The following is a 121,095-nucleotide window of genomic DNA, read 5'->3' as shown; positions in this document are numbered from 1 at the left end:
CCGTGTTCATGCCCCAGTAGAGTATAGGCAGATCAAAGAATTAGCTGAGGCAGTACGTGCATATGGAATTGGGGCTAATTTTACTATATCCCAAGTGGAGAGATTAAGTACAGCTGCTATGATGCCAGGAGACTGGCAGGACACAGTGAAGGCGGTACTTAACAATATGGGCCAATACCTAGAGTGGAAGGCATTGTGGCACGAGGCACTACAAGCACAAGCCAGGATTAATGCAAACACTGAGGGACAACAATTATGGACTTTTGACATGCTGGCGGGAGTTGGCGTACACGCAAACGACCAGACCACTCATTCCGGGCAGGTCTACGCACAAATAGCATCAGCTGCAATAAAGGCATGGAAGTCTCTCCCTAGGAAGGAAGGCAGTAACCTTTATTTGTCCAAGATAATTCAGACATCTAATGAGTCTTTTTCTGACTTTGTGGCCCTCCTGACTGAGGCAGCTGGCAGAATCTTTGGGGAACCAGAGCAGGCAATGCCATTGATAGAACAGATGATCTTTGAAAATGCCACAGCTGAATGCTGTCCAGCCATTGCTCCTCGGAGAGCCAAGGGGCTACAAGATTGGTTAAGAGTCTGTCGTGGCTTGGGAGGTCCCCTTACTAATGCCGGACTCGCAGCGGCTAACTTAGAAATGGCTGCAGTCCTCCTTAAGGGTCAGAATTGTGGAAAATTCCCTTCAAAACATATGGCCCGATGCTTTGCCTGTGGGAAGGCGGGACATATGAAGAAAGAGTGCCCAAATAATCATATACCATCAAAGCTGTGCACTAGGTGTGGAAAGGGCTATCATCTGGCTCAGGATTGCCGCTCTGTTAGAGATATAAGAGGTCAGATCCTCCCTCCAAATCCCTTAGCCATTAAGGAAGAAAATTTTTCAAAAAATGGATATACGGGCCCAAGATCCCAGGGCCCCAAAAGATATGGGACACTGCTGAAAACTCAGGGGACCCTTTTTGCTGCAGAGCCACAAGGGATTCCGCAGGAGTGGACCTCCGCTCCACCTCCTGGGTCCTACTAATGCCACACATGGGGGTGCAGCCGATCCCAGTTGATTATAGAGGCCCCCTGCCAGAGGGAAGTGTCAGCCTTATTTTAGGCCGCTCCTCTCTTACCTTAAAAGGACTTGTGGTACACCCCGGTGTAATAGATCAGAATTATACCGGAGAACTTCAAGTTCTCTGTTCTAGCCCACAAGGTGTATTCTCCATCTCCTCTGGGGACAGGATTGCTCAATTGGTTGTCCTTCCAAGCTTACATGATTGTTTTCCATCCACCAAGAAGCTTAGAGGTTCTCAAGGGCTTGGTTCCTCAGGAACTGACTTCACTCATCTGGTGGTTGACCTTAAAACTAGACCCACCTTACAGTTAGCAATAGAGGGGAAGAACTTTACTGGAATTCTGGACTCAGGAGCGGATAAAAGTATTATTTCTTCTAATTGGTGGCCTAAGGCATGGCCTGTAAAACGATCGTCCCACTCCCTACAAGGATTGGGATACGAGGCCAGTCCTGCAGTCAGTTCTCGATCGCTGACTTGGCAGGCACCAGAGGGTCAAACAGGAAGTTTTATACCTTATGTGCTTCCTCTCCCTGTCAATCTCTGGGGAAGGGACATCTTACAAATCCTAGGGCTAGTTCTGACTAGTGAATACTCCCCACAAGCTATAAACATTATAAAGAGAATGGGATTTGAAGGGAAAGGTCTTGGCAGGAACGAACAAGGAAGGTTAGATCCTGTCTCACAAGAATCAAACAGAGGAAGAAAAGGCCTGGGTTTTCCCTAGTTGCCATTGAAGGTTCTATGCCCATACCCTGGCTCACAGAGGAGGCCGTGTGGGTTCCTCAGTGGTCCCTATCCTCTGAAAAATTGGAAGCTGCTACAAAACTAATTAAAGAACAAGTGCAGCTCGGTCATCTAGAACCTTCTACCTCTCCCTGGAATACACCCATATTTGTCATTAAAAAGAAATCCGGAAAGTGGAGGCTTTTACATGATTTAAGAGCTGTCAATGCACAAATGCGACTATTTGGCTCTGTGCAACGAGGCTTGCCTTTACTCTCTGCCTCGCCTAAGCAGTGGAAAATCATAATTATAGATATTAAAGATTGTTTTTTCTCTATTCCTTTGTGTCCACAAGATAGACCAAGATTTGCATTTACACTACCTACTATTAATCATTTTGAACCTGATAAAAGATATCAGTGGAAAGTTCTGCCTCGGGGCATGGCCAACAGCCCCACTATACGTCAGCTGTATGTACAAATGGCCCTTGAGCCAATTAAGAAACAATTTCCCTCTCTGCTGCTGGCCCATTACACAGATGACATTATTATGTGTCATAAGGATTTAATTACTTTACAGACCTCATACCCCTTATTATTAAACACCTTGGAACAGTGGGGTCTACATGTTGCTACTAAGATAGTTCAATTTTCAGAAACTGGCTCCTTTTTAGGGACAGTTATCTATCCAGAAAAGATAATTCCTCAGAAATTGGAGATTCGTAGAGACCATTTACATACTTTGAATGATTTTCAGAAATTATTAGGTGATATAAATGGTTAAGACCATTTTTAAAAATTCCCTCGGCCGAGCTGAAACCTTTATTTGATATTTTAGAAGGGGATGCTCATATTTCCTCACCGAGGGCCTTAACACCGGCTGCGAGCCGTGCTCTGCAAGTAGTAGAAAATGCTTTACAAGATGCCCAGTGGAAACGCATAGATGAAACCAAAACCTTTGACCTATGTGTTTTTAAAACTAGACACTTACCAACTGCTGTGTTATGGCAGGAGGGGCCCTTGTTATGGGTTCATCCCGATGCTTCTCCCGCAAAGATTATTGAAAGGTATCCAGATGCAGTTGCTCAACTTGCCCTTCATGGACTAAAAGCAGCCATTACTCATTTTGGAAGGGAGCTTAAGGTTTTGATAGTGCCTTATACTGCCCATCAAGTCCAAATATTAACGGCGACCTCTGATGTTTGGGCAGTGCTGGTTACTTCCTTCAATGGTCAAATAGATAATCATTATCCTAAGCATCCCATCTTACAATTTGCCTTAACTCAAGCTATCATATTTCCACATATTGTATCTCAGGAGCCACTCCCAGATGAAATGGTAGTTTATACGGATGGGTCAAAAATAGGAGTGGGTGCCTATGTGGTTAATGATAAGGTTACATCCAAACAATACCATGAAACCTCATCTCAAATTGTGGAATGCTTAGTGGTGTCAGAGGTTCTGGAAATCTTTCCAGGCCCCTTAAATATTGTTTCAGATTCCTTCTATGTGGTTAATGCAGTAAAAGCATTAGAAGTTGCTGGGTTAATTAAGACATCTAGCAGACTTGTAGAAGTTTTTCAAAAGATTCAGCTTACCCTGGCTAAGCGAAGATTCCCTGTCTTTATAACTCATATTAGGGCTCACTCAGGCTTACCAGGACCTATGTCCCGTGGAAATGACCTGGCAGATCGAGCCACAAAGTTGATTGCAATTGCCCTTTCGCCAAAATTGGATTTGGCTAAAGCCTTTCACAAAAGGTTTCATGTGACAGCTGAGACACTACGATGTCGATTTAACATCTCTAGAAGGGAGGCCAGAGATATTGTGACTCAATGCCAAAACTGCTGTCAATTCCTACCTGTTCCTCATACCAGAATTAACCCTCAGGGAATTAGGCCATTACAGATCTGGCAAATGGATGTTACTCACATCCCATCCTTTGGCAAATTACAATATTTGCATGTCTCCATTGATACCTGTTCTGGAGTTATGTTTGCCTCTCCATTGACCGGAGAAAAGGCGGCCCATGTTATTCAACATTGCCTCGAGGCTTGGAGTGCCTGGGGAAAGCCTAAAATCCTTAAAACTGACAATGGACCAGCCTACACTTCTCAAAAATTTCAACAATTTTGTTGCCATATGGAGGTGACACACCTGACAGGTCTTCCTTACAACCCTCAGGGACAGGGCATCATTGAGCGTGCTCATCGTACCCTTAAAACTTATTTGATAAAACAAAAAGGAGAAGTTGAGGAAGCTCTGCCCATGGTGCCACAGGTTACTGTTTCTCTGGCACTTTTTACTCTCAACTTTTTGAATTTGGACAGTCAGGGCAATACAGCGGCTGATCGCCATTGCCTGGAACCAACTAGGCCAAAAGAAATGATAAAATGGAAAGATGTTTTGACTGGTCAATGGAAAGGCCCGGATCCTATTTTAATAAGATCCAGGGGAGCGGTTTGTGTTTTTCCACAGGAAGAAGACAACCCATTTTGGCTGCCAGAACGACTGACACGGCGACTCACGGTTCCTGAAAATGACCCCCCCCCCCCCCCGAAGGATTCATCTGCAGACACTCTCAGTTCTCATTTGGACTCTCCTAAATTGGGTTCCTAGGAAGTGGACTAAAGAGCTGGACCAGATGCAGCAGCAATTGCAGATCCGGATTTCGGGCCTTGATGGAACACAAGTGGACCCTGTTACCCCTGGCAATTTTACTTCTTGGCCTACCTCTGCTTTTTCCTTCTTTCTTTCTTTCTTAAAGGGTGGGGATAGGCCTGTTTGGTGCAGCCCTATGTTGTGGATTAGTGTTCATGATGGTTGGTCTGTAAGCTCAGAGCCCAACAAAAACGTGACAAGGTTGCTATCGCCCAAGCACTCGTAGCCTTGGAGCAAGCATCTCCCCCTGAAATTTGGCTATCTAGGCCAAGAAAGTAGCTGATGACTGAGACCCTCAGTCGATGCACCCCAAGGGTTCAGCCTATTGCACTGGGTCGATGAGAGGTCTAAGTCCAGCCAGCCCTTGCCTGAATAACTGTGGTACCTGAATATTTAGAGGTGTTTGTGAGGGACAGGGACTCGACAGGGAATGTTCCACAAGTGTGGATAGATTTCCCGAAAGTATGCCTGATTGCACAAAGGTTTGATGCCAAGAAACCTCCCCTGGTGGCGCCCCAGGGTGGAGGCTCCCTTTCCCCGTCAAAAGGCATCGAGATGGGTATGGGAAGTAAATCCATTACAATATCTCATTTTGCACAGGGGATCAGGCCTCTGCTTTCCCTCACTGAGTTGGTGCCGCGCTTGATAGGCAATAGGCTGTTCCATCTTAAATATATAGATGGGGGAGATGTTGGGAGCCGCAGTGAGCATGTCAGCATTCGCCATTACAGATGGCACGGGCATCCTGTGCTCCCACTAATAAACAACTAACTGTGCAGGTGCAAAAGGCAAAAGCTCGCCAAAGTCACTGCCCATCCCGGAGCGTATTATGGGTAATGAGTGAACAGCCAATCAGAAGTGAATACGCCACTCTAGGGTGTATTTAAGCAGAGCCTCTTCCTGTCTTTCCGCCTTTCCGCTTCTGCTGTTACAAGTAAAGCCTCGTCTGTGGTAACCACCCGAATACTGCCTCACGTGTCTCTCTTCCACGGGCGAAAGAGGACACGGGAGGCGCGCGGAACAAGAATGACTTACCTTGGTTTAGCCAAGTCATTTGACTCAGGGCATCCAGTTTAGTCCACTGCATTTGTTAGTGACTGTATCATCACATACAATCCAGGCAGTATCTTCTAGGTGTGTGCACATCTTTTGAAACCATCTTGGGTCAACTGTTAGAGGCATAAACTTAAATATATTACTAGCAGACTTCTGACAAGATTGAGAGCCATAAGGATTGGTTGTAACTGAATAAAATTTAATAGCAGTAGTAAACTCTATTAAGTCTCAGAGAGGGCCTCTGGCAGGGTGCAAAGAATAGACCCAGAGCAGAGCTAAGGAACATAGAGGTGAAGGGAGCAAGCAGGGTCTGGCCCTCCTGCTTCAGGCAGACAGGCTGAACTAAGTGGCTGCAGCCTGCCACAAATGAGGAAGGGGAGAAGCCTACACTAGCAGGCTGACCCCTGGGGGAGACATGCTGGGGACTATAGCTTGGAGCCGGTGCTCCTGAAAGATAAAGAACAGTCTATCCAGGCCCGGCCTGGGGTACTCAGCTGCAAGAAAGAAACTGTCTCAAAAGGAGAGGGGAATGTCTCACCCAAGCAGAGGAGTCCTAGAATGAGGGCCAGAGAAGCACAGGGTTAGCTCTCAGCTCAAGAAATCTTCCCTGGGACATCTGGACTGTTACTCTGGCCAGTGGGGCGTGGGGGCTTACCAGTTCTAGGCTAGGCTAACAAGCGTGTAAGAACAGACACAGAAGAAAACACAGAGCACACTTAGTGGTACCAGGGACAAAGCCACACCTTCTTTGCTATTTGTCCTCCTTCTGTGCTTCCTGTCCATTTCAGCATGAGAATACAAGACAGCTGCCTGTCAATCAAGAGGAGGTCCCTCCATGGACACCAGGTCTGCTGGAGCCTTCATCCTGAGGCTCTCCTCCCAAACTGGGGGGAAATGAGTGTTTGTCACCTAGCAGGGTCTCCTAGCAGGGGGTAACTTGCTATGGAAGACCAGACGAATGAAGGCCTTGTAGACCCTGATCACACATGATTTGCACGCACTAGTGCCTCTCGTAGAAACTGGTTAAGTCTTGTTTCCCAGATTTCAGGTCTTTGCTCAGTGATAGCCACTTTGAGATGCCTTCCCTGGCCTTCCATCCTCCTCCGGCCTGGACCCTCTTCCTCTGTATTGTGTCTTCAGACTTCCACCAGCCTATGCAGACACAGTCACTAGTTCAGTTGATTGTTATCTGAGGCTCTGCACTAGATTAGAAGGTAATAGAAACGCTGGGGTTTGTTCATTGCTGTAGCCCCCACACTTGGAGCAGTGCAGGGACATGTTGCATGTGTAGGGACCAGGCTAACTCCCAAAGTTTCTCCCAATTCTTTAACCATAAGATTAAAGTAACATTTTAATTTTTTGAAATATTACCCTTCCCCAACTTCTCCAGACCTATTTCCCCTCTCTTTCTCTCTCTCCCTCTCTGTCTCCACACATCAAGTCCAATTTGTGCTGTTTATACATTTTTGGATATGCGGCCTTCCTCAGAGCGTGGTCAACTTCATAAGTACTACATTCCTGAAAAAAACCAACCCCCTCTCATCCAGCACTTATCAATGACCAACAGCTCCTTACAGAGGACAGGATCAGTTCCCAACAATGACATGGCAGCTGACAACCACATGAAACTCTAGTTCCAGGGGATCTGATGCACACTCCTGAACTCCTTGAGTACCAGGCATGCATATGGTACACATACATTCGGGCAGGCAAACGTTCATATGAATAGAATAAACAAATAAAATCTGAAAAGAAAAAGAATTTTAAAAATTATGTCAAAAAATGGTCAACAGGAATTTTCATCACTCTTACTTGAAACCAAAAGGGAGGGGACTGGAGAGAGGGCTCAGCTGTTAAGAACACTGGCTGCTATTGCAGAGGACCTGGATTCAGTTCCTGGCACCCACATGTCAGCTCACAATCGTCTGTAACTCTAGTTCCAGGGAATTCTGACACTGTCTTCTGCCTTTTGCAGATATTCTGCGTGCATGTGCTGTACAGGCTTAGATACAGACGAAACACCGTGCACATAAAAAAGAAAAGAAAGGAAAGAAACCAACCTTGAGAATGTTCGGGTCTGCTTAAAAGACATTGTTTTGAGGAACTGTTAAGGTGGCCACTAGGGGGAGCTCCTGCTCTTGTTTTAACAACAAACCAACCCAACCCAACCCAACCCAACCCAACCAAACCACAGGCTTGACAAAATGACCACCAGCAGATGAAAATCAGCACTAAGACACTTCAGTCTTTTCTAAAGCTGACCTTAGAATCCAGCTCCAGCTGCCCAGCTTGTCAGCATCTCACTGGCCCATAGCTTTGTTAGTTCCCTTCTCCACTACTTTGTATATTTATTATGAGTTTTGGTCGCAAGCCCATCTATTTCTTTCTTCCCTGGGAAAAGAGAACTATTTAGGGTTGTTGGTGAGCACACCTATAATCCTAGTCTTAGCTCAAACCCATCTGGGCATCATCTTTTGATTTATTTTTCTTAAAATGTACTGCCAGGTCCTTTAAAAATAAAATATTTCTCAAAAGATCCACTAAATAGGTTTTTCCCCCTGTTTTTATACTTGGGAGCTCGAAGAATAAAAACATATTGCGATTTCTTTCTGCACTTATTAATTTCTGTGCCTGGGGATATGGTTGTCTTTAACTGGTTTGCCTTGTGAGCCTGGGAACTGAGTTCTGTCCCTAGAACACACATTACAAAAGAAAAAAAGGAAGCTGCCATTATGGTCCATACAGTGGCCTGGTGGGAGTGCCATGAGGTACAGGGCAGGGAATAGATAGAGCTTTGGTGCTTACTGGTCAGGTAGCCTGGCCTGCCTGACAAGGTCCACAGTCTGTCTCATAAACAAGATGAACTGTACCTAACAAACTTCTCCTGAGGCTGTGGTCAGGCCTCCACTTGTATTCACACACACAGAAACACACACACGTGAACATGTACATGTATGTACAAATACATGCACACGTATCACACACACACACACACACACACACACACAGCTGGGCTAAGGATATAGCTCAGTTACTGGAGGGCTTCCATGTGGTACATCTGCCATCCTCAGGAGTTTGAGGTTAGTCTGGGCTAGAAGAGACCCTGTCCTAAACAAACAGACAAGCAAACCAAACAAATAAAACTTTATTGATGTGTGAGGGATGTGTGTAAATCTATACATATTTAATGGGTACAAATTGCAGAGTTTGAACATATTCGTAGGCCTGTAGATCCATCCTCACAGTTAACATGACACACAATATCAAATTTTCCTTTAGACTTTTGTATTGTGTAGTTTGTGTGTGTTTAAAAATAATTATCCTATCTGTCTTTTACACAAACTTTAAATTACATGTATAGATAGTATTATGGAAGGCATGTGTATGCCATCTTTAGGGTGGTGACATTTTAGTTGACTTTGAAAGATTTAATGATTGTGAGAGTCAGGAGGGAGTCACTAGCTCCTTAATGGACAGCCTATGTTTAACATCAGGCCAATGTTTAACCTCAGAGGACAACAGGAACAAAGGCTGGCCCTTATCTGCCAATTATCTTGAGGAAACCAGATGAACTGGACACTCTTCACTGCCTTGTTCTGCTGTTACTCCTACATCAAGTTCAGCCATGGGAAATGTAGCCATTGTTTCGGCTACATTTGGTTGCTACTAATTTTTGTCATAATAGGAAATAAGTAGGGAAACTCCCCCAAAGGACCCAAGGTTGCGATACACTGTATAATTTTTCATCCCCTGTGAAATGCAGTCTGTGACTAGTATATTTTTTTGAACCAAGGTCTATAAGGCTTTATACATCTCTTTACGGAGGGACAGGTCACAATAAGAAACAATGCTCACTTTGTCCACCTCTGTCTTTGTTATGAATCATATGTAACTGTTTGTTGGCCTTCGTTTGTTGGCTTTTGTTTTGCTGATGCTGGTTTTCCTTTTTTTCCCCTCTTTAGTGGAGACAGGTATGAAACCCAGGGCATCAGGCAGGCTAGACAAGTGCTCTGCTACTGAGCTACACCCCCAGCACAATATAAATATATCTGAAGGTACATTGCAAGGAATCTGTAAAAAACAGCCAAGCATCAACATGACCATCTATCCATGGCGTGGAAACCCTGGTGTGCTGAGAATGCTGAAACTGAAGAACATTCTGGAAGAAACCTTAGAGCAGTAGTTCTCAACCTATGAGTCTCAACCCTTTAGGGGTCAAATGACCCTTTCACAGGGTCACCTAAGACCATTGGAAATATCAATTTTTTTACATTTTTACAATTTGTAACAATAACAAAATTACGGTTATGAAATAGCAGTAAAAATAATTTTATGGCTGGGGTCACCATAATACGAGGAACTGTATAAAAGGCCACATTAGGAAGTGTGGGAACCCCTGCCTTAGAGAAACCCTGGTGGTAATAATATCCCATCATTTACTTTGCAAAAGAAGTCATTGCTCTGCTGAGAGCCAAGGTACTTGTCAGACAGGATGAGGCAAGACCCAGGCTGCCATCTGTTGTAGTGAATATTAATTGGAGGTTTGGACTCCACCTTAGATCATTTGTTCCCAAATAAAAGACACAAAACCTTTATATTTATAATAAACCTTAACAGCACTACAGCTGGGCAGATATCAACCCTCTGTGCTGTTTTGTCGATTTCACTGTCAATAGCCACAAGATATAACTTGCCATGCTCTGCCTGGCTCTTACTCCACCTGGATGACCCTCATGGCCATGCTTTCATGACCCACCTACCCCAGGGCATCTTCTTCCTTCTTCTCCTACCCTCCTTGAGAGATCTCTCTCCTCAGACCCCAAGCCAGGCAACCGAAGCCCTGCCTACCTCTCTTCTGCCCATCTACAGGCTGGAGGATCTTTATTCAATAAACAGTTTTAAATTAAGGAGGAAGGTTACATAGCATCACTTGCATCACCTGGATAAAAAGAGAATCTCCTCGTTGTGGGGCAACCAGATCTTAGGGGCTGGTATTAACATTACAGTACGCAGTAACAAACCAAATCTCAACAGCCATCTTACTGTTAACATCAGGTTCTTTCTTAGACTTCCATTTCTAACTTTCCTTCTAGTGTGCAAAGTGTAAACTAGGAACTAAAGGACATAATGAAGACAACAATTAAGACTTGTAGAAAGCTTAATAATAATCATAATAATAATTGTTAGTTGTTAGAAGTCCAACCGCAGTTCAGAACAGACCACTCCAGACCACACAATTCCAAGGGGGAGGAGGTTTATTCAGGGGATAAGGCAAAGGTGGGGAGAGGGAGGTGGAAGGACAAGAGAGAAGAGAAGTAGAGGCTGGCCATGACCACATGGAGAGAGAGAAAGAGGGGGGCAATAATAATGTCTTAATTAGGGTTTTACTGCTGTGAACAGACACCATGCTAAGGCAACTCTTAAACGAATAACATTTAATTGTGGCTGGCTTACAGGTTCAGAGGTTCAGTCCATTATCATCAAGGCAAAAGCATGGCAGCATCCAGGCAGGCATGGTGCAGGAGGAGCTGAGAGTTCTATATCTTCATCTAAAGGCTGCTAGGAGAAGACTGGTTTTCAGGAAGCTAGGATGAGGGTCTTAAAGACCCCACACCCACAGTGACACACCTACTCCAACAAGGCCACATCCTGAGCTGAGCATACACAAACCATCACAGATAATAATAATAATAATAATAATAATAATAATAATAAGAAGAAGAAGAAGAAGAAGAAGAAGAAGAAGAAGAAGAAGTAATAACACGTGTCGTTTAGATCCTCTGAGAAACAAGCTCTGAGACAGAATCAATTGATTTAATTTGGAGCGATTCCTATGAAAATGAAAATGGGGAGAGCAGATTGGCAGAGAAGCTTCAGGCATAAGTCTTTAAAAAAAAAAAAAAAGATTTGTTTTATGTGTATGATTACACTGTTGCTATCTTCAGACACACCAGAAGAAGGCATCAGATTTCATTACAGATGGTTGTGAGTCACCATGTGGTTGCTGAGACTTGAACTCAGGACCTCTGGAAGAGGTCTTAACCTCTGAGTCATCTAAGTCTTAACAGAATTATACCGGTAAGTCTTAGTCCATGGACTGGCTACTGTATTGTATAATCCCAGCACTGGACAAAGACAGGAGAATCAGGAAGATTCCTGGGGTCCCTGATGAGGCCATCGAGGTTCAAGTTCCATGAGAGACCTTGCCTAAACAAATACTAAGGAACTGGGTGTGGCAGTGCACATCTTCAATCATAGCAACCAGGAGGCTAACACAGGGGGGGTCTCTGTGAGTTCAAAGTCAGCCTTGTCTACATAGTGAGCTCCAGAAGCAATCGAGAAAACATCTAACATTGATCTCTGACCTCTACACAAGTACACATCACCCCCGCCTGGCCCACAAACACACACACATGCTAACTTACTCATACACATACACACAAAGTCTCAGTGAACCTGACGTGAGGCCCTTGATTAAAGTCTCTATCAGAGGAGCCTGTTCTTGCTCTTTGACACCCTTCCTAACTCCTAGAGACACTCTGATTAGTCCAGTTTTAACTGCCATGATATATAAAAATGTCCACACCAGCATACCCCCTCCCACCAAAGGCCACAGACAAAGAAATGTCTACTCTGAGATGAAGCCATCCTACTTTCAATCTTGTACAAGTGGTTGCTGCATTTAAAAACAACTAAACACACACACACACACACACACACACACACACACATTCACCCCAAATACAGAGCTTCATTCCATTCTGGTATACAGGTTATTAGGGCAAGTCTCCTTTCACTTTATAGATTTTGAGTTTTAAATTTCAGGAAGTTCAGGTTGTCTGGTTGAAAACTTAAAGGCAGCCAAGAGTGAAATGTTGTCTCTTCTTGGTCCCAGTCTGTCACAGAAGACCAAGGCTAAGCCTAGTGACCCTGGAGATGATGACACCAGCATTATTTTTCTATTTTGAAAAATCAAAATAAATTATTTACTAAAATAGCCTTGAAACATTATAGTACATTCAAGCGATAAGATTTCACTATTTCTGTGGTACACTTTTAATTTTTTCCTGAGATGGGTTCTGGTTATGTATCCCAGACTAACTTTAAATTCATAAACTTTCTAACTCTTCTCACCTGCCTGGCTTATGGAAGACTTTTAAGGAAAGCAAAGACTTATGTATAAGTTAGCACCTTTCCCTTTAATTCTCTCTTTCTTTTTTCTTCTTTCTTTCTTTCTTTCTTTCTTCCTTCCTTCCTTCCTTCCTTCCTTCCTTCCTTCCTCCCTCCCTTCCTTTCTCCCCCTCACCCCCATGGTGGTTTAAATAAGAATGGCTCCCCTGTAGGTTCACATATTTGAATGTTAGTCACCAGGGAGTGGATTACTTGAGAAGGATTGGGAGGTGTGGTCTTGGTGGAGGAAGTGTGTCCTATGGGTGGGATAACTCCAGCACTCAGGAGGCAGTAGCAGATATATCTTTGTGACTTCAAGGCCAGACTGGTCTATAGAGTAAGTTTCAAGGAAAGCCAGGGCTACGCAAACCCTACCCACTCCCCCACAGCCCCCCCCCAAAAAAGTTCAAGCAAAGCCGGGTGCCCCTCTTTCTCTTTCTGCCGCCTGCCAATCCAGATGTAAAACTCTCCAGCACCATGTCTGCCTGTTTGCCACCGTGATCCCCTCCATGATGACAATGGTCTAATCTTCTGAAAGTGTAAGCCAGCCCCAATTAAATGCTTTTCTTTGTAAGAGTGGCCATGTCATGCTGCCTCTTCAGATGGATAGAACACTAAGACACCTCTGTCTGATTTTTTCCTTCTCCCTCTAATCTTTTATCAGATTATTACAGATCCTAATCGTATTCACAGATGAAGACTAGACTGTTCAATTGCCAACGGCCCTGTTGCTGGACTTGACATGTAGTTTAATGGAAAAGCACCAGGCTGTCATGCCCAAGGCCTGGGTTCTTTCGTCAGCAGTGGTGGAAAACAACTTTCCATTTTCTCACACAAACATCTCTCCCAATTACTTAACTGAGAGCATGCCAGTTTAAATAATAATAAAAGAATCATATAGCTAAGTCTTTTTAATTAATTGTTTAGTAATACAATGATTCTTTTTTTTTAAGATTTATTTTATGTATATGAGTACACTGTAGCTGTCTTCAGACACACCAGAAGAGGGCATCGGACCCCATTACTGATGGTTGTGAGCCACCATGTGGTTGCTGGGAATTGAACTCAGGACCTCTGGAAGAGCAGTCAGTGCTCTTAACCACTGAGCCATCTCTCCAACAGTGATTTTGATATAGAAAAACAATTTAAAATATTAACAAGAGAATAGTTCTTCCTACGTGAAGATACTTGTCAGTCGGAGATTTCAGTGTGATCAGGGGCATCCCAGGGTGCAGTTTTGAAAAGTGGGACTGGGATCTCATAAAGGCAGAGAGGTCAGGAGAGGGGGTGGGAAGGGGTGAAGCAGGGCAGGTGTATGCAGTATGGGCCAGGCTGAAGGTAGAAATGAGGGCTCAGATAAGTGAGCATGACCAGAGCAGCTGAAATGGATTTGGAAAAAGGCCTTTGAGAAAACCTAGGGTGAAACATATGCCAATGAACAAAAAACTCTTGTTGAGGAATTTAGAAATACCAGGGCCTGCTCTATACACTAGGCATGCAGTGGTGAAGGAGACAGGAGTTCTGAAGCCAAGCAATATAAACTTGTGCACGTGGGTGGAGAACAAGAAATAATCACACAACATTTTGTTAGAGATTTTTCTTTTCATGCACGTTAGGTGTCTGTGTATGAATGAGGATGTGTGTTCTTGAGAGCAGGTGCCTTCAGAGGCAAGAAGAGGGTGTGCATCTGAGCGATAAAATTAGAACACACATACAACATATGCATATCTTAGCTTCTGCTAGCTTAGGGTTGCTTTATTACTGTCGCCTCACTATGAGCTTCTTTTCTTTTTTATAATTTCCTTATTTTTTTTATTTTAAGATATAATTACATTATTTACTATGGTTTTCTTAGTGGGAGTTTGCTAAAGCTACGTTCCAGTTTTGTGAAGGAAACGATAACACTATCTTACATAATGCATACCTTAGTCACCATCAGTGAGATCCAGCTTCTAAGCGACTGACACAAAGACAGTGCAGAGCCCAGTGAGAGTGTGTGTCAGTCACTCCTAGTTAGACTATAGAGTCTCACTTTTCCTGCAAACCATCAGCATGCGACATAGAACCACTTGGCACACGGGTAATCAAGGTTGATAGTGTCGACCGTGGGTTAATTTATAATCCATGTTTATAACAGTATAAATGTGCGTGTGTGTGAAGCATTTGACCCAGTTGGTTTCTGTTTTGTTTGAGACAGGGTTTCTCTGTATCCCTCTGGCTATGCTGGAAATTACTCTGAGGACTAGGCACAAAGATCTGCCTAGTTCTGCCTTCCAAGTCCTGGAATTAAAGGCATGTGCCATCACACCCAGCCAGTTCTTATTTTTTTAAAATAATAACGTACAATCTGAGTGTTCTCATTTTATTCACTACTTTTATACACATGCTCCATGTTCAAAACCAGTGAAATAGTAGAGACGAGAGCAGGGTGAAAATGAGGAGACTTTGAAGTTACACTCGGCTACAGTAGTTTGAATGAGAACGTTCTGGATGTTTGAAATTTGTCTCCCAGCTGGTGGTACTGTTTGGATGCTGGAATAAGTATGACGTGGGGGGTGGGGTGCGGTGGGGGTGGGGTGAAGGTGGGGCAGGACTGGAGGTGGGGTGGGGTGGAGCTTTGAGGTTTCAAAGCCACAGACCATTCTGAGTTCTCTCTTAGCTTCCTGTTTTCGGTTCAAAATGGGAGCTTCAGCAGTTTCTGCCATCCTGTCTGCTGCTTGCTACTGTGGTGGACTATCATCCCTCAGAAACCATAACCCCAAATAAACCCTTCCTTCTATACGTTGACTCTATCACAGCTCTAGAAAAGTCGCTAACAGATAAACTGAAACCGAATTTATGTAAAGAATTATTTATTTATTTTACTCAATTGTATCAACTAGGGAACAGAGTCTCTATTAGACATCGTGGGAACAAAGGGTTCGCTACGGGGACGAAGGGAGGATGCTGGGAAATGAACGTCCCAGTGGGAAAATCAGGGGATTGGAGGAAGAATTATTGACTAGTTTAGCAGATGCTAGGCCAGCTGGACAACTCAGCTTGCACAAAAACTCAAGAGGATGAGCCCGGGTTGCCAAATAAGGGTTGTGAAAGTTTACCGGAAGCTGCTACTTCTGTATCTGTATAGTCTCTGGGGATCCACTGCTTCTCTTGGGGGACCTGGGAGCACCAGTGATCTCAGGTCAGCAATGGGGAAGACGAGCCAGCTGTGCAGGAAGAGACCAAGACAAGCTGAGAGCCTCAGCGGTCCGGTTTGCCTAGTAGTCCCTCTTTTGCTTTTCCAAATCTCACCCATTCCTTGTAAGCTAACTCTGAGAATCAGACTGTGAAAGAGACTCCAGGAAATGCAGAGCCCAGTCCCACCAAGTTGATGGCACAGTCCAGCCCAGCATGGAGCAGAATCTACCCAAGACCTTAGAAAGCAAATTAACTCAACGTGCCCAGGAGACAGAAAACTGAGGCTCATACACAAAGAAACAGTGATCAGAAAGGCAGGCAGAGCCCATCAGATAGGATGTGGCCATCTTTGACCCACCTATAAATCCCAAGACTTTAGGCAAGGTATTGATTTTGAATTATTTAAAAGAATCTACCTGCTGTGGGTAGTAGAGAAGCAAGAGAAACTTTAGCATATAGGAGACTTCTGGGATACCCCAGAAAGAGGTCAGATAGTCTGGGTTCATACTATGAAAATGTCCCTAGAGGATCTCACTTCTCCAACATAATCTTTCATCTATGCACACCTCTCTGCCCATGAGACTTGGGGTTGTCTCTGATGGAAGCCGGGATGGCCATGATAAGTGGGCGAGGAGGGCCTAGAACTTTCTATGCTCCAAGGTCTATATGCATTTTGTCTCTCACAATGATCCTGGATAAAGAAATGAATGCAGAAAGATTCCATGCTTGAACCAAGGCCATACAGCTCAGCAGTGTGCTCAGTTGTTCCTGAGATATGTCTAAAAAATCTTAGCTCTTTGCACAGCACCTGGCTGCCTCATAGGTAAAAGCCCTTGGGGGAAAATTCATGTATACCGCTAGTGGCTGATACCTGCCCAAATACCACACCTGTCTGGCTTCTCAAGAATACCTTAATTGTATGTGCTGATGTTTTCGGTCTACTTTCCCACACGATCCAATTAGATAACAGTGAAATGTTTACTCATGAAATGCTGAGCAACAAGCAAAACAGATGTAAGAGAATCTGAGTAGCCAGAAACCATTCTTTAAACTGGTTAAGTTTCCCCACTGTTAGCGATCGACTCCAGGGCCTTGTTCTGAGCACTAAGTGCTCTGCCACTAAGGTACACCCACAGCCTTCTAGGACAGTTTCATTTAAGAGGCAAACTTGGAATAAGCCTTGAAGATGGGATCAAGTTAATAGTGAAATCCCATGTTCTCAAAAGCTACACAGAAGGCTCTGAAAGCCAACGCCGGTGGTCTCCACGGTAGAACCCCAAAACCATTAGCACCGATCTCTGAGACACACTTTGTGTGGGGCTCCAGGCTGACAAAAACCATTAGCACCGATCTCTGAGACACTCTGTGTGGGGCTCCAGGCTGACTCAAATGCAGCTGCTGACAGCCTCGCCAGCTTGGTGAGGTCTAGCTCACCAGCAAACAGACTTGGTGACGTGAGCCTCAGAGGACTCCAGAGGCTGCGAAATGTGTGGCTCTGGAAGCCAGACAGCTGTTGTGCATGGAATAACTATGTGTGGACACTTGCCCAGGTTTGATATTATCGTGACTGTGCTCGAGGGCTCGATGAAATGTTGTTGGCTGTGTAAAACAATGACTGGTTTTGCCTCTAGCAATTCTTATTATTTGAGTTTTACAATTAACTTCCTAGCTTTAGTTATAATTTCAAATTCACGCTTTATGTCTTGTATTAGATTAACAATGTATTAAAAGCTTATGTATTAAAGGCTGCTCGGCCAGGAAAGGCTTTTCAGTACAATCTAAAAACCATTAAGACGCAGAGTGCTTGTTGGTAAAGTGGTAGGTCTCTTATGTATTCTTCTTTGAACGAGGGCTTTGGGGTGTTTTAGGCTTTCTGTTTTTCTTGTTCTTTTGATGGTTTTTCCCCCTCTTCTGCTTTTTCTTTTGGCTGATCTGCAAGAAATGAGAAAAAGGCAATGCTTTTCAGTGTTGTAATCGCTCCCCCTTGGGATGGTCCAACTCCTCCTGAGTGTGATCATTCCTCATTCTCAGGGCTAGCTAAAGTCTGCTCTCTCAAAGGCACTGGCCTCATTATCTGCTTCCCCTACCTTAAAGAAACCACAGCTCTCTCTTGTTTGTTTTTCTGGCATCTTGCTGTCTTCCATCCTCTTCCTTTATTACCTACCTGGGCCAAACACAGCCCTTTGGGGCTGGCTGGTACTGTTATCATCCACTTTGCATATAAGCCAGTGGTTCTCAACTTGTGTGTCGGAACCCACTTGAGATACACATCAGATATCCTTTTCATCGGTTATTTACATTATGATTCATAACAGCGGCAAAAGTTACAGTTATGAAGTAGCAACGAGGTAATTTTATGGATGGGGGTCACCTCAACATGAGAGACTGTATTAAAGGGTCTCAGCACTAGGAAGGTTGAGTACCACTAAGAGCAGACAAGGCTGAGTAAGCATGTAGCCTGAAGCCTAGCAGCTCGAATCTGGGGCAGCCCCAGGAGTCAGGCGTGGGGACCCAAGCTCCCCATCACATACCCCATGGCTCTTCTCAAACCTAGCTCCTTAGCCCTCACACAGTTCTTCCCACTTTGTCCTTGGCTTCTTTCTCATTTCAATCCTTTTGTTCTCCATACTTAAATTCCAGCTCCATTATTTCAGGCTCACTGAACACAACTCACCCTCTTGAAACCACTAACGCCCACACTGTACTTAATTAACTGCCTGGTAAATATCTTATCCTCAAAGATCCAGATCAATGGTCACTTGATAAAAGAAGTCTACCTTTAATACTTTCCGTATCACCTCTTGGCCAAGTCAATTGCCCTTTCCTTCATAATTCTCAAGGTTCTTGTGTGTACACTATTCTCAATGTCTCCCACCAAGTCTGATGATTTTTAAACATTCTTAATGATGATCTGCTATATGAAGAAGGAGTGATAGCTTATTATTTTTGAATCCTTAGTGTCTTACTAGTTGATACTATTCAAAGGAATGGAAAATGGGTCCTTAATGGGCATGTCCAGGATCTGTTGAGTTTCTGAGTTGATTCTAAAAGAAAGCAATCTGTGTTCCTCCCCTCACAAACCTTTTTCTCCCATTCTTTCATCAGCTTCTTCACCTTTGCTGAATCTGGGTCGAGGCAGGCTTGGTCTCCGTTCTTCAGTGTAGCACTGTGCCAAAGAAATGCCAGTGAGCCTTCTCCCCTGGTAACAATCTAATAATTCTTAGTAGAAACAGTGAAACAAGCATGGGTTTTACCAGTTTTCCAGCAAAACCACTTAAAATGTAGCAAAATGTTTTCCTAAGAGTAACAGGTAGATTTTAAAAAATTGTAGCAGATGTTTCAGGAGAAGCCTCAATTTCTAAAAATTAATTTCTTTATATATCTCAAGACTAAGAATAGCTATTCTATATAGAATCCTTTGATTTAGGTGTCAAAGGTCATGTATATGACATATATATGTGTATATATGTGTGTGTATTTATATCCTTTATATATATACACATATGGATACATATTATGAATATGTACATATACATGTATATATATATATGTGTGTGTGTGTGTGTGTGTGTGTGTGTGTGTGTAAAATTTAACTTCCAATCTAATTTCTAAGAGGTTTGGAATGGTGGCTTATACCTAGAGTCCCAGCATTCACATGGACAAAGAAGACCATGAGATTGAGGACAGCCTTGGCTACCCAGCAAGACTCTGTCTCAAAACAAAAACAAGAAAATATAAGCTCTAGAAGAGAATTACTAGAAAGAATTAGAGACAATACTACAATACTGATAGTTTGACAATAGTGAAATTTTTTTGTATAACCTTTGTTTCTAGCAATGGGCATGGGCTATACAAATTATGAACTATCGATATGTTGTAAAACAGCTTAGCCATTAAAAGTCATTGTTAGGGCCAGTGAGTTGGTGCAGCTGGTAAGCATGCTTGCCTCATAAGCCTGGAGAGCTGAGTTCAACCCCAAATAAGGACAGAGGAGAAAACCGATTCCATCAAGTTGTCCTGATTGCTATATACACAGAGAATATGGATTAGAACTTATTTTATTTTTAACTTCTGTGTGTCTCTTGCTGTATATGTACTAGTATACACTAGTAAAATGTCTTCAGCTGTGTTCTCCTGCTTGTGCTTATAAATATCCAGGATTTTCTTGCAAGGGGGGTGAATGGGAGACAGTAAATGAGACTTGACCATACACTCTGGTTTGTCTCTATTCTTCACGTCTCTTCCCCTTCTTCCCCCCACTCTCTCTCTTGCTAGACCCTGACCCGCAGACCGGAGCAGCAGAGCAGTCTGGGACATTTTGGCCCCAAGTGTGGGGCAGCTCAGGCCGGGACATTAGGACAATAGAATTATGATTATTTTTTTCTTTTCATCAACTTGCCTAAACATTTAAACATTTAGGAGCTCTTTTTTTTAAACCCCAATTATATTTTCTTTTATTTTTTTAAAGATTTATTTATTTATTTTATGTATTAGAGTACACCATTGCTCTCTTCAGACACACCAGAAGAGGGCATCTGATCCCATTACAGATGGTTGTGAGTTACCATGTGGTTGCTGGGAATTAAACTCAGGACCTCAGGAAGAGCAGTTGGTGCTTTTAACCAACCACTGAGCCATCTCTCCAGCCCTTCTTTTATTTTTTTTAAAAATGTTTTTATTAATTTGTTGAAAATTCAATTCATATATTTTGATTATATTAATATGAATATATTTAATATGAATATAATTAATAATTAACAGGGATATATCAATTACATTTAATTAATTTTGATATTCAAATATATGGGTTTGGAATTAGAACCCTAAATAGCCTTAAAAAGGTAATTTGGTCTCGGAAACAGTTCATTCCTTAAATGATATGTCACCTTTTTTTCATTTTCAGTTTCCAGCAGAAATTTCGTATTTTGAGGAAGAAGAAAGAAAAGGAGCAGACAGATTTATAGAGGAGCTTGCCTGCCCACATGTGCAAGTAAGTACACTGAGAGTGAGACTCCCACTAAGCCCAGTGTGGGATGTGTGTGTTGGAAGCTTTTACTTACATGATTTCAGTTTTGTTGCAATTAGGGCTTGGGGCAAACTGTTTGAGGTCTTTGAGGAATTTGTAGTGGATCGTGCCTTGGCTGGTGCTGATGCAGGAACATCGTTGATTTCTTATGACTAGAGTTCCTAGAGAAAAGATAATACACATTATTAGGGTCCATTAGAATGATGGGTTTGTCTCAGTCACTATTGCTGTGACTGAGTGTGTGTCTGTGTGAGTGTGTGCATGTGTGTGTGTAAATCATCACTACTGCTTTTCAAGGTAGGTGTTATTTTCATTCTGTATACAAGGAAGCCAAGGTTAAGGACAAAGTCATTTAGCAAAAGGGAGCAGGGGAAGAATTTCACTTTAGGTCACTCAGAGTTCTTAACTATGTTACTTCACAACCTTGGAAGAAGAGAAAACCTCCACCATATTTAAATCCCTACTAAGGTTAGGCATGCATATGCAACCCATCAGTACTATGGGGACCAGTTTCTTAAGCAGTTTCTCAATCTCCTTCTTGCTACTGGGGGGTATGGAGTTGGATGTAGGTGTGGACAGATAGCTTGTCTTACAGTAATTAATTACCATTTCAATCTTATTCCCTCTCATCCCCTGCTCTGAAAAGTTTCTTTAAAAATCTGTCTCCATCCCTTGCTGCTTACCTAGAGTCAGCATCTATTTGCATAGGTTTTTGCCATCATACAATAACTACAACACTTCTACTTTACACATGTGAAAAATGCACTCTACGAAGGTTCTTTGCCGGAGGTAAGCAAAGTCACAAATAAGAAGGCCAGAGACAATCTCTCTGACTTCTGAATTCTCAGTTGGTTAACCACAGACATTCTTATCAGTACACAGCATCAGGTAAGGAAAGTGATGCAGGAGACAACTTAGAAAAGGATCTTTTATCTCACTCCCTGTTATCAGGACTTCGGATTTCATATCTTGCAGGATAAATGACAGACTCAATGCAAAATAAAGCACCCAGAGTCTCCTTTACATCTGAGAAATGGTTTCTCATTATTAAAATATTCAAATATGCTTTGAACCCTCATTGGGAACTCATGATATCTACACCAAGAAGGCATATCTGACTTGGCAGGTAGAGATTGTGACCTTTGGATAATTGCTCACAGCATCCAACTGCTTTGATGACTGAGTAATATAACTTTTTACTGCATGCAAGACATGCAGCTTTATCTGCTGGCATGAGAAGGCCTTTACAGTTATGCATTCCTCAGAACTTACTTAATACAGTGTAAAACTCACCTCGAACGCCATACTGATCTAGGAAGATGACACCCAAGAGGAAAAGAACAGCGAACTTCATGGCAGAGTTGAGTTCTATTGAGTCACCGTGCTGAAGTGAAGTCCAAGAACGTCTTTAGAGAACATGTTCTTGTGGAATCATATTTATTTAGGAAATCCCTTTTCCTTCCTGTCTCTGATTGGCTGGTCTCCTCAGCTGACCTAGAAGAACTAAATTAACCACAAACTTGATTGTCCTGGGGAAAACCCTACTCTCGGATCCCAGGGAATTTCTGCATGTTCTACTTCCATTTCACATAAACGGGTAGTTTATAGTAAGGGACGAGAAACCACCAGTATCCTCTTTTAGCCCAGGCCAAGTTGCTACCTGGATGCAGAATAGATTATACAATGAATATAGTAATGCCATGCAATGAAGGTTGGAGATGTGCTTCCCACATGGGGCATGATCCTCTCTACACTGTAGAAAGACGTTAATATTTCCTCATACGGTCTTTCCCGACAAGTCAAAGCTTCTTAATTTGTTGAGGGTAAATCCATTTTGTTTCACTGCTGCTGTGATTTCCTATCACTGTAATTGTTAGATTAGTTGTGTAATCCACAGCTGTTCTGTTCCTGGCTACCTTTTCCAGATGTTTCACAAGATATTTGTGGCACTCATGGTATGACAGTGAAGTGAGAAAGCACACGTTCATGAGCATTTTCTAAGGAGTTTAAAGAAGCACAGATAGTAAATAGCATTCAACAGCAAAGAATTTCAAAATAGAGTAGCTGTTAAAAATGCTCGGGTTGTTCAAAATTCTTGTAGCCGTTGAAGCTAGAACAAGAGTTAGTATGACAACAAGAGAAATAATATCAAGCTTCCTCAGAGAATATTGCTTTCTGGGACAGGATGCAAGCTGGAAGAAAGAAACACAGACATAAAAAACAGGACAAAGAAACAAAACCAACAATTAGCCTTTCAAAACAGGATCTGAGAAAAAGGAACAAATAAAAACAAAAGTACATATATGTGTTGGTGCCATATATAGTCTTTTGATATTGTCACAAACAATAGTGCCTTAGGACAAAATGAAAGTTTTGCAATGGGGCTGACCAATGCTGGATGAGACTGGCAAAAAGTATTAAATAAAACAAAGTATTAATTTTTTTTTGCTCTACTTCACACGATCATTAATTAAGGTAGGACTGGAAAAAACTGTTAGAATTCTTTGGCTTTGTTTCACAAAATCATTGAGTGCACTCATTAGTAGAAGGGAAAGTTAATAGCCAAGAGATTCTATTGTTCTGTAATTGACTACACTTGTCTAGACTTTGACGGTCTCCACAAAGATTTTCTACTCTTCACCTCCTCTAGAGATGGCTGGACCAGAGTTTCAGCAAAACAGCTCATATATCTCCCTTTTAAATGTATCTGGACAAAATGAACAACTATTATGTAAAGCACTTTTTCTCTTCTTCCTGTTCTGGCAGTAACTTTCTTCCTCTTCATCCCGCCTCTCCCCAGAACAGCTGGTTTGACTGAATTGTAGACTGAAATTGACTGAATTGAATCAGTCAGTTGAATTGACTGAATTTTGAGAGTCTTCAGGTAGCAGGCAATGCAACAACCCAAGGTGTACCTTACTCTTGGTAAAAGAAAAACTAAAAATATTTCCCAAATCAAAGTAAAAGACATCTAAACAATCTTTACCAACTTTTTCCATTATGTACTTTCCCTATGGAAAATCATATGGAACCTAACTAAAGTTTAAAATAAATAAACCAAAATCAAAAGTATATTTCTTTCTAAAGAGAGAAATGGATATATATACATATACATATATATATATATATATATATATATATATATATATATATATATAATGTTGTTGTAGTGGATATAATATATACTATATATTATTGTAATATATGCTAAGAAATAGACTTTATAATGTGAGGTTGAATCTTAATTGGGCATTAATCATTGTAATACAGATTTTTTTTAAGATAAGGTCAAGGTCTCACTTTGTATAGCAGGCCGACTTTGAACAAGCCGTTCTCCTGCCTCAGCCTTGTGAGTATTGGGGTTGTAGATCTGCATCCAGGGCCCCACTAATGTCTAAGAGGTTGTTGTTGTTTAGCTTTCCCAGACTGATATCTGTCCTTTGAGCAATAATCTTCCCCTATCCCTAAGGAATACATGCTTTAGAATAAGGGGATACCTTATATTCATTTTTAATGTTACATAATACATGTTTTTAATAGTTTCTATATAGATTAATAACATATAAGTAAAATATTACAAAAATCATTTTGAAAAACAAGACTTAGGTGACTTTTGATAAGCTTATTCATTAGTTTAGTCCTGGTGATGACTGTGACCAAGCCTAGGCTGGACCTCGGTTAGGTACCAGTTCTGCCAGCCTTGGATCTCTCAGTCAAGATAATAATGCCCAGTTTCACAAGTGGCTGTTGAAGATTAATAGCAAGAATATACTGCCAGTGGGTAGCGGTCAGACAGAGACTTGTAACTAGCCAAAGGGTGGAGAATTACCGACTGCAGAGTGCTCTGATCCTCGACAGTACACTAACTTATGTCACCTCTGCCCCCACGGTTCAGGGAATATCCTAGAGGAGGCATTAGAAGGAGCCAGAACTTGGGGAAGAGTACTGACAGAGTTTTCTGGACTGGAGGGCCCATTGCAGTGCAACTGTTTACCTGCTCAGGATGCGCAGAGCATCGGTCATCGTTTCATCATACCTAGGAGAGGGGCTCGTGAAGCCCCACCCTTAATTAATGTTTATGAGTCAAAAAAGAAAGCAAGAGTTCAGAGTAGGAGGGGGATTTCTGGGGAGAAGAAAGGTTCCAGCAGGAGTGAGGGATGAGAGACGGTAATGGATAGTGGAACTTGCCTAAAATTCAGTATGTGCATGTATAAAATTGTCGAAGTGTACCTAAAAAGAGCATACACCCAGAAGCAAGTAACACCGAGCCAGTCAGTGACTCTTCTGTCCTACAGAGCTGATGGAGACTTCTTAGAAGGCTCAGCATGGGCTGACAGATTTACTTTCTCAGCCTCTTGCATCATTCTTTCTTCTCATTTTCTGATTCACTGCTCGTGTCTCTTTCGTGTCTGTAGTGTGACCACTCTGCATGCTTATGCTGCATAATTTTACCCTATTCAGCATTCCGCTTTAGGAAAGCCTTTCCTTAGCTCCGAAAGCAGTTGGTCCTCTCTGCTGCATGTATGTGTTCACGACACCTCAAGGCACATCCTCATAGATCGGATACAGTAAACAATGTTAGCTTGTCTGGGACACTCTATTCTCTCCTTCTATTAGAGAAGGCTTTGTAAAGACCCACATTTGAACACGTTGATAACCCAGCACCGACCCTGGAAGAATGTTCTTGAAGCCTGGTGCAGTAAATACTCAGTATAAATGTTCGCAAGTGACCAACAGGGACCAGATCCCAGCTGGACAGATATGGCATCAGCCAAGGATTGAAATCTTGAGCCATTGATTCTGTGACCTCTTCTAGTTGGGCTATGAATAGTGCGCATGCCCAGCCAGTTTACTTCCAGAACTTTCCTCCACCCGAAGCTCAACGCTCGCTCTACGTGTGTAGCTGTTGGGGCTGCCTGCACTGATCTGCTGAAGAAAAGGAGCACTTTATGGAGGAAAGGTAATATGTGCCCTGGGGCTCTCCTTTCGTCTCCACTGTTCCTCTGCCTCCTGGCCTGAGGCAGCCATTTCCCCTAGGAAGTAGCGTGGAGACTCAGTGACCCTGGGATCCCGGGAACCCCGTGTGCAGCTTCCATGGGAAGTTTGGTGAGGGTGGGAGGCAGCAATGCCTCCAGAAGCCTAGCTCATGGTATGGAGGCCATAGGGCTCAGGAATATCCCTTGAGGGCGGCTGAGATGACCCAGAGGAAGGTCCGTTGGGTAGGAGCTGGTGTTGAGGTTGGTCAGACACTCCAGGTGCTGAGCCCCTTAACCAGAATGTCCTGAGCCCTTGAACCCCAGAGCCCTGGAGACCCTGAACCCCTGAACCCTGGAGCTTAGGCTCCCTACCACCTGCAAGGGCTCCTTCTTATTCAACAGTGGAAATATCTTTTCAGGGTAAAAGGCTTCTCAGATCAACCGGGGTCCTTAGGCAAGATGGCTAGAGACAGACCATTTGGGTTCAGGCACTGTAAGGCATTTGCTTTCCAGACTCCTTGGCAAGTTTCAGGCTAGCTTGCAGAGGAACTGCGGTATAGACTGGAGAAAAAGAAAAGAGAAAAATCCCACAGAGACCACATTTATGGATAGAAAGCGTTTTAGGAGAAATCGAAACTTGCCAAGTAAGACAGGATGTTGCTGGAGTTTCTCACAGGCCTGGGAAGAAAGCCAAGGATTATCACGACTGTTGAAATCAACAGAGAATTTTTAATTCCTCCTTGGACAACATCAACCAAAAACAAACAAACAAACAAACAAAAACAACAACAACAAAAAAACCCTCTTTTTTTTTTTTCTTGAAAAAATTCCATGTCAAGTGTCCCTGAAGAACTCAGGAACTCAGTGGTAATGCAATCCCCTAGAGGCAGGCAGAGCAGGCTTGTTGTCCCTCACATGTGGTCTCTGGCCTCTTTCCAACTGTTTTATTATGGAATTGTGTAGATCTGTTTAAATAGGTTAACAGCCACTGTGTAGTAAATGAGGCTTCCTTTTACTTTTCAGAGGGGAAGTTTCTCTCAAATTGAAACTCTTGTGCTCGGTTCAATTTCTCAATGTCTGGGCTCCCCTCTTTCCACCAGTCTCTCCTAATGGTAAAGGATCCCGACTGAAAAAACAATGCTTTTCTTGAAAGTCCCATGCTGTCAGTTAGCATTCTGAACTTTGTGTTTCCTTGGTCAGTAAGTTATTCCTTCCTTTAAGAAAAAAAATTAAAAAAAAAAAAAAAAAAAAAAAACAAAAAAAAATTTTTTTCCGCTAACCAATCACATTTTTGTTTATCTCAGGCCACCAAGAAAAAGGAAAAAATTTTTCCTCCATTAATCTTATTATCTTGGCTTCTTGGTTTGTGTCTAATATAAGCCGCAGGGCTGGTTAGATTAGTAAATAGATAGATCTGAGAGAAAACATCTGGTCTTTTCAAGGACAGACGTAATCCAGTGTTGGCAACAACACTATTGTTTGGTCCTGTGACTTTTGGTGAGCCAGTCTGCAGTCTGATGGCATGCAATAATAATAATTGGTCAAAAGCTGCTTCCAAGACAGAAGAAAGTTATCCCAGAAGGGGAGAAATATTTTTCTGTTTTAAATATTCATATTTGTTTTAAACAATTCACTTAGAAATGACTGCAAAAAATAACTCTACACAGGGCTGGGCTCAGAAGTTTTAGAAGCACTTGTTGCCAATGTAGGTTCAGTTCCCGCACCCATGTGGCAGTTAACAGTTGGCTGCAACACCATTTCCAGAGGCTTTGTCACCCTCTTTTGGCTTCCTCAGCTCTGCATGTGTGTGGTGCACAGACATACCTGTACACAGAACACTCATACACATAAAACTACATAGGTCCAAAAACTATAACCAAAAAAAACAAAACAAAACAAACAAATAAAACTAAAAAACAAAAACAAAAACAAAAAAAAAACCTCTAGGGAGAAAAAGAATTTACCTTTTTCTTTCTATCCCCTTCAGCTCCTTCAGTCTTTAACTCTTCCATTGGGGTCCTTGGGCTCAGTCCAATGGTTGGCTGTGAGGATCTGCATCTGTATTTGTCAAGTGCTGGCAGAGCCTCTCCGAGGACAGCCATACCAGGCTCCTGTCTGCAAGCACATCTTGGCATCAGCAACAATGTCAAAGGGGTTGGGGGGCGGGGGGTTGGCATCTGCAGATGGGATGGATCCCAAGGTGGAGTGGTCTCTGGATGGCCTTTCCTTCAGTCTTTGCTCCATTTTTATCCCTATATTTCCTGTTGTCCTGGCTGCAGAAGATCTCTTATTTGAGTTTTTTAAAGACAGGCTTTCTTTGTGTAGCCCTAGCTGTCCTAGAACTCTGTGTAGACCAGGCTGGCCTCAAACTCTCCCTACCTGATTTGCCTGCCTCTGCCTCCTGAGCGCTGGGATTAGAGGCATGTGCTACCACACCCAGCCCTAGATGATCTGTTTTTAAACACTTCTTTATATGTCTATTCTGCTCGTTCTCAGTACTAGGGATTTGGGTTGTCTCTAATATTTCAGAAATACAATAATGTTCTGGCTCCGGGTGGGGTAGGGCACACCTGTCCTCGACTATTGCAGTTGGCGAAAAAAGGACGGTTGCTTGAAGCTCAGCATGGACGACACAGTGAAGCCTGCCTCATAACATAAAATGTTTTTAATTTTTTATCTTCTGTGGCATTATAAAGACAAATGATAAAAAATACTCAATATTTTCTGTAACATTTTGATTGCTTGCCAGAAAGAGAAGGTTAATTTTGCAGTGGCCCTGATAGGTATGTATGTCTCTGTTTCTCAGTCTTCTATTTATTGGTATTTGCTATGCCAAAAATTGGCACGTGAGATTATTTCCAGTTGTGTATGTGTAAATGTGCATTTGTGTACAGGTGTGTACAGGTGTGTACATACATGTAGAAGCCTGAGGTCAACCTTGAATGGCATTCCTCAGGTACTGTCCAGCTTGGCTTTAAAAAAAAAAAAAAAAAAAACACAAAGTCTCTTACTGCCTTGGAACCTGTCAGTAGGCTAAGCTGGCTGAGATGTGTCTGTTCCTACCTTACCAACCTGAGGATTAAAAGCACAAACTACCATGGGCTTTTTTTTCATGGATTCTGGGGAATTGAACTCAGATCCTCATGCTTAAGTGGCAAGTACTTTACTGATGGTTGTTGTTCCAGTCTTCCATTTTATATTCACATTTTAGCTTGTCTTGTTTAATACTCACATAATCTACCTTTTAAAGTTGTCAAATGGGCTCAGAGTAGCAGCCCTTTTCTTATCTATGGTGGATATATTTCAAAACCTCCCATGGATGACTGAAACCACAGATGATACCAAGCCCTGGATATGTCTGTGCTATTTATATATATATATATATATATATATATATATATATATATATATGCATACCTATGACAAAGTTTAATTTATAAACTAGGCATGACAAAAAGGTTATAGTTATATAACAACATACTCTAATGAGAGGTGAAGAATATACTCTATGTGAAGATGGTGTCTCATTCTCTTTCTCAAAATACCTTTGCTGTGCCAGAAAACATTCAGGAACCCCAAAAAGGCCACCAAGGAGCCGAGTCTGATCCAATTGCATAAGAGTGTTTTTATTCAAACTCAAGCTTGGGCCCCACCACCGTCTCTCATACAGGAGAACAGAAGGCCTTAAACTTAGTTTCAAGCAAGCACTTATAGAGACAAGAAGGGGGTATCTAACCTGGCACACATCTGATTGGGGGCCATGATGGCCTTTAACATAGTTGGCTGGTGCTGGGAGCCAAACCATAAACTTCTGGGTTTTTGGTTTTTTTTTATTTGTTTATTTGGTTTTTGCTTTCTGGTTTTTTTTTTTTTTTTTTTTTTTTACTTATTGGTGGTTGTTAGGAAGTAAAGTGTCAGGGGTAACCGTGGGTTGCAGATTTGTTGGGGAATAACCTGGAAACAAGTGCTAGGCACCTGCCTGTTAGTTAACTTGAGTTCAACCTTAGGTCAGATTCTCTAAGATGAAGTCTGAACTCAAAAGATCTGGTCTATCACCTTATCACCACCCTTGTAGTCCCTGGGTGTTTGAACCTGTGGAAAGTGACATTGAGAATAAGAGGGTACCACAGAATTGACATTGTAAATGTATGCCAATCATTTTACATACATACATACATGCATACATACATACATACATACATGTATGTATGTTAAGGCATCTGTTCTTTATTTTGTTGCTTTCCTTTCATGATTATTTTCTTGAATACAATTCACATTTTGAGCTGAATGAATTACACCACCCCCTCCCCCAATCCTTTCATTGAAGATGTATCAGCTGGTGTTCTCAGAACGTGACTGTATATAGAGACAGGGTTTTTGAAGACCCTGTGTGTCATCTGAAGACACTGTGTGACATCTAAAGATACTAATTAAGTTCATTTGAGGTCCCAAAGGTCTCCCTGGAAGCTAGACAAGAGATTTATTAGCTAGAAATGTTGTCTTGTTTTGTTTTGGTTTTTGATTTTGTTTTTCGAGGCAGGGTTTCTCTGTGTATTCCTGGCTGCCCTGGAACTTGCTCTTTGGACCAGACTAGCCTCAAACTCTGAGATCCAAACTCCTCTGCCTCCTGAGTGCTGGGCTTAAAGGTATGTGCCACTACTCGGCAGCTAGAAATGTCAACTCGCTTGTCTTAAACCTGCTTATAGAGCCAAGGAAGCCAGGGCAAAGAATAACAATTGGCAAAAACAAAGAATATCAACAAAGAGGTGGAAATAATTATAAAATAGGAACTAAAAAGTTGAGGATATGAAGAATTAAAAACTTAAGAAGCTGACAGTTCACAATGGTAGGAAACATGCCTAGTGTCTGCATGGGTGGGGCCCCTGGGTCAGACACCAATACCACACGAAAAACCAAAACTAAAAATCCCCCAGAGACCTTCAACAGGAGTTTTGAGTAATCAGAAGAAAAAAAGTCAGCATATTGAAGATAAGATCATAGAAATGATTATTCTGAGAACAGAAAGAATATAATGAGGAAAGAGAAGAAAGAGCCTAAAGACACTGTGACACCTAAAGACATTATCTGACACCTAAAGATACTATGTAACATCTAAAGACACTGTGTGACACCTAAAGACACCATCTGACAACTAAATACTACGAACATCTAAAGACACTGTGTGACACCCAAAGACACATCTGACACCTAAAGACACCATCCAACACCTAAAGACACTACATGACATAACGACACTGTGTGACAACGGAAGACATTGTATGACATTTAAAGACACTGTATGACACCTGAAGACATGGTGACATCTAAAGACATTGTGTGACACCTAAAGATACTATGTGATACCCAAAGACACTGCATCCATAATGTGAACTCAGAAAATGGAACCAGGCAGAGAGAATACTCGTGGGAGTAAGACCTTCAGATTCCTAAACAGGAAAACTCACTGTGTTGTGTGATGGCTGTTTTAGTAGTCATTTGATCACACCTGGAATAAACTAAAACCCAAAAGGCTAAGGAACTTTTGCTTTATTGAATCATTTGAAGCTGGAATGTCCACTTCTAATCCAGCTATTTGAGGAGTGCAGACACACCTTTAAACTAGACCTTGTGAGGTAGGAAGACTCACCTCTACTCTGGGCCACACCTTCTGCTGTCAGCCTGTATAGAGAATATGGGAGAAGGAAGCTCACTCTGCCTCTTGATCTTGCCCTTGCTAGCAAGTCTATTCCTTCACTGCCATTAGATCCTACTTTGGGATTCCAGCATGTACTGAAGACTAGCTGATGTTGCTGCCAGCAGCAACAGTGCTGAACTGGGTTCACCTGTAAGAGAGGCTGAGGATAGGGAAACGGGCATGAAGAGATGAAGCCAAGACAAAGTTCTCTGATCAAGGCTCGAAGTTTAATAATTTGCTTTCACATATAAAGGGGAAGCCCCACCCCCCAGAGTCTCTTCTCGGTTCAGCCCAGGGGCCAGGCAAGGAGATAGCAGTCCGGAAGGTGTCAAGGCTAGCTCAGCAGGCAGTCCATTCTTCTTAGCTCAGGTAGCAGGCCCCAAGGTGCCAAGGTTGGTAATGCAATGCATCTCCTAGGTCCTACTGTTGTTTGGTCTATTGTGGTAAATGACTTTGCAGGCCTGCTCAGGCCTGGGGAAGGTGACAATTCCCCCCTTAATTTTTTAAGATGGCAGTGTCAATATCTGGACGGGGCACAATTTCATCCCGTCTAGGGTCTCGAGTGGCCGGGCGACCGTGCCTGGCTTAGGTTGGCATTTATATTACTCCTATATTACCCGTCATTGAGGAAATCATACATAGCATATTGATGTATGCCTCTGCCTTAGGTTTATAGGAGCTCAAAACACTCTTACCCGCCATTGACTAACCAGCCATCATTGGCACACTCTTTAGACCAAGACCACATTCAGATCAAAGGACCTGTGGACATGCACTAGATGCAGTTCTTCACAGCGATGTGTAACTGCCATGATGAATAGCTGAGCTTGTTGAGAGCAATCCTGTGTGAGGGCAACCAATCTGCTTAAAATATAAGGTTCAAAGGTTAAAAGCAACATGATTATTCAAGCAATGTAGAAAATAAGGTTGGAAGTGGAAGTGTTTCAGTGTCTAATCCAACTGCTAATTAGCAGGGATCAGACACAAGTCTAGCCACCAGGTGGGTAGCTTAGTAAAAATTACTTACTCTCCAGTAAGAGTGGAGACTATATACCAAGTTAACTAAGCTGGTTGATAAAGATTTTGAGCCATCTTCATCATTGGAATCATAATTATTAAGCTCAAGATCTGTGTCTATTTGATGACCAGTCTTTTAGGCAGCCATCAGGCTCCATTCTCTTTTTCTGAAAAATGTAGACTGACCCACCATCCCAAATTAGAGCAGGATCGGGACCATACCAAGTATTGTTAAGGGGTCTCTCCACAAGACCCTGGCAAATGAGCTAGAAGTAACTGGATGCCAGTAGCAATCCACTGCAGACTGACCTTTAGCATCAGTTTGCAGAAATTTTAAAACAAGACAAAAGCAAAGTGTGTTTTTGGTCACCTTGGGGTATAATTCCCCCTTTCTAGTTTAGAAAAGCCTTTTTTTTTTTTAGAATTACCTGTAAAGTCAGGGAAGAAGCACCATTAGCTGCTTTTTCCACACTCAGAGAGTTATAAAGATATTATTTTAAAGTTTCATAATCTCTCTTTGACAGTTTCTTGTCCTTGAGGATAATAAGGAAGTATCAGTAATATTAAATTGTCAACAAAACATCTCAAATGTTTGACTGTAGCCAAATAACTATAATAGCCAGTTCCATTATCTATCTTAGTCTGATATGGAACACCAAGCACAGGAAAATAATATAGGCAACAACTAATTATATTTTTAGTTGCTTCTCTTGTTAAAGTAGTTGCAACTAAAAGGTCTAAAAGGTGTCAAGTCACATGTATATATTTTAATTTTTTAATCAAAAATGAGTAACATCTATTTGCCAAAATTGATTATATATAAGTCTTTAAGGCTTAACACCATTATGAAAAAATTGAAGATATTGAGAACAAGTTTTTGCAATTTAACTTGTAGACTTTCTAGAAATGACAAATTATTATCTTAAGCTATTATTATTTTGATGTTGTAAAGAATAAGACTGTATGGCCAATTATTTTTGAAAGGCCTAGAATATGTCTAGTATATAAATCTTACTAAGGTAAGAGGGCTTCTCCAGCTGGATTGAAAGGTGACCTCTGTGAAGGTTTGGCTTTTGTTGAGGGCTTTGTGCCGGCTAGGTAGCTGTAAAGAGTTTGGCACTCTCTTGTCAGTCTGCTGTTTATTGTGATATATTAGGGTTCTATGGTGAAGGGCATAAGCCATTCTTTTATTATATACAAGAATGTGGTAATTCTCCTGTTCTCCTAGTTTGCTATATAAAGTTGTTTGATGTTCATGGAGGCGTCTCAAAATTGGCAGTATTCCAGAGTTTATTTGTTTTGCTTTTTAACTTTAAAAATATGTTTTTACTTTTTATGTGTGTGCCTTAACTTGCTTGTATATCTATGTACCACTATGTGCAGTATCTGAGGAGGTCAGAAGAGGGCACTGGATCCCTGAGAACTGGAGTTAATGATGCTTGTTAGGTGCCCTGTAGGTGGTGGGAACCAAACCTGTCATCTGGAAGAGCAGCCAGCCCTTAGCCATCTCTCTAGACCCTGTTTTGCTTTTTTATTATAAAAATATGCCTTCAAAATGAGAGAGAGAGAGAGAGAGAGAGAGAGAGAGAGAGAGAGAGAGAGAGAGAGAGAGAGAATATGAGAATGAGAACAGGAGATTGGAGGTGCAGATTAGAGCACAAACTGTTAATGTCCATACCACATGGCTGTCCAGAGGCCCTGGGCATGTCCCCAGCACCTCACATTCTCTTCTCTCTTCAGAATTATGTATTTTAAGTAAGTCATACCTTTTAAAAAATGTCTTTTGTTATCCAAATAAAATGTTGCATTTGCTTTGTTTAAGACTTTCTAAGAATCTGAATATGCATAAAATCTCTAAGCCACTTGAAAGGCTGAGGCAGGAGGATTGACAAGTTTAGGACTTCTTGAGCTACATGGTGAATTTGAGGTCAGCCTAAGCAGTTCCAACATAAAATACAAAGGGCCAAGAATGTAGCTTAGTGGGAGAGTGCTTACTTGGAAGACACAAGGCTCAGTGTTTGATCCCCAGTGTAACCACAACAGCAGCACAGAAACTTCAGGAAATGGAGCCACCTGCATGTGCTCTTCTGTGGTGTGTTTTTCTATGTCTCTGCTGGTGCTGAAGGCAGAACAGAGCATCATAAATGTCTGGCTAATGTCCTGTCAGTGAGTGATACTCTCACTATCTATCTATCTATCTATCTATCCATCCATCCATCCATCCATCCATCCATGTATATCTGGATATAGCATCTCACTAAGTTGGTCAGGCTGGTCTCGAACTCTCAGTCCTCTCACCCCAGCCTTCTAAATAGCTGTGATCACAGGTGTGTGCAGCCATCATGCCTACCAAGATTTGCACAGGACTGTCCCTGAGATTCCCTCAATGGGCTTTATTTTCACTGATATATTTCACCGAGTAAACATACCTCAGCTGTCTCTCCTCATGGACTCTGGACTATTTTCAAGTTACTGCTGGTTTTAATAGTCTTTTAAAACTCTTCATTAGTACATGTTAATTATGTATGGATCTCATTGCCACGTTCTCATATATTACATAATGTGCTTTGATCATATTCATAGTCACCACTACCTTTTCTTACTCCTCCTATTCTTTAACATTCAAATTAAAATGTCTTTTATTGACGGATCTTACTTTTTAAAAAGGTTTATTTACTTTATGTATATGAGTACACTGTAACTGTCTTCAGACATTCCAAAAGAGGGCATATGGATCCCATTACAGATGATTGTAAGCCACCATGTGGTTGCTGGGAATTGAACTCAGGACCTCTGGAAGAGCAGCCAGTGCTCTTAACCACTGAGCCATCTCTTCAACCCCCACTACTTCTATTCTTACCATTTTTCTTCCCAACTAGTGCCTCTGTGTGTGTGTGTGTGTGTGTGTGTGTGTGTCTGTGTGTCTGTGTGTCTGTGTATCTCTGTGTGTGTATGTCTGTGTTTTAATGACCCAGTGTGTTGCATTAGAGTTGTTTAGAGAACCTAGGCACCTGACCAGTGACTGTACCACTATGTCTTGCATGGCTTGGTTCTGGAAACCTGACTAGAGTGATAAGGAAATGACGACATGACAGACACATATACAGCAAATCTGAGATCAGGTGGACTGTGGGCTCTCTTACTGTGCAACCCAGAAACTCAGCATATGTTATTATGTATGTAGGGGGCCAGTCTCAGATCATCCAGGAGCAGGAAGCTGAGCTTTCTAGTTCTTGCACACACTGGTCAATCAGCTATAAACACTTGAACTAGACCACAGGAAGGCTTTGCAAGTGCCCACGGGTTTGAGGCATGGCTGTGCCTGTGTTCACGATACACATAGACTCAAGACTCCATCCACTCCACACACTATTCCACTGAAGAAAATCCCCCTCACCAAGAACGATATAAATCCCCCAGGTGGGGAGTGCAGTCTCTGAGCTCTTATGCAGGTTTCGTTCAGGTTGTCGTAGCTGCTATGCATTTAAGAGTGCAATGGAGCTGTCCCTCTCAGAAGTCAGTGTTCCACATCAATCCTTCCTGCTCTCACACTTCCAGCCCTTTTGTTTTGTTTTGTTTTGTTTTGTTTTGTTTTGTTTTGTTTTGTTTTGTTTTGTTTTTCAAGACAGGGTATCTCTGTGTAGCCCTGGCTGTCTTGGAACTCACTCTGTAGACCAGGCTAGCCTAGAACTCAGAAATCCACCTGCCTCTGCCTCCCAAGTGCTGGGATTAAAGGCGTGCGCCACCACTGCCTGGCCAGCACTTCTACGGTGTTTCCTGAGCATGTGTGTACATGTGTGATCTCCTGCCATCTCCACTCTGGCTGAGTACTTGACTATCACTCATCTGATCAGAGATGAGTCTTTGTAGTTTCTGCTTCTGACTGCAGAGGGCAGATTTTCTCACTGAACCTGACAGCAGCAGCAATCCACAGGTATAAACAGAGTTACCAAGAGGCAATCTGATGGACATATCATGTCCACTTAGCAAAAATGGACATAGATAGGCCCACTAGGAGTTCCAGTATCCTCAGCCATGGGCTTCCAACTGGGTTCCCAGTAGCAGACTATGATTTACTCCTGCACAGTGAGCCTCAGATCCCACCAGAGAGCTTCTGGTTATTTCCAAGTAGCCCTGCAGCTATTGCAGGAACGGACACACCTTGCCTGTTCTTGGTAGTGTTGCACGCGTGGCCTAAAACTAGGTAGGACTATTGCCGACAGTTCTTTCCCAGAAGCCTCAGCATGTGTCACTTGCTGTGAGGACCAGTGCAGGAGGAAGCCTCCAGCCCAATTCCAGTGTCTGGTGTCTTCAGTTGTACACTCTTCCCACTGGCTCTGACGATCAGCCAGTGCTGTTGTAATATCCCTGTATGGGTCCTATGCCAGAGATGAATTACTCTATGGCAACAAAATCACTAGAACATGAGCAGGTATTCAGCTTCGTAAGTTAGTATCAGATGGTTTGCTACACAAGTTGTGACTACCCGTTTTCACTGTCTGTGGTGGGACTTTCCTCACAGCTCTATTTTCTTGCTGCCGGGGTTATCAACTTAACAAAATGAAGTCTTTAGGGATCTGAATGCACATTTCCTTCATTAGAAAGAGATCGAGCATCTTCTCCCATCAGGGGCTTGTGCTTTTTTTCTTCTGTGAAATTCTTACTATTTTTCAACTGTTGGTCTGAATATATATATACATATATATGTATGTATGTGTGTATGTATGTATGTATGTGTGTGTGTGTATGAGTGTGTGTGTGTGTACCGTGAGAATTCCTTAAACGTTTTTACTGTGTGTGTGGTGAGTAGAGGTAGGGAGTGTGGGCACATCATCTGGGACGGTGTGTAAGTCTGAGGACAGTTTTCAGGTATGGGGACATTTCTGTCCTCAGAGGTCCTGGGGACTGAACTCAGGGTTAGGGTCTTCAGGCTTTGTGTCAGGTGCCTGCACCTGCTGAGCCATCTTGCAGACCCCCATTAGAACTCTTCATGCATTCCAGAAGCTAAAAATTTATACAACTAACTGTGTTGCAGGCATATCATTGTTCACTCATTGGACAGAGGAGGTGAGGAAGTGGTAATGGGGGTTTCTTGTTTGGGGAACTGGGTGGATGATGGTACAGTCAAGTCTATAAAACAGAGGCGAAGACACAGGGCTAGGAGGAAAATGAATTGATTGCCTCATGTGCAATCTTCTGTGCAGCATCATGGCAGATGTCTTAGAGAAACTTGGATCTGGGAGTCTGTTCTGGTTTCCTTTCTGTTGCTGTGACCAATGTTCTAACCTGAAGGGCTTATTTAAGCTCATGTCTCCAGTTTACAGTCTATCACCAAGGACAGGAAGCTGGGGCAGGAGGCTGGAGCAGAAACCATGGAGGAAGGCTGCTTACTGGCTTGCACTCTGATTTGCTTCCCCTGGCTCATGCTCAGCTAGTTTTCTTATGTAACCCAGTACCACCTGCTCAGGGTGGCACTGCCCTGAGTGGACTGAGCATGAGACAAGATGATCATGACCACACATGGCCACAGGCTAGTCTGGTCTGCCCACCTACACCACTTTTCTTCCCAGGGACTCTCAGTTATGTGGAGTTGACAGTGAAAACTAACCAGAGCAGGGTCCACTGAGACTCAGGCCTTTCCCTTTCTGCATCCCCAAAGGCAGGAAGCCTACATGATGGGCCTTGATGGAGGCCAAGCCCAGAAGCAGTGTGGTAATTCTCCTGACTTGCTTGTCTCCTACCCATCCCAACTTCTTGTCCAAGCCATTGAGTCTCTAAACCTCTGAAATAATTCTCAGTCACATGACCCTCATGGCATTTCATGTCAGTTATTATTACTTTATTATCTTTTTAGTCTCTTACTACTTTCAATACAGTACATTTTTATTTTGAAAACCATCCAATACCTTTTATGTGACATTCAAAACATTTGTCTATGTAAACTTGAACTACTCATTGATATGTACTTAATGACACACGTTCTTCCATATACAATGAAAAGCATACAAAAAAATACATCTAGGAATTCTGCTTTGTACAGTCGTTCGTTAAATAATATTTACATATACATTTCCAGGTTCCTGTAAGTATTCTGAGTTATGAAATCCCCATGGGAAGATGGTGGTACGTCTGCTCTTACAAACTTACTTTGTAATCTTACTTGGACTACATTTGAAATAAAAGAGCTCAGGTAAACTCAGAGCTGGCAATCCTAAAGCTAGGGAAGATGAGGAGGGCATGGGAGCAGGCTGGGGCGTGTCACATGATGAAGAGCGTAGTACCTCCAGATAGCTTACAGTACGGAGCTAGGAGAGCCATCCCAGCTGCTTGAGCGAGGACTCTGACCAGCTCTTAAAGAATTCTTGTTTCTGGAGTTACTTTGTCTCAGGACCCCATGACTTGCCCATCATCCTGCAGGAGGGGTAGCAGCTGATGTGACCACAGTTGGTCACCTTTCAGGAGAAACAAGGACCGTTAGGACTAGCCATACACTGGGTAGAGGGAAGTGATGGAGAGACAGGCTCTCTGCTATCCGTAGATCACAGCATTGTGGTGAGTGGCTTCTCTCCAGTTACTGCGCTCTTTTAGACCTGTAGGAAGAGGAAACTGTATTGAGTGGAATAGACTCACTTTAAGTTTGGGAACCCAAAGACCCTGGGGCAAAAGGCCTGGTGCTACACAATCTCCATGGGGGCTGTTTGTTTGTTTGTTTATGTTTTTTAAGTGAGGAAATGGGGAACATTTAATTTGGCAGCTTTACCCGGACAGTTATAACTGTTCCACTTCTAGACACTAGGAATGTATGACCTAAAATGGTACCTCAGTGTCTGTGTGAATGGAGGGAGGAAGGCACATGCTGGTGACATGAGTTTAAGGCAAACACACCACAGCAAAGCCCAGGGCAGATGTTACTTCCCAGACTGCAGTTTCTTGAAAAAGCAACAGCAAACCGACCTTTTTTGGCTAACTGCTTTCAATAAACTCTTGATTGCCTCAGATTCTGGATTCAGACATCTCTTCTCACCATTCTTTTTCATCGTGGCACTATAGAGATAAGAGTGTGATACTCAGGTTAACAACAGGCCAGCAGAGCTGATGGCCCTGCAGGTCCGTGTCAGAATTCAGGCACCGTTCCCCATCTTTCCTGATCCCCCCTCACTTATTTACTGTGTGGTTACATAAGGGACATTATCGGCAGGTGGGATTGTACTCACATGATCTCAACCTGTGGGCAGGACAGACTTGGAGGAATAATTTCAAGCTTTCCTAAGGCCCTCGGTTTCACTGGCCGTTCATCGATACTGATGCAGGTACAGCGGACCGTTCTTGAGAGAGGGATCCCTGCAGGAAGAGAGCAGTAGAGCCGGAAAGGTCAGCACACTGTTTCATTTTAGGCACTTACAACAGATGAGGTAGTGATTAGCAGAACCTGTCTCATTGTCATGTAATCTGTGGAGAGATGCATCACATTGTATCATAGGCTGAGCGGTTGAATGTCTGATTATGGTAAAGAGAGATCTGCGATTTGTCAATTATGAAATCCCGCCCTCGTGTACTGCTCATAGTATTGGGTTAGGCTCAGGTAAGGAGACATCTATGCCCTACCCTGTCTCTCTCTCTTTCCCCTTTTCTCCTGACTCTCTCCTGCCTCCTCCTCCCTCCTCCCTTCCCCTTTCCTCTCTTTCTATCCTTCTTTGTTCCTTTTCTCTCATTCTATTTTTCTCTGACTTCAACCAGCACATGATAAAGTCTGCAAGCTGAAGGGGTTTCTTTCAGCTTCCCTCTTCATAGGTACACATTGACCCTTAAATACAGACTGTCTAGAGCTGAGCTCAATCATCTGACTTTGTTGATTAAATAGCCTTGATATCCCTTACCTTGAGTCCCACTCAGACTCAGCAGAATGAGGCAGAAAATGACAGCAGCACTTGGGTTCATGGTGCTGAAAGGGAAGGCTTCTGGAAGGATGGCTCCGGATGGCTCTCAGCAGGGATGAAGCACTTCACTAAGTGCCTGCTGCTGTGGTGTATTTATCTGCAAAGAGTTTCCCTCCCTGAGTCTTGATTGGCTAACTTGGAGATGACTCAGCAGGACTCCACAAACCTTCGAGGGAAGTCCCCGGTTGTTAAACCGAGGATGTTGCTTGTGTTTATTGTGACCCGTGAGCTTGGAATTTCCCTCTTTCCTCCTGCGATCCTTTTGATTTTTTAATGAGCGAGTTAGGTTTCACTTTCCAAAGTGTGAGCTGTTTGAGAAAACAGATGCAGTGCCGTGTGGAACACATCTGAAAATGGCTTTAATTCTCATCTTCCTTCTCTCATAAATAAAACACAAAGCTGATCCGAAGTCAGGTCCTAAACATGGTTTTTACATTTGTTGCATTTTCATTATTTATTTTTTCTTTATATCTTTGCAAAATTTGTTTATTTACTTTACACATTTTATTATAAAATACTTGGAATAAATTTTTTAAAAAATTACACACCAAATTTAGCCAGATCCAAAGTCTATACAACTTAATGAACTTGTATATAGTTAGAGTAGGCATTCATAACAGAAGCTGTGAAGTGTCACATTAATGTTTACACCGAGTGCAGGGAATAGTCATGAGTTACAAGAGGGATTGCAAAGTTAATCATTACTCCAGTTCTGATTCTGTCATGGATGCTTTGATTGTTTTCTTTGTGAGTGTATGATAACCAGGTCAAGGATGAAAGTGAATGTGGGTGTCACTCTGCAGGGCAACCAAGCCTGGAACCTATACCTGGAACCTATAGAGGTTACAGTGATGTAGGGGATGGAGGTGATTTGTCCTGGGATGGGGATAGGAGCCCGGAGTGTACTGGTTAAAAATTTGGCATCAGAGGCCAAGAGTGAAACCTGTACCCACAAACTGGAACTTTGAAACAGAAACTCTGCCACTAGAGCAGGGAGGGAGTTGCTGCTTGGGAAAGGTGGAAATTTCTAGAGATCTAAATCCTACGTTGATGTAGTCCAAGGAGTAGAGCAGAGCTAAGCTTTCAAGGGAGCAAATCACAGCTGTGGAATCTAGAAGGACAGATGGAAGGGAATGGGGCAGAGACAGAAGCCAAGAGACTTTTGTGACTTCCTGCTGAGGGAAGGCACTGTGAGAGGCTGCCATGAGCAGGCTCTCTGACCCTGCGAACCTGCATCTGCAGAATAGACTCTGTGCTGTAGGACCCTCAGAATTTTAGAGTGGGAAGAGATGCTGAGCAGATTTACATTAAACAATATAGAAAGATACATGGTGACAGTTTTATTTTGTTATTGTATAAGTTCTCAGTCAAGATGTGAAGGAAAAGCAGATTTGAGGTAGGTAGTTAGCAAATGGACAAATAGTCCCTTACTAAGGAGAAAATAGTTTAGTAAATATTACATAGTGTTAAGCGTCTGCTAATCACGAGATTTTTTTTTTTCATTCAACACCTTTAAGAATCCAGAATCTCCATCTCTGTAGCCCATGCTCTCAAATACTTGGTTATGCAGTCTCTCCGGAGAGCAAATCTTGGTGGTTCAGGCTCCTGACTTCCCTCTGTCTGTCCACTTGGCCAAAGTCATCTTTGAGGTTTCTTTGATGTTTCTGGAACTAAACACCTAGGAGAGGTTTAAATTGGACTTCTTTTACACAGAATTTCATGCTAAAATGAGTTACTGTAGTATACATACATTGCACATATGTGTTGCCCAGTAAACAGTCACTTGTACTTGAAGGCAGGCCTATTGACTAGAACAGACCATTTTGCATTAAATTCTGACACAGATTATAGCAAGTATGGCATACATATCATGGAATTTTTGTGGCTAGGAGAAAAATGTACATTTCTTCCTACATAGTCAAATCTATATAAAACAACAACAACAACAAAACCCAACCAACTATAAGGTTAATGTCAAATGACTGAAATAAAAGTATCTACTATGGAACTTCCTAAGAGTCAGCTCCCTAAGGTCAGAAGTGCTTTGAAGACACTTGAAGAAAAGTCAACCTTAAGTGTACCTTAAGAGTGGTGTACACCTTTAATCCCAGCACTTGGGAGACAGAGGCAGGCAGATCTCTGAGTTCCAGGCCAGCTAGGGCCACATAGAGAAGCTATGTCTCAAACACACACACACACACACACACACACACACACACACACACACACTCAAGAGTAAAGTGTACCTATAGGTTGCACATGGTAGCGCACACCTTTGATCCTAGCACTTGGAAGGTGGAGACAGGCAGATCTCTGAGTTTAAGGCTGGACTGGTCTACATAGTGGGTTCTAGGGCAACCAAGACTATGTAGGGAGCCCATCTCAAAGAAACAAAACACAAGAGTGAGGTGTGCTTAAACAAATGACCATGAAGGAAGGCATATGCAAGTACAGAACACACACACACACACACACACACACACACACACACACACACACACACACAGAGGAAACCAACCAGCCAGTCCAGAAGCTTGGAAGAGTGGCATGGGGTTTTTACCCCTGGGTAGGACCTGGAGTTGAGTTTTGCAGGTTCAGAACACCCATTGTCCCCTCAGTAGGCATGATTTTGCAGAGCTGATTATGCTAAGCAAATCTGTTAAAGACTAAGACAAATTATTTTCATTATGTTGTTATTAATATTATTACTCTTACTATTTTGGTTTTTTGAGACAAGGTCTTCCTGTGTAGCCCTGGCTGACCCGGAACTCACTATGTAGATCAGGCTAGCTTTGAACTCAAAGATATCCATCCACCTGCCTCTGCCTCCCAATGCTTACGACTAAAGTCCTGTGCCACCATGCCCACTCTAAGGTGTGAACTAAAAAGTCTGTTCCTTGCTGGTGTGGCTTTCTCCACAACCGGGATGACTGGCTGAGGTGGCTACCCAGGCCACTCGTGTCCCACTGCCTGGGAATGTCAAGTAGCAATCTATGTGCTGCCCTGTGAGAACAGAAACAAGACAAAGATTCCTACTCTTGTTTTGCATGGGAGCCTGCCCAGGACATTCCACAACCAGGATGACTGGCTGAGGTGGCTATTCAGGACACTCATGTCCCAGTGCCTGGGAATGTCAAGGAGCAGTCTGTGTGCTGCCCTGTGAGAACAGAAACAAGACGAAGATTCCTACTCTTGTTTTGCATGGGAGCCTGTGTAGGACATCGACCTTACAGATGTAACCAATGTGGGAAACCATTCCAGAACAGGGGTGATTTGTACATCAGTAGCAAACCTGCTGTTAGTGTTCCAGTTGTTGCTAACCTGCATGGGGTAGTTGAATGGAAAAGAAAAAAAAAAGTGATCACTCTTAAAATATATTTTTTCTTTCAGCAGTTCTCAAGGCTGTTGACACATTTACTTCACTAGTTTTTATTCACTGTTCTGGGCTCACTTTGAAAGAGAGAGTTAAAGAACTTTGTTTCAGTTTCCATTTCATAGATTTGGCCTGTGATTATGGCACCAAACCAGAGAAATAAAACTCAATAAAAACAACCTGTGCTTAAATGCTTGTGAGCACAGACCCCAGAAAAAAAAAAAAAAAAAAAAAAGGCTTTCTGAGAAATGAGAACACTTAGAAGAAGCTCAGAACCAGAGGCTTCAGAAGCTTGCAGACGGGATTCCCCTCCTTGCTGCAGGGCACCACTGCATCCAATGTCCAATGTCAGCAGCTTCCCCTTCGCAGCTCTGACTTGGCACTGGCTGAGTGGACTGCTTCAATGCTTCCCGATGACACACACATCTCTCTATTCACTGGCAGTCTGAGCCCAGGGCAAAGGAGGTGCTGACAGAGTCACATATGGGAGGGCTGAGAATGGTGCGGGGGTGGGGTGGGTAGCTCATTCCAGTGGTTCTCAACCTGTGGTTTGCAACCCCCACATCAGATAGTTACATTAAAATGGATAACAACAGCAAAATTACAGTGATGAAGTAACAATGAAAATGACTTAATGGTTGGTGGCCAACATAATACAAAGAACTGTATTAGAGAGTCATAGCATTAGGAAAGTTGAGAACTTGTTTTTCTGTCAGACAGGGTTTCTCTGTGTAGCCCTGGCTGTCCTGGACCTCACTCTGTAGACCAGGCTGGCCTTGAACTCACAGAGAGCCACTGTTTTAGATCATACAGCAATTAGTTGTTATTTTGGTGCTGGGGATCTGAACCACAACCTTAGCTACGCTTGGCAGATGCTCTACTACTGAGCTGTGCTGTGGCCCCAGCTTTGGTTTTTTGTTTGTTTGTTTGTTTGTTTGTTTGGGGTTTTTTGTTTGTTTGTTTTTGGGGGGGTTTTTTTTGTTTTTTTTGTTTTTGTTTTTGTTTTAGTGGGGGATTCTTTGGATGATACAGTCACCATGATTGATATCTGTTTGCTTTTCTACAGAGTTCACAGGCTGTAGATAAGTCAGCACTAGAACTGAAGACCTCTAGGAAAGGGCTTTTAATGGTAAGTCAGTTTACCTAAAGGATAAATGATAGCACAAAGTGGATTTACAAGCAGGGATACCCCTTTCAGGGCATTGCAGGTCCCGAGGTTAAAGCAAAGGGGGACACGAAGACAAATTCTTAGAGTTGATAAAATTGCAAAGAAAACTCTAAAGTAGTACATTTAAAACCGGTCAAGTCAGATATTATTAGCAGCTAGTGTCCTGGGGAGGGGGACCATCTACATGAGAGGAAAATAATTTTAAGATGCTATATAAAAAAATTATAGTAGTATGATGCTTAAAGTCAACAAGCAGCAAGCAAAACTGGTCTTCACCAAGTGCTGATGAATCTAAGATTCGATCAAGACCAAATAAATGATACCGTGTTGACTAGCTCATGCTTGCCCCTGTGAGGAAGTTCAGCAAGCTAAAGCCAGATAATAGAAAGCAAAATACTGCTAGGCATATAGTCCCCCACCCCAACAGCATTGGAGCCACTTTTGGGGGTCTTCTAAGATTGGAGTCTACTGGGGGGAGGAGGGGAGCTGTCAGCTGAAGTTGGAGTCTCCTGTCTACTGTGCTGTTCGGATCAGCCAGATGTCATACATCTCCCAGGAGAAACTTTCTTTTTGGTATTTACACAACACTGAAGTTGAAAATCACATCATGACTTCAGACTTGCCCAGCCCAGTTACTGCTGTCTTGAAAGTGTAAGGCCCCCATGAAGGGAGGACCTCACCTAAGCCTCAGGAATTCGCAGCCACCCGTTAACTCATAAGACACTGAACTTGATGTAATCAGCAAGAGGTATATTTTGATCAACATGTTGAGATCAAGACCCATGACCCACGCAGGGGCAGTGGGGTCTGACCCCTGGGCTTTGGAGACAGAGAGAATTTAAAGCCAAAAATCATAACTCGGGGGAAACCACAACCCAGGGGAGAGTAAGAAGGGTCATTGGAGAACACCTGTGAAAAGTCCCAGCCCATATTCAGTTTGTGACAGGGTCCAAGGAACAGTCATGGAGAACATTTTGTATAGGCTATTCTCTAAGAGCCTATTTGTAACCAACCATCTATCTTGTGGTCAGCCAAGTTCCTGAAACACAGAGCTCACGACCAAGCTGACCTGCACTCTTGGTTCTGCTCTGCCTGTTAGGAGTTTTTGAAAATTTTTAACCCTTTCTGTTGCAACCGGCTCAGCTCTACCTGGCTTGAGACAAAAGACTTAACAAGCCTGAATAGTTACTATGTTGCAGCCTGCTCTGCTCTGCCTGGCTTCAAACTGCCACTCCGGTCTTCGGGTCAGGGTCTAGAGAGAGAGAGAGTGAGGATAAGGAGAAGAGACATAAGGAATGGAGACAAGACAGAGGTTCTGATCAAGTCTCTTTTATTGAAGGGAAATCTAGGGTATTTATACACTTTTGCCACGCCCCTTGTAGGCACGTGGATATGACATAAGCCTTGAAGCGTAGCTAGCATGTGGATAGCTGCTTTCTAGCCTCTTTCTGCTAAAGGTCGGCTCCCAACACCTTTCAAAAGTAGAACTGGTAACTAAGACAAGAAGAACCACCTACTGTCCGCCTTCCAAAAAGACACCAGTTTTGTGAATGGGTATTATTTAGACACCAGTTTTGTGAATGGGTATTATTTAGACACCAGTTTTGTGAATGGGTATTATTTAGACACCAGTTTTGTGAATGGGTATTACTTAGAATTCAAAGGGTATTATTTAGGCTGACCACATCCTAAATATTTAAGTTTATTAGCTATATTCTCAGTCCTTTAAGAGCAGTTTAAAAAAAGAATCAAAGATCCTAATACAATTCAACCCAAAGATGCACTAATTTGTTACTTTGACATCCTGAGAGCTGACAGTAGAAGATATGAAAAGGCTTTTTGTTCCTAATTAAACAATTATATTTCTGTAAAAGCAAGTACCCTTGTATACCCAGTAAAAAACCACTTCAGTTTGTTGAGTAGGTAGTGGTCTCCAATGTGAGTGCTTCAGACAGGGCTCGGTTACTGCATTTTGTTCATTGCATTTCGTGTGTCATGGCATGCACAGTACAGTGTACATGTTACGTGCTCAGAACCAACGTTGTCGTGACAACCTGTAATGAAGCATGGGCAAGCACAGCTACAAACACTTTGGCCTCATGCTAAATTTTGAATTGAGTTTTGGTTGTTGTGGATGTAGAGGTTCTGTATTGTTGCCAGGTTGTTTGTTTGTTTGTTTGTTTGTTTTGGTTACTCCACATTTGGATGTGTCGTGTTTATGCAGCTATGGACCGACAGTCATGATTGGAAAATGTTCACATACATAAGGGAGCTGGGTAGAAGGGACCTGACAAAGTCAAGCCTCGTGTCAGGGAGCCACTGGCAAGAGTGTCAGTGTTGCTATTTCAGGTTTCCCCCAACAGTGTCTGTGTGTCACTGAGGTTCAAAGTCTTTGCTGTGCGTGGCAGAAAATCTCCTTTCAGGTCTCCTTTTTGGCTCAGCTCAAAAAGTCACAATAAGAGAGATTTAACAAAGGTGCAAGGGGTGGAGTGAGGCAACTAGGAAGAATCCCCTTCAGCCCTAAATGGAATAGATTCTTTTATGACTACTATAGAAGTACATGTCTTTTTCTTTTTGTTTTTTTACATTTGGGCATTTCTTTTTATTTTAAGATAGGGTTTCTCTGTGTAGCTCTGACTGTAACTCCATCTGTAGACCAGGCTGGCCTTGAGCTCAAGAGATCCTCCTGCCTCTGCCTTTCAAGTGCTGAAACTACAGGTGTGTGCCACCACACCTAGGTAATCTTTTTTTATTTATTGAAGTTTTTAACAGTACCATTTTAATCATATTTTTCTCATCCCCAATTCCTCCTCACCAAAGTATACTTTTTTCTTTTTTCTTTTTTTTTTTTTTTTTTACATTTTTCTAGACAGGGTTTCTCTGTGTAGCCCTGGCTGCTCTGAAAGACCAGTCTGGCCTGGATCTCCCAGAGATCCTATCCACCTTCTTCTGCCTCCCAATTTCTGGGATTAAAGGCATGAAATATATTTCTAAAGAATTCTACGTGATGGCAAGTACCTGTGTACCTCTAAAAACAAAAACAAAAACAAAAACAGAACAACAACTCTAAAGGCATCTCACTGTCCAGAAAGCATGTAGTTGTTGGTGATTTAATAAGAGTTATAGTGGCTTACTAGAGAAGCACAACTCTTATTCCTTTCAAGGAGAGACAGCGCCAGCCATCTCTACCATTCACAGTATGACGAAGGAAAGGAACAAAGCACATGTTTGATATTTTTCTCAAAGGCAGACTCACAGGAAACCGACTGGGAGAGGTGCACAGATTTTTTTTTTCAACATTTTTCTTTGGTGAGCAAAACCAATTTTTTTAAAAATCTATCCAGGTTATTGTCACTGATAAAACAGATAAAACCAGATGTACAGGAAATACACAGCTTAACCCCTTTAGAACACCTCAGTGGGAAGCCAGCGTGACTAACTCAGGAAACAGTAGTATCCCTAATAGTTTCTACAACGCAGAAATGTTTTCAGGGCACCTCATGAATGATAGTCTTTTTAAATGAACAAACCAAATGATATGTGGAAATGTCTTCCTAGATGTTCATGCACCTCATGCTATTTCGGGAAAGGAATGTTTATTTGCGTGAATAATTCTTTGAGGACTGTTTTACTACACACATAAATACTTTTGAATCCAGCATTGGGCAGGACTTCAGTAACAATGCGTCCATTGTAACCACAGAAGGTAACGCGGAGTGTACACACATACAGACACGTGATTCTTAGAGATAAATATTTTCATAGCCAAGCAGAACAGTTTAGACGTATCAGACCTCCTAGAAAGTTCTGCAACTTTTATGGATGCATATTCTAAGACAGGGGAGGGTCGCGTTCCTGGCGCAGAGTTCATATTAGAGGGTTCACAGTCAGACGCTCCCAGGATGCTCGTCCCTTCCTCCTCTCCCCCCCCCCCCAGATGTCACATGTTCTGGCGCTTGAAAATATTCTTTTTTTCTATGGTCTGTAATGAGAAAATGAAGAGTTTTACTTACTGGGTTGTTTCATTTCCTCAGTGATTAAGAGGTAAACTGTAAAAACAGTGGCGGGGAAAGGATGTTGCCAGGTTTAACCCAGGACCCCTTAACTGGGTGCTTCATGCGAGTTCTGTTAGGATGGAAACGGGGCCCTCCCGCAGTCGCCTGTTCTCTCTCTTCCAGCGCTCTCGTGGGTAAAGCACATCCGACCTGGCAGTCTTGCATATGTACCTGCATTATGAGGCGAGCTTGCTTGGATCTGGGGTCCAGGCACTTTTGTCCTTTATGAGCCTTCAGGGTAACACTGGAAAGGGAGACACAAAATAGTCTTAAACTTTGGCGGGAAAATATCAATAAAACAAAAGCACCCACACCATTGTCACCTCCAGCACATACATCACTTCAACTTTGTCACAGCCGTTACTCGGGTAAATGACGGAAGCTTTCTCAATCGCTGCCAATTTGACTGCTTTCACTCCGGGGCCGATGCAAAGACAGCGCCCCCCTTTGAACATAACGAAGCCTGGAACAGACCCCAGCGTTGGTTAGTCAGGGCTGCGGAGTGGATGGCAGACACATTTCTGTTAATCTCATCTGTGCAGCTTGAAATGAAGTTTTTGAATCTCCCTATCTTATTTCTCTCCGCATTAGGCTAATTTGCTGTATCCTTGATTACTTCATCCCTTAATTTTTGTTAATTATTTAATGTAGGTTGCAGACAGGACTCACTTGCTATTTGGACCAGGTTTGCCTCCAGCTCGCCACAAAGCCCAGGATGACCTTGAACTTGAAGCACTCACTACCTAGCAGGCCCCATATCTTGGCATTATCCTACCTCATCTCAGCCTCCCAAGTGCTGAAATTATATTACGGTATGGGTCTGCCACTAGCCCAGCACTTGATTACTTTATATAACACTACACAGTATACAGCAACCCAGAGAACAAAGTGACTATTTTCTTCTGTATTTATTTTGAATTATTTTATGACTTATGACTGATTGAATGGGTATACAAATATAGTTCACAGTCGCTGGTGATCTGTTCTTTACTAAATGAGCAAATAGTTAATAATTCTTTTGATCTTTGTCTTTCCAGGTTCAAATTCTAGATTAAGACCAAGTATCCTAAACCATAGTTGAAACTGTCTTCCACAGTTGAAATTGTCTTTGAGAGCTTCCAGATGCTCCCAGATTTGTTCTTTCATAAGAGCAGCAAGAGTTCTAAAAATGGCTTGGTGTATCACATTAACTTCATATGTTAATTAGTCCAGGTCTGCTGTGATACGTGCATAAGAACCATCAGGCCACAGGAGACACAGTGCCAGGTTCAGTCATGGGAAATGTTAATACTGCTTCTACTTAGAAACAATTTTCTTTGGGGAAGACTTACGGAGAGTTGTCAGTGTCCACACTACCTTTAAATCATTCTTGCCCTCAAGTGACATATTGATCAAACACATATGACATTTTTATGACCATTGCCCCAGAGAAAAATTTCCTTTTCTCTATTCTGAGAGTATTGGTCATAATAAATTCGCAGTCTCATGGTTAAAACATTAATTTTTCCAGGATACCAACATACTCCCACATAAGATTCTCCGAACAGCCTTTGAGGGCCAAAGGCTCTTGCTAGATAATTGTCAGAAAATTAAGAAATCCATAAAATAATGCTTTTCTTGAAAGATTTCCAACATTTGCTGCCATTACTAGAACTTCTAATATGTGAAGTTAAGTAAATTTAGAACACTGTATATTTTAGAGAAAAGACGTTCGAAAAATGACATAAGGAGCAGAGACTCAGAAGCAAAAGATACCATATACCTTGAGTGGTTGTGGCCCAGATGATCACAGCCAGGGCTATGGCTATGCCTTTCCTGTTCATCTCGGCAGCTGCAGGCTCTCCACCTTAGCTTTGATGATCTTTCTTTGCAGAGAGCAGTGGGAAGGCTGAACCTGAGGAGTCTCAGGAGCATTTATAGACCAGCAATCCTCATGCAGAATCAGGAATTTCCCTTCTTGACTCATGCAGCTTTCTAGCCTCCTGGAGTTTCTGTTTTGTCCTTAAGTCAGTGCTTGTATGTGTCCCTGTCTGCTGGAGTTAAGAAGCCACTGGAAGGTGAAAGTACTCAAGAGCTATAGTACTTTGTACACAGTAGCTTACCACAGGGGAAGCTGCTCCTGCAGGTGACTTTTCCTAGAAATGCCTTTGGTTGTGTAGTGATTCTGGGCAGTGAGTCCCACAGACTCAGGAAGACCTTCCCGGTTCCAGGCAGCTCATCCTGCCTCCCTCACATAACCACACAGAAGGACATTTGGATAAGGCATATATTATACATACCAGGTGACTTTCAGCTATATTTACTTTTTTTTTTTTTTGCTTCCAATTTCATGTCTGAAATACTCTGCCCATACCTGTGCATTGCATCTATTTTATTTTTAATTTTAATGCTTTTTCTTTCTTTCTTTCTTTTTTTTTTTTTTTTAAAAAAAGGCATCTCTTATTTGCACTAAGTTGTATGCCTGTATACATTCTATTAAGGACTGTAAAAACAAAATCACTGGCATTCCAGCCTTGAGTGCTCACTCGTGTTCCTAGCCTTTGGGTGGCTGACCCAGCACGAGTTGTCATTATCGACAGCTCAGAAGCCACTGCATCTCTTGGCTTGTGGAGATGTTGAAGGAAAGTTTGATGTTTTATTGAATAGAGTTCAGACAATTGAGAAGAAAAGTGGGAATTTTGACCTACTGTTGTGTGCAGGATTTATTTATTTATTTATTTATTTTTGTCTCTACCCAGAGATGCCGAATAGAAGTTTAAGATTGGCAACAAGCTCCTATGCAGACATACATGCTTGGTGTCAATAACCAGGAAACAATAAATTATTTCCAAGGTATTGATGGGTGTGAATTATACTGAAAACATCACTTCAAAAAGGTGCCATCTTTGCTGGAAGCTCAGGGCTGCAGATTGTATACCCCGGTAGGACAGGGCCCTTAGCTGAACCAGCCCTAGGGTACACTTTTAGTCCCAAGGATGTACCTTCCCTGAGAACAAGGCTGTGTTCCGCATCCCAGTTTAAAGATGTTGATATCTTGCCCATGTCCCCATGACCCGAGTATGTGGAGTCCTCTGGAATTCCTCTGGACAAGTAGATACCAAAAATTGAGTCTCTGCTTTAGTGTCTGGCCTTGCCTCAACCTTGACACCAAAGTATCATTTTGCTGCTTTGGAAAATTCGTATGAGAGATTTCCATACCTGAAAACATGTTGCTCTACGAGAAGGTGTGGAGCACGCCGCTTGCTCCATAGCGCTGGTCAATGTTGGAAATCCAGAAAAGAAAAAGGTTCTTTATGCATTCGGTACTGGTCCCAAGAAGCCGACGGCTGTAGCAGAGCTGGTGAGGCAGCCTCTAGATGCCCCTGAGAACCTTTACAGCGGATCTGGGAAGCAAGCAGCTGTAGGAGAACAAATCTCTGCCCTGAGGAAGAACCAGCCTGTCAGTTTGTTCGATTTGAATGAAAAGCAGGTAAGGAAATGTCATCCACAGGAAGGGATAACAAGCCTCCTCCAGGACGTCGTTGGCTTTGCTGTGCCAGCTGTGAGGTGGAAAGTATTTGGTGGTCATCATTGGCACACATTGCTACCTCACCCTGGCCAAAGGAGGCTTCTTTGATGACCATGCACCCATCCTGCCCACTGGACACTACCAGTCAGTTTCAGAGCTTTTGGCAGAGGTAGCTGAAGATGTGGAGAAGTATAAGGTTACTCTGAAATGCTTCTTTAAGAGTCAAGAAATTATAGTAACCACCACCTCCAGCTTCTGGTCATTCTTGTGCCCCTCAGCTGCTGTGTGACAGATGACATTAAAAACACCTTGATCTCACCCAGACACAGGAGCAACAGATCGAGCTGCTGGAATTGCAGAGTCCTCAGACACCAAACAAGATTGCCCAGATGGGAGCAGAGTAGTTTTATGTTGAACTTGACATAGTAGAAAAACTTTTCCACAGAATTAAAATTGCAAATTGGAAGGGAGGTCCTGGCAAGTGAAGGTTTTCTCAACATTCCTGACGAGGCTGACGGGAGGCAGTGTCAAACCAGTAGGACAAGGAGGAGGCCACAGCTTGCCACTTCCAGGAAGACTTAGACCTTTGACTTCACTCTGGACGACTAGTCAAAGGTAAGGGCACACCACAATCACACTGATGGCACAGGAGATTGTTCCAGTGTGTTCTTAAAGTGAAATCACCATGTCCGGTGGGGGCTGCCTCCCTGCCTCTTTTCAGTGTTTCCCATGGACCCGCAGGCAGCAGGAGGCTTAGGAAGGAGCATTTTATAAGAAGTCCTTCTGAGATGCAATGATGTGTTAATGATGTGTATTTCTGTCTTTCTACATCCTCATGAACTTTTAAACCCTTTCAATTGGGTGTGATAGCTAATGCCCATAATCTCAGAAACTGGGGAGTTACGGCAGGAGGATTGCTGTGAGTTCCAGAACAGTGTGGGCTATGGTGTGAGACCCCTCTTACCTTTCCACCATCACCCTCCCACAAATGTAAAAATAATGTTCCCCAAATCTTGTAAATAATAAAAAAGGGAACACTGAACACTTTTCTGAGATTATATATATATAATCATATATATAGTTGTCTCTTGTTCCTCTTAAGTTTTCTGAATCTGTTTTAAGTGTGTCACTTATACAAAAACTAGCGAGTTCAAATCTAGGGCATTTAAAGAAAAAACTTAAGGCTGCTGCTGGTGGTTGTGGTGATGGCGCACACCTTTAATGCCAACACTCAGGAGGTAGAGAGAGGCAGGCACTCCCTAGAAGTGAAAGGGCTGTGCCCACCATATACATATGGCCGTGTCTGCTTTCCCTTAGAGCACAGTGTAAATGCCAAGGAAGGTTTCTCTCAGCTTTCATTTCAGGTCCTCAGACAACAGATGTGAAAGCAGGGTGAGCCGAGGCAGGAGCTGTTAACTTTCTTACCCATTTCCAGCAGCTAAGGAAAAGCCCAGCCTAAGGGTGGGTAGGTGTTCTCTCCCCAGCTTCCTATCAGTAATCCAGTTTCCTGGAAAGCGCCACCCTTTTCCCTCGGTTAAACAAATGTTCATTAATGTTCAAATGTATTTGTCGGCCCTGGCATTCTTATAGTCACCAGATTCCTTCTCATGCCCTTCCTAACCTAGACTTCCTAACCTTTGGCCTTGCGCTTAGGATTTCTGTTTGCTCTGCAGACTCGTGGAGGAGGAGGGTTTGGTAGGAGAGTCTTTAGGATTGGTTAGGACTTGCTCCCAGCCTGGCAGTCTGTGGTGTCACAGGAAAAGGGACTTCTTTCAGAATATCCCTCACCCACAGAGCCCCTGATCTGTGTAAATTTTGGTGAGTCTGACCAGGAGTGCCCCATTCATCTCCCGTTTTGAGCCCTTTAAATCACCATATCTTATCTTCATGATTTTTTTTTTTAATGTGCTCTCTTGCTATGGAGCTCAGGTTGGTCTAACTTGTGGCCTTCCTCCCGCCTCATCCTTTCAAATGCTCAGAATATAGGCATGTGCCAGCATGCCTGGGCTTTTACTTATTTTTAAAAAGATAACATCTTTTCATATTATATAATGATTATTTCTTCTAATTTTATAGAACTGACTATCCTCGCCTAGCTTATCCAGGAATAATGTAAATTGCATCTGTGGTTTTAAGTCTCTAGTAGCCACATTTAAAAAGTAAAAATGACTGAAAATAATTTAAGCAATATATTTCATCTAACTCAAAACATAAAAATTATTGCCTAATGAGCATCAAATGAGATTTTATTTATTTTTTTATTAAGTGTTCAGATTGAACCATCACATGTCAAATACTCAGTGGTCATATGCGCTTAGTAACTGCCGTACTGGACGGGAGGACCTAGTGAGTGAGTGCGTGCATTGCATGTTTCCTATGCCCTGGCTGCCAAGATGCTCACTCTAAAATGGATCAGGATGAAGGACAACAGCAGGAGCCATGATTTTGCTTCACAAAACATCTGTCTCCCTGACAGTTTCCTGCTCACTGTGAGTTGATTCTCGATACTCTTATCTTTGAGTGAAGCGGAAAAAAAGCTCAAACCATCGTTTTGCTTTTTTAAAAAAAATTTATTATTTTTAATCACATATTTGCATGTGTGTCTGTCTGGAGCATGTCCAAGTGACTGCAAACGCTGTCAGAGGCCGGTGGTGTCCGGGTACCAGGACCTGGAGCTACAGGTGGTCCTGAGCCTCCGTGTGAGTGCTGAGAACTGAACTCCGGTCCTCTGGAAGAGCAGTTTGTTCTCTTAACCACTGAGCCATCCCTCCAGCCTCCTAAACTTCACATTCCATCCTTCCAGAGCTATTGGCTTCCTTAGTTGTAATTGCTCAAGTTGGATTATTTCCTGTTTTATATTCCAGGTCCACCTACTCAAAGTTTCCCATTGAAATGAAAGGAATATCCCAGGAAATGAGTCTAATTTCCACCTTTAAAAAAAAAATAGTATTATCTGTGTGGTCTGCTGAGCTTTCTGTTCCTGTAATAAAACACTATGACTGGAAGCAACCTGGAGAAAAAGAACTTATTTCCGCTCACAGGTCACAATCTGTCACTCAGGGAAGCCAGGGCAGGAACACAAGCAGGACCTGAAGCAGAGACCGTGGAAGGATGCTGCTTCTCCTCTCCACTGGCTTGCTTCTATATCCTACGACTACCTGCCTGAGGAATAGTTCTGCCCACAGTGGGCTGAGCCCTCCTCACAGGAGTCAGACAGGACCACAAGCCAGTTCTTCAATTGAGGTTCCCTCTTACCAAGTCACTCTAGGTGGTGACAAGTTGACAATAAAAACCGAACCACGAAGTGGGATCTGTTTGAACCTTTAGTAATGCTTCCAAATGGTTGTTGACTTTAAAATGCTGGGGCTGAGGGTGTAGCTCAGGGGTAGCGCGCTTGCCTAGTGTATCCATAGGCTCTATGATTGAGTCCTAGAATTCCCAGCATAGTTTTCAAATCTACAGAGATTAATGCAAGTCATCTAAGTATAATGTTAACTCTTTGTTCGATGCATTTCAGAAATGTACAATCGCTCCCCCACTGAATGTTAATGCCAAGGTCTTTTCCTCAGGTCAGTTGCAAGGGGTGGACTAGAAATGGAAACTCTAACCTTTCCTTTTATTAGAAATCACTGTGATGTAACAGGATCCTGTTTGAGGTTTACAGACGACAGATGACTCACTCCTATGGGAAAGATTGCCAGAAGTCCAAAATAACATGCCCGGGCTGAAGACAGCAAGCAAACCCAGAGCCTTTAACCTATGGTAGTACAGCACCTGCTGTTCTTTTATATAACAATACAGTTGTTTTAGAGAGCTGTTAGTGAATTTTTTTGTTGTTAACAAATTAATACTGTGATTTCTTTACATTAAAATACTGACCCAGCAGTCAGGGAAAAAAAAACCCTATACACTGTGTTCAATGTGTCCTTCAGACCCTGGGTAAAACCACAATGAAGGAAACAAATAGAAACTAGAAATAAATCGTATAAATACAAAAGTCCACTAAAACACAAAGAAAATTATGCATTTTCTTGTTGTCAAAAAGAGCCCCAGCGTGAGGGTGATTTTTGAAAACAGGTATTTCTGAACTTAAGCTTAATCTTCTGGTAATTTGACATAAGAAAATGTTTTTCAAAAACTGCATTCTGCTTATGCTGTGTGGTATCTGAAATAGATCTGTCAGGGGTCACATTTTATAAGCACCACTTTGTGTTTGATATCTGCTGCTCCAGACATAACAGCATGGGGCATGCACACAGAAATGAGGGACAGTTTCAGCTGTCCCCACTGTCTGACTGGCCTGCCCATGCTTGAGAGAGCCGTTATGAGTCACGGTTCCCTGCCTTGCCAGCATCCCAGAAGTGATGGAGTCATAGCTGCAGCTCAGCCCACATGCACAGTGCCAGAGTCTGTGCCGAACTCCTCATGCTAAAGGGAGGGCAAACACTTTAGTGTCTGAATGGGAGAGAGAGAGAGAGAGAGAGAGAGAGAGAGAGAGAGAGAGAGAGAGAGAGAGAGAGAGAGTGAGTCACTGGGTGCATATATGCATGCATCTGGAGGATGTCCAGTGTTTCCTGGGTCACTCCATTTTATTGGTTGAGGCAGGTTCTCTTGCTGAACCCACAGCTTGCCAATTCCAGCTACTTTAGTTACCCAGCTTGGCCTAGGGAGGCCCTGAGGGTGCGGCAGCAGTGGAACTATGGAGCTCTGTCATGGCCGCCTGGCTTTTATGTGGGTTCTGGGATGTGGGGTCCAATCCTCATCCTTACCAGGCAAATGTTTGATGCATTGAGCCATGACTTCAGCTCCTGATAAACATTATTGAGAGTTGGGTCTACTGTACCAGTTCATGCTGGCCTGGTGTCAGCTATCTCCAGCTTGTTCTTGCCCTTAGTAGACTCTGGGTTAAACCTACTGTTTATTTTGCTCTGTTAAGCTGTGGGGTTTTTTTTTTAACTTTATGTTTAAAAAAATTTTTTTTAAAGAATTATTTATTTTATGTATATGAGTACACTGTAGCTGTCATTAGACACACCAAAAGAGGGCATCGGATCCCATTACAGATGGTTGTGAGCCACCATGTGGTTGCTGGGAATTGAACTCAGGACCTCTGGAAGAGCAGTCAATGCTCTTAACTGCTGAGCCATCTCTCCAGCCCAAATTTGATGTTTTCATTGCTTTTTGGAAATTGATTGAGTTTGAGCTACAAAAACTTTGTTTGAGCTGAATATTTCTTTACCTTTTTAGAAGAAAAAAATTATCAGATATAATCGTAATCATTTTTTTTTTTTTTTGCTTTTTTTAAAACCCAGAAAAGCACAGTACATCAACATTATTTTAGGTATGACCAGACTCATTTGTCTTGGAATGTTGCTTTTTATGAAATCCACTGCCAGGCTAATCATATTAGTACATAATTAACCCATGCCAAAGCTGTTCACTTATTTTATTTTGAAAATGTATTTTTAAGTAATTGTGAAAGAAAGAAAAGGACATGAGTTTAAAGACTAATTAATTTGGAATTTTAGGTAAGTTCAAAAGACTATATGCCAAAACTCAGAATACAGGGCTGGAGTCATGGAGCCGGGTTAAGAGCACTGGCTTTTCTTGCTGAGCCAAGGACTCGGGTTCAATTCCCAGCACCTCCATGATGACTCAACCATCTCTGACTCCAGTTCCATACCCTCTTCTGGCCTCTGAGGGCACCAGGCACATATGTGGTACACAGACATACATGTAGGCAAAACACCCATACACATGAAACAAAATGGAAAAACAATTCCCAACACAAGGCACATTTGCATTCTGTAACCTTCCTACCTAGGCTGCCCCTCTTTTCTGTGTCCTCTGCGCTCCTCCAGGAGTTTGCTGTCCCTTGCATGTATCTGAGCCAGGAACAGTATGTAGTACAAAACAACTTCAGTGTTGCCATAAGCTTCAGAGAGAGCATTCTCCTCCCAACAAAGGCGGCTCTATGCACGGCCTTCTGTTGGCCACCCAGAACAGAACATGACTGCTAGGGCGATGTAGATGTTCATGTTAATTTTCCAAGCTGGGAAACAGCATGGCTATTGTTAGGGACTAGAAGCACTTGAGAGAGTAGCAGTGAGCGGCGTTACAAACAACTCGTGGGTTCAGGAACAGGGCAGCCTTGGACAGGGGAGAGGGTCGGGGAAGCAGATGTGGGTGATACCACTCCTGGTCTAGCTGGAGGGTCTTGCTTCAAGGGACGAGTTCTGCATGGGAACATGAGAAGAGCCATGTGTGCAAGGTATGATGCTGCATTGGACTTCCGGGTACTTTACTAGGCTCTGACTCAGTTATAGGGAACAGTCTGCTACATGCAGTTTGCCAGTTTGAACTACAGGTTAACTAGACCTCTTTGACCTAAGAGATCTACTCTGAAATGTATCAAAGGAGTTTGGAAGGACATTGTTATGATTGTGGTATTCTGTTATATTCAACTTAACTGACTTCTGCATTCAAGACAAGAATAACTTTTTAAATACTTAGAGAAACTATGAGTTTAGTGTTTTTTTTAAATTGAGTATATTTCTTTTAAAATAAATTAAATAAAAAAGTCCTGTCATTCCCCTGCTTCCTATTCTGCCTGAGACCCACGCTTTGTTTTCTTCCTGTGGTCCCAGCTTCCTAGCACTTGGTTTTAATGCCTAGAGAAGTGAGTAATACAGGCGTGGCCAGAGAACGCTCTCCCTCCAGGTGTGCTGCCCATCTCTGACCTTGCATCTGTACCTGTTGGTGGCTCGGTAGCAAGGCAGATGGATGGGGACCCAGATTATGGCGTTGCTTGTTACTGTCTGCAGTGTGCCCTAGAGTGAACACCGTGTCTCCAGTTCCACAGTATTTCAGTAAGAAAAACCACATCTTCTTTTTAAAGAAGAAAACAAGGATCTAAATGTGTGTAATGCTGTCTTAGCCACTTAAAACTACTTATAAGAAGCAGGGTCAGTAGCAGAGGTGAACAGCACAGGAGAATTCCTTCCTTCTCTGTTACAAAAGGAAGGAAGGGAGACCTCAAAGGCCTGGCCATAACTCAAATACCAAGGCCTGACAAAGGAAGGTTAGAGCAGGAGGCTGAGTGTGGTCTCTGTTGGCTACGTGTTTACCTTCTGTGTCTCCATCTTGACTAGCAGTAGCAACTCTCAGAACAGCCAGTACCCAGCCCACAGACTCGGGAAAAGGTGACAGAGCTGGTGTTGGGCATTTGGCTGAGATGGACAGAAGCTGATGTTTAATGCAGCAGGAATCTGTACCAGATGGAGGCCAAGCAAACTTCCATAGCCAGTGGGGGAGAAGCAAACAAGGGGACAAAGAAGCCACTTTCCCCTCAGCCCACTGTGTTTCCCCATTGGCCACTTTCATTTCAAGTCCTTTCTTAGAGCCCCGGCCACCCTAGGTATTACCTCTCCCTTCATCCCAGTCCCCCTTATCTCTAGAACCTTTAGAGTTTATACTAAAAATATAAATTATAAAATGGAAGGATCCCCAGGATCAACCCAGGTCGCACACCAAGTCCCGTAAGGGCCGTCCTGGTAGGGATAGATCTTCACTTGTTGTGGGGTTTCCCCATATCTAAATAATGTGCAGGGTTCCTAAGTGAAGTCTGGAAAGCCATGAGGCCTATAAACCTGTCCTAAAATCTGGGGCTCCGAAATAGTTCTCAAGATAGGAATTGGGGACAAGAGGAAGAGAAAGGAGTAGCAGGCTTTATGCGCAGGACATTTCCAGACCGGGAGGTTGCTAATGTTACTGTTTAATAGAAGCAGAAAATCATGAGTAGAGAGACCAGGGAAGAGACAAAGGTGTTCTTGCTCATCAAACTGAGCGGAGGGTGAGTAAGTGCAGTTTTCACATCTCAGGTTGAGACCTAGAGGATTTTCTCCCCCAGAAAAATAGATCAGCTTTCTAGGCTAGCCGGCTAGAATAGTTACCTCGCAGCGGTGTTTCCCATTTATCAGTGGCACCTAATTCAAGTTTCATTTGAAAACTCAGTCTTTTCTACTCACTTTTCTCATCATCACTGGAATGTTTACTTCAAAGTCACCGTGAGTTACATAAATCAGGCAGCCTGGCATATCCAGCCCCAGTGCTGGAGCAGTAGAGACGAGTAGATTCCTGAGCTAACTGACTGGCCAGTCCAGGTAAATCGATGAGCTGCAGACCAGGATCAGTGGGAGCTCTTGTCTCAGAAAGCAAGATGGGAGTGAGTGAAGACACCAGACATCACGCATGTGCCCAGACATCCACACGTGAATGCATCCACCACAGAAACACCTACACAAAAGATCATTTGTACATAATTTAAAATAGTTATGTGCCCAGATGGCACAGTTTTAGAATCATGAGACTCTTGAAAAGTAGAAGGAAGGGAGGGAGGGAAGGAGGGAGGGAGGGAGGGAGGGAGGGAGGGAGGATGGAAGGGAAGGAGGAAAGACAGACAGGGCCATAGAGATGGCTCAGGAGGTAAAGCAGCTGGCCTAAGTACCTGAGTAATGTTCCTTTGTAACCTGAGTGCTCCCGTGTTGACATTAGAGGCAGAGGCAGGAGAATCCCCTGACTCTCACAAGCCTGCTAGCCTGGACTACACACTGAACAGCAAGACGTCCTGTCTCAAACACAGTGGAGAGCAAGGAGGTGCACTAGGGACTGTCCTCCATGTGTGCTCTGGTGTGTGTGTGCCTACACTCACATGAGTGTGCATGCCTGTGCACGCGTTCATTATCATGTACACGACACATGCACACAGATCAAAATGTAGAGGTGAAGCTTCCAAAGTGTATCAAACAGTGTTTTATAGAGCATCCCGTGATCGCTCTCTGACATCCTCCCAGAAGACGTTTGTTTGGTTTTGGCAAGAGAATTATGGAACGATGTTTTCTTCTAAGTGTTATATCGAGCGTTGTGATTTTGAGTGACTTACTGATAATACTTACTAGTCATCTTACTAAGTTCATATCTGTCAGGAAGGATTGTTACACATAGGAGTAGACTGAGGAACTACTAAATCGGATGTGAGTCCTGGATCAGAGCCTAGAAAAGAACATTAGTGGCAAATTTGGTCCGAAGCTTATTTAGTGATGTGGTACCATTGTTCATTCCCTGCTTTGGGGAATTGAATCATGGTTATAAAGGATATTAAAGGGGAGGAAGTGAGGTGACAGGGACCTTCTTTGCACCTTTTTTTTTTTTTTTTACAATTTTCTTTTGTCTAAAATTAATAAATAAAAAGTTTCAAAAATGTCATACATGATTGCATAGTGCTTGTGATGATCATCAGCTCAAACTCAGAAACCTTAGAACTTTATGTGGCTCTGACGATTGAAATCTGTGGAAATAGGATCAGACAGCTCCAAAAGGGTGGTCCAAAGTCATTCACAGTGTGCATGACTTTAGAGGGAAGGAGATGCCAAGGTCAAAGGAAATTCTAGAAGATACCTGAAATAAAGGTGATTAGTGCAGAACTGCTCTCCTAACTCGATGCTGTGCACCACCAAACCACATGTGACTGGTTACTAGAACAGTCTCCAGGTCCTGCTTAGCCATGAGCTCTGTGAAGACGTTTGTGACTGGACATGCCTTGGTACCCAGGTCTAAACTCAAAATCTCTGTGTCATCTTCTTTTCGAGGTTTTTGCTAACTATTTTTTATGTGTATGAGTATTTTGTCTGCATATATGACTGTGTACCAAGTCCACATCTAGTGCCTATAGAGTCCAGAAGAGAGCATAGAGACAGTTGTGAGCTGCCACATTGGCGCTGGGAGTCAAAGCAAGATGTTCTGCAAGAACAGCAGTGTTTTCAACAGCTGAGCCATCTCTCTAACCACCACCACCCCCCGTGTCATTTTCTTATGCCCAGTTTAAGAGATCACTTTCCCAGGCAGCTGCCTGATGAGCACAGAACCCCCCGCCCCCATCGTCCTAGTCCTCTGATGCCCTTGCCTGCATTTCAGTTTGCAATGTTCCCAACCACTTGCATTGTCCCCATTTGATGTATGTGGGTACAGGAGAAAGACGAGTGTGCAAGGCCACATGGTGACTGAGTGGTCACATGACCACACAGCTGGGCTGGGATCTGTGTTTGGCCAGTTTGTTGTTATTTCAGGTTAGTGCCCCAGCTGCATAGTTTGAAAGAACACAGGACACGCAAGGACATAGTAGTAAGGTGGTATACTCTAAAGCAATGTGAAAACCCAGTAAAATCAACATTTACTGTCACTTTTGAGAGCGCTTTGATGTCCATGCATGCCTTTTTATCACCTATATATGTGTGTGTGTGTGTGTGTGGTGTGTGTGTGTGTGTGTGTATGTATGTATGTATGTATGTATACACACTCGTATATAAAACAAAACAAAACCTAACCAGGGCTGAAGGTACCAACCCCTGGGAGGTAGAGGCAGGGGAATCTCTATGAGTTAAAGGCCAGCCAGGTGGTATACACAGTGAGGCCCTATATCAAACAAACAAACCAGTGAACAAACAAAAGCAAAACCCCAAAGCTTGTCCAGCCCTGGAACACTGGCCCTGTAAAATGTCTAAAATTGAAGGAAAAAAAAGACACTTTGTGAATCGGGGTACAATGTCCCTTTGGGAGTCTGAGACACCCACAGAGCCGGTCTAGCTGGTGTGTGACGTGGGGTGCAGTACTCCAAGAATGAGTTTGACGGAAAGCTGCTAAGATGCATATATTAGCACTCGGAGACTTGATAACCGTTACCCTTTTAGGGATCAGTCACTGCCGATTGATTCACAGGTTCAGATTTATTCATCTTGATCTTTCCGTTTTCTTGCAGCAAAAATACCCTAATTATTTAAGAGGTGTAAAAGTAGAAGGGATTTCCTATCTATTTATACACAGAGCACGGGATGGTCTAGTCCGCTGCAGAAGCAGCTTACCGTTACGTTCCTGTAGTTAAGGGCCTTTTCTCCCTGTGTCTTGAGTTAAATTTTTTAAACCAAAGGAACTCAAGGTTTGGCTTGGCTTTTTGTTGTTTTGTGTGGTTTTAATTGGGGGGGGGGGGGGGCACACACTCGCTTAAGACCTTCTGAAGGTCCTGCCTCTTCTACTTTGACCTTCCCTTCCTCCCTCCTCCCTTTTAAAAACTCATAGTCCAGACTGTGCCTCAAACTCATAATCCTCCTGCTTCAGCTTTCATGGCTGACTTATGTTGTTTGTTTCATTTGGTTTGTTTTGCTTTTGAGACAGGGCCTCGCTGTGTAGCCCTGGCAGTCCTAGAATTCACTATGTAGAGCAGGCTGGCCTTGAACTCACAGAGACTTGCGGAATGTTGAGATTAACATGCAACCCCTCTCCTGGCCTGAGGTTTTGTTTGTCTTTTAATACCTATAATTTCTTTTAAGATCCTTTCTTGGCCTTAACGTTAGGAGTATCAGCTGAACCGTTCCTGGTTTTCTAAGTACAAACCTGTAAGTGGCCTTTTGCCTATCTGTTCTCAGTTCATTTTCCCACATGTAGATATCTGAAAAGACAAAGATGTGCAGTCCCTTGTCTGTCACTGAGCTGTCTAACTGTATGTTCAGGCTGCTCCAGATTGTATGGGCAGCTAAGTCACAGAACTAAGTGACTTGAACAATCTAGAAAAGGAAATAGCAGCGTTGAGTAGCGTTAAGGGTGAAAGTTTAATTTAGAGAAAACACAGGCAAACTGAGTAAGACTCAGCTCTCAGGCTTGCATGTGCTTGACAAAGAAATGAGGTCCACAGAGTAAGTTATCGACGATGGGATGAACACTAGCACAGAATGGGGGTGGGGGTGAGTGCAGTGAGGTGCAAGAAGTCTGTGAGTCCTTCAGGAATCAAGAGTTCGTTTTCCTGTAGATGCTAAAATGGTGACAGTCCACTTTGTGGAGTCCTTTAAATCAGGAACCTTGTCTGTTAAGTCATACTTCCCCCTCATTTGCCCTATGTGGAAAAGGGAGGGAAGGGAGGGAGAGAGCAAGCAAGCGTGCAAGCCGTTATTGGTCCTAAGCCAATAGGATGCTTCCAGACCCAGGCCGGTCACCATCTGCTACCCTCACACAGGGATTGTCCCTGCCTGCTTGATTTGCTTCCTCTCTTGTAAAAGTTAAGGTTTCCTGTTTCAGAAGGGAACACATTTACAGTTCTAAAAAAGTAGTTAGTTATCTTTAGTTTTCTTTTAAGTCTGGCCGATGTTCCCACAGCAGTTACTTCATGGGGGTTTCCAGTGTTTAGAACAGAGGCAGTAATTTCACATTGATTGATTACAACATCCATCTTGCCGCATGGAAGAGCCCTAGCCTTCCCTCCGGGCTGGGCGATGCTTCACTTATCTAATAGTACATTAAAGAAGACAATGTGATGGCTGAAAGCGAAAGCACCTTTCTTTGCTTGGTCAGCTCTCTTATCTAGGAGGGAGGGCACCAAGGATAAATTAGGTCCTGTCTCCCCTAGGTTTTGTCCTCGGTCCCTGTTGGTTTGTTTTGGGGGGCTGTGTTCATCTTACAGCTGAAAACAAATTGCCATCACTTGTTTTCCATCTCATTTTGTATTCTATGGAGAAAGAAACATTTTTGAGGTAAAAGTGGTTAAAGTGGAGTCAGGTATGGTGGTTCACACCTTTAATCCTAACACTTTCTGAATTCGAGGCTAGCCTGGTCTACAGAGCAGGTTCCAGGACAGCCAGGGCTATACAGAGAAACGATGTGTTGAAAACAAACAAACAACAGCAACAAAAAGGTTGAATTGAAGAAAACAACAGAAGAGACCGTGTGGAGCGGAACAGGCCTGCTGCAGTCTGTGGGCGTGGTTGCACAGGCATGTGGGGAACCCGCCCCCACATTCTTCCAGTTCTTCCTTCCTTAAGGCTCGCCTGGTTGTAACTGTCACCTCTTCCCACGAGATATGGAAGCTTCCATGTGCACAGTGAACCCAGGTGTACATCCATCCTGGAAGAGCGGTTGGACAAAGTGGGGGGGGGGGGGGGCTGGGGGTTCTGATTTAGTTAGGAAGTCAAGATCCACAACTCCAAGTAAGGGTGTGAAAGGGCCGAATTCTGTTTCAGAAACTAGAAACTGGACTTAAAATTTATGCCACATGCATTCTGTTGAATGGGGATTTCTCGCTGGGGATTTTGGTTACATGCTTCTTTGTCAGCAACTGTTTAACAAGAGACATTTAGAGAAGGAATAGAAAAGCCATGTACTATAGACCTAGCACGTAAGTGTTTGAAATGAGACATTAAGAGAGAAAATAAGTTCCCAAAGTAAGGTTGACCCAAATTTTGTAGTATTGATGTATTATACAAATTTTTTGCTGGGCCTGGTGCATATACTTTTGATCTCAACACTTAGAAGGCAGAGGCAGACAAATCTCTGAGTTTGAGGCCAGCCTGGTCTACAAAATGAGAGGATCTTTGAGTTCAGGGCCAGCATGATCTACAGAGTGGGTTCCCGGACAACCAAGGCTACACAGAGAAACCCTATCTTGAAAAGCACTAAAAAAAAAAAAAATTATTGAAGGAAAATTATCTTGAAACTAGACTTATACAGAAAGCTTTTAAAATTAGTGTGTGTGTGTGTGTGTGTGTGTGTGCGCGCACGAGCGCTCGCTCTCTCTCTCTCTCTCTCTCTCTCTCTCTCTCTCTCTCTCTCAAATTAAGCACCATGGCTCTCTGTGGAGGTCAGAGGACACCCTGCAGGAATTGCCTCCCTCGAGTGGATCCTGGAAATTTAACTCCAGTTATCGGCTTAGCAGCAAGCACTTTAACTACTCAGTCATTTTGCCAGTTCACATTGTATATAAAATTTTAACCATATTTGCATTTCAGCACATTAATGCAGCTCCCATATCTTAGATATAATAAATAGTATACTTATGGTATACACTGCATGGCATAGGGGTGGTAGCCTGCATTATTTTGTAAACTCTAAATAGATACTTTTTCTCTACCTATGTGAAAGTCAGTTCCTTTTGTAACTCCAGCTACATTTAGGATTTAAGATTAAATTGCTAGTGGTTTAGACAAGAGGGGAAAGGTAGAAAATATCAGAACAAGGAGGTGCTACCGAGAATAAGACTCTACAAGAGAGAGGCTGGGACTCCAGAGAAGCTGTGATAAGCCTCCAGGATTCCTTCAGCACCTGGCAGTTTCTGTGTTAATTTTCTTTTTTTTTTTTTTTTTTTTGCCTGTTTTTTGAGAAAGCTAAACAATCCTCAAGGTCTCTTATGAAAAATAAATAAATAAAACGCTACATCTAACATGGGGAATCAGCAGAAGCCGAGGGAGGACAAAGGTTCTGGCCAGCTTTTTTCCTTTTATTGAAAATGGATTTTTAAAACACAACATACTCTGATTACGGTTTCCCTTCGAGAACCTCCCAGTTCCCCCCCCCACCTCCCCTCCCATCCGGATCCACACCTTAGAAAAACAGGCATCTAAGGAATAATAATAAAATAAGAGAAATCAAAACCAAACAAATCAGAATGTGACAAAACTACAAGGGCCAAAGGTGCAAGAAGTGCACAGGCGCAGAGACGCACATGCCTGCGCGCTTGGGAATCCCAAACCAGAAGCCTTTACTCTGTACCTAACCTCTGTGGTTAAGTAGCTTGCTTGTCAGTGACTTAACAGCTAACGTCCACATCTAAGTGAATATGTGCGGCAGCTGTCTTTCTGGGTCTGAGTTACCTCACTCACAATTTTTTTCTAGTTCCCCTCATTTACCTGATAATTTCATCTTTTAGTGGCTGAGTAATACTGTATTGTATAAATGTACCATGTTTTCTTTATCCATTTATCCACTAGTAGACATCAATGTATCTGTTTTCGTGCCAGTAAGATAAAAGTAAATTTTAAAACATGTTGCTTTTATGACCATGGCTCTGTAGCACAGTTTAAGACGGTGGGTGGTGATATGTCTTTTATCATTCAGGATTGTTTAGCTCTTCTGGTTTTATTTAGTGTGTGTGTGTGTGTGTGTGTGTGTGTGTGTGTGTGTGTGTATGCACTCGTTCGCTTTCATATGAAGCTGAAAATTGTCCTTCTAGTGTAAGAACTGTGTTAGAATTTTGACAGATATTGCATTTAGTCAGTAGATTGCTTTTTGGAAGGATGGCCATTTTCACTGATAATCCTACCAATTCCTTAACGTGGAAGATCTTTCCATCTTCAGAGATCTTCTTTTCTCTCTTCAGCATCTTGAGAATTTTTATCATAAACATCTTTCACTTGCTTGGTTAGAGTTACCACAAGATATATTTTTTGAGGCCATTGTGAAGATGATGCCTCACTGAGTTTTTTCTCGGTCCCTTTGTCACTTGTATATAGGAAGGCTGCTAAGTTTTGTGAGTTAATTTTGTATCTAGCTACTTTAGTAAAAGTGTCTATCAACAGTAGGAGTTTCCTGGTAGAATTTGTAGGGTCATTTATGTATACTATCATACCATCTGCAAGTAAAGATACTTGGAGATTAGAGGCTCCATCAAGAAGTTAGATGTTCTTCTAATAGGCTTGCTGTATATGCTGCTTGGTGTTTTTCCCTTGCAGCTTTGAATATTCTTTCTGTGTTCTGTAAGTTCAGTGTTTGATTGTTATGTGCTGAGGGGACTTTCTCTTCTGGCCCAGTCTGTTTGGTGTTCTGTAAGCTTCTTGTACCTTGATAGGCCTCTCCTTCTTTAGGTTGGGGAACTTTTCGTCTATGATTTTGTTGAAGATATATTCTTACGACTCTAACCTGGGTTTCTTCTCATTCCTCTATTTCTACTATCTTTAGATTTGATATCTTCCTACTTTCCCAGATTTCCTAGCTGTTTCATTCCAGGAGTTTTTAAATTTTAAATTGTCTTTGGCTGAAGTATCCATTTCTTCCATCTTGTCTTCAATGCCTGAGATTCTCTTTTTCATCTCTTGCCTCTGAGCTTTCTGTTTGAGTTCCTACATTTTTCTTTTCCAGTTTCTCTCAGTTTGGGTTTTCTTTATTGATTCTATTTCCACTTGCAGGTCTTGAACTGTTTTCTTCATTTTGCGACATTGTATTTTCATAGGTTTCTTTAAGGGATTTATTATTTTCTTGTCAAAGACCTCTAACATATTCATGAAAGTTATTTTGAAGTCTTTGTCTGGTGCTTCAACTCTATAACATTTCTCAGGACCTACTGTTGAAGGGTTGCTGGGCTTTAGTGGAGACATGCTGTGTTTTTGTGTTTTTACCTGAGGTTTGGGATGGTTGTAATTCTAGGTGCTGATATTTGGTCTTGTCTTTGTGGAGTGGTTGCTCTGTTCCTTGGTTTCAGTTGTCCTCTCTGGGTCATAGGAGAGTGTGGTGGCTGTGTGCTGTCTGGGAGGGAGTGTTTCTGAGTCCCTGCAAGTGTGGTCACTGGGGGCTCTGGTTAGCATATGTTTCTTGGTACTGGGAGTCAACACTTGTTCCCTCTTAACCTTATCATCAGGTGGCTGGTTGTCCTGCAATCTCTACTCAAGTTCCCTTCTCTTGCTGGCTGTCTTCTCATAGAAGATGGGAAGCTGGCTCTGCCTCGGTCACTTTTCCTAGGTTTACTCAAACAGAGATTCCCTGAGAACCCACCAACTACGCTGGCCAGGGAAGCAGGCTGGCAGTCTTCCCTCTCCCTCCAATCTGCCAATCTTATGCCCAGCTCTGTAACAGATTATCTGTTATAGCCTCTCTGAGTTAAGACTTAAATTCAAAGTTTGTTTCGGCCTATGAAATGGAGAGATCATGTTCTTTTGCTGCCCTCTGGTGGCCACTGGCATATGTACATGCCCATGCATGTGCTCGCACACACTAATAGGAAATAAATGAAATAAACAACAAACAAAAAAGCCCTTTTAGAGATAGTATTCATATACCATAACATTTACCTAATTGAAATGTCTAGTTCTTAGATGGGAGTAATGACACATGCCTGTAAACCCAACACTCAGGGGATGGAGGCAGGAGGCTTGTGAATTTGAGGCCTGCTTGAGCTACCCACTCAAGCTACACTTGAGATCATTTTTAGAGCTTCTGACACACGGCATGCATGCTATTTCAAAGCATCAGGGATGCCAGAAAGTCAGTCGCCGAAGACCTCACATTGATTCCATGATAATATTTAAGCAACACAGAGAAAGGCAAAGCTGTGATAATGGATATGTGAATTCGTGGCAGGACCTTTGGCAGAGGGAGGAGGTGGGTGCAGAATTCATAGGGAAACGCCCTTGCTGCCGCTTCCACAACCCTGGGGAAAAATCATACTTATCAGCTGGCTTTGTGGTTCCCTCTCACACCTTTGGAGACACTGTCCTTCCGTCTCTATGCTCCATGCTCTGTTACTGTAGCTATGTCATGTGGTGTAAATAGATCATTACTTCTTACTTTTTAACAGTTGAATAATACTCCGTTTTTTGTTCATTTATTAGAGCATGGGCACTGGAACTGAAATATAGAATTACAGATATTATTATAAATAGTATTGCTATTATAAGAGGGGGGAATGAGGTGAGTATGGACAAAGTACACTACACTTGTGGAAGTGTCACAATGAAGCCAGTTGTTTCATTTAATTCATAAAGCTATTGAAATATTCTGAACTTTAAAAAAAAAAGCCTATGTAATTTTTATCATCCCCATGCCCCAAGATTTAGAAAAGCCCACCAAGAAAAGCTTGGCTGGTTTTGTGTGTGTGTGTGAAAGAGAGGCGGTGGGGGGGGGGACTTTTTATAGAGCCTCAGCAACTGTCTTTTGAAAAGCCTGCCTTCCCTCCTGAGTGTATACCTTAGGACACATCTGGGCAGGCGACCCACTGTGTCTGTACAGATGTTTCTTTAGCATCATTCTTTTCACGGCATGCCTCATTTGGGATCTGGCAGCTTATTGTGATATTCTTAGCATTTGCAAACTGGGGTGAGCCCTTTGGTTTCTGGACAAGGTCTGAAGCTACACCAAGCGGTGAAAGCCCTGAGCAGTGATGGATAAGAGTCTGTCCGTGCTTCTTAACAACACACCAGCTATGATCATTTCCCTAAGGACTGATACAGAGACATTAATCAGTTAAGCCAGACATAAATGTTACCATATGAAATAAAGTGTACAGTATATAACTGGGCACCACAGACACTCATCTGCCGGCAACAATTTGCTTTTAAAATATTTGAAGCCGAGGAGATGACCCAGTGGATTAACTACTTGCTGTATGAGGTTCCACCTTTGGAAGCACAGTGGCTTGTACCTGTAACCCTAGCCATGGGAAGGAAGTCCCCTCGGGACATGCCGGCCAGCAAACTGAGTCAGCCATTTCCATTTCCAGGGTTAGTGAGAGATCCTTTCACAAACGAAAAGGTAGAGACAGCAATTGAGGAAAATACTCTACCTCAGCCTCTGGTCTATACACACACACACACAGAGAGAGAGAGAGAGAGAGAGAGAGAGAGAGGCAGAGACAGAGACAGACAGGCAGACAGACAGACAGACAGACAGACACAGAGAAATACATAGAGATTTTTCTTTTGAGTCTTCCTTTCCTGAAGTCAGATACCAATTCTTCAAATAAAAAAAAATTAAATGAATGTTATGGTTTATATAAATACTTTATTTGTACATTCTGGGAAGGTTTTATCTTAGACATTGAATACAAAGTGTATTGCTTATTACAGCTAGGTTAAATAAACATGAAGTCACAACTAGTGGCCTTCTGCTGAAGCTACCCTGCTGATCTCCTCTGACAGTGACTCCAACTCTGTATCACAAAAGTACATTGTCGGTTCTTCTCTTGAAATTAATACCTTGGTCTGCATAGAATAGTACAGTATGAATCGTTCCATTTTAATAACAGCAAAAGCTATCTTAACACTAAACTTACAGACCACATAGAAAACAAATATGAAGGCATGGGTTTGGCTAAAGAGTTGGCTCACAAGGTCTCCCTGAGAGTCACAACAGAAAGCAGGCAAAGGCTTGAGAATGCTCCTCCTCAGGACCACAGCCAGCGGCTGCCCAGCTGTGGAATCTGGGCCCCTTTGCTCTCTGCTCTTGTTGCCTCTGCTGAGTCTGCTCCTTGGGGCTCCCCTCCTCAGTCTCTGAAAGCACATGCATGTTAGAATATCAACCACACCAACAGACAAAAGAGCCACAGACATCACAATGAGGCCACAGATGAGAATGACAGTTTGTATGTGGTCACAGGTGACAAATCAGGTATAAGAAATTAAGGTGGCAGGCATACAACCTCTGAATCAATGCACGCAGGGGAAAACGCAGATAAATGAATCGTGAGGTGCAAACTCAGCACCGTTATATACTCTGTAGTTTTCCCTTACTTAGGACAGAATTAAGTGGAATACCTATGACAATGCTGATAAATAATTTAAAAACTAGTTTCTGTTTTTTTGGGGTTTTTTTTTGTTTTTTTTTTTTGTTTTTTTTTTGTTTGTTTTTTTGTTTTTTTATTTTATGTGTATGGATGTTTTGCCTGCGTGTATTATGTCTGTGCGCCATATGCATGCAGTGCCCTCGGTGGCCAGAAGAGGGTTAGAGCCCATGGTAGGGATCATGGCAGCAGGCAGCCAGTCATGGTGCTGGAGCAGTAGCTCGGAGGTTACATCTGACCCATAAGCATGAAGCAGACAGAGAGAATGGGCCTGGTGTGTGGGCTTTTGAAATCTAAAAGCAAGCCCATCCCTGGTGACACAGCCCCTCCAGTAAGGCTTTCCCAAACAGTTCCACCAACTTGGAATTAAGGATTCAGATGAGCCTATTGGGGCCATTCTCATTCAAACAACCAACAACCGCCATGTGGGTTCTGATATTCAAACTCATATCCTCTGGAAGACCAGCCAATATTCATAATTGTTGAGCCATATCTCAAGCCCCAAAGACGAATTTCTTGTTAAAAAAAAAAAAAAAGAAAGAAAGAAAGAAAGGGTAGGAGACAAAAAGTGCTTGCTGTGTGAGTGTGAAGTTCTGAGTTCAGATCGTTGGTCCACATAGAAATCAGGAGTGGTGGTGTGCACCTGTAAATCCCAGCACGAGGGGGGAGGAGGCAGAGGCAAGGGGGTCCCTGGAGCTCACATGCCGCCCAGCCTAGAAAAATCATTTTTAGGTTCAGTGAGGAACCCTGTCTCAGAAAGTAAAATAAAAAAAAAAAAAAAAAAAAAAAAAAAACCATGACCAGAAGCAACCTGGGGAGGAAGAAATTTATTTCATCTTGTCCATCACTAAGGGAGGTTAGAGCGAGAAATCAGGCAGGGCAGGAACCTAGAGGCAGGAACTGATGCAGAGGCCGTGAAGAAGAGATGTTTATCAGTTTGCTCTTCGTGGCTTGCTCAGTCTGCATTCTTATAGCACCCAGGACCACTACCATACCCAGAGTGAGCCGGATCTTCCCCAACCAATGAACGAAATGTACTAGGCTAATGGGGGGAGGGGGGAATCCCCCCCCATCTAGATTTATTTATTTTATGTATATGAGTACACTTTAGCAGTCTTCAGACACACTAGAAGAGGGCATCAGATACCATTATAGATGGTTGTGAGCCACCATGTGGTTGCTGGGAATTGAATTCAGGACCTTTGGAAGAACAGTCAGTGCTCTTAACTGCTGAGCCATCTCTCCAGCCCTGGGCGGGGCTGGGGGTGGGGAGGAATTTTCTCAATTGAGGTTTCCTCTTGCCATATGACTCTATCTGGCGTCAAGGTGACAGAAAACTAGACAGCATCTGTGCCTTGTTCAAAAGTGTTCTAGATGCTGGCAATGCCAGTCCCTTCCTACCAGCATTCCCATTTATTTAATGGCCTCCATTTATTGTGAGCAGTTGTTACCTGATTGTGTTTGGGTACATACACATAGTGGTTAATTAGACTGCGAACCCTCTTCAGTACTTTGCTCTGCTTGTTTGTGTATCTCAGCACCTGCACAATGCCTGAAATGCAGTCAGCCGGTTGAGTGGTGATAGCCATCACTGTTGACAGTGTTTAGCAATGGCCTCCCTTGCTGTGGGTATCACCTAATAGAGAACAGTCCAGCCTTCCCTCTGGTATGTGAGTGTCAAAGGCTCACTTGTTGGGAACTCACACACACACACACACACACACCGAGGGAGTCCAGGGCTGGGTTCAGATCTGAGCCTGTGCTCTGTGGCAGGGGCATTGCTGTGGATTCACAGACCTCTTGGAGATTTAAAGCGTTAACAGCAGTGGTTCCCGGGCAGTGCGGGGACCGGATATAAATAGCTGGGCACAAGTGGGGTGAGGAGCCACCGCCAAGCTCCCACTAGGGGTGTTATAAAAAGAAAAGCATCCCCTGCGGCAGCTCACTGTCAACAACATCCTATCCTGGAGGGACGCTCTCCATAGCTAAGGGTGGGAATCCGTGTGAAATCGCATCATTAAAACTTCCTGCAAAGGCACAAACCCCAGGTAAACATTTTGATTTATTTGCACCCAGACTACAGAAAGGAAAGACACCAGAGGCCAACAACCTGTGTCACTCAGTTGAGCTGGTTAATGGCTCTGGACAGCTTCAGCCAGTGAGGATCCTTGCCCTCTTGTCTGTCCCTTACGCTGCCACAAATACCGGAATGGGTATTGGGCTCCCAGCCAGGAGAATGATAGAATCTTGTTAGAATCACTACGTTCGAAGTGCTCCAGAGGTTGTTCCTAATGTCAGGACATTCCACACTGGCTTAACCTCTGGCTTGTGTTGACTGTGAGCGTTGGAGGAGGGAGGTCACCTCAGGTGATCAGCTTTGTATGGCTGCTGACTCAAGTGGACATGCTCTACCTTGCAAAGCAAAAGGAAGAACGGAAGCTTCGCATGGGAAAATTTCTAGACAGTTCTTAGAAACTGGGAGTCAGTGTAAGAGCATGGTGGCTTTAGTGCATGTTGTTTCTGTATGTGCTCAGGGGACATTTAGAGACAGAAAACAAAATCGTCTGGTGGGAGAGGTATGTCTAGAGTTATGTGGAGGTGGACAGTTCAGATCTTGGAAACATTAAAGTTCTCTGCAATTTGACATCGTCGTCATCTCTAGAACAATCTGTTAGACATCCGGATAAAATCTAATGCCTCTTATACTCATAGGAATGTATTTGATAATCACTTGAACTGTCACAATATCTATCCAGAATGAAAAATATATATGGCATCATGTTATTGTGCTGTTTCCCTAAACCCTCTTTGTTAAGTCTACTGACTTAAAGTTTTTCATTCTAATCTAGAAGGGGAAAATGAAGATGGGACATTTTGAAATGGTCACCACGCTGCTGGCAGCCACGGTTCTAATGGACATCTTCCAGGTAATGTAGGGAATGGGAAGCATGCGCTCACTGGGATGGGGGCCTCGTAACACTGCCTGAGGCATCTCTGTGCACTCAGAGGAGCCAGGGAGGCAAATTAACTGTTGTAAGTTACTTTTCCTTCATTTTGCAGGTTCACATGTGGTAAGTGTAGAAAGTTTGAAAATTAAAAAAGTGAAGTAGACAGAAACATTCAACCACAAACTTCCTCGTTCAGAGGGACAGTGTAGACAGCCTACGTGGCTTCTCTCTCTTTGTGTATAATTTAATTAAAAATGTATCCATACTGCATATGGTACTTTTGACCTTACCTAAAGCTAATACTGCACAGCACTTCCATGGCAATAAATATTCTGGACGACACATCATGTGTTCTCCAGATAATGCCACAGCGTTTGAGTCCATGTTTGTTAGTAAATTAAGTCACAGCTATTCACTTGTTATCTTTTTACTGGCAGAAATTTTGTCATGTTCTTTGCAGTTCAATATTTAAAAGCTGTGCCAGGCAGTGGTGGCGCACGCCTTTAATCCCAGCACTTGGGAGGCAGAGGCAGGCAGATTTCTGAGTTTGAGGCCGGCCTGGTCTACAGAGTGAGTTCCAGGACAGCCAGAGATACACAGAGAAACCCTGTATCAAAAAAAAAAAAAAAAAAAAAAAAAAAAAAAAAAACTGTGTGTGTGTGTGTGTGTGTGTGTGTGTGTGTGTGCTGTAACACACTTTATGTGTGGTATGAAGCAGGTATCTCACTTGCCTTCTTTAAGCTGCCTTAAATTGAAAACATTGTATCCAGTTTTAGACTTTTGATCCGCCGTCTAGACTCTAGAAATCTAGACCGTCATCACCGGATACTCTGTTGACTGCACATTGTCTTATTTGCTTCATTTACTTAAGATGTGTAGTTAAGATACCCTTAAAACATTTCAAAGCACACACCTGATTTGGTTTATAGCATCCTTCCGATGTCTCGAAGTAACTGTGTCGAAAAGCCATTCCACTGTGCTCTGAAGAGGCGCTTTGCACACTGGAGGTCAGTCCCAGGCCCCTCTTTCTCCATTTTCTGATAACCAGAGAGGTGTGTGGACATTTCAGCAGAGCGAACTCCTGCTGCACATGGTCTGTTGTGTTCGGTGTCTTTGGCTTAGCATACTGTTTTCAAAGCCCATCCAGGTTGTGGCACGTGTTAGGATTTCATTCTTTTCATTAATGAACACCAGCACCATCACAGGGCTGGGCCACATCTTGTTTATCAGTCAGGCATCTGGGTTGTTCCAGTTTATGGCAACTATAAATAGTGCTGCCATGAACATCTGTGTATGGGTTTCTGTGTGAATGTTTTCCACTCTCTCGTATATTTATTGCTCTCTAGGGATGCATAGAAGCACTCTTGCTAGCCTTATGCAGGACTTCCTTGTATATCTAGCACTTATATGTACTGACAATTTTGGAATTTTGGTTTCTTTAAAAACCACAGAACTACTCTAAGGGCATGTTTTCATTTTAATTCCAGGTGTGGGGTTATGGGGCTGCTTCAGACTGTCCACAACCGCTGATCATGATTTACCTCTTGCTCTAGCAGGGGCATGATTTTGCCAGCAGCAGATAGTTTCTGTGATTGTGTGATGTTGGGAATTCTGGGGATTTTCTGAGAGTCTATTAAATGTTAGGTCCCCGAGAGGCAGGGGTAAGTTGTTGGTTGGTTGCTATTGGCCATGTTAAGTAGTCATGAGCAAAGCAGAAACAAGGAGAAGAAGAAATTAGATATCCTGACCTCAAAGATCAAACTTACCTCAAGGAACTCAATGCCCTAATCACAAGGAAGTAGTCTAATGATGATGTTGCCTTCTTTCCCCTCTATCCTTTTCTCTTTCCTTTTGAGTGTTAGGGAGTTGAAAGAGTGGAAGAAAGAAGAACCCACAGACTAGCCAGTGATCAGCTACACTTCCATATGTACTTGTGCACCCGGTACTACCTACATAAGTGAACAAGAATTAGCCAGGACTGTGCTACTCCGCATGACAGGACTGCACATTATTGTGAACACATGTTTCTAGAGTCGCGCTGGGACATATGGTAACTTCGAGTTGAGCCCCTTGATGTACTGCTAAAGTGCCTTTCATATTGGCGACCCTCCATCCAGCATGAATCAGGGCTCCAGTTCTGCTGCCTCCTGTTTGCTTGTGGTTTTCCCGCTTTGCCCTTGGTTTTTGTTCTGGTCATTATTTTCATCCCAGTGGGTATGAAGTGGCGCCTTGTGTGGTTTTAATTTACCTTTTAAGTATTGGTTTGCAACACATCATTTTATCATACTTCTTTTTATTAATGTTTTTTCCATTACTTGGTTTCTCTTCTGAAACACCAAGATCATCTCCACGTATTTGAAATGAATTTTTGGTAGCTGAATTTCATCGCTATGAGCTTTTGCTTAGGTGAATATGTCAGAGGAAGTCATTGTCAGCTCATTCACCCAATCTTCATACCTGCTCCTCCCTGTTCACTCATTTGTCCTTAACAGTGACGGTCCTAGGAGCTGTGCCACTACAAGGCACGCACTGTACAGAACACACAATCAGCTATGGTGTCTGGCCAGAAAGGCTTGCTGTCTAAAATTAGACATGTAAAAACTGCTTTGTGAGACATGGGGAAAAGACAGGAACATGTTGGCTCGATTCTGATCCGGCGGGAGGAATGTGGGAGGTGGCTTCAGGTCTGATGTCTTATGTTTCTGTCTTCAAGATAAATCAAGCTTTGGCACTCAGGCTGAACTCTGGTACATTATGTGCTAGAGAGCAGAGTGCATTCTGTAACTTTGAGATTGCAGTGACTTGATCTCCGAAGCTCAAATGCCCATGTCAGGAAACTGACCTACAAACCCGGAAGTGCAGGGGGTCACAATGAGTCCAAGCTGAAGCCCCCATGGTCAGTCATCCGTTTCTGGCACTGGCCCACTTAGTTATCTCATGGGTAAAATGTTTCCTTTTGTTTAGCAAAATTAGACTCTTTGAAAAGTACCACATAAATGTCAGTGGGTTCCATCAGAAGAACATTCTAATTTTTTTTTTTTTTAGAAGCAACAGAACATTTTGGTGAAGAAGACAAAGCTCTGGAACCAGAGTGTCTGGGGTCAAATACGAATACTGCCTTGGTATCTTTAAAGAAAAAGGTGGAAGAGAGGTCTGGGTATCTTAGTTTCCTTATCTTTAAAGAAAAAGGGCTGTGTCCAGGGAAGGTGACATTTTATCATGATATATTTTCTACCACATGCAGTATTTTATACATGGTACTTTGCATCATACAAAAATGGTCTTAAGAGTTGGAGGAAATGTACCTAAGGACACTGTTCCAGCCTGGGCTAGACTGGCTTCAGTCTCTTCCCCTCCACTGAGCTCGGGTGAGTGAATTACATGGAGAATTGCTACCCACACCTCTCCACCGACATGTACTCTTTCCACTATCCACACAATGGGATGTAATTCATAATTATAAGGACATGGGAGAGTGGGCACTCTGCTATAAGAGAAATTTATATCAAATAAATGTGTGATTTCAAGAGCGGTCCTTTCCTTTTTGCTCTGAAGGTGAAGGCAGAAGTGTTAGACATGGCAGAGAATGCGTTCGATGACGAATACCTGAAGTGCTACAATAGAATGGAAATAAAGTATATCCCACAGATGCACAGGGAGGAGTGGGCCAACGATGCGCTCCTGCGGACTGTGTGGGACAATGCAGGGATCCAGTGGGAAGCACGGAAGGCTAAGATCTCCCTCCCCGAGAACTTCAAGGATGCCTATGGGATAGCTCTGATGGCTTACGTGACTGAGGCTCAGGAGCAGACTCCCTTTTACCACACATTCAACAGTGCTGTGAAGATGGCTGGGCTGTCCCGAAGGCGGTACATCTATAACTTTCCGTTCAAGGCTTTTCATTTTTACCTGGTAAGAGCCCTGCAGCTGCTGAGACGACCTTGCAAGGAGAATTACAAAAACGTGGTGTACAGCAGGATCCCAGACATTTCATTCACATTCGGAGAGCAAAACCAAGCCAGGCTGGGCAACTTCACTTTGGCGTATTCATCCAAACCCGAGACAACTACCGAACGGGTGCTAACCATCCAGACCTGCTTTGGAGTTGCCGTGGGAAAGTTTCTTAATAAAGAAAACAAAGAAGTTGTTTTAATACCTCTGAGTGAGGTTTTTCAAGTGACGAGGGAAGGGACTGGCGACGACCTTATCCTTCAAAGTATAAACAGCACCTGCAGCTACTATGAGTGTGCATTCCTCGGGGGTAAGTGATCTCTCGCGATCCCAGTTTGTCTGGGAGGAAAGGGGTGGGGCGCACACAGGTCCAGGAGAGCGACCGGTGTTTTCGAGGCAGTTTTCAGCCTCATACTGAACCCTGTTTCTTCATCTACAACTCAGTTGTCAGATAAATACCTGGACTTCATTGCTGACATGAACAGCTCTGGAAAGCAAAGCCCATTTTGCCCCACAGGGTTTCGCAACGATCAGAACCATTTTTGTTGTCACAACTTAGGAAGAGGTGTGGTTGCTATTGGCCAGGTGTGGCTAAACAGCGCTTAGGACCCTATCCTAACAAAGAATTTATTTGGTCCAAAGTGTCAGTAGTGATAGCATTGAGAATTCCCACAACAAGTCAGGCAGTAAACAACTCCATCCGGTTCCAAGCATCGGGCATCCGTTCTAAATTTAAGCTGGGCTTTCTAGGTATTGTTTGTAAGTGAAGCATGCTCTCATTCTTTCTGGATTTAAATTTTTTTTAGACATGGTCTAAATATTCCCAATAGAGTATTCAGCCCTCGTACACAATGTATCATTTAAGACGTTTTTACTGTTGCTGGACCAGTGGCTCAGGCTTGTGATCCCACCTACTCGGGAGGCCGAGGCAGAAATGTGAAGTTCAAGGTCAACTTGGGAACTTAAATGAGACTCTGTCTCTGACAGTAATGAGTTAGTGTTAAGAGCTTGCTTTGCATCCTAAGGATCACGCTCTTCATATTTGTCTCAACCTTGATAGAAAGCCTAACAGTTCTTATTGACTAAGGCTAGGCTGTCGGGTTCCACGGCTCCTCTGTAGCATTGGTAACCCAGGCTATCTCTTTGTTCCACTGGTCTAAGGCTTCGTGTTTGCATTGTCATTTCCGTTGAAGCACTGTGAGTCAGCATCCAAGACAGACACAGAAGGACTGACCGTCCACGTATTTCTAGGGAAGGCAAAAGCTCTGCCACATGTCTTCATTGTACCTCTGACTCCAGCCCTTTACTGGAACCCTTTCCTGGTCACACACAGCTAGAGGAAAGGCTTAGAAAGGAAGAGGTCAGGTTTGTAGCCTCCGTGATGCAGGAAGAGTGGGAATTAGAAGTGGCTGCTAGGATACTGTGCAAATCTGTGATCTTGGGTTTGGGTCTAGCCTGGGATACATAAAGAGATCATGTCTAGAAAAATAGAGAGAAAGAGAGGGGGAGAAATAAGAAAGAAAGAAAGAAAGAAAGAAAGAAAGAAAGAAAGAAAGAAAGAAAGAAAGAAAGAAAGAGAAAAAAGAAAAAAAGAAAAGAAAAGAGAGAGAAATAGACAGGGTTGGTAGGTCAGTAACCAAAAGGTGTCTGGTGATGCCACCTTCTTCCCCATGTGTGCTCTTGGTCTAGAAAATTGCTGGGGTTTTGTTTTTACCTCCGTAATACTTCCTTTGCCAGGGTAATTTTATGACTTCATTTAAAAATATCATTTAATATTCATTTAAAAATATTCATTTAATATTTATTTAATATTTATTAATATTTATTTATTTAATATTCGTTTTAAAATAAAAATTATTATTAATAAATAATTCACCTGAGACCTCTGACAGAAATAGAAATCTCTCTGTACATTCATTCCTCTTTTCCACCTCTGGATATTCCCAGATTCCCACATCATCCTGCGATGGGCTGTGCACCTAGGCTCACCAAAGGTCCTCCAGCCTCCCCAGGCCACCAAGCCAAGGCTTTGCTTCTCCCACACAACCCTGTTCTGGTTTTGCATGTCTTCCCCAGGTTACTCCCCTTTGGTGGGGTGAGGCCAAGTGTCGAGCACAGTTTTCTGAGACACAGAAATTTTCTTGAGGCAAATTTTCTAAGATTCAATGTGTGAAGTACCTGCCTTTAAGCTCAAATAATAGGTTTTGTAGCCTGCCACATCTTTACATGGCTCTAGGGACTTGGACCTTACTAGGAGGTGATAAGGGAATGAAGACAAGACAAGACAGACAGACAGACAGACAGACAGACAGACAGACAGAGCTAGGATTGAGAGGTCTGAACGTTCAATAAAGAAACCTCAGAAGCTTAGCAGGTTTATTACATAGAGCTGAACAGAGAGGCAGGGCTATTACATACTGTTGAACAAGGAGCCAGGCTTTAAAGTATAGAGCTGAACCAAGGACACAGGTTTAGCTAATGTCGGTAGGCACAGTCTTAGGGAAGCAACCTTTAGGCTGTAAGTATCCGAGGGGAGGAAGCTATGGTGGGTATCTTCTGTACTCATGGTTAACTCCCACATCTGGTCCTCCAGGGAACACTTTGCCATCCCTTCATGGTTGAGCTGTGGGACCCCTGACACGGTGTGTAGAAACACTCTTATTATTCAAACTTTGGATGCGTTCTCGCATGGGTGTTTTGATGTTTTGGTTTTTGCAGATCGTTTTGTTTTGTTTTTCTTTTTTGCTGCTGGAGATGTAACCTAGAACCCGGAACATGTTAGGCAAGTCCTTTACCACTGATCTACATAGATCCTAGCCTGAGAGCTGATCGTTTTATTCTGGAAGTTGTAGGTAGGACATTTTCTTTATCTGCAGCATTCTGAGTGCTATGGATTTGCACCTTGCTGTATGTGATTAAAGGGTTAATAAAAAACCCATCATCCCTCCTTCTATGAAAATGGCCAGATCCCTTTGTAGCATTTCTCTGTAGTTTGCAAAGGACAGAATGGCAGCTCTACCCAGCACTGCCTGTGGAAAACAAAGCCCCTGATGGTGAGGTACTGTGAACAGGAGGAACAGGCGGGACCTAAGGTCCTGGGACAGAAAGCCATCGCTTCAAACTTCCTTCGAGCAGTGCGCGCATCCAGAAGCAGGACTGGACTCTGGTACTGACCTGTCCTACAGCGGTCAGTTCAAGAGTTACTGTCTTACATGGTGTGAGATCACAGAGCACCGTCTGCTAACTGCACTGTGCGTTCTAGTAATTACGGAGGGTACAGCTAGAGAGAAGAGACCCCTAGTTTGCTTCCCTGCTGCGTAAACCACCTTGTATTCTCTGAACACACACAGTGAGGAGCTGGCCTTTGGGTCTCTGTACCTATCTAACTGAACCATTACTATGGGGGTCTAATGGCCTCAGAGACAGGGAAGACTTTAGACCTTGACTCAATGTGCCCAGTGTACAAAGAGATAAAAGGGTGGGTAGGACAGTGGGTCGGGTAGGACAGTGCTGAGGAGACAGTGTGCTTAGTCGGGATGCTGACATGCTTGCAGTTGGACAGCAGAAGCCATGCAGCCCTCTCAGTGCCAAGGGTGCTGGTTTCCCAGGGCCTTACAGTTTGACCTCCTCGCCTCCGTGATGTTGGGAGCGGATGATTCCTTAATCACTCCGGACACCTCACCTGCCACATTCCTCATCTGCATTCAGGATGCATCTGATTTCTGAGCATTCCTCTTGATGTTTGTGATGGCAACACAAACGAGCAGATTGTGTTAAAGAGCACTCAGCCCTTTCACCCTCTCTGTATCGGCCATGACCCCAAACCAGCTTATACCAGAGTTGAACCCTTGTCTTGTTCCTCCTACATAACAATGACTTAAAATCGACCAGGGCTGAATTTATTCCTCCTTTATCCATGACGATGGAGTGTTCCAAGACCCCCAGTGGTTGCCTGAGACCATAGATTATACCAAATCCTACATGTACTGGGTATTTTTCTATACAGCCATACTTATGGTAAAGTTTGATTTATAAATTAGGTACACCAAGATTGTTTAGTGGTAATAGAATAATGATAACAGTATGCTATACTAGAAATTCTGTGAATGCCCCCCACCCCCCCCCCACCCCCGTCTCTCTCAGGAATATTTATTTGTAACCTTCAGTTGACCACTGGGTAACAGTTAAACCATGTGGGAACAGGAAACATGGAGATGAGCAAACACTGTAAGCCATGGCCTCCTTCCTCCCCCACTGAGTGTGTTTAACTTCTCCAGCACCACACAGTAGAAATCATACCTATTTTGGTGCCCCTGATGCATGCAGGCAAATACCATTTACGGAGGTCCTGGTTATATAAAAGCTCTGGCCGCCAACCATGTTTATAAACTAATGCCTGGTCGACGGGCTGCGGTGGGCAGTGAACCCCATGGATCTCAGGTTTGTGACTGGAATGATGATAAAACAAAAGACACAACAAATGGTGAGCTGGTGGGCTGGTTCTGAGTGAGCCAGGGGCTGGAGACATTCATGGCACTTTGTAAGCCTGTGTAAAGGGAGAATGAGGAAAAGAGTGGGGTATGTGGGTGGGGCATTTCACAGGTTAGTGTTCAGCTCGGCCACAAAGGAAGGCTCTGGGGGAGCTCACAGGCACCACATGTTTGTAGAGCACCAGCCAAGGCAGCTGCTGCTACTGAGCTCCAGGCTTGACCTAACCTAGAGTCCTCTGCTGCCATCTAGAGATAACCAATGGGAATGCACAGTCCCAGGCTTCCTTAGGCCAGCTGTAGGCGTGACTGAGTGGTAGAACACTTGCGGGCCAGCGAGAGGCCCTTGGGGTCAGTCTTCCAGCACTGGAAAACAAACAAAAGCAACAACAACAAAAACTATGATTCTAGATGAAAAAAGGCAACGTTTCTAGGACAATGTTTCTAGACTTAGCATGCTAGACGTAGTCCTGTGTCACTGTTGAAAACTTACCTATAACTTCTAATTTAAAAATCCAGTGTGGATCTTACAAAAACTGGCTAGCTTAAAAACACACAACCAACACCAAACCAGTTCCATTTGTTAGGAAATGAAGGACTAACTCCTGGTTAGTCTTGCTATGAACCCAAGACCATAGAGGGAAAGAATAAACACCTTTTCCTTCCTCAAAGAGCAGGTCAACCAGCTTAGTTATGATGGAGCATCAGCTGTGTAATCAGACTAAACTCCTTGTCATTAAGAGCGACCCCATTGGAAAACTGTAACTGGATTGGCAGCTGTAAGTCAGTCACGAATCCCTGAGGAAAGCCCAGGCTGTAGAATGCCTCATGGCCTAGCAGTATGAATCTTCAGAGAAACAGAGTAACGGAGCAGAGAAACAGCATACAGACCCAAACCCTAACTGCCTTGACGATAGTTTGAGCATAGACGGCCTGCTGCTTTAGCTCCTGTCTAGTGAGGAGGTCTCCAGAGAGCAAGTCAGTGGACTAATGGTTGAGATGATGTCTCTGGTTTGCTAGATGCAAGTAATATTCAGCGCACACTCCAAGAGAAGACCAGCAGGAGTTCTGCGTCAAAGCTGCAACCACAATCCCAGCCTGTTATATCTGTCACCTGCTGTGGGGACAACCCACTTTGTCCTTTGCCCATAACAATGAGTTCTAACTATGGAACATCTTGGAGAAGAGAATATTTATCAGACCTGTCAGATGTCATTTTTTTGTGAATAGGTGTTTCTGGTCTGGTTCCTGTGACTCCCTGAGGCTGTATGGAATATGTTTTTATTTGCTGAATTAAAAGCAGGGGCTATCTGAATGGCTCCTGCACTCTAAGCAAGTATACACACCAAAGCACACTCTTCCTCCAGCTCCTGACTCCTAAGTGCTTGGGGACTCAGTCAAGGCAGAAATTAGCTTGGACGAATCCAGCTTACAAACAGCTGGAAGACAGCCTTCAGCACTGAAGAGATAGTCTCTGGGAAACTAGATTCAGTTGGTTTTCTTTTAGTGGCTTTTGTTTTGTGTGTTTGTTTTGCTTTGAGATAAAGTCTCACTATGTAAGGAGGGCGGGTGCCTTCTCCTTCACGCTGGGGTTACATGTGTGTTCCCCCAGATCCAGCCAGACAGGTTTGGCTTGTAGGAGTTTTCATTTGGCAGCCTGGTCCTTTCCAGATGATGTCTCTCCTGTGGAAGATTCACTCACAGATCCACCAGTGCAGGAGAGACAATACTGAAGCTTCCTGTGCTTCACCAGCCTTGGAGTGACTTCTTCAGATGTAGCCATACACATCCATGTTTATATAAAGACTGAGCTCACAAGTTGTATCTCATAGAGCTCACAGGAGTGTTAATGGAGAAACACTGAAGATGGATTTCTCTTTGGGAATGCAGCTCTGAGTGTCTCAGTAGATTGAACACATGGCAAAGAGCATCCATGCTGCCAGATGCATCTATGCGGCAGTCTGTTTCATGTACCCCACGCCAGGATCGCCATCTGTAGTTCCTCCCAGCACATTCTAAGGCAAAGAACACTTAACACTATTCCAGCACATCAAAGCAGGATTGTTTTTATTCACCCCAGAGACTGATAGTTTATCATCGAACTGTGCTATTTTCAAGCAGGACTCTCAATGGCTAGTTGTTTGGGTGAAGTGGGAGGAAAGCATGTTGCAGTGTCTGAGATCTTAGTTTGGAGTGCCTCTTCATGTCATAAGTCTGTTCACAGGGTCTTAGGCTACCAGGACTGCCTGGATGCTTTGTCTATTTTAAGTAATATCAGACAAATCAGATATGCGTAACAGTTGGGCAACTATTTGAAAAGATAATGAAAGATGCAGTTTTATCTTGAGCATGATTCACGAGGCATCCTCTTAAAATCATCATTGTATGTGTGTGCATGACTGGGTGGAGGCGTGCATGCCACATCTGTGCCACAGAGGTCAGAGGACAACTTTCCAGAGTTGCCTCTCTTCTTCCATCTTCACAGGGGTTCCGGAGCTTGAACTTGGGCCTCGCTGTCAAGTACTTGACCCTAGGAGCCATGTGTCTGGATAACTAGCTGTCATAACAGACTTGTGTATGATAGGTTAGTGTCATTTCTATGTAAGGCATGATCTAGTCAGCTCTATGGAAACCTTTGACTCAGAAACAAATCAAGTTGAGTCCGTGTAGGTGAGGATGAAAGTCTCTCTCTCCCTTTCCATATCTCTTTTCCTGTTTTTCTAGTCTGTTTCCCCACTTGTGCCTAGAAAATCTAGAATCATCCACATTTTCCCTAATTCTTTGTTAAACTCCAGGCGAGGTGGGGCCACCACCTCCTGCTTAAGACCAAATTTCGGAAGTAGTTGCCAGAACTGTTTTCAGTGTTAGCTGAATGAGAGCGAGAGCGCTCTGCATTACAGTGTGGCTTAGCTTCTCCTCCCATCGCTGTGGTAAAATACTCTGACAAAAGCAACCTGGGTGAGGAAGGGTTTATTTTAGCTCAACCTTCTAGACTACCTACCAATCATGGTGGGGAAGTCAGGGCAGCAGGTGCTTAAGCACTGTTTGGTTCCCTTTTCCCATTTACACAGTCCAAGATGCTAGCCAGGGAGTGCTGCCCACAGTGGGCTGGTCTTCCCATCTCAAGTGATGCAATTAACATAACCCACTACCGACAAGAGGCCCACCTCCCCGACTGTTCTAGGTTCTCTCGAATTGACAGCACCATCGCAGACATCAACAAGATTCTAACAGACCTGTTAGGTCCTGGACATGTGGAAACCAGACCAAGTTACTTGCATTTCTGGTTTAAATTCTAAACATGATACGAGATTTGAAAGTAGATTGTAGAAGAGCACGTGGGTCATTGTGGGAGTCGTTGTGGAATAGGTCTCTAAGGGGCATGTCCTTAGGTAATTAGACCTCAACTTTCAACCAGTGAATCAGACAGATACAGAGAAGAGACCAAGGCATTCAGACTTCATGGGAACCTGGGCCACCCTCCATGGCTTACACTAACATGTTCATATTTTCTCACTGACCTACTAATGTTAGGCAGGCTAGGCAGAGTCCTGCTCTGTCTTGCCTAGGGACAAGCACTGGACCATTGGTGACAACTTCCTGTGGCATCAACCACACAAGTGCCTGGAGCCACCTGAAGCACTGACTGTTTCATGTCATGTTCCTAGTTTCTCAGGGTTGTAGATCATCATTTCACACACAGAGGTGTGTTTGGGAACATACCAGCTCTTCTTTGATACAAATAAGAAGAGACTCTTTGCTCATATGCTAAAAGGTCTTGCAAACATGATTTAGATCCCTTTTCTCCAAAGGGTGGGAATCGTTGTGTCGAAGACTGGGTGATGCTTGTGCTTTGTCTCGGTTCATATCACAGGGTTGTGGCTGTTCTGTGAAGATAAAACTATGTTCCTGAAACTTCACCTCCCAGTAAAGGATGGGTCTGAGAAACTAGGCATTTACAGATTAGATTACCAATAACCACAGATCATTTGAAACTTAGGTCATGTCTAAAATTTTATCTTTGTGTTTCAGGTCTAAAAACTGAAAATTGTATCGCGAACCCAGGTAAGATGTGTCTAGATGATCATCTTGGTCATGGGAATTTTATTAGTTTTGATTTTTTTGTCTGTTGTTTTCCCCCTCATAATTATGGGTCAAACAATGGCAATTGCTGCCCGTATCAGCCACCATCAGCCACCACCTCTTAAGGCTAAAATGTGCTTTTGTTGGTGGCTTTAAATCCCATTAGCTCGCCACTCTAAAGCCCACATCAGGGAATGGAGAGTTGGCAGGAAGAGAACCAGGTTTACTCGACACCCCGAAAAGACGGAGAGTGAGGTTTGGGGCGCATCTCTGGTATTCAAAGGGGGTTTAACAGAAGGTGTGGAGCAGGGTCATGATGAAGCACACCTGGCTGGACAGTCATTGCTCTCACAGTGTGCTTTCCCCGTTTCTGCTGGGATACCCTAGACATAGACTTTTTATCTTCTAGGACAGTGCCTCTAACCCTTTAACCAACACACTATTTCTCTGCAAAGTAAACACTGTCCCACTTTCAATTAAAGCATTGTACCGTCAAGACCTTATCCCACATTTTGATGTTATCTGAAAACCACCAGGCAGTCTAGGTAATGAGAAAAACTGAGAAAACATCCTAGGACATTCTAGGCAAGTGTCTCTCTGTCTTCTTTTCTTGGTGTAAATAGCTGACTCTGGCAGCTCGTGTCTCAGACATGTAAAGGTGGCTTGCCTTACAATGCTGGCTAGAGGGAGATGCAGAACAACCTTACACAGGGCACTTTGCAAAGTGAGTTAATTAGGAACAGGCTGGCTAACGACAAACTCTCTCATTTCTATTTTCCTGTGAGAGCGGATCTTGATCTTTGCCTGTGGCTGTATTCTCAAATACTGTTTGTCCCAGGCAGGTGGGAACATGCCAGTCTCGCTGAGCCCTGCCTTACAGGAGCTTTAGGACTGGTGAAGGCCCTCACAGCATCAACCATTTCCCATGTGACCCCTATGCAAACAGCTAGACTCTACTTCCTATATTTGGTCATCTCAGGAAGTAAGATCAGAGAGAGTCATGGAAGAGTGGGGTGGATGGCTTCAGGCCTAGTGGAGTTGTGATGGGGTCTGCTTCAGCTTACTTGGGGGCGGGGGAAGTAGGACGATATAGCAAAAGTGACATCTACCAGGAGATGGTGGGACAGATGGGAAGGTACCCAGGAAATTTTAAGTGTTTTGAGGCTCAACATCATCAAGTAGGTTGCGTGCTATCAAAGTGCCAAAAAAAAAAAAAAAAAATGTTATCAGGGAATTGCTGGGAAGATTTGTTCATTTAAATGTCTGAAAACAAGAGTCCATTTCTAGCTGTCTTCCTGGCTAGCTTTTCTATGCATTATTCTTCAGGTTAAAAAAAAAAAAAAAAAAAAAAAAAAAGTCTATTGCCTTGTCCTTGAATTGAAATCTCTTGTTTCTTATAACCACACTTTGTATATTTCTTGAAACTAGGATGGCTCGAATGCTTATATAGCAAGCATTGCTATATAATATAGTATATATATAATTGGCATTGCATCTTCTGGGCACAGTAACATGGATGAAAATGTATTTGTATTTCAGAATATATTGACCCTAGGTATCTCTACAACCCCGGTGAGTATACACTTCTACAAACCGCCCAGCAAGGATGTTTAATCGCTCTTTCTTTGGCAAATGCACCTCCTGCCTGAGTGAAGGGGGTCACATGGCTGATCCAAAAGAGGGAGGGAAATGCCCTCCTCCCCTGCATTTGTTCTGTGGTCCTCTGAGCAGTAAATGTTCTGGGGGAGTAAAGCAGGGGGTACCTGCAGAGCTGCTCTCTCAAGGCTGTCTTTGGGGCGTGTGTAGGTCTATATTCCACTGTTGGTATCGGTGCAGGTGACACAAGTATTCAAAGGTAAATTAAAATCCCCACCTGCTCAGAGGAGAAGAGGAGGGGAGATTCGGGAAGGATTGAGTGTGTGTGGGGGGGGGGGATCTGGAGGGGGCAGTGAGCAGGATGTAAAGTGAATAAGGGAAAAAATTAGATTAAAAAAGAATTGCCAGTATATATGCCACTCCCAAGCATACAGACCAGTGTATCCACAGAACACAATCAATCTAAGTTGAGAACACAGTGAATTACACTTATTTGGAGCTAATTAGGATTACTCTTTGGGAATATACAAGTCCGAACCATCTTGAAAGTGTGCTTACGACATGGCAGCTCGGCTGTGAGCTATAAGGCCTGTTACTGAGGAATTGGGACCAGTGTTTGCAACAATTAAGCTCTTCAGCCTCACTCCCTGGGTGCTGTGGGAGAAGGGGGTCTGCTGGACAAACAGAAAAAGCCATGGAGGGCATGCATGAAGCCACGTGGATCTGGTTAACAGTGACCTCCCCACCAGGCAGTGCCCTAAAGAGTGCTTCTCTGTCTACTCTTAATTTGCTCCAAATTGTTTGATTAAACTAAGGGGGTGATTAGATATTTCTAAGTCTCCATATGTGGAGACTCGGACAAACTATCTGTATTTAAGTTCTTGGTTTTGCATTAACATTAGTTCTTTATTGAACAGAGAGAAGAAGAAAAAAAAAAAAAAACACCCTTGCCTTTAAATGTGCCACCTTTTCTCTGGTGGGAAAGACATCTACTGTCCCCATAGAGGCAAAGCCGCTGACACCCCGAGGACTCGCCTAGAGCCCCTCTTACTGGCTCTCTGCATTCACAAATTATGACCATTGCACAGGACCTTAAACAGCTGTTCAAAGTAGACATTTTTTTTGTCTCCTTGACACCCCCTTCTGTGGTGATTTACTTCAGTGGAGGCACCAGGGAAGCTTGGAGCCCTTTACCCAACACTCACAGAGACTCTAGGTGCCACTTACTCACTAGCAGCAGACACTAGATGTGCCTCCTGGTTCTGTACGGTCAGTTCTTTTTGTCTCTTGTTAAAACTGATGCATTTTGCTTGCTTGTGACTTAGATCTGGACAGTCAGAAGCTTGAAGACTCTGGTAAGACATTCTCATAAACTCTGGGATTTTATGTTTTGTAAGCTATAAGTGGGTGGTAGGAAGTGAGGAGAAGCCAGAGTCCATTTTAGCTTACTAGTTTGATCTATCTGATTGAATTATTTTAAAAAAAAAAAAAAAAGTAAGCTACATCCCCTGTGCCTATTGTCTGGCAGTCTTAAGGTCATCCCAGAAAGCAGAGAACAGTGTGACTAATGATTCTGCAAACTTGTACGACCCAGTGTTGTTGATAAAACAAATAGCACTTATTTTTCCTAAATTAAAATCATTCTTTTTATGTGTACCTGAGTGGTAGGTGTACCCATGTCATTTGATAAGTACATTCCAAAGTATAACTTACTCCAAAGTTTTTAATTTAAGAAAAAAGGGGGGGTGGGTGGAGAGATGGCTTGCTGCTCTTTTAAAGGACCCATCCATCAGATGGCTCACAACTGTCTGTAATTCTAGTTAAGCAGATCTGATGCCTTCTGCCTTCTGGCCTCACCAGACACCTGCACACAAGGGGGACATTTATAGTCACTCATACACACACACACACACACACACACACACGTAAAAATAAGTGTTTTTCTGTGTGAGTACATATGTGTGCATGTATGCTTACTTGCATGTATGCAGGCATGGTATGTATGTATGTATGTATGTATGTATGTATGTATGTAAATGTGTACATGTGTGCACATGCCTATGTGGGCCAGAGTCTGGGACCAAGTGTCTTCCAAGATCACCATGTGTACTGAGGCAGGATCTCTCACCGTGAACCCAAAGCTTTCCGATGCTGCTAGTCTAGCAAGACAGGGGGTTTGGGGATCCTCTATCTGCACCTCCCATGCACAGGAACGATAGGCTAGCTATGACACCCACTTGACTCTTCTGTGAACTTAGGCATGCTTAGGCTAGGCATGCGTGGCAGACACTATCCATTCAGCCATCCCCTCAGCTTCAATGTTTTTATTTTTAAAGATGTTATTGTCTTCTAGGGCTAGGGTAGAAAACTTCTCAAGTTACTGGAGAGATTATTGGAACACTTTTATATTTTCTTTTTTTTTTCCATGGTGCCTGGACTCAAACCCTGGGCCCCCTGCAAGCTAGGTAAGCATACTATTGCGGAGATATATCCCCAGCCCCTGGAACAAAATTTCTAATGGTTGATTTAAGAATATGTGCCACTAACATTAAAAATGATCGTACCTTCAACCCAGTTATAACTTGGAAACTAGCACAACATAGAAACTGAAGCGTAAAGCTGTTGCCTCTCAGATGCGTGTCTAGAAGCACAACCAGCAGGGGTAGTCTTCAGGACAACGACTTAAGCCAGGCTTCGAATGTGCTAGGCAATTGCTGCACCAGCCCTCTTTTTATTTTTTAATTTTAACTTTAAGAGTCTGAGCTGGGCAGGATGGTGCACACCTTTAACCCCATCACTTGGAGGGCAGAGACAGGCGGGAATCTATTAGGAGTTCAAAGACAGTCTGGTCTATATAGTGAGTTCCAGGCCAGGTAAGGTAACACAGGGACACCCTGTCTCAAAAACAAACATAGCCAACACTCTCCTCCCCCCGCCCCCCCCCCCCAAAAAAAAACCCTCCAAACCCAGACAGGGTCTGATTAGAGTGGCTGGCCTTGAACTCATTTTGTAGTGCAAGGCTTTAAGTTTCAGCTCTCCTTCCTCTGCCTTCTGAGCAGCTGGGATTTGCAGTCCTGTCCCACAGGCCCCAGTCGGTCTTACAGAGTCAGAAAAATACCCAATTGTGGACAAGCACGCACGCACACACACACACACACACACACACACACACACACACACACACTCATGAAAGGGAAATAAGAAAGGGTAACAGGAGATGAATATGACCAAAATACATCACATGCATGCATGAAAAAGATCACATTGGAAACCTATTTCGTATTTCTTTTATTACGCTATTGTATGTGTGTCATAGCACATGTGTGGAAGTCAGAAGACTACCTGTGGCAGTTGGTTCTCACTTCTAAGTGGCTTCCCCAGGACTGAATTCAGGTGGCAAGCTCCCTTACCAACTGAGCCATCAATATAAAAAAAAAATCGTGGTGGTACAATTTACAGTCCTAACACCTGGGAAGTTGAGACAGGAGGGTGACAAGTTTTAGGGGAGCCTGGGATACAGAGAAAGCCCATGTCTCAAAATTAAAAACAGAAAGCAAACAAAAAAATAACCCCCCAAACCTGGGTTTAATCCCTAGTACTATAATTTTTTTAAAAGATGTACCACAAAGGATCTATAACTATTAAATGCATACATATGTATATATAAATATACAAAATGATTAAAAATAAGTATACCAAAACGTTACAAAGTATCTTAGATCTGAGCTTTTTAATTAATTTTAATCCTCAATGGTTTTCCATATTTATTGTTTCTACCATTGTCATGTATCACTTATATGACCAGAAAACATATAAATGTGTGTGTGTGTGTATATATGTATACACACACACAACTTTGTGTCAGAGACCTTGGATGGATTTTTCTCCATTACTCTTTTGCTCTTTCCTTCTTATCCATTCTCTTTCTTTCTCTCTCCCTTTGTGTGTATTGTGGAGGACAACACATGTTGTAGTACACACGTGGAGGTCAGAGGATAACTTGGCAGAAGTTGGTTTTTTTTTTTTTTTTTTTCTGTATGGGTTCCAGAAATAAGACTCAGGTGGACAGACTGGCTGGCAATCGTCTTTATCTCCTGAGCTGTCTTGCTGCCCCGGATTGATTTATCTTTAATGAAGAATGGCATGCTTGACGACAGAGCTATCCTGAGTGACTAGCTGTGGTTCTCGCTATAAATTGCACTGCAGCAGGTTAACACCACTCTCCCCTTCTCTTGTCATTGCCCCCACAGCTTCTCAAACCTTTCTGAGCTTTTCACTACAAAGCCCCATATAAACCTAAATGAATTTGGAAGCCGAGTACTTCGTCTTACTTTGTAACTGGATCTCATGTAGCTCAGGCTAGCTGCTAGCTTGCTGAGCTAGCCGCTAGCTTGCTATGTGGTAGGTTTGATCCTGAAGTCCTGACCTTCCTGCCTCTGCCTCTCAAGAATAGGTAGGATTCCAGCCATGGGCTTCCACACTGGATCTACCTCCCTCCCCTGACCTAGGCATCTTGTGCACACACGCAAGAATGTTCTTATTCTTAGCCTTAGAAATAAAAAACCAGGGGCTAACCTGGTAAATGAATTCTCTTTTTCTTACTCTGTCAGATCAGCTAGCAGGTTAAGAAGGAAACACAGGGACTCCTAGGACTAAGATAGTTTTGGGGGTGAATGAAGCCACTGTAGGTCTGAGGGATGTCACTTTTGAGAGGTGAGCTTTTTGTTGTTGTTTTTGTTCTGTTTGCTTGATTTGTTGTTGTTGGTTTTTTTATGTTTTATGCAGTGAATCAGACATTTGATGCAATGTTTCCAATAGTTCTCACTTCTTATAGCTTACAGGCTATCACATGCTATATATTTTTATATGAACAAAAGGCTCCTAATGAGAACCAGGACCTACAGAGAGTGGAGCGAAACCAGGCAGGCTTCAGCCCGGTGCTATTTTGCTTAAAAATGGATGCATTGCATTAGGAAGCTAAACCTCAAGCGATGAGTAACAAACCCTAGGGACCTGGCTTAGCAGATCTGAATTTCATTGTTGTTGCTGTTACATTTGGGGAATGTTAGCACTGCCACTAAAGGATGAACCGACCACCATTTGTTTCTGCTTTTAGGTAGGATAAGCCTTGACACTGCCAAAACGCCAGGTAAGGCCATTTTCTCTTTATCCTGAGAGCTGGTCTCAGCGTTGCAAAGAACGTTAGCATGGGATGATATTCAAAGGTTTCTCTTTCGACAGTCACATCAGCTTTTTCTGGAGAAGATCGTAGAAGCTGTGCCCAGCCAGCCTTCCCAGGTTGCAGAGGGGCCAGACCTTCCTGAAACTAATGTTGCTCTGTAGAAACTCTGCTTCTTAGACCAGCTAAGCAAAAAAGCTCACAGCTGGTATCTGGGACCCGAGAGTAGGAAAACCCACTACTCTGCCGGTGCAGGCACAGCTCGGTGAGGTGCCACTCACTCTGGTTTGGTGTGGACGTGCACCGTGAGGGCACATGGAGCCAGAGCTGTGCCATTAAGCGCCCAAAGCCAGAAGGGTCCTGAAAAGAGCTCTCCATACAGAGGCAACCCGGGCTCCGGGAGGTTCTTTTTCTACTTACGAAAGAAAATTCCAGAACTTTTCCTACTTCCTGATAAGCAATGGTTAGCACACTAGAAGGCAAAAAAAATGCCAACGTGGGGTCAGAGGCACAACACATGCCTGGAGGTCTAAGAACCTTGCACACAACCACATGGCTGAAGGACCTGGTCTTCTTCTGTTTCTTCCCCGATGCCTGAATTCCCTTCGAGTTTTCCCCAGTAGGTACTATGACAGATGAAGCCTGCTTTTTAGAGTAAACCATCAAAGTGTGTATTTAAAAAAAAAAAAAAAAAAAAGTATACGGGGTGCTGGGCAGTGGTGGCTTACACCTTTAGTTCTGGCACTTGGGAGGCAGAGGCAGGTGGATCACTGTGAATTTGATGCTAGCCTGGTCTACCAAATGAGTTCTAGGACAGCCAGGGCTACTCAGAGAAACCCTGTCTTGAAAAAGAAAAAAAAAAAAAAATGTATGTGGGGTGAGCTGAGGGCAAGCACTGAGGGCTGAGGTGTGGAGCTGAAACCCCAGCATGGCTCCTCAGAAGTGCCTCAACACTTTATGATGTTGAGGGTGATGGAACACAAGAGGGCACATTTTATCAGACGGTGTTGAACAGTCACGATGCCTCTGTGCCTCAGAACTGCCGTCTTTCAAATGTGACCGCCCTTGTCACAGATAACCTCACAGGAGTACAAAACCACAACCCAGTGTTTCACATCCTTCCCCCTGGGATCATATAGTGACGGAAAAGATTTTTTTTTTCTCTAGATTTCGTCATTTATGGGCATGGCCATGTTTAATATATTTATTTATTCACTTAATTCTTCGATGGACTGAACCTAGGGCTTTGCATGCTAGGTGAGGACTCTACTGTTGAGCTCCATTCCCTGTGAATTTAGCACGTTCTAAATTATATCCATTGTTCTGACCTTTGCCAGACACTGCTATTTAAACAATAGGCCATGCAGAAGCAGCATAGTCATTGATAACTCAGAACATAGACACAGAAAGCAGGTCCAGCAACCTTTCGTACTGATCCAGACCAGCATTGATAATAGAGTGTGCACACCTTGTTTCCCTACATCATTTTCTGCCTTCGCACAGTGCCCTCTTTCGGGGTCTTCACAGTCTAAGTCTGTGGCTGTCTGAAAAGCAGCCTCTAAGCTGAGCCTGGGAACAAATGTGAGCTCCATAGATTGCCTGTGTTAGCAGTCCCCCTCTGCTGCCTGCCTGTGGTAACTCTGTGTCAATTACTTACTGATTCCCTCCCATTCTAAAATACAGATATTCCCACCTTTTAGGACTGACGAGAATCTGATGACACAAACTATCAGATGTATCACACAGCAGTAAAAAAGTAAAAACTGGGGGCTGAAGAGATGGCTCAGTGGTGAAGAGCACTGACTGCTCTTCCAGAGGTCCTGAGTTCAATTCCCAGCAACCACATGGTGGCTCACAACCATTTGTAATGGGATCCGATGCCCTCTTCTGGTGTGTCTGAAGACAGCTACAGTGTACTCACATATATAAAATAAATAAATTTTCTTTTTAAAAAAAGTAAAAACTGTCATTTTTATTAATTGAAAATGTTTTATTTTTTTTTTCATTTAGAAATTAAAGAGCTACAAACAGAAGAAAATCCTTTCCTGCCAGATGAAAAGCCTGGTAATTTTCCATTGGGGGGTGGTAGAGGCCCATGGAATTCTAAGTTCTTTATGGTCATCATTCAAATAACTCAGGGACTGGGGCAAAGACATCTGACCTATACAGTCTCTGACATCTCATCTTGATGTTAGAAGCAGGAGTTGGTGGGGGAAAGATGAGATGATCACACACACACACACACACACACACACGTGTGTGCTGAGAACTCATTTCTGTGTGAGCAGGTTGCTAAAGCCTAGAAAAGGGTAGGTGGCTCCATACTGGACAGGAGAATCCAGCTGTACTTCCAGAACAAGTCAGGAACTGTAGGGTGATGGTAGTCACAAGAACACACTATTGAGGGTGGGAATGAGAACCTTCCAGTATGTAGGGCCAGTCCTGTGTCAGCGTGCCCTCACTTCTTCAACAGGCTGGGGACAATGCCACTTGTGCCTCTCCTGGAAAGCTTTCAGAGGCTGGCATCATCTAACCCAGCAAGGCAGAGTCCTTGAAGAGCTCCATTAAGGCATGATGAGGGTAAAAAGAGACAGCCAGGTTGACACCCATCTATCTTAGAATCAGTGAAAAAAAATGGCAATGTCAGTTTTCCAAGGCTAGCCACACACCTTGTGGTACAGCATAGCAGTTGGGAGCAGAGGTTGAAAGGCAGACTCTGATCGAATGAGTCCATCACCTGACTTCCGCACATGCTACCCCAGACAGGGCAGATGTGGGAGTGGCCTCCTTGAGGTGCCAGCTCTGCCTGACAGAACTGTAGGGAGATGACGTGGCTTCTGTGACGTGCCAGCACTCAGTAAGCAAGAGACAGGAGGCTCGAGCTTGGCAATCTGAGTTCAATACACACACAAAAAAGCTCTTCTGGTAAACAAACCTCACATTTAATGAACACATACACATTCATGGGGCAGTTTTTCAGACAGCAGTAGAATTAAACCCTTCACAAAAGACAGAAGTCGAGGAAAGGCCAACAATTCTAGTTAAAAAATACCTCCTTTTCTTTGATAAATGCTCTGAAATATAAAAATGTCAAGCTAATTATTTCCTCATTAAAAGGTGATATTGCATGCATTTGAGGCACCTTGGCAGTATAACATTTAGATGCATATGTGGATGTGGTCAGGGCATGTTTCTTTTAAAGATTTATTATCTTATGCATATGAACGCTTTGACTTCAAGCACACCAGAAGAGGCAATCAGAGTCTATTTCAGATGGTTGTGAGCTGACATCTGATTCCTGGGAACTGAACTCAGGACCTCTGGAAGAGCAGCAAGTATTCTTAACCACTGAGCCATCTCTCCAGCCCCATCTGTTTCCTTTAAATGACCATTAACTGTCTAGAAACTGCATTTAGAACATTTTCAGTTCTCTCAAGCTATCCTTTCTCAAAACAATGTTTCATTAAGCCTTTATAGTAAGATGCACCTATCAAGGAGTCAGTATGTTCTAATGTTCTAATATTTCAGTTAGATGTCTCGATGTATAAAGGCTAAATTAATAGGCAGATTCTATATGAAATTTTGGGTTAAGGGCATACATGAAACTAATCCATATAAGATCAAAGCGAAGAAGCAGCAGACAGTAGATAAAACTGTTTAGTTTTTATTAAAGTTTTAATTAAAACTTTCAGAATATACTTGTTTTATATGGCAAACTGCTCCAGGTTGTATGAACACTGCAAGGAATTTTTGTTTGTGTGTAGCACACTTGAAAACTACAAAGGGTTAAGTCTCCACGCTGCACTGTCTGAGGCTACCCCAAGCATTTTGGATTCAGCTCCTAACAGTAAAAAAAAAAAAAAAAAAAAAAAAAAAGGACAACTTCAGAACTGCTTCTCGGTGCAGTTCTGCCCACCTATGAACCACCTGTCTGCAGCAGCATCCTGATGCTGGAGTGACCTGCCCTTTCACCTCTAGCCACATGACCACATGTCTGTTGGCTACTCTGGCAAGAAAACTCCTGCTGCTTTTTTTGGCTTCCTGTACGAAACCATGACTGGTTATACTGGTCAGAGGAACCCCCAGAGAAGTCTCCCTTCCCCAAGCAGTCTGCTTAAACAAGGTGTAAGTTACCAGTGTCCAAAGCAATAAAACCAGCTACCCTGATAGTCCTGCTGGCCCAGAGGAAAGGAACCCGGCTTCTTCCAAAGCCTTGTACATACAAAGGCAACACTACCCAGCCCCCCAGCCCCTCACCGCTTCACCCCCCAGCTTATAGGCTCAGTGTTTGAAGATACAATTATACCTGTTGACTGCTGTCTACTGGCAGCCCTGTGAAGGAGCACATGCGCTGTCTGTGTTTGAAACCAGACACTTGAGCTAAACTTTACATTCCATGATCTAAAGCAAATGGAAAGAGAATTGTGAAGAAATTCTGGTGTGCCAGAACAAGAAATAGTTGTCTTGGCTGCCTGTATAGATTAAAAAACTGTGAATTCTGAGAAAAAAAAGACCCAGAATAGTGTGCCCTGAGACATCTGGAAGCGTAGCCTGAAACCTTGAAGTCGCATGTGTATACGACAAGTGCCTGACTGAGTGTGTCTCTGTAGGCTTATCATTTGGGCTGCTGCTGCTTCACACAGCTGTGCTACCTGCTCTAGGTGGAGGATATCCAGTACAGACCACAGACTGACATGTCCACAACTGTGTTCTTCTTAACAGCTCCGGGTCCAGTTCCAGTTCCAGTTCCAGGTCCAGTTCCAGGTCCAAAATCCCATCCTTCTGCATCCTCTGGCAATACACTTCTTCCGCCAGTCACGGCATCCACCATTTTACTCATCGCTTCTGCTGTAAACTTCATCGAGCTATAGCTTAAATGCTATCTTAATCTTTATCTGAAAGATGCTATGAGGATCCCACAGGAAGTCAAGAGAAAAAAATGTAGTTTTCCTTGGACAGACTCACTGTATAAAGGAAGAACTGTATATTTGTTCCTTGTTTTACAATTTAAAAAGCTGGTCCAGGTAGTGTCATAGGATTAACATTTCATTTCTGTATTAATTTTAGGATTGCAAAAATCCAAAAGCTGTATACTTTTGATTTGATTCAATAAAACTTTTAAGTTTACTAAATGTTTTCCTCTAGTTTCCAAATATTAAAAGTTTATTACTAATGTTAGTAATTAACACGAATTTAATGCCAGAATCAACAGGTGATGAATCAAACTTCAAATAAATGGGGAAAGTAGCAGCAAGCTCCTAAGATGGCAGCCTCTTGTTCCCCGGAGACAAAGCTGGTAGAGAGTACAAGCAGGGAGAGGCCACCTGGGGACCTCAGAGGACTCCCAGCTCTGGGATCCCTTGGTCCAACTTGCTTCAGGAAAGCTGTTACTTTGCTTCTGTGCATTTGTCTTCTGTCTTTCCTTCTCATCAAATGAACTTGGCAGTGCCTAGAGGACCACCCACACCTCCATTATACGAGCCATATTCAAACGTGCTGCAGGTGAGATGAGCCCCTCATCAGCCATTCGCCCTGAGTAAGTGCTCAGCTGTCCACAGAAGGGGTGCAGAGCATCAGAAACTCCTTTCTGAGCCAAAGTGATAACAAGCTCATGCAAACACACACACACACACACACACACACACACACACACACACACACACAAAACAAACCAAACAACCAAAAAACACACACACAACAACACGCGGGGAATAAGATTGAAAACAAAAAAAGAAAAGCAAAAACCCATGGCACAAACTCGGCAGCAGCAACTACAAAATCCTAGCAGCGAAGTTTTATAGTCTCTATTCTTACGAGGCGTCTACACGCAGGGCACTTTCCCTCACCGCCCCATGTTAATACAACATGATTCACGGTGCCCTCTCATGACAGCCCTCAGTGTAAGCCAAAGTAGCACACAGAAGCACAAACATGACAGCATTAGGAGAGGGGCCTACAAGCCCCAGCCCAGGCACGGTTTGCAGTCAGAAGTTGTATTTAAAACTGGCAGACTGTGGACGAAGCTCATGCTGTTGAACTCAGCCATAGTTTTCAGATGCTAAGAAATGGGGGAAGTCCTTACCCTAGATGAGGACTTTCATTTCTTAACCTAGTCTAAATATGTCAGCACTGACAAGTCCTTAAATAAAACACCAGACAGAATTACATAAAATTACAAATTAACAATTTATTTTAAGGATTTCATTTTTAGAAATAAAAAATTAAAAAAAAAAAAAAAGCTTGCAAAAGTGGTGATTTTGTTATAGTCTAACTGGTTAGGTATTTTCTGTAAGTTCTAAATAAGTAAAATAATATAAAAATATATTTTCAAGTCTTTCTAGAACAAAAGGAAAACCACACAAATCATTAAATACTTTGGGATTTTCTTTACTCCCCACAGCTGATTTCACAGATACAGAAGCTGAAAGGCATGTATACTCTGCAGCACAGTCTCCGACAGCGCGGATTTCAGTGTTGTGTTCTGTAGGAAGTAGCTGTCTCTGTGCTATGGAAAGAAGGATGGAGAATAACCATCAGGCTCTGTGACCACACGTAACGCTGTCAGAAAATGAACCACAGTATATGTATATATATATGCTTTGAGTAATACTTTTTAAAAAGTAAATACAGCTTTTAGATATAAACTTTCCAAAGAGTCTCTTTGAAGAACTTTGTGGTGATCACTTCAGATTTAATGTACAGTAATTTCTGAGGAGCCTCAAACATCCCAGTGAGGAAAAGATCCTTTTTTCCTGTCCATGTGGTCATCATAAAGAAGGCCTGATGTAGCAAGAAGTTGTAACAAGTCTGTAAACGGTCAGCTAAAGACACCGCCTCTGCTATGGATGGTTTCATTCAATCCATGTTCTACCAGTTTTATGTCTTCTAGGTCATCTTTTATGATGCTAATTAAGTGGCTAAGGCCTTCCTGTTGTTGTTTCAAATGCTAGAATGAAAGAAAAAAAAAAAAAAAAAGCATGAGTACACTGTTCTGTTAAACTGCAAGCTACAATACAGGACCTAGTACCTAAGACATGCACAGTGGGACAGCCATGTCCAGCCACACAAGACACACCCTAAAACCAGGTAAAACCAAACAGTATGAATCAAACATGTTCTCTGCATGTTTAGACAGGGCCTTGAACTCCTGGTCCTCCTGCTCCCGAATGAGGAATGAACTACACTGTTAATGTGGTGCTGGGGCTTGAACTCAGGGCTCCATAAACACTAGGCAAGCTTTCTACCAACTGAGCCACATCCCTAGTCCCAGCTTCTCAATTTAATGTACACACAGACCATTCTGGATTGTGATTAATGCCACTGGGAGGATGTGGGGAGCCTGAGATCTACCTTTACTACCACAGCCCATGTTCTAGCACTTGCATTATCTAGACATTCTGGGGGATGCATCGCTCCATACTGGAGTAACAGTATATGGACCACTTTCAGTGTACAGGGATGTTGTGTACTTGGCCATCTGTCTGTCACTGTGTCACAGGAAGGGGACTCATACACTTGTCCTTGAATGACCCCACATTTCAACCCATGTTGCTGCATGTGTCAGAATCTCCTCCTCTTTGGGAGGAGCACTTCACTCTGTACATATGTACATAGATACATACATGTCTGTGCAGACACCTGCTTTCAACTACTTTATATGTCCAGAAGTAGAACCAGGTGGACATGGCGACACATACCTTGAATCTTAGCATTCAATTGGCTGAGGCAGACTGATCTCTGTGAGTTCAAGACCAACCTAGTCTTCATAACATGTTCTAGGCCAACCAGAGTTATATAGTGAGACCTTGTCTCTCAAAAATAAGTAGAACTACCAGATGACATGGTAATTCTTTCTACTTTTAATTTTTGAGGAAGCAAGATTTTTATATTTTGTTACTTAAAGGTGCCTGAAGGTCACGATTTCTCTGCATTCTAATGAGTATGTATGAGTATTGTTCTCTGCTGATGAACGATAGCCATCCCCATGGATATAGAGTTGTAAGCTGACACTTACCTGCTTGATTTCTCGTAATAAGTCTGCATCTATGTAATACTTTTCTTCAGATTTCACAGCTCCAAAATGATTCTGCATCCTGATCTGGGACATCAGTTCATTCAGCCGACCCTAAAAGTGAGTCAGAAACAAATGCTAACAATCACAGCTCGAGACGATCACAGCTATTCCTAAAGACAATGGCTTCAACATCATCTGTTCAGACTCTCAGTTCTTTTAATTTGAAGCATTAATACAAGCCAAAGAAACCATGACTGAGAATTTATTTTAGGGAGTTTTAATTAATGGGAACAGATGCTTACGAACACAAACCAATGCAGAATCCCTATGTAATGGGACAACGGTACAGACCCACCTTAATTAATTCTGGCTGGACAGACTCAGAAGTGCTTACTTTGAACTGGGTAGGCGCATTCAGCTCCCCTTGAATGGTATCTAGCTGAACCCGCAACTGCTCTTCATCAGCCTGGATCGCATATCCACTCTTCCTTTGGATTTCCTGTTTGATTAGGACCTACAGAAAACAGACACCAGTCCTATCTAGTAGAACATTTAAAAATCCAGTATGGACTTGTAGTTAAAAACTGTCTGGAAACTAATTCAGGGGTGCTTTGAAATCCTAGCACTTGGGAGGCTAAGGTATGAGGATCACAAATCTGAGGCTAGCCTGAGGAACAAGGAGAGTTTCAGACTAGTTTATGCTGCATAGCTGAGACTCTGCCTCAAATAAACAATAAAAACCCAAAACATTAAAAAAAAAAAAAATCCAAGTGCTTTATGCTTACTCTTGAATAAAGTGCATGTATGCCTACATTCCAATTAGATTTTCATGTCATAGAAATACCTTTGTATAGAACATATAGTAACACAATTAAAATTCAATGCTGTTTGTAAATTTAACCTTTTGAACTCAAATACTGAAAAAAAAAATCATTTGTTTGAGACAAGGTCTCAGCCCACGGTGTCCCCAAGCTTGACGTGTGGATGACCTTAACTCCTGATCCTCTTGCTCATCTCCAAAGTGTTGGCGTTATAGGCATGCCCCATCACATCCAGACTTAGTCACTTTTAAGTTCAATGTAAAGTTTCTAGCTTTCCAGCCATGTGAGCATCTCTGTGTTAGATATGCACCAAGCACTGGTAGAAGGTTGCCAACAGATGTAAGCTAAACAGGTCAGCGGCTCCTGAGAGGCATGAAATGGATTCTCTGTAGGATAATAACACCATCCTAAATTGACCAGACTCATGGATGATATAACCTTTATGTGGGTTAAATATATGGTATATGAATTACATCTCAATGAAATTGTTCAGAGAGGGAAAAATGGAAGTCATCAATATTTTTCCTCAGAAAGATTAAAGTAACAAGAATTAGCTTTTTATCAGTAAGACAAAACTCAACCATGAAGTGAGGAGCTCTTGGGGTTCTCCTTGTGGTCTTTTGCAGCTCTCCTTCCTGCTTCTGGGGTAGGTACCCATCTCTTCACTTTGACATACATTACTTTTGATAATTTTTATTTGTTAGAAAATCACCTATCTTTCCTAAGTCTTTCACAGGTCTCTGTGTGTTTAGGTCGTCTGTGTTTAAGTCCAGCTTCTCACTGATGCTGGCCCGCTCTCTGAAATGTTTATCATTTTAGTAGTCTTCCACAGAAACAGCTTTCAGTCTTCCCCCAGTTACACTGAGCCTGTCCATGGCTTCTCACCCTCTCTCAAGCTTATTTGTATTCCTATCTGGTGTGGTTTGGCTCTTGCGTGTGTCCCTTCGATGTTTATCACTTGTTTTCATGACAATTCATGATTCCAGGTTTTGTTATTTCCTTCTGTCTGTTAAACTGGTAACTGGTTTAATCATTAATATAGAGTCACATGCCTTTTCCTGGAAATCAAAATGTGACTACTTTCTGAACCAGGAATGGGTGATTTTCTACCTTTTCTTGTACCCTGTCGATAAGAAGTGAACTTTAGAATATTTTTCTCTCACCTCCCACCTGTATGATCTTTAAGTCTTTCAGATAAAAAAAAAAACAACAACAACAAAAACCCCTCATCATTCAGCCTATATTTCACATAAAACATCTTAGACACATTAGGGAATTGCAGTTATAACCTGTAGGGTTCTGTGGGAGAGATCCATCAGCTTCCTCTTGTATTGGGCTATTTTGGCCATAGTTGTAGTTTGATTCTTTTGCAGTTCACTAATATCTTCAGATATGATCTGTTGAAAGAAATGTTTCTGAGGATAAATCAAGTAGGACACAACAGCTATTTAACAGGCACACCCACGTGTCCACGCCTAGTGCTGAGATAGCCTTGAGATCCATCATAACAGGCACACCCACGTGTCCACGCCTAGTGCTGAGATAGCCTTGAGATCCATCTCTCAAAATATAACTATCTTTAATTCTCCATTTTATTATGTTTTAAATTCTTTCTCTTTGTACATGTGTGTGGGTGCATTAGAGTCCAGAGAGGATGCTGGTTCCTCCAGAGGTGGAGTTCTAGAAAGTAGTAAAGCTGCTTCTCTGGGGCAGGACGTGCTCGGGACTGCTGAGCCTTTCTCTGCTAGCCCCATAATTCTGTATGTTAGGTTTCCTTCTCTTACGTATTCAAAAAAATAAAAAGTATTATTCAAAGATTTCTTTAGAGCTTTGCGACATTTAATAATGAGAAAACATATTGTAAAAACAATAACATTTCAGAAATAAGGAACTTTGAGCACTAATTTGGAATAGAACCAATAACCAGGTATGAATGGAAAACGTTCAGGTCTGTGAGGTAAAGTGGATGTGGGCTTAGCTTCACAGGCAGTTAGTCTGAAGCTGGCAGGGTAGGGGACCAGTATAGTCCACACACTGGCATAGAATACCTGGAAGGGTAATCAAGACTGTGGGAAAAGGGAAGGGTAAAGTCCTGAAAGTGAATACATTTCCTTGTCTCTGGTTAGTGACGTTTTCTGTCTGGCCTAAAATCCTCCTAACTTTGCCCTATGCTATCTTTTTTTTTTTTTTTTTTAAACGAACTATAAGTAATTATTTTCCAAAGATTTATTTTATGTATACGAATACACTGCAGCTGTCTTCAGACATACCAGAACAGAGTACTGGATCCCATTACAGATGGTTGTGAGCCACCATGTGGTTGCCGGAAATTGAACTCTGAACCTCTGGAAAAGTGGTCAATGTTCTTAACCACTGAGCCATTTCTCCAGCCTTGCCCTATTCTATCTTGCTTTAACAGGGTAGGTTTAATTTGTGTGTACACACACATTTTCTTTGAGTACAATGGACATGTTTGTGTAGAAACCAAGGTACAATCTCAGGTGTGGTCTTTTTTTTTTTTTTTTTCTGAGATGGAAGAACTCTCACAGGTCTGGTGAACAGTGAGCTTCAGAGGTCTGCCTATCCATCTCTGCCTCCCTGACCCTGAGAGTACAGTACCGTTGTGCCTGTTTTATTCACATGGGTTCTGGGGACTGAAGTCCGGTCCTAATGCTCAGCACTTTAACAAATGTACTAGTTCCTGGCAGGTTACAATCTACACAGCATTTCAATCAGGTTTAATTCTATAACTGTCCCATCATAATTCATTTCTATGCTACTGGAGTGTTAAAAGACAGAACAAAGAAGATGTACTATTTCAGTAACACCCCCCACCCCCCGTCAGCCCCCTATTTTGAGACAAGATCTTACTACACTGGCCAGGTTGGCCTTGAACTTGGAATCCTCTTGCCTAAGCCTCCCAAGCAGCTGAGATTACAGGTCTGTACCACCAGGTATGGCTTTATTAGTCTTTAATGAAGCACCAACGCATTATGAAATAACAAAGGACAAAATTAGGTTGTTGTGTTCATCATACATATTTATTAAAAATCTGGGAATCAGCCAAAAAAAAATGTCTAAGATTTTTAAAAGGAGAATCTTAAAATTAGTTTAAAGGGCATATACAGTCTTGATGTCATTCAAGAATGAAATGAGTTAATATTAAGATTCAAGTCTTACCAGGTGTAGAGACTTATAATCCCAGCACTTGAGGTGGAGGCAGGGGAATCAGAAGTTCAAGGTCATTCTTGGTTACATAGTGAGTTTGAAGCTAACAATTCACTCTAAAGGTGATACTCATGAATTCAGTGTATGTGGCCTAACATAATAAAGTGTCTAGAAAGTATGCCAAAGGAGAAACCATGCTGGAATTTTTGGACAAAGAAATGCTGAGAAGGAATAATTATGTGTAAGTATTTGTCGGGCGTTCTCAGAAACACAATGGCTACACAAACAAATGCAGGGTCAGTGTAAAAGGAGAACTGCATTCACAGAACTGCCTGACAATAAAATGGATCACTTGAGAAACAGTAAGCTCACTCTTCTGTCTTATGAAATCGGAACTGCATGTAAAGGAATATGAAGGCACCGGGCAGTGGCGGCGCACGCCTTTAATCCCAGCACTTGGGAGGCAGAGGCAGGCGGATTTCTTGAGTTCGAGGCCAGCCTGGTCTACAGAGTGAGTTCCAGGACAGCCAGGGCTACACAAAAAAACCCTGTCTCAAAAAACCAAGAAAGACTATGGAGGCAAGCCCACAGTCAGAACACCTGCAGTATTGTTTGATTTTAGAAGATAATTAAGATTGGGTCTACTAAGCAGTTGGATTAAAAAAAAAAAAAGTGAACTTGAATAAATCTAGGCTATAAATCTAAACTCATAAAATATGTCAAATCAAATTTAAGGTTCTGGAGAGGTAGTTCAGATGTTAAGAGCACTGGCTGTTCTTCTAAAGGACTAAGGCTCAACTAAACACTCACACCCAGATTTAATTCCAGTTCCAGGGTATCTGATACCCTCTTATGGCTACCCAGGGTACTGCACAATATGTGGTGTATAGACATCTATGTAGGTAAAGTCATACACAGAAATTTTTTAAAAGTCTGTATGTGGGTGGGAGGAGTGCTGCTACCGATAAGAAAGCAGACGCACGGAACTGTGACCTGCAATGGACTAGTTCCCTACACATGGTAACGTCTCGCTGACTCGCTTTTCTTTCCACTCTCAAGATAGAGGAGAAAAAGTGAGTTCTTACATCTAATCTGGTCTGATGCTGCTTAGTCATCTGATCTTGGACCTTCAATCTTCGAAGCAATTCTTTGAAACCCACCATTGGTACAGGAATTAACCTGAAATGCAAGATCACTTTGGAGAATGCATTGCTGAAACCAACAAGATGTATTTCATAATAGACTTCATGCAATTTTACAATGAGTTTCTAAATCCACAGCACTGAGATCAATAGTTACCACATTATTGAATTCAGCCTTCCTATTATATGAAGGAGGAAATGTAGTTCAGTCAAAAGCTTGCACTGTAAATGCAAATGTAAGTGACTAGAATTCAGATTTCTCCATCCCTACCAGTTTCAGATCAGCATGCTGCCTTACCATGGTAGAACTGTTTTAAAAAGCAAAGAAAATAACTTTGTTTGAATGCAACAATACAACCAACAGCCCACATGTGTTTCCTTCCTTCTGGCATCAGTTTGAACATAAAATGAAATGGTGATACACTTACTTTTCAGAATCTGGGTTATCCACCTTGGCCTGCTCCCAAATAATAGGATCAACACCTACCACAAATAAAAATATTCTTTTAGAACATATAATTTTCTGTGTTTATATTTGTATGAGAAATGCTTTCTTCAAATTCAGAAGCTGTATGAGGAATTACTTTAAAAAAAAAATCATTGCAAAATTTTATAAATACTGATTGAAAAAAAGTGCCTGCAGCAGACAGTGTAACACCGCTGGAACCCACACACACAAAGCCACAACAAATCACACACGAAAGGGGCAAAGGACATAGCAAGGCTATTCACAAACAAGTGTGAAAAGATATTCAACCTGGTCACCAGGACAATGCAGACTGAGTACTAATTCTTTACTACTTTGTTGCTACCAGGGACAAAGAGGAAGAGAGAAAGAAACAATACATCACACTTACACATATACTGGTAGAAAATAACAAACATAAGAGTCCTTCAAATCTCACTGTCAGGATTTCATTCTAGTGAACTTTGTGGTGTGGGAGGAGTGACAGTGTTACCATGTTGCCTAGGCTGGCCCTCAATTCACTATGCAGTCCAGGCTGTGACCTCAAACTCCTGATCTTCTGCATCCCATCTCCCAAAGGCTGAGAGTACAGGTAAGATCCCCCTATTCAGCTACCACAGATCTTATTCTAAAAAACTACCTGCCCATATGTCCTAAGAGGAACTTCCATAAATAGTAACTACTACTTAGTTTGGATGCACAGACACAATATTGAATTTAAGTAAACTATATGTATGTGTGTATATGTGTGTGTGTATATATATTTATATATGTTTACATATATATGAATACTACACAGTGTTTATAATAAAAGTCATCTTCATATACTAACATGAAAAATACTAAGAAATTCTGTAAGTAAAAAGGCAGGTGGCAGCAATGTACAGTGCAGAACTTTTTTCTATTACATGTACATATGCTTACATGTAAAATCACAGGCCCGGGTCAGCAGAGTCCAGTGCTTCTGGAGGAAGGGAAATGACCTAGAATTATCAGTCTACTTAGGATACTAAACTCTTTTTTTTAAGTACAAACACATTTAAGTTTTACTTAAATGCTCAATTTAAACAAAGATTTTAAAAACCCAAAACATTTCAAAGTGACTTACCTATAGCTAGATGATTTATTATTTTTATTACTCCCTAAAATTTCTAATAAACATATTAGCTATATAATTAAAATTACAGCTGACTAAAACATAAATATTTAAGAACACATTCGAAATAAGCAGACATGATAAGCTCATGAACTAATAACCAACGAGGCCTGGCTCCAGCGCATACCAGCAGGAGGGTTCTGTAAGAGCTGCTTGATCTGAGCAGGAGACAGCTCTGTCCTGGTCATGGAGAGGGTCACCCCAAGCTGCTGCAGCTGTGTCTTAATGTTGGCTTGCTCAAAGTGGGCATACAGTGTTGTTGCCGGAACTCTTCTTGAGGTGCCATTTGGAGAACGCTCAACAACATAAATGACAACTTCCGTCCTGGAGGAAAACAACAGACTTATAACATACTGACTACATAAGCCACGGCCACAAATACCAACACACCGTATTATTTTAAAGTGCTGCTGGCTAAAGTTGGAAATGGATTTTTTAAGAGAAAAGTTTTTGTTTTGCTTTGTTTTGTTTGTTAGGCACACTCATAAATCAACTTAAATGACAAAAATCAGAATGAGGTAGGTAAATAAGAATTTATTTTTTGAGAAGATCTGCTCAGTAGTAGCTCTGTATCAAATGCTTATGTTCCCCTGCACCTCCATCCTTAGAACTCTCATGGCTCTGCCAATAGCTTTTGGGCTGCCTGCCTGCTGCAACCAAGACACAGAAAGTAACCTGAGTCAATCACTGGGTATTACTAGTAACAATAACAATATAAGTCATTTAATCATAATTATCCAAAAGTAAGCAAGCATATTGTAACCAGGAATAAATGACAGAAGGGCCGGGGAACTGGAGCAATCACATGGTCCATGGGTGAGCAGAGTAATCAAGCCAGACCTGGTTACACTTCTTTAGCTCCAGCACGGAGGAGAAAAGGCAGGAGGAACACTCCAAGTATTAAGCTAGCCTGGGCTACAGAGTGCATTTCTAGAGAGCGAGCACAAAATAGCATGATTGTCTCAAAGCCACCATACCAACAGTAACAAAATCTAAACCAAAAAACCAGAAGCAGTTTTTAAAGGTTCCGGTAACACTTTACTGCAGTCTCTGGATGCGGCTCAGATCCCTGCTGCTCAACAAACATCAGAAATTCATCATAAAGGATAAAGAAAAACCCCTCAGACAGTTCTATAATTACGCAATAATCAACACCTAAAAGAAACATTCTGCTGGGTTTGTGTTTCAGCAGCAACAAGGCCCACGATGAAACCACCATATTTTGTATACTTACTGATCATCAGGCAGTGTCTTAATGCCCTCCACATTGACGGTAAGGGTCTGGTTTCCTCCCAAAACTTTATGCAATGATTCTACCAATTGCTGTTGTTGGCTTCTAATATCTGTTTCTTTTTTGTTGAAAATTAAAACTACTAGTCCATCTTCATCTTTATTATTGGGCATACAACTATAACCTACAGCCTGTGAAGTAAACAACATAAAATATCAAAGGTATACACAGGTATTATAGCAAACGTTGAACTGACGGCTTAGCATCTGCTAAAATGATCTAAATGGTAATGAAGTAAATTGTCCTCCCACCGCCCTGTGCCTGAGGAGATCCCGAGTTAGGGACAAAAACTGCATTTCCCAAGACTAACATAAACAGAATGAAATTAAAACTTCCTCTCCAACTAAAGAATTTTCTCTGAAAGATTTTGATATTCATGTATTTTTGGAGGTTTCTCATACACTGAAACATCTCTGTCATAAATACAACTGCAGAAGTGATGGGCTGAGCGTACTTACTTCACTAGAGATCTGACTCATGAGTCTTAAACTAAATTTTAAAGAAACAATTTACAAATGATATGTTTAATGTACATTAGTAACTGTCAAGTTACTAATGATATAAAGAATGTCTATTGTATTATGATTTTATGTAATAAAACTTGATGAAACAGGTTATTAGTGTAATATTAAATGAGTATAGACTACATAATATTAAGTATGAAGAATTACACACTGCAAAATGTAGCTTATATAAAGGAGCTTTTTATCCATATACATGCAACTTCTAAAGAAGTGTGTAAGTTCATGCACCTTCAAAAAGTCACTTTTGGGCCCTGGACACTTGCCATAGCCAATCGGTATATTCCAATCAAGTTTATATGTCACCCTGCTTTTTTATTTTTTTATTTGGGGAGAGGACTTTTTTGAGTCGGGGTTTGATGGAGCTTGGGCTGGCTTCTGACTTGCTCTGCAGTCGAACATGACTGACTTCTGTCCTATGTCTACCCGAGAGCTGAGCTTCAGGTGTGCACACAGAGCCGGCTCACCATGCCAACAGCTTCTTCATCAGTCCTCAGAATCAGACATAATACTTTTTCAAAAGCCACTTTAATTTTATAAATTTTTGTAATTTTAAAATAAAAAGTATAATTACACCATTCTCAAGAAATACTAAAAAAAAAAAAAAAAACCAAACAACTACTTTTTAATGTCATTTTAACCTAAAAAAGTATCTTATATTCACTCTTTAAATGAAGATCAAAGACACAACTGATACCTTAAATCGGCAAAAGGGATTTTCCTGTGTAAACTCCACTGGAGGAATGTTATTATTGAAATATCCTTTTCCTGTTCCCCAGAAGGCCTGCAACTGGTTCCACTTTGCCAAGATGGCATCTCTCTCATCCCCCAATAGCGTTGGAGCAGAAAGAGCGCTGGCAGTGTTGATGAGCTGGTTGGACTGTGCAGGAGCCTGTGTGGGCTGACTGAAGAGACCACCTAAAGCTTCAGCAGGGAAAACAAACAAACAAGCCCACAACTTAGACCCAATGGATGGTAAGCAAAATAACACATAATGCCCCTCCCCGCTGTCCGTATTACAACTTATGGAATGGGTTTATATATTATCTTACATATGGGCGAGAGTGTAGCCAGGACAGGACAGAAGGAAAGCACCAAGTATTGACTGTCCAGAAACCTCTGAGGAAGTCAAAAGGCCAGATTGAAAATGGCTAAAAGGCAGGTGAAACGAGCAATAGCTTGTGGGTATTCTCAGGTGCAATGGACCCCTCTGGAGTACAGGGATGAGGGATGGCTAATACAGATCCTACGATAACCCAAACTAGTAGCATCGTTCCAAAAAAGTCAGATTGATGAAATATGGTCAGAGCCAGCAGACAGAAACCAGGTACTTCAGAGTCAGTACAGCCGACAGCATCTCAGAGAAGCAGGGCTTTAAAACAAAATAGTGCTCCAATCCAAATTTCCTCTTCAAATTGTATCTGAGAAGGTTAAACTGAAAACAACATGTTCAACATGTGTGGTACCTCACACTTGTAATGCTAGCTAGCACTTGAAAACAGGTAGAATGATTGCCAGAGTTTATGGCCAGCCTGGGCTACATAGTGATTCCAGGCCAACCTAGGCTACAGAGTAAGACCCTGTCTCAGAAAGGAAAAAGAGAAGAGCAAATGGATAACACTATGCCCAGGGAATAACCAGGTTTCAGGTAAGACAAAAGTCAAGAGTTCGGTGAAGAGAGAAGATGCAGAGACACTTACTAAATCTTACTGGACCAGATTAGAAAAATCAGGAAACAATCAAACAGTTATCAAACAACTAAATTTCTCCCTAAAATGGAGAAATCAGTCTGTAACTGTCAGCAAGGACCCAGTGTAAAGGAAGAGCCTTCACGTCTGCAGTTAAGGTGCAAACAGGCTGGGGAGGATGGCCCAGTGATCTGAACACACAAGCAGGTGCAGCAGCACACACCGGTCCATGGTGCTGGGGAGGCAGACTGGGTACCCCAGGAACTGGCTGACCAGTTGGTCTAACCAGTTCACCATGTTGCAGATCCAGTGACTTACTCTCAAAAAGTAAACTAGAGAATAACTAAGAAAGACACCCAATATTAAGGAAGCCCTCCACATGTGTACTTGTGCACTCACACACATCAAATTTGACAAGTGGGATTCTGTGACATGAAGAAGCTTCTGTATAGCAAAAATAATTACAAGAGTGAAGATAACCTATAGAATAAAAGAAAATCTTTGGTAGTAATTGATCCGATAAAGTATTCACATCCAAAAATATATATTAAAAACTTGTAACATTAAAATAAAAATCAAGCAAATAATCCAATCGAAACTGAGTGAATGCACTAAAACAGACAGTTCTCAGCAGCTAAGAGTGCTTACTGCTCTTTCAGAAGGCCCATGTTTGACTCACAATGAGCCAAAGCACATGACAAACAAACAAACCGACAAAGTTTAAATGCCTGACAAAAAAAAAAAAAAAAAACAGAGGACCCAGAAGGCTGAGTCTGATGAAGTTTGCTGATACACCCCTAAGAACAAAGGGTTGGAGAGACAAGCCCTTATGGGGGGGATGGGGAAATCACAGGGCTGACTGTATTATCCAAAATAAAAAAAAAAAAAAAAAAAAAAAACACCTCAAAACCACACAGGTGAAGTAAAGTTCTTTACAGATGAATTCAACAAATGAACAAAAGAATCTAGATGAACAGTACTTCTTAATTTGTAATAAATTAACTCATCTAAGTAATGGTTAGCAATGGCTGCTAGATCATTACAAAATCACACATTCAGCTATTATACATTGCATGATAAAGGATATCCTATGACACAGTCTTACAAATAAAACACTGAACTATCTATTGCTGCAGGAAATTTACCCCTAGGTCCCCAACAACGAGGAGACACAGATGACAGATTATGCTAACTATACAAGAATGACTTCAGTAAAGTACAAACAGAAAACCTGAAAGACAAAGATCTGATTTCCTCCCTGATTCAATCATATGAAAGGAGCCTGCAGAGATCTAAGAAAGTCAAAGCTATGGAGTTCTGTTCCTACTCGCGAATGGCAGAACCTCAAAGGAAGCAAGAGATGGTGAAAGCTGGGACAGCAGCTCGTCCCATGGAGCGTGCTCAAGGGGAGATGTGGAGGCTGCACAGGATCTGCCTCGCACGACAAGGATGTGCCCTGGACACAATCTAATAAACCACACCCTAAATAGACATCACTAACGGGTTCATGGAGCAAGTTCATGCCAGGCGACCTTTTCTAATGCCTAGGACACATAAATATGAGAATTAGCTTTTGGAATTCTCCGGAATACACTTACAGTCCTTAAAGCTCAGACGATGTGTTTTGATTGGATGCAGTTTTACAGCTCTAGATAAACTCCCACTTACAAGTCTGCTGCTGCTGCTGCTGCTGCTGTGTGTTAAATCCTCCCAGTCCAAGTCCAGTTCCCAAACCAGTGCCTAAACCAGTGCCAGTTCCTGTTGTCGTGCCAAATCCAGTACCAAAGCCAAAACCTTTGTTCTGAGTGCCGCCGAGAAGGCCTTTCAATGAAAAATTAGAATTGAGTAAGCTAAAAACATTAACCTCTACCATATTTACATCTCTAGATGACGTAAGACAACCTCTTACCTGCACTGCCTGTATTTGTTGGGGCAGAAAAGCTGAAGGCAGAGCCTGCAGTTGTAGTTGTTGTTCCAAATCCTGCAAACCCACCTAATTAAAAAAGGATAAAACATAAGGGTCCTTTTGTGCACAGAGAGGGAACTGCGTCTTCAAATTGTTCTGTAAGTAGTTGCTACTTATAATACTGATCTAAATTTCTCTTTTCTTTTCAACATCAGTAAAAAAAAAAAAAAAAAATCCTACATTACTAATCAGAAGCTCAATGCAAGAAATAAATGACCAAGTGTTTTAGATAGAAATAGTACAATACAATACATATCCTTTTAACTGAACCTAATTCAAGTGCCCATATGATTTAGACTAAAACAATTATGAGACTGTTTACTGACAGTGGAGCTGTTTACAGTGAAGTCCTTAAACACAGAGCAGTCTCGAGATTCTAGAAGGCTACTATAGAGGTAAGTGAGAGGTCACCACTACCATCTCCCCTTCCCCAGCAAAAATAGGAAATCTAGATCCTTTGCATAAAACCTATAGGGGTTTGCAGCAGTAGGGAGTGAACAATTGGCTAAGTTCGCTACCCTGAACTATGCCTATAGCCCACTCACAGTCTTTTCAACTTTGTTGTTTTACAATGAATTCAACTGTTTAAAGGGTAGTCCAAGCATATGATGGTGGCACATGGCTTTGCCGGCTCCCAATCGTAATTTTTATGAGTTACATTACATCTCCATTAGCTTACATTTCTCCTTAGTCTGTGGGAAACAACTATTCAAAGGAAACATACCAATATGCTTACCTCTATAAAATAAGAATGTCTTTCTTGAAAGAGGTATAGGAAAATAAAAGTGGAGGAATGGCAAAGAAGGTAGACTTGGCTACCACCGGCCTGCATCAGATTGTGGCAGCTGACACAAGGGTACCACCGGCATGCATAGCACTCTGGCAACCTGACAAGGTCTATTTTTAACTAAATCTAGAAACAATCAAGCCCAGCATATTTAACAACATGTGAATAGAATGACACGCCAATCTAATTTTAAAAAAAAGTATCGGCAGCAGTTACCTAGTTATAAATATGCTGTCAAAGACTTTCAAAACAACATCTGAACCCTAAATGCTGAGTTACACTCCAGGCTTTCTGAGACTCTAACTTGAATTGCATATATTTCTTGTAATAAGAGAGCCTCTTCAACATTGCAATGAAGATGGGTTTGGTGGTATATGCCTGCAATTTCATAGAGAGAGATGATAAGGCAGGAGGATTACAACTTTTAAATGACCCTGAACTACACAATGAGATGCCATTCCAAAGGAAAAAAATTTGAAGTAGTTTTAATCAATTTTGTGATGCTGGTACTAAATCCAGAACCTTGCACAGGAGGCAGGCAAGTGGTCTACTACTACCCTGTATTCTTAAGCAACACAATTCAGATTTTAAAAATTATTGAATAAGCAATTGCACACATATAACTTACAGATTCTACTGAAATACTGTCAGCTAAACATTTTGACAAACATCTAAAATAAGTACTGTCTTTAGAGCCCTTTTAACTTCCTGCTTTCAAAGAATAACTATGTTATTCGAATTGCCTGCCCAATAAAAATGCTAGTCAGTATCTTATCATGTTTCAAATAATCAAAAATACTCTATTAGTAATAGTAGAACTATATGGATACAAAAAATGTAATTTTAAAGCTCTTTCCTGAAGGCTAAGTTAATTAATATATTTGAAAACAATCAAAACACATTTATATTTGTACAACTCAGAATAACAGCGACAACTTGAAATGGACATGAAATCAAGCAAATACAAACAGGTTTATTTGTTGCTGTTAAGCTATATGTTAAACTATATGTTATTTGTTGTTTTATTCTGAAACATAAATTTCAAAATAAGGTTTGTTTTGCCCAGTGCCAATTTTAAGCAAACTAGGAAACATAAACACACCAAGGGTGATAATATGTACCACTTCTAATATTTCCCAATGAGTCGCTTTATCTTTGGAATTCCTCAAGTATTTTTCACATTATTCAACTGAGAGGACAAGGTGACAAAAACAATGCAAAACCAAGTGAATGGACAAAAACACCCAACTTTCCAAGTAAGTTTAGAAGTAATGCTTACCAAATGCATATAATTGGCATGGGCAGGAGTGGCTTAACAGAACATAAACGATGGATAATAAACTCATATACGAGCAGCTGAGGATCAAGATCTTCCTAAAGGTCATATGCTGAGCTCACATAGCCTAACTTAAATTGGGACATAGACATTCATTATATTTGTGTTCTAAAAAATTTTAGTTATCTTCAAACAATCCACAGATTTTTAGAAAAAATCTTCATCATCTTCTTTTTGATTGTAAAGATGTCCAACCTACTTTTTAGAACTCAATGTCATCTGGAGAATTTCCAAAAATCCAGCAAAGAATCAGCGATTCTTTCTACAATTATATTATCTCGTAGAAATACATCCTAAATGTGTTGCGGTGATGTTAGAAAAACAAGACAGGTCAACTGCTGTTCGTATAAGACTTGTTTCTCTTGGAAACACAAGGACAATAAGATGAAATCCCGATGAGATATGTATAAAAAATGAAAAATGACTGCAGGAGTCCAAGAATCCCAGGGAAACGCTGAGCTATGCTACAGCTAAGGATTTAGAAGACATTCCATTCCAAATAAATTCCATTGCAAACTTATCAGTTTGAAGCTGTGCTCTGTATGATTAAATGCAAACCCAACAAAGGAGCATTCTAACTCTTAAGGCTTTCCAAAACCCACATCTTTTAAGGCATCCAAACTTGAAATATACTTGATTTGACCTTAGGAAATGTATCCCTTTCCTTATTAGACAAGCGCCATTTCTTCCCCCAAACTCTAGGGACATCGGAACATTCTTGGACTCCAGCCCCCGATACTCATTACACACATGACCCCAGTATCTACCTGCACTCGCCAGACTGTTACCAAAATTGAACGGAGTCGCCGAGGTGGTAGAAACACCGAAATTGCCAATATTAAAGTTCACTGCAGGGTTAGCGGTTAATCCGAAACCCCCAAAATTAAACCCACTGGCGGTGGAGTTGGCAGTCTCAAGCCCACCAAATCCTGATAGACGTGGAGGCAGAGAAACAAAAAATGTGAAAAGGTGAGAGGAGGGGAAAAGAAAGCAAGGTAAGAATTACAAGAATCAGCAAGAGGTTTTCACAGTGTGAGCAAACCTGACCTGCACCGATCAGGGGAAGAGAGCCAAGGTGGGGACAGACAGAAGGACTCTAGGGGCAGGGGCCGAGCATCCCCCCGGGCTGGGGAGGGGACAGAGGGAGCTGCGGGCAGCCTGGCTCCAGCCTTGGCCCTCTGGGCCGGGAGGCTGAGGTGGACGAGGGGACGCAGGGTCCCGGGAAGGGAGAGGCGGGAAGCAACGCGGCGGCCGAGCCACGCGGGACGAGTGTGCCGTGCGAGCCCCAGGCCCAGCCTAAGCAGCCGCGGCCCTCCCGCCGTCGCCGCCGCCTTCCCTTTCCAAATGCCCCCAAGGTGTCCCGAGTGCAGGGCAACCCCGGGACCCCCAGCCGAAAGGATCCGATCGAGGGGGCGGGCCTAAGGCTTCAGTTTCTTGAAGGGAGAAGGTAGGTCCAGGGCTGACTCACCCGCCGGTGCCGCGGTGGCTGTAGAGGTGCCTGAAGTGCCCGAAGGCGCCCCAAAATTGAAAGCCATGTCGCGGGAACAGCTCTTAGACCGTCCCCGGCTCCCGCGGCGCGACGCCCAGTGCTCTCTGCTCTTCTGTCCGGCTGGGAAACATCAGGCCGTACCATCAGTTCCGCCTCCTTTCTGGCCTAAGCAGAGCAGGCAGGAACCAACCGAGGATGGAGTGGGTGGAGGGTAGAACCGGAACGCCTGCACCGGATCATTTCCGGGGGTGTGTTGTGGCCTCACGTGGTGTGGGACGTCACAACAAAGGGTAGATGATGGGAAGTTGAACGTGGTGTGTTGTCTGCCGGCCCTCTGTCATGCATGGCTGCACCCAGCTTTTTATATGGGATCCAAACTCAGTCCTTACGCTTTAAATGACAGGGTGCGGAGACCGCGTGAAGGTGCTGCCCTTACCACTGAGGAGCAGTCCTTCTCGGAGGAAATGAGGTTTGAGTAGATGAAGCAGTTGAGAAAGAGGCATTTAGGAGTGATGGAAAGATAATGGCAATGGTGGTAACACGTGTGTTAACTATGTGGCATGCACTCTAGCGATCGTTTTTGCATAATTCTCTTAATCCCCAGCTGTGTTTCAGACAGTTTACCACTATTCTCATTGAACAAGAGGGAGGGCTGACCCGAATGAAGCAAAGGAACCGTCTAACTGGTAAAATCTGTGCCCTGCATCTCACTTCTTTTAACCCTCAACCCCACAGAGAAGATTCTATCGTTGACTAATTTACAAAGACAAGATGGGAGGATTGAGGATTAGAGTTGCTAAGCAGCACCCCCAAAGTCATTTCGCTGGTACGTCCTGGAGTCTAGTTTCATACAAGATTTTTCTGTACTTAGTCCCAAATGTTTTTTTTTTTTTCTCTTAAAAATATTTATTGTACATGGCACTGTGTTACATTAGGACATTTTGATACAAGTATTTTGATACAAGTATTTTGTAGTTTGAACATATATCCCTACTCCTAAATTTTCTTTCTTCCCCCTTCCATTAGTTCCCTAGCACTTTAATCTCATTTCCATGCCATATATATGATTTTATATATTTTAATTAATCCTAGGAGTCATAAATGAATTTTTTTTTTCCTTCTGTGACTGGCTTAATCCACTTAATAATGTTTATCTCCAGCCATACTCATTTTTGTGCAAATGGCATAACTTCCTTCTTAGGGCTGAAAATTCTTATACCACTTTTTCTTATCCATCCCTGTGTTGGTGGGCAGCTAGGTTTATTAATCATTGTGACTAGTGCCTCAGTAGACATTGATGTACATCTGTCTCTGTGATAGGCTAACTTGGAGTCCTTAGAGACATAGCTGGGTCATGTGGTAGATCTAGTTTTAGTTTTCTCAGGAATCTCTTTGCCCCAATTTGTGTGTGTGTGTGTGTGTGTGTGTGTGAGAGAGAGAGAGAGAGAGAGAGAGAGAGAGAGAGAGAGAGAAGAACACATGCATGTACTGGGAGGGTGTATACACCCATATGTGCACATGTGCCTGAAGGTCAGAGATTGACATGGGTGTCTTCCTAATTTACTCTCTTCTTTCTTTCCTTTCCTTTCCTTTCTTTCTTTCTCTTTCTTTCTTTCTTTTCTTTTTTTTTTTTTTTTTTTTTGATACAAGGTCTCTCAATAAATCTAGAGCTCATCAATTATTTGACAAGACAGACTGGAAGCCAGCAAGCCCCTGGGGACTCCTGATTCTGCCTGCCCAATGTTATAGTTATAGGTGAATGCCCCTGTGCCCAGCATTTGTTTAATTTTAAATATGGGTGATGAAAATTAAACCCGTATCTGCAAACTTGTGAAGCTTGCACTGTACTGATGGAGCAGTCTCTCTATCCCCACTTTAAAAAAAATTACCATTACATTTTGTTTCCCTATAGATTATGGTCAGGATTTCATACATTCTTGATAGCAATAAGAAAATCTTTGAAGAAATTTTAAACCAAAGATTGTCATGCTCAGAATTTAATTGTTAAAGACAAGCATGCATGTCTGTGCATATCTGTAATCTCAGCACCCAGAAGGCATGAGCAGAATTAAGTTGGAAACCAGCCTAGGATACACAGTGGAAGCATCTCAAAAGATTGTGTGTGTGTGTGTGTGTGTGTGTGTGTGTGTGTCTGTGTGTGGTATGTGCATGTATGTACCTTTGATACAGCATCTCCCATTGAATCCAGAGCTTGTGACTTTGCCATCAGTAGGTCCCAGGGATCTTCCAGACGGTGCCAACCAGCACTGTTGTTAGACATGCATGGCTGCACCCAGATTTTTATATGGGATCCAAACTCAGTTCTTATACTTATAGAGCAAGTATTCTTTCTTACAAAATTGTCTCCTCAGCACCCCCAAAGTGATTTTAAAATGCTTAGACTTATTTTGTCTTTAATTACGTGCATGTGCAGGTGTGTGCCTGTGTGAGTGGGAGAGTCTCAGGATCCAGAGTAGAGGGTGTTAGATCACAGCAGCTGAAGTTACAGGAAGTTGTGAGTCCTGTGGTGTGGGTGATGGGAACTGAACTTGGGTCCTCTGCAAGTACTTTTTAATTGCTGAGCCATCTCTCCAGCTAATCCTACCTATGGATCAGGCTCTGCTTTCCTGCCTCTGCCTGTAGCATGCGAATGTGGGCCCACTATAACAACTGGCGCCCCATGGGGGGCTGGTGGCAAGGGAGGTGGTGATGGGCTGAAACAACCAGGGGATAGAGACCTCAGGTAGCATGTGTGAGGAGAACAGACTCTTGGGAGACAGCTTCAGTGAGACAGTGCGTTTAACAGGGAAGGGGGTGGGAAGGCTAATTAACCTTTGATGGGTGAGTAGGGACTATTGGGGTGAGTGTACATCATTGCCAGGGTCCATGGTCCTGAGGATGCCCCATTTGCATAAGGAGGAATCCAGGTGCTGGTGGACATGATCCTATAAGAGGAGAGGAAGTCTAACCTGGCTACCAGTGAGTGGGGCAAAGGCGGGAGCACAGGTGTATGTACACCA

The 121,095-nt window shown here is 42.7% G+C and overlaps 5 protein-coding genes and 1 pseudogene across 14 annotated transcripts; 2 read left to right on the top strand and 4 right to left on the bottom strand.

The window, feature by feature from the left end:
* Positions 1 to 15,529: 15,529 nt before the first annotated feature.
* On the bottom strand, positions 15,530 to 22,397 carry Cxcl9 (C-X-C motif chemokine ligand 9). The gene is made up of 4 exons (XM_076926509.1): positions 22,188 to 22,397; positions 20,929 to 21,055; positions 18,950 to 19,034; positions 15,530 to 17,800 (listed from the first exon to the last, which is right to left on the bottom strand). Exons 1-4 carry the CDS (start codon positions 22,246 to 22,248, stop codon positions 17,696 to 17,698), a joined length of 378 nt encoding a protein of 125 aa, XP_076782624.1. The 5' UTR covers positions 22,249 to 22,397; the 3' UTR covers positions 15,530 to 17,695.
* Positions 22,398 to 25,733: 3,336 nt separating this feature from the next.
* Art3 (ADP-ribosyltransferase 3 (inactive)) lies at positions 25,734 to 99,878 on the top strand. Of its 8 annotated transcripts, XM_076926505.1 has the most exons (10): positions 74,402 to 74,562; positions 74,836 to 74,913; positions 78,490 to 79,195; positions 87,405 to 87,437; positions 88,995 to 89,027; positions 90,377 to 90,404; positions 91,479 to 91,516; positions 94,168 to 94,200; positions 96,241 to 96,294; positions 98,953 to 99,878. In XM_076926505.1, the coding sequence occupies exons 1-10, from the start codon at positions 74,482 to 74,484 to the stop codon at positions 99,099 to 99,101; spliced, it is 1,233 nt and encodes a 410-aa protein (XP_076782620.1). In that variant the 5' UTR covers positions 74,402 to 74,481; the 3' UTR covers positions 99,102 to 99,878. The 8 variants fall into 8 exon arrangements, with proteins under 8 accessions (XP_076782616.1, XP_076782617.1, XP_076782615.1 ...); XM_076926501.1 differs by lacking the exons at positions 74,402 to 74,562; positions 91,479 to 91,516 and adding an exon at positions 25,734 to 25,854 and having other exon boundaries at positions 90,377 to 90,406; XM_076926502.1 differs by lacking the exons at positions 74,402 to 74,562; positions 91,479 to 91,516 and adding an exon at positions 53,108 to 53,238 and having other exon boundaries at positions 90,377 to 90,406.
* On the bottom strand, positions 38,395 to 41,720 carry Cxcl10 (C-X-C motif chemokine ligand 10). Its single transcript, XM_076926508.1, has 4 exons — positions 40,460 to 41,720; positions 39,797 to 39,923; positions 39,537 to 39,626; positions 38,395 to 39,172 (listed from the first exon to the last, which is right to left on the bottom strand). The coding sequence occupies exons 1-4, from the start codon at positions 40,518 to 40,520 to the stop codon at positions 39,154 to 39,156; spliced, it is 297 nt and encodes a 98-aa protein (XP_076782623.1). The 5' UTR covers positions 40,521 to 41,720; the 3' UTR covers positions 38,395 to 39,153.
* On the bottom strand, positions 41,845 to 51,350 carry Cxcl11 (C-X-C motif chemokine ligand 11). Of its 2 annotated transcripts, none has more exons than XM_076926506.1 (4): positions 50,878 to 51,336; positions 49,452 to 49,578; positions 49,074 to 49,359; positions 41,845 to 42,197 (listed from the first exon to the last, which is right to left on the bottom strand). In XM_076926506.1, exons 1-3 carry the CDS (start codon positions 50,936 to 50,938, stop codon positions 49,098 to 49,100), a joined length of 450 nt encoding a protein of 149 aa, XP_076782621.1. In that variant the 5' UTR covers positions 50,939 to 51,336; the 3' UTR covers positions 41,845 to 42,197; positions 49,074 to 49,097. The 2 variants fall into 2 exon arrangements, with proteins under 2 accessions (XP_076782621.1, XP_076782622.1); XM_076926507.1 differs by lacking the exon at positions 41,845 to 42,197 and adding an exon at positions 48,682 to 49,042 and having other exon boundaries at positions 49,287 to 49,359; positions 50,878 to 51,350.
* LOC143439859 (CWF19-like protein 1 pseudogene) lies at positions 51,507 to 53,205 on the top strand (annotated as a pseudogene).
* Positions 99,879 to 100,596: 718 nt separating the features above from the next.
* Positions 100,597 to 118,303, bottom strand: Nup54 (nucleoporin 54). Of its 2 annotated transcripts, XM_076926495.1 has the most exons (13): positions 118,055 to 118,260; positions 117,354 to 117,515; positions 114,407 to 114,490; positions 114,166 to 114,318; positions 111,507 to 111,733; positions 110,232 to 110,419; positions 109,125 to 109,321; positions 107,804 to 107,858; positions 107,319 to 107,412; positions 104,355 to 104,462; positions 102,639 to 102,758; positions 102,245 to 102,355; positions 100,597 to 101,176 (listed from the first exon to the last, which is right to left on the bottom strand). In XM_076926495.1, exons 1-13 carry the CDS (start codon positions 118,119 to 118,121, stop codon positions 101,048 to 101,050), a joined length of 1,695 nt encoding a protein of 564 aa, XP_076782610.1. In that variant the 5' UTR covers positions 118,122 to 118,260; the 3' UTR covers positions 100,597 to 101,047. The 2 variants fall into 2 exon arrangements, with proteins under 2 accessions (XP_076782610.1, XP_076782611.1); XM_076926496.1 differs by lacking the exon at positions 117,354 to 117,515 and having other exon boundaries at positions 118,055 to 118,303.
* Between the last annotated feature and the right edge of the window lie 2,792 nt (positions 118,304 to 121,095).

The sequence above is a fragment of the Arvicanthis niloticus genome, chromosome 27, assembly GCF_011762505.2.
Source record: "Arvicanthis niloticus isolate mArvNil1 chromosome 27, mArvNil1.pat.X, whole genome shotgun sequence".
NCBI lineage: Eukaryota > Metazoa > Chordata > Mammalia > Rodentia > Muridae > Arvicanthis > Arvicanthis niloticus.
This window is presented reverse-complemented; position numbering and strand designations above follow the sequence as displayed.

What these genes read in the sequence shown, in the direction of transcription:
- Nup54 (XM_076926495.1), bottom strand. Translation starts at nt 118,121, where the DNA reads ATGGCTTTCAATTTTGGGGCGCCTTCGGGCACTTCAGGCACCTCTACA. An exon ending in GCAGCAGCAGCAGCAGACTT is followed by an intron (nt 111,734 to 114,165) that starts GTAAGTGGGAGT and finishes TCCCTGCTGAAG; the next exon opens with CTTTAGGTGGTCTCTTCAGT. An exon ending in TATTACGAGAAATCAAGCAG is followed by an intron (nt 101,177 to 102,244) that starts GTAAGTGTCAGC and finishes CTTTCATTCTAG; the next exon opens with CATTTGAAACAACAACAGGA.
- Art3 (XM_076926505.1), top strand. Translation starts at nt 74,482, where the DNA reads ATGGTGGCTTTAGTGCATGTTGTTTCTGTATGTGCTCAGGGGACATTT. An exon ending in AAAATCGTCTGGTGGGAGAG is followed by an intron (nt 74,563 to 74,835) that starts GTATGTCTAGAG and finishes ATTCTAATCTAG; the next exon opens with AAGGGGAAAATGAAGATGGG. An exon ending in CTGGGCCCCCTGCAAGCTAG is followed by an intron (nt 91,517 to 94,167) that starts GTAAGCATACTA and finishes TTCTGCTTTTAG; the next exon opens with GTAGGATAAGCCTTGACACT.
- Cxcl10 (XM_076926508.1), bottom strand. Translation starts at nt 40,520, where the DNA reads ATGAACCCAAGTGCTGCTGTCATTTTCTGCCTCATTCTGCTGAGTCTG. An exon ending in GAGTCTGAGTGGGACTCAAG is followed by an intron (nt 39,924 to 40,459) that starts GTAAGGGATATC and finishes CTCTTCCTGCAG; the next exon opens with GGATCCCTCTCTCAAGAACG. An exon ending in TGCCCACAGGTTGAGATCAT is followed by an intron (nt 39,627 to 39,796) that starts GTGAGTACAATC and finishes TTATCTCTATAG; the next exon opens with TGCCACGATGAAAAAGAATG.
- Cxcl9 (XM_076926509.1), bottom strand. Translation starts at nt 22,248, where the DNA reads ATGAAGTTCGCTGTTCTTTTCCTCTTGGGTGTCATCTTCCTAGATCAG. An exon ending in TGCAACAAAACTGAAATCAT is followed by an intron (nt 19,035 to 20,928) that starts GTAAGTAAAAGC and finishes TCTTTGGCACAG; the next exon opens with TGCTACACTGAAGAACGGAG. An exon ending in TGAAAGAATGGGAGAAAAAG is followed by an intron (nt 17,801 to 18,949) that starts GTTTGTGAGGGG and finishes CATTTCTTGCAG; the next exon opens with ATCAGCCAAAAGAAAAAGCA.
- Cxcl11 (XM_076926506.1), bottom strand. Translation starts at nt 50,938, where the DNA reads ATGAACAGGAAAGGCATAGCCATAGCCCTGGCTGTGATCATCTGGGCC. An exon ending in CTGGGCCACAACCACTCAAG is followed by an intron (nt 49,579 to 50,877) that starts GTATATGGTATC and finishes GGTCTGTTCCAG; the next exon opens with GCTTCGTTATGTTCAAAGGG. An exon ending in TGTGACAAAGTTGAAGTGAT is followed by an intron (nt 49,360 to 49,451) that starts GTATGTGCTGGA and finishes CTCCCTTTCCAG; the next exon opens with TGTTACCCTGAAGGCTCATA.